Source organism: Lichenostomus cassidix, chromosome 2 (assembly GCF_008360975.1).
Source record: "Lichenostomus cassidix isolate B80296 chromosome 2, HeHo_3.0, whole genome shotgun sequence".
Lineage (NCBI taxonomy): Eukaryota > Metazoa > Chordata > Aves > Passeriformes > Meliphagidae > Lichenostomus > Lichenostomus cassidix.
In genome coordinates this window covers 23,367,656-23,504,172 of record NC_139482.1, presented here as the reverse complement: position 1 = coordinate 23,504,172, position 136,517 = coordinate 23,367,656, and the positions used below count along the sequence as shown (strand labels likewise).

The 136,517-nt window shown below is 37.7% G+C and overlaps 2 protein-coding genes across 3 annotated transcripts; one reads left to right on the top strand and one right to left on the bottom strand.

Moving 5' to 3' along the window:
• Positions 1-15,131: 15,131 nt before the first annotated feature.
• VPS50 (VPS50 subunit of EARP/GARPII complex) lies at positions 15,132-94,573 on the bottom strand. Of its 2 annotated transcripts, XM_085050723.1 has the most exons (28): positions 94,425-94,573; positions 92,027-92,095; positions 83,822-83,944; positions 83,142-83,213; positions 79,912-79,965; positions 75,167-75,237; positions 74,645-74,762; positions 74,514-74,549; positions 72,034-72,116; positions 70,372-70,414; positions 67,504-67,602; positions 64,372-64,512; positions 61,078-61,213; positions 56,591-56,688; positions 55,787-55,881; positions 55,053-55,151; positions 51,609-51,699; positions 49,903-50,079; positions 44,614-44,732; positions 43,035-43,141; positions 39,787-39,908; positions 35,769-35,849; positions 24,350-24,498; positions 23,181-23,277; positions 22,877-23,035; positions 20,402-20,523; positions 17,328-17,517; positions 15,132-15,893 (listed from the first exon to the last, which is right to left on the bottom strand). In XM_085050723.1, exons 1-28 carry the CDS (start codon positions 94,455-94,457, stop codon positions 15,774-15,776), a joined length of 2,904 nt encoding a protein of 967 aa, XP_084906849.1. In that variant the 5' UTR covers positions 94,458-94,573; the 3' UTR covers positions 15,132-15,773. The 2 variants fall into 2 exon arrangements, with proteins under 2 accessions (XP_084906849.1, XP_084906850.1); XM_085050724.1 differs by lacking the exons at positions 92,027-92,095; positions 94,425-94,573 and adding an exon at positions 90,259-90,384.
• Positions 94,574-97,259: 2,686 nt separating this feature from the next.
• HEPACAM2 (HEPACAM family member 2) lies at positions 97,260-116,394 on the top strand. Its single transcript, XM_085050725.1, is given in 10 exon segments — positions 97,260-97,303; positions 97,305-97,333; positions 101,555-101,905; positions 103,015-103,299; positions 109,205-109,501; positions 112,333-112,458; positions 112,543-112,567; positions 112,691-112,728; positions 114,063-114,136; positions 116,284-116,394. Coding segments are annotated over 10 exon segments (1,368 nt in total). The 5' UTR covers positions 97,260-97,271.
• Positions 116,395-136,517: the final 20,123 nt, after the last annotated feature.

The window sequence follows — 136,517 nt, the reverse complement described above, 5'->3', positions numbered from 1 at the left end:
TTATATAAGCTGTGAATCCATGAAGTATCACAAGCAGAAATCCTTCCTGTGCCAGGTAGAAAGACACTAGCGGTTCTAAGGTACATTTCTGAGAAACAACCTTGCAAGTTCCCATATCAAACAGTAGATCCATTCCATATGTTCTTTCAACTAATCTAAATCCATTTAGAAACACCTACACATTCTTGATCATCCAGAAGTTTTGCTGGTAGTTTCAGGAATGTATTTGCAAGGCTGGGAGGTCTGAGCCAGCTCTCTTTCACAGCCATGGAAGAGTCATTGCAGGTTAGCATGCAGTTTATCTCACAGGGAGTCATTTTGATTTGCAGAGGGTTGCCAAAGCCCCCATGCAGACATGTATGTATTAGAAATCTTGTGTATGCTAAGTCCAGCACTTTCCAGATGTTTGGGACCCCAAACTGCCACCTGATGTAGTCACCCCGTAAGCAGAAAAAAGACTGGCAAGTCGCTCCATTACTGGTGTGGGATTTGACTTGTGCTTAGCCCGTTCTTCCCCCTGCCCTGGGGCAGCACAGGAGACCTGGGTGGGTCTCTGCCACCAAGAGCCTTCATTCAGCTCCTGCTCTGAAGTGGGAATGAAGCTGGAGACTGCCGAGAGCGGCATGAAGTGGGTATTGCAATTCATTGAGTTGCAACATTCTCTCCAGAAAACATGTCCATGTGTCTCACCAGGGGCAGGTGAGATACAGCTGGTCAATTTTTATCCAAATAACTCTTCTGCAGTTTCATTGTGATATTTCAACAGGTCACTGCCCCTGTCTAGTTTGAGAGAAAGCGCCATTGACTCTTTTTTTTCCCTTTCTATTTAAAAATTTAATAATTTTAACCCCACCTTGCTAGATGTATGTTTCAATTCCTATGACACTGTTCCACAAATGATATTTATTATACTAAATTGAATGCAAGTAAAATTTCAGAACAAATATATGGTTTTTATCTATTTTGGAGGGGTTTTGGAGTTTTAGTATGTTTCCAATTTTTGGTGTGGTCAATTTTTAAGATTGAACACCTGGGCTTTTTAAATAGTTGATAAGAAAATGAGGAAAATCATGTGGCATGGCATTATCATTCTTTGGTCACAAGCAGAAGAATCCATTTCAGGGCAGCTCTTCAGTTGCAGGGTCTATGTTTGACTGTGCTCAGGAGCTGCATAGTGAAGCTCTTCATGGTGTCAGACGTGCATGAAACTGAGCTGAGCAGTTAGAAAGCCACTGGATGGATTTCCTTAGGTAATAAATAGAGCTCCTGCCTAATCAAAGGGTTGTGTAGTTTCCTATAATACTCAGCAATTCCTACAGCAGCATTACTAAAAGAACTGTTGAGTATGGCTTAACATAGGCAGAACAGTCAGGTCAACTTCATGAAGCCTCTCCTAGAGCAAACTTAGCCATAACCAAATCTTCCAAATCTCCCTAAGAAAGTCACAGCAGAAGACCTCTTGGCAAGTTATAAAAGCCAACATATATCCTATTCTTTTGAGCCTTCAACTAAAATTAAATGAAAACGTCTGAAAGTAACAGTGAAATATAAAACCTAAAAATATGGAAACAAGTTTAAAATAATAAAAAATCAAATAAAATAAAATCATGAAGCTAAAGAAACAAAAGCAGGAATTTGTTTTTATAGATCCTGAAGTCTTGCTCCTTATGTGTCTCCCAAAAAACTCAAAACAGACTCACATTCTCAACCAAGAAAAGAACTGAAATTAATTCCTGCCCTCAATAGAACACTTCAGCTGGGGGAGGATGGAGACTAAAACTAAAAGCATAGAAATGTCTTCAGTAGCTTTAAGGCCAAGAATAATGGTAATCTGAGCCCTGATATCGGCACATTGAAAACAGATCTGTTGAAGGCCAAAGACCTAACACTCTCCACAGACCATTACACAAGTTTAAAAAATAAAGGAGAAAAAAAAAAGACAGTGCATTTAAAATTAATAACCTAAGGTTAATTGGTACTTCACTGACTCAATTTGCAAATGGATTATGATGGAGAAAAGTATCTTTCTGACAGAGTTCACATATAGCAGTGGCCCTGAGCACATACATCTCTCTATAGACTAAAAAGTACGTTTGACTTTCTGTGGAAGAAACTGTTTCCTTCTCACTTTGCCATCAGGTTTCGTCTCAAAAGCTTATTTATTAATTGGAATTCACTGTTTGATTTACTATTTCAAAGCATATTTTTATGGAAGGTTGGATCTCAACATTTTCTTCAGGGTGTTTCTTGCCAAGCCTTTCTTGCACCATCAGTTTTTTTCTCAGTGCCTTTTGGTGTCTGAAGCCAGGTTCTAACACCTTCCTACTGCTTCTGTACTCCACTGGGGTTAAGGAGAAATAATTCTGGACTGCCACTGCTTCAGTCCTCTTCCCTTTATCTCAGTCATGACTGTGTCCTCTGGATTTTGGGATTTATTTCTTCTTATCTTTGAGAAACTGTGAAAGCTTCTGTCATATTCCTTTCTGGCCTAAAACAGCACAGTGACACTGAGGCTATATTGTACCATAGCCAATGGTTAACTGTCGGCGTTCGAATGGGGGTCTCAGCCTCATTCATGCAAAGTCCCATTTTTTGAACAGAAAACATCATCTTTGTATACTCTTACAAACTTTACTTAACCATTACAAGAACTTGGTTTCTAGGGTTACGTTTTACTTTCCTAATGTAGGAGATGACCGCTGTCATCATTCCCAATCCCTCCTGCTAATCATGTAAACACAGTCTTACCTCAATCAGTCTCAGCCCTTGCCAGGGGCTATTCAGTTTATTTCTCTCAATATCCCACATTAACTGATAACAAAAGACTTTTGCAGCTGCTGGACTTCGCAGCTAACACTTTGCACTCTGACATCTCCCCCTTCCTGTTTACAATAAAAAGCTTAATAGTTTTACTGATTTAGGGTGAGCTAGAATTTAGTGATTTAAGAGAACTAGAAGCTGGATAATAATAATAATAACTTTTGAACTGATTTAGAAGGCTAGAGATTGGATAATGATTTACTAAGATTTTCCTGCTGAAGACAATTAATTATTCGTTTAATGATTTTGTGCCTACCTAATATTGGGGAGGATAGAGAGAAGAGAGCCAAATAATTGAGAAAAACCACTAAGAGTGACCAAGCATCCTGCCCTTGGACCCCAGAACTGGTACAAGTTAGTTCTAAGGCTTGGACTTGGACCAAGAACCAAGGGAGCATGCACAAGGGAACAGGGTGAAGAGTTCATTGTGAGGAAGACTACCGATTCCGCCCTCATCAATCATTTAGGACCCCTGCCCACAATTAATCTGTGACACTGCGCTTGTGTGAGCATATTTAAATGAACTTTGAACTCGTTATAATATGAAGCGGGGATAGGTAATGAATATGTACAGGGGCTTTGTCTAACTTTATGCATATGTAATCTGTAACCTAATATAAACCAAGTGAAGTGCTGCTGACGCTGTGCATGCTTTTGGAGGGGCTACCCCCCATGCACCCCAGCTGGAACAAACACATACATACTTCATAACTATCTGAGTTGTGAAATCAATTCCGCACCTCATTACTGCACACATTGTAACAAACAAGGTATACAAATCAACATACACAATACAACTACAAAAATATATACTGTTGGTTTTATCAAATTCTTGAGCCACCCACAGTCCAAACCATGAAAATCCTGGCAGTTGTTTTCTCAGCTTGACTTCACAGGGAAGGTTGAACTTTTGTTCTAAGGACGTCAAAGTTCGTGTTAGATGTTTTCTTTAGGTGGCATTGGTCTTTTTCTCTCTGTATTGGTTAATGTTTTATCGTACCTGTGGAAACAAAAGCATAGCCTCTTCTCCGTGTAATAATTAGATGAAAAGGTCTAATTATTTCCTTTGATTCTAAGTCCTTTACCAGGACTAGGGATTTAATTCTAAAGACTGCTGTACTTTTTCCAAAGTGCCACATTATGGGCGCAGTTTTGCTGTTTGGATAGCAATTTAAAAAACTGAAAACATATAAGGCTTTGGGTAGCTTATCCTGGAGTGTTACACTCTCAATTCCCCCCAATTTTTTTCTAATAAGCTTCTAAGTGTGCTGTGAATTCACTAAATGAGGGTTCACTAAATGAGGGTCTTGTGGGAGAATGAAGAATTTTTATGGTAGGTTGTATTCTCTATAAGGCAAAAAAGGTAGTTAAAGAATATATAGGACTATTATTTATTTTAACTTGTGCACAGTTAAAACATGCAAAAGCAGCTTTAAAAAATTACGTTTAGCATCCTTTGTTGCTTCTCTTTGTGTGGCAGGATGCAAACAGATCTCCTCAAAAGGTGTCAGTGGAGGAATGGATATAATTTAAGTGACTGAATTCAGGGAAATGGGTAACATCTGTTTGCCACAATTGAAGACTTTGCAAACCGCAGGGGTTAATGCCATGCTAGTTGGGGGCAAAGTTTTACAATAAAACTTGGGAGTGTTGTATGTGAGCGAATATGCATAATAAATTAGGAACTTTTAGAGTTATCTAAAAGAAAAGCAAGCTTAACGGGTTAGCAATTTCCCGCAGAACTGCAGATTTTGGCCCTCAAATATTCCTGCAACACAAAAGGAGTCTGTGATTAAGGTTAATAGTAAAGGCAGTATCCCATTTTTCAAATGATGCCTAAAATGCTGGTAAAAATGAGACATAGACAACGCAGTATAGGGAAAAGCGTATTACCTTGGTTTGATATGATTCCTGGTGCACCTTCGTCAAAGGTGCACCACCACGACGAAAAAGGCCCCGGGTACAACGCGTATACAATTTTATGGACCTCACCAATTAGCATACCTATCTAAAATTCCCCAATAAGAAACCTAACAAATTAAGTAATTGCCCCGTTATTCTAATTACCTCCCCCCAAAAAAGGTTACAACTTAGTTTACAAAAACATGTTCCAGAGATGAGGCTCCGTTCAAGGTTGGTGCCTCATGTTCTTGAGATTCTGGGGATGTTTTGTCTTCCCCAAAGAATTCTGAACTAGGCTAGAGTACAAGGGTTATAAACATGTGGGCTAAGATACAGGGAGTAAAAAGTACAGGAATGGGAAAGGGTAAAAAGTATATTAAAAGGGTATAAAAAAGTATAAAGAGAAAGGACAAAAAACCATCAGGCATCAAAAAGCATGTACAATAGTTGCCAGTTAACAGCGGCAACATTTAATGTCCACTGATGGATGTTTGGGTGGTAGTCCTGACCCATCAGCAAAGATCTTCAGGGCTTGCAAAGGAATTTCAGATCGCTTTAGCAAGCTGTGTGCATGTAAATGTGGAGTTGTCTGAACTGCAAAATTAGAGAAAGCATTAGTAAAACATTTGAATTTTGTCTTTTCAGATTTCCATCTCAATTGTGGGATGGTGCACAGTGACAATGGCTTTTCCTAATAATTCAGATTGCAGCCTTAGACTGAGCTGAGAGAGGAGATTTCCTCCTCACAACACTATAGGAACTACAAAACAAAAGATTTGATGTTAGCAGAGCAATTATCTATTTTGTTGGCTATTGCTCACTTCACCAATTCCTGAAAGATTTTGTAAAACTGAAGCTAGAGGCCAATTAGTTGCCCACTTTAGCTTAAGAAATTACAGTAACATTTGCTCTAGTATTCACTAAATTCCAGGGCTCCTTTCCCCCCTTTCCCCCTGTTAAAATCGGAAAAGAAAAGCAGTTTAGCAATGCGAGACTTTCTAAGTACAGTGCAGGGTGGAAAGGGAGTCCACATCATTATCTTGATTTTACCTGTAAAATCAGAATCAATTATTCTGGGTAGGACAAAAAACACCAGAAGGGAACAGAAGATTTCTTTAGCAACAAAGCACTGCGACCTCCCTCTCCCCAGAGGTCCAAATGTCCTGGTGGATGCAAATGCACGGTGGAGTCTTAAAGTGTTGTCTCTCCCTCCGAGGAGGGGCCACTTTCAGAAGCAGCGTTCTCGTTGTTAGCCTCCTTAGCCTCCAGTATTGCTCTCTGGGAGGGCAGCATTTGAGAAGCTGCCTCATCTCCTGTAGCACGACCTCGCAACTCTTTTTCTGCCTCATCCTGCACCTCTGATGAAGTGGCGGTGCTCGGGTGTACTTCTAGTATTATGAGTAGTGCACAACATAACACTCTAGCTGCTGTTTGTAGCAGCATGTTTGTAAGGGATTGGGTATTCCCGGACTCTCCATGTTTTTTGAAAACATGGCTATCCTCTGAGGACTCTCCTGTCCCCATTGTTCCCCGTGGCTCACCTTCCACACTGGAGGAATCCAGGGATCCAATCACTGGCCAGCTTTTTCTGTTTCTTTCAACAGCACTTTGTTCCAACGGGGCACGCCAACAAACGCCAGGTAGGGGTCGTGTCACTTCCTCACACGGGGCACCATTTGTCAGCGTTTGAACTGGGGTCTCAGCCTGGTCCATGCAAAGTCCCATTTCTTGAACAGAAAACATCATCTTTATATACTCTTACAAACTTTACTTAACCGTTACAAGAACTTGGTTTCTAGGGTTACATGTTTTCCTTTCCTAATGTAGGAGATGATCACCGTCATCATTCCCAGTCCCTCCTGCTAATCACATAAACATAGTCTTGCCTCAATCAGTCTCAGCCCTTGCCAGGAGCTATTCAGTTTATCTCTCTCAATATCGCACATTAACTGATAACAAAAGACTTCTGCAGCTGCTGGACTTCGCAACTAACACCTTGCACTCCGACAGTTAACTTCACAGGAAAAACTCTGTGAAGAAAACCTGATGACCTTGTTTGCAAGATTGCAGGAAGCAGGGACCCTCACCATTTCCTCTGGTCTCCTCCACATTTGTGGGTCATCCTATCCCTTACAATGGGAATTTATCTTTCAAGTCAGCTGACAGAATTTAGCTTCTGGCTGGAATTGTGCATTTCTACATTAGACTAAATGCCCCAATGTTCTAAAAACATCCATTATCAGATGCTTTATACCTTGCTCAGGTTTCTTCCTCACCTCTTCCAGTTAAGGGCACGTGATTGAACCATGAGGGGACACTGGCAGTGACCTGACTGCTGCTGGTTGCTGGCAATGACACCTACTTGATCCCTCCTGCCCTCCTGTTCACATAGAACTGCTTGGGACATTTAAATTTCACAGGGAAAATACAGACCATGGTGCTTCAGGTAAACCTTGAGACCCACATGTAGGAAGACGGTGGGATGTATACATGGGCGACCAAATTGACTTTTGGGTAAAATTAAGGTTGGGGGAGGGTGGATGAGTCAGAACAGAGAATGATCTGACACAATGTATCAAAAAAACAGTCTGTCTTTTGTCCGTGAGCTATTGTGAGAAGCAAAAATAAAAGTGATTTGTCATGTAGTCCCTTTTCTTTTCAGATTATCTTGCTCTTAGAGACTGCAATAGGAGTAATAAAATTTTAACTCTTCTTCCAAAGAGCATTCAGCCTTTTTGTAGCAGATATATGCTTCCTCTTCATTGCACCCAATTATTTGGAATAGCCTAATTTTCACACAATAGGCATTCTAAGCAACAGACAATACATATACACCCATTCTGCAAAAGACTTCACTGATACTTGGGCAGGTATTTAATGCACAATGAAGAATGACTGCTTACATAAACACAATGTTTTCTTCTTCTAGAAGACACTGTTCAACATATTCTTCATTTTCATTTACATCCATTTGAATACAAAATAATGCTTTGAGATTAATATGAAAAACTAGGTATTAGGCTGACTTAACAGATCAGAGGGGAGGAACTAGAAGGGTTGTTGTTCCCTCTCCATGGCAGGCGACAGAGAGGCCACTTTGCTCAGTTGTTTTCCTACTCCTCTCTATATATTGGGGTATATGATGGGAGATCCTGTGAAACGTGCAGAGCATCATTCATTTCTCTGGTCCCTCACTGCATTAGACATGAATCTGATCACCACAAAACCAACATAAAAATCATCCATTTTTTAGTGAGATTTTTACCATTTGTTACCTCTTCAGCCCAGGAACACTCTGGAAATATTGTCTCTGCAAGGTGGTGACTCTGCTCATCCTGCGGCCTGGCTACTCTTCTCAGTCTACATCCTTGAGCCTGCTGATAGCCTCAGTCAGCCTTACTCCAGGGCTGGCATGGAAATGTTTCTATAGCCAGAGCCCAAGCTCCAGAACATGCTGAAAGGCAATTCCCTGTTGCCTCCTTGGGGCATTCTATTAAAACGAAGATTAGATGAAGCATATCGGATTAATTTCCTCCTTTGATTGTACTTGCATCTTCTCATCTCTCACTATCAAAGAAAGGTTGGTGTTTCAGAGTGATGGCCTAATTCCAACTCCACTAATACAAAGGTCAGGCAGCAGAGGCTGGCTGGTGATTTCATCAGGAGGAATGTCCTCCCTGGGCACTGTGACAGAGAGCTTGTGACCTCACGAGAGAGAGGCAGCCCTCTCTGTGGTCTTCCAGGCTGCTCCTCTGCTTCAACAGTGTCAGGAAGGCAATAAAACAAACCAGAAGATTATTTCCTCTTGGCAGTCAGGTCTCTGGTCACTAGCCCCTGGGTCCTTGTCATCCAGCCTGGGTTTTTGCCCAGTGTCTCCCAACCTTTCTCTGGCCCCCACCACTTCCAGCCCTCTCCCTGGAAGTTCCTCACAGCCAGGATGTGTGGCACAACGCAGGTCACAGAGGTCCCATGGAGGTGTGGCTCAATACCTTGACAATCACAGGGCTGTATTTGGCTTTCCCCTCCAAGGGCTGATGTCTCCAGCCTTGCTGACACCTGGCTATCTCGACAGAAGGTGCTCTCAGGGTTAGTCTCTGGGGTCTTGCAGTGTGCAGTAGAATACAACAGAAAAAAAAATGCAAAAAATTAACCTGTTGGTTATGTGCAAAAGAAGCTAATTCTTTAGTCGCTATTCTCCTCCATACTGTATAAGTAAAGCAATATGAACATATTAATAAAATATTTAAAGAAGCCCAGTGTTCTGCATTTTTTGTAATTTTCATTTCCTCCTAAAAAATTAATGTTTATAAAAGAGCAAATATGAACACTACCCCATTTTCAGGAAAACACGTGAGAGTACAGAGTAGAAGAGTCCAGTCTGAAAATCCTTCATTGACCTCATGAAATAGCAAGAGCAGAAAGGTTCATAATGAAGTACCAGATAACCCCAGAGAATATTATACTTCTGTTTTTCAGGTTGTGATACAGGCACATACTGACCTCCAGGAAATTATTTATCTGCTTCAGAATTTTTTTTCTCATTCCTACAAAGAGCACAGTTCAAAATGTCCCACATGCCTGTCACTCCAATTCCCAGCTTTACTGACCATTCATTAGAGGTTAATAAATGTGTTTTAATTATTCATAAAATTCACTCCTTTCAAATGCAGAAAACCGAAATTTAATACAGAAATGAGTCTAAGCCTAAAGATACAAGAGCACCCAAGTTCATGGGAACTAATCATACATAATCTTAAACAGAACCTACCAGCTTAGACTCTGCACACTCACCCAGGCAACCGAAGCTAATCAATTTAACGCCTCAAAAAAAAAAGTCTCTAGAGATATTATCCCATCATTTCCCATTATTGAAGACATAGATCTTAAAAAGCATGGATAGGCATTGAAAAAATCTTCCCCCATCTCTTTACCTGCTTATTTCATCTGTAAGCATCTCAGATTTGGGCTTTACAAAAAAATATTGTTTGTAAAAAAAATAAATGCTTTAGAATTTTATGTCCTAGTTTTTGTGTGAGCAAACAAGATATTAAGTCTCATCTACACTGTTCTTGTACCTCCTGGTCTAGCTTCCTTGCATAAGGATTCTGGAATTTAGGTCTTAACACAGTACCTTAAGAAAAATAATTTGTGCTTCAGGGAAAATGAAAAGGTGATCCACATTGGCCGCTCACCTATTGTTACCCTATGAAAAGAAACAGTTCATGTTGCAGCTTCCCTGGGGTTAAGTCACCAATGGCCACTAAAAGTATAGCTCGTGCCTATGGAACTGCAGCCTGACAGCCCCTCACAAAATGGGAAGATAATGTCATTTCTTTTATACCTAGGGGGTAAAGAACAGGAAAACAACAAACTTCCCTACATCAGGCACAGAGACAGAGCAGAACCTGAATCAATGCTCAGGACGAGTCTGTGACCTAGCTGCTGTGGTTTGCAGCAATTCTAACATGTTCCCTAATGTGCCACCCACGAGAAATCCTTCCGCCCGGGCAGGGTAGTCACAAACACCAAGAGCTCCCTTATTGCACAAGGCAAAAGCACTTGTGCATCACCAGAACCCCGCACCTCACCGCAGAGATTCTGAGCAATAGAAGGCAGAAGTAAACACCTCACTAAAAATAAACAGAACTCAGCAGAAAGGTCTGAGAAGGAAATGCCTTTCTGAACAGCAGAGACACCAGCACAGCACCGGGCTGTGTCTGCAAGGGGGCAAGGAAGGGCTAATGGCATTACAGCCATGACGCATCACTACTATTCATGGCAAAAATTTTCTCTAGTGAAAGGTAGATCATTATAAACCACCCATAACCACTCAGCTGGTTGGAACATTTGGCTGCTTAAGTATTCTAACTGTGCTGGAGGAGACAGCTGAACTGGCAGCTCAGGGCCAGGAATCAGCCCCAGGTCAAACTCATTTACATAAATGACATTTTCCTACACTTCTAGAAATAAATGGTCCTGAAAACGCACAGATGCTTAGTACTGTGCTAATTATTGCATCAGGCATCTGAATTCCTGCATTTATTGAGGTCTGACGTTCGAAAAGGATGGCAAGCTGTCCCAGAACAAGCAACATTTTCACCAGGTGGCCACACCGCTGCCTTTCAGCTCGATCACCCCATGCCCTGAGCCAGGAGTGTTGTGCATTAGGAACAGGGATCCTTCCCGAGCAGCCAGGACAGCAAGCATGACTATCCATGAGCTTTCCTTAAGGGCAGGAGCAACATGCTCCACCAAGTGTCCAACCTGCTGCTCGCAAGGTTTTGGGCTGTCCTGGAGCTCCTGTTCAGCAGGCTCCCATGTGGTGCTTCCTGCAGAGCACACATCAGGGGCAGACACAGGAGTGGCAGTGGGAGCACAGTGGTAACTCAGGTGTACTCAAAGCTCAGAATTCAGACCCGGATTATGACCTTGTCCTCAATGGGCACCAGTTACTCCCACAAGGAAACACCTCAGCACTACCTGCCTTCAGTGTCAGCATAAGTGACAGCAGAGAAACAGAGTGCGTGGCTTGTTCAGTTTTGCCATTCTTTTTAGTAGTCCCTGGTGCCGAATTACATTGCGCACAAAGCTCTGTGTGCATATATATTTATGTTATAATATATGGACGAATTTCAAGGCACACAGTTTTGTGGTGCATATTCCACATGCCATCCCTCAGCTCTCAGACAGCAACCCCAGGACAATTTTCATGTACGAAGATCCTTTTTATTTTAAGGCTCAAGTGACATTCGTTTTTTATTGTTTACTGAAACACAATGAATGGGATGACTTTTTATGTATGAATAGAAATTACTAGTGATACAGGGCAGGAAATACACACAGGTACAAACCCTGAATTTATTTCTAAAAAAGATCTTCAGAAATATCTGCAGTCATTTTGCATATCTGATCATTCATTTTGTGCTTACTGACAAGAGATACCTCACTGCATCTCTTCCCCTAGATCTTCAGCTTGCTTGTATACTTTGTTTTTCAAAGAACAATACATTTAGACAGTTATTTGACAACTTTAAATCTGACAATACTGAAATCTGTGCAAGATAATCTACAAATGTAACACAGATCTATACATCTCTGCTCTGAAAGTATTTTTTCATGTATATATCCAGATCCAGAGTTCCAGACCAAACCAGCAAAGCTGAGGGATACTGTAGAGATTTTGTTAAGTAGAATAGCCAAGTAAACTCGAGTTTAATTCACATACAACTATTTTAAATTTAGCCTATAAATGTGAACTCTCTGGGACTGGACAAAATACTCCACAAAACTAAAATTAAATGGTGGATCCACAGCACAAAAACCAAGGTTACTTATGTCATCATTTGTTTCTCAGGCATGTATTTTATCATATGGCATACCATTGATTTATGCCTACTTAAAAAAAACCACAAAACACAACATGTGTTTGTGAAGTCCTGAGTATCACTGAAAGATGCTGTTCCACATAACATGTCAGGATCTCTTAGATGAGCAGGAGATCCTTAAAAGCAAGCCTCTGCTGAGATGAAAACCAGCTCTGGCAGTGCAAAAACAACACACTCACAAATATCCTTAAATAGCGAGCAAGCACAGAAACCTTGCTGCTTGCAAATTGCATTATTTCCATATTTGCACCATCATCCCACTGTCGGTACAATGTTTAGCTTTTATGTTATGCTGTTTCAAGCAGTGGTCATAAATAAAAGAGATACCATCATAACAACAATAAATCTGTGGGTTTTGCCCATCCTCATTTGTGTACTTTACAATATAGCAGGTCTTAAACAGGAAAAGACCTCAAATATATCACTTTCACAGTAAGAAGAGGGGATCCTTATAGTTCTGTGCATTCCGTGACACAATAACAAGTGAAGAGCAGAACCCACATCCACAGCTTTGCATTTGGTATATATCACAAGACGTATCTTTGTCATTCACATCTGCAAAAATTAAGAGGGAATGCAAACCTTTCACAGAAGCTTTGAGACAGCCATGGATCACTCATCCCCTTTTCTCCCCTAAGGGGATAAGGGCAAAAGAAGGGAGGCTGTTCTTTCAGTGAACACAAGCTATAATCTACACCCCACATCCAGGGCTTCCTCAGCGGATCTGGCCAGGGCTGTTTTTCCCACTGAAGATCAGAAGCGAGTCAAGCTTTTACTTTACACATGGGAAGACTCTTAGTCGTGGGGAAAACGGAATCCAGAACCATCAATTACCCAGAAATGTAGCTACTCACCTGAAATCATGGGACATCCATGTGCCTACCCAGAGCAGGCATTTGAATTAACACCTCTGTGCTCTGTGCACTATCCCATCAGCTGAAGCACTGCTGATCCAAGATGGTCTTTCCCATCAATGCCATCCTGCTTTGAATAATTAAACCTATACCAAAGCCAGGACCTCAATCTTACACCAGGGCCATGCAAACAATCAATTGGCTTCCCCCTATTTTTGCCCCAGTAACTGCTTTTCCAGAGAACAGTGTCACCATGAGATATAACTGAGAGAATCTGACTGTAGAAAAGCCAGTTGAGTGCTGATCAGTGTAGGGATAGGCTTTCCCTAACCACAGACTTGAAAACTGCTCATCTGTGCTCCAGATGAGTTTGACAAATGTCAGGGCACTTATTGTCTGGGCACCAGGATTTAAAGTCTTCATCAGGCTAAAGATGGATTGACAGATGCCCACCTCTGCACTGCTGGTCAGTCTTCTTGGAGACTGAAGGAAATTTTCTTCTACTATTCAAGTGTAACAAAACACTCCTCTGAAGTATAAAGGATATTTAAGCCATATTCCACATTGCAGAAAAAGCAGTATGTTTCTCATTGCACAGGACAACAAAGATGCACAAAGATTTTCAAAAATCAATTGTTTGTAAAAAATTCTACTATCAGAGAATGGAAACTACTAAACATATCCTTAATAAGATAACAATTCAGCACTCAGTGAAAACTTAGCTTCATTAGCTACTCAGAACCAAGTAATATAGAATATTCTGAGTTAGAATGGACGAACAAGGATCACTGAGTCCAACACCTGACTTCACACTGGGAAACCTAAAAACTAAAACATGGATCTAGGAGTGTGTGTAGGTCATTTAGCTATGTGGCTTCCTCCTTGGCATCAATCCTGGGCAGCAATGGAAGGTTCCTGTGGAAAACATAATGATTTCTGAGGCATATATGAATGAAGATCAAACAGTTGTTGCATAGGTTTAACACTGCATCTTGCATATTCTTTTATTTGGGGGCTTACTTAAAAAGAACAAGTTAGATAAACTACAAAAAAATAACTCCTGATTGTTGTTCATGCAAGTGCTCACCTTGACCCTACATTCCAATCAACGCTTACACCTCTACCTTTTGGTACGCAATAAAATTACAGTGACCTAAGCAGTTCAGGAGAAATTAAATGTATTCAGCTCACCAAAGCACTGGTAAAGATATCTGAATTTCTTATTTCATCCAAGAGAAGAAAATTGAGAGATATTTTACACTAATCGTCTCCAACACATTTCTGTTTCTTCCGAGAGCTCTCGCTCAGGATTTGACTCCAGGGCAGATACACTGACGCAAAAGTCCACACTTTCATTTGAACTACCTTTTTAAAGAGGGTAAAAGTGATTCAGCTTCAACATATATGGTGACAAACCACTAAGCAAGTTTTAAATGCAACTAGGCATGACAGCATGGTCAATAAAGAACAGTATTAAATTTTGTTTTAAATTTTATTTCCTTTAAAATACAAATAAACAAGGAAGCTGACTACCACACAGCCAATATTTAAAAATGTGAATTCTATCACTCTTCTCAAACTCTATACAGGCTTTCTCTAAACTCACACAACGATGCTCAGTACACTTCTGAAGAGGAAATTAGGCCGCAGAAAAGAACAATTATGATGACTCCATGGGGCAATTTTCTGTCACTACATTACTGCTGACATTCACTAAATCCTGGTTCTCCCATGTCTGAATTAAAAGTACAAGGGCAAGTATGAATCCCAAACTGAGAATTTAGCATGTTGTATACATTAGTGGATTGCAGCCTATGTAATTTATTTTACCTATTAGCTCAATGTTTCCTTTAATAAGGTCTGAGAGCACTGCAAAAAGTTTATTGTGTAATAAAAGAATAAAATTCTTTAAACTTTACATACTGAAAACCAAAGGTAAACCTGAAAACTTCACTGAAGCCAGTGATGCTCAGACAAATTGATTTCTAGGACAAATATGCAGTCGAGCCATTTTGTTTTGCTCAGGATCACACAGGATGTCTACAGCAGAGCAGGAAACAGGAAGATTATCATAGTATCAATCCAAAACCTCAGTCAGAAAAACATTATTCCAATTCCCTGGCATTACTGCTGACATTTTGAATTGGGAAAATAAAGTCTCACAAAGAAATCATATTAGCATCCAATGTTTATTACCTTCTATTAATCTGAAGTCAATAATTTTGATATGACTAAATTAATTCTGAAATAAACAGACATTTTTAAATACATATGAAGATGATGGGCATTAACATGAGAGTACTTAGTTGATCTGCACTCTTAATCCACATGCAGGATACATCAATCAAATATTATACATATCCTTTCATTTTACACTGGTCCATAAAACTGCACAATTTCTGAAGGTGAAAGCAGGGAGGAAAGACATAATATTTTCAAGTAGCCCTTTTATTTAAAAAGAGCATCACTGATACATTAAGCCAATGTGTTTCTCTCTGATTTTGATTTTACTTACAGTATACACTTTTGCAAAATATACAGCTTAATGATACACAAACAGTGGCCCTTTACTAAGGGCAAGTGACCAAAAAAGAAAAAAATAAAAGGAAAAAAAGAAATACAACAGAAAGGAATTCTACAGATTAGAAAAGTAATATTTTAGAACATTATGTCACTTCAGAGTGCTTCCAATGTTGGTAAGAAAGGTCATGCACAACATTTCAAATGTTGTCACTAGTCCATGAGAAAAATGTCTGCGTCCTTCATGTGAACAGAAAAAGGTACAAGTCAGAAAGAAAGCAGCTTTCTCCAGTTATCTCTTAGGCCTGTCTATGTCATCAATGGTAGCTAACAGCTTCTGTCTTGCTTTTTTGTTGATGTAGGTGCCCAGACAAATATTCACCAGATTGGTCAACTGCTTAGTGGAATATTCCTGGCAAACAAAAGCAGATCATGTTAGGGCAGAATAAAACACCAGACAGAGATAGAAAATTTAAAAAAAACCACAGACATACTCAGTGTGGATTTTACAACTGATAGAAGCATCAGTACACAAAGGAGATTTAAAGCTGTAGTTAAGTCATGTCTGGATAGTTTTCATAGTTGAGGCAGAGGACAAAACTGTATTTCACTACATGGCAGGGTATAATGGAAAATGTTTCTGACTTTACAAGTATGGGACAGAGTTCACAGAAAGTAACTCTGTGAACACGTATCTAAATCAATTTTTAATGTATTTTCCGTTCTTTGGGAGGCTTAGTGGGAAATACGTATGCAAATGCTTGAGCTTTTAACACAAAAACTCTTTTTTAACCAACTGGGATAAATGTTGATAATCTTTATTATTTTGATTTCCCATTTCCAATAAGCTTCTAAATGACTCTGTCTGCAGAGTCTCCAGACAATTTTGATTTCAGTACATCATAAAGGAGGAAAAAATGTGAAAAATTCTAGGAAAAAAATTCTTAACACCAGTGAAAACACCGTATTTGCTGGTATTACCTTTATGTCTAACACTATCCAAAACACAGTTTCCACTAATGGGCTTAAACAAGAGCTGTTCCCTGTAGGTCATCAAACCCTGTAGCTCACCAGCTCTCTTGGGGCTCCAGGCAAAACAAGGAAAATTATATCAAAGATATATTTCTTTCCTCCATTTCTAGTGGGATTTAAAGTAATCCCAAAATACAGATTTCAAGTGCTCCACTTTAAAGGACTTTTTACTTCCAAGATGGGTATCTCCAATAGCATGTGACTATTACTTACACAGACCTGTTATAATTGTTAGTTAACGCTATAGTGAAAGCATCTGAATGTTTTCAAAACATAAACAAAGACTTATCTCAGCAAGAAATGTTAATACTGATTAAGCATTATTAAATGAAGAATAAAAAAGCAATGGCTCTTCTCCATTGTGCCTTAAAACTTAGTTTAAGCAATCTAATCCTAAAGGAAATACAAAACATGGTGTGACCCCAAACCATAATTCTCAATCATCAAGTTGTGCACTTTGACATACTCTGAACAGCTCACAAGCGTTTTCAATTTCCCTTTAGCTCTCTACATTTTTTGATACAGTAGGCATATGTGACTGGCTTAGTCATCCTCTCCAGTCATCAGATGTTGAACCAGTTCAAATACTTACTAACTTCATATGATAAAAATGAACACATACACACACACACATACACTTATATTTATACTGCTTCCTAGATAGATTTTATCATCATAAATGAAGAATATATATATATGCTTACATTATTTCTTAACACATTAAAGGATTTATTATTTATAGTTGTTAGCATGTTATTATCATCTTAGTGAATTTTCTCAATAGACAGTAAAAGAATGTAAATTTAATACTTACCCTATGTTCTTTTATCCAGCATTCCATGTCATTTTCTGTCAGGTAGTATGCTTTAATGTAGGTCTCCACAAATTCTTTATCTGGAATAGGCCTAATATCTGTTAACTTTTCTAATTTCATTAAGAACTGTTGAAAGTCCAGTTGCATCAAGGCACGTCCTTCATTGCTGCACTTCTTTACATTGGCATAACTACAGGGAGAAACAGTGGAAAGCAAAACTTAGAAGGAAATAAAAATGGAAACAACAAAGTTGTTTAACTTAGTGTTTTGAACCTTAAGGAGGAACAAATTATGGTTTTAAGTTAAAAGCAGACAAGAATGTCTCTTAGGATGCCTGCTGCAGAGCTTTGTTTGCATTAGTATAATACATTTTAGCCCAGTCACTGAACAGAACTCCACTCTATCCAGTGATTAGAATGAACACCTCCTCCTCTCCCAAATGCCACTAAAAATCCTATACTGAACAACTTACTACAAGTAGGGTAGATGAAATTAAACCAATGCTAATTAGAACACTGCACACTGCACACTTGTCACACACAAGTGATTGCGACCACTCGAGTCTGAAAGGTACCATGGCAGCTCTAGGAATGGTCACCAGGAGCTTGCTGGAACAAGTGGGAGCATCAAAGAAAGACACAAAGCTATTTTTTCAGAAACAGCCACAACAACCAGAGGATAAATGATGGCAGCACTGGCTCATCTCTGTGAGAAGTTGATGCTTGAATGAGAACAGACTGACAGAAAACTAGTCACAGGTTAGAGGAGACAGGAGATGAGCTTAAGGACAAGGTAATACTGGCAAGGATCACAGTGGGGTGATAGTCAACAAATCAGAAAAAACATCTTCGCAGTTCTTCAGATAAAAAATTGCACTTGTCAAGGTCAAGGGAAATGACACTGCAATGCCCTTTAGAATGCAAATTTCAGCTGTGTACAAGGTCTGGAGCACAGGGTCTTGCGAGACTTAATCCAGCTCATCCACCAGTTGCTGCCACAAGTAACAACGCTGTCTCACTGTTTCCACTCTTCCCCTCTACCAAATCTAAAACAAGCTCAGTTTTCCATTGGTTCATGAAGTGGATCCTAATTATTACACAGTCCTTGGATTACTAGATCTGATACAAAAGAGGCAGCAGAAACATGCAGCTGGAAACTCGATACACAGCAAGGTCAGGTTAAGAATAAGAAGAAATTTCACAATTTGCAGAATGCAAAAGTAACAGAGGCAAAAAGAGAAAGGACCAAGGTGAAAGTCTTCTGGAACTTAATAGAAGACTAGAAGATGATTTTCAGTAAGCTTAAGAAGCCAGCTGGGAAACAGGAACAGGAGAGAACATAGAACTAGGAGACAGGGAAGAACAAAATTTAAAGAAAGATATAGCTGACTGTAGTGGAGGTAATTCTCCATTCAGTGAAGGGCCTGATGACAGCAATTTCAGTTGACTGGATGAGAAACATCTCCTTCATGGCTTTTAATTCCATACAATCATTGAATTCAGAGATTAAAAAAATTATGAAGGTATTCAGAGAGTCAGCCATTCAGAACACCTTCCTTCCCTTTCCACAGTGGGAAAAGAACCTACAAGACATGTAAAAATAAAAGAACTGGCCAAGAATGAGAGATTACAGGCAAATATTTGGGAGAAGATGATAATGAGTACCTTTTACACTCTCAGAAATGGTACAGGACAAATTATATCAGCAAAGTATTCCTAGTCCACCCTACTTAGGTGAAAGAAAAGGTCAAAGTTTCATGGTAAGTCACAAACATGAGCCAAACCTCAGCATGGAGCAAGACATATGAGTGATGATCTTCAGAGCTAAGGATTAAATGGTTCAATGGTGAAGCCACAGATGAATGAGATGTAAAGCAAACAAGTTGTAAAAAAATGCAAAGGCTGAGGTAGAGGAGGTTGATAGCGACTGACAATGTTATCAACTTGGAACGTAAGTGGAACAGGGGGAGGAGAAGACAGATGCCTTTGTTTCACTTCCTTTTATTTGAGGGATGATAAGTGGACAATAAAATTTCAAAAAGCAAAGCTAGTTGTATAGGCCATATGTCTGGTGAAGGAATTGAGAAGCCAGAGAGAGGTCATGGATGGATTTAGTCATGCTGAACATGAAACTGATCTCTCAAGAGACTGCAAAAGGACGGTGGCATAAAAACAAATGGGCATGAGATAAAAAATGATGGCTTTATGGAAGCAGTGGAAGCTGATGATCTTCAATATGCAGCCAACACTTGGAGAAGAGGAGTATTTTGTTGAGGTCCTAATTTAGAGCAGACAGCAGGAGAGTGGGATGAAAAGAAGTAAAATAGATAGTAGGGAGTGAATAGGGTAAAGATAACCAGGAAAGAAAGATAGAAACATGTGTAGAAGGAGTGGAAGACAGCACATATTCTGTGACGCAGAAGTTCTGATAAGAGCCCAAACATACGTAGCAAGGGGACAAAACCATAAAAATAAATGCAGTGGATGAAAAGTCTACAATACTCAGGCTACAAAACTGAATCTGAAAAGACTGAGACACTGATTAAAGGAAAAAGGGATGAGCAAGGTGTAGCAGTTCCTGACTAAGGTGCTTGAGCCTCTGTTGACTAAGCCAACAAAGACACCTCTCTGTTCTTGATGAATTTGGGAAAATCATGTTCCATGGCTACTACTGATAGCATTGATAACTCCATCTTTCTTCTTGGCAAAGACAGATGGCATCACCATAGAAGTACCAACAATTACACTTTAACTTCCTTCTTTACTCTGCTGGGAAATGATAATTTTCATATAGAAGTTTCTTTGAAAGAGTACTGTATTTTCAAATGCTTCAGTAAAACTATTCAGTGTCATTCTTCAGCAATATCTAGGAACAAGACCACCCCCTTTAGGCTTAATGCTGCACTAGACTCTGTGAAACTGCTAAAGAGTATGTTAAGTATTTATAATTGTTAGGGTCCCTAAAAGCACATGAACTCACAAGGACACTATAAAATTAGAACTTTTAACTCTACACAATAAATGTTACCATTATATATATACTTACCCAAAATCAAGACATTGATAAATGCTTACCCTTCCACGAGAGTTCTATTGGCCAAGCGTATGCAGTGCTCCCAGAGGATGTTGGAGACGGGCAGTGGAATACGGACTCTCTTAGACACATCATTCAACCGTCTGTTAAATTCTTCAAATTCCTGGTAAAACATAAAAGATGTTTATTCCTTTAACATAAAATGGATCATACTCTATACATCCAACAACAACAACCACTAATTAGAAATGCACATGAAAGAGAATATTGAAAAATAAGAGCAAAGCAGAGAGGCTAATTAGGCACAAATTGTAGGGACAAGCTCAATGTGTAAAGTAGAAAACATATCACTTTCTAGTATATCACACACAACATTACCTCAGTGACTTTTTTTTCAAAGGAGCTGCTGCTCTGTTCCCCAGAGCTGTAGTTCTCTGTGAAACTGACATCTCTGAAAATGAACCAAGTAGCTTATCCTTCAAATGCCATTTTCATTGCCTCAGTCCCTAAACTCATATTTAACTTCTTTAAGTCAATATACAGCCACTGAAGAAAATACAATGATGATCTCTTTATCCCTCTAAATACCTACCCCATCATCTTTCGAAAAGAAGATCAGAAATATTGTAACCACTTTTCATTCTTCAACCTTTCCCAGCAGATAATTCCTCAGTGCTTTGGAAGGAGCAGAGAGCACCCATTGAAAGAGGCTAAATCTAACAATTCAGGTTAAGGGAAGGCACCGGTCTCCATATGAATCATCAATAGCCTGCATGGATTTGAGCTGATACTGTGAGTGAGAAACTAGTCATAACTGAATGCAATTACTGCTAAAATGATTTTGTGACTTAAATAAAGGGAAACAGAAGTTATCTGCCAATGATTAAAGCCTTTATAATTTTAAAAAAGTATCAGATTACTTCAGTATCAAGCAGACTTGTAATGAACTCTGTATAACCAGCAAAAACCATTTGCAGTCCAGTCTATTAAAACCATATCAGCCCAAAAAAAGAGCTTTAATTCCAAGGCTGTTAATCTAGGGGTTTTTTCCTTTTCTTTTTCCTTACACCCCCACCCTGAAAATTTAGTAAATGAAGAAAATCATAAGGCAATCTCAGTAACCAATTGGCATTTAACACAAATTTTCTGAAAGATGAATTTGGCAAGAAGATATAGGGTACCATGTCATGCTTTAACTGGCATACAGCTCGCTCTTCTGAAGATGCCTAATGCTCCATGATAATCAATTTCTTTCAACAATCCTCTTTCCCCACTTCATCAGCTTCCAACATACTATGACTGAATGTAGAATTTTGTATATGTGTGCACCATGGCTGAAAGTAGTTGATTTTTTTAACTCTTTAAACAATGTGCTTACATCTGACATTCCTGGAGTCCCAGTGCACCCAGAAAATCACTCATTAGCAGTTATCAAAAAGCTTTTGTTGCAACTAGTACTAGCCACAGAACGGAGAATCCAAAATTGGTTTTGAATGGTATTAGCCCTGACTGTCCTGAAGCAAATTCATCAGCAATTGCATACTCACAGAAGGAAAAGGTTTTGCCCCAGGGATCAACTATTTTAAGCACAAACTGATATCAAAAAACCGTGGCAGCAAAAACAAGGATAATCACAAAGATTCCATCAAATTCAGTGCAATTATATATCCCGTTAAATTCTTCCTTCTTTCCCTTGATTTTTTTTTAAGCAGAGAAGAGCTACAAAGTATGAAGGTGCTATCAAAACTGTTATTCCACACAGATGTGTAGCTTTTTCTGTGATTCATACTTCACACATCTTTAAAATAAAATTTTCAGTTTCTCTGAAAAGAATTAGTAATTAATATAGTATAATTAATTACCACTGCCAGAACCTCCTTCTGAAGACCTTTAGAAACATTATTTAGGCATATATAAAAGAATGAGAAAGGGCTTGTCCCAAGGACTAGTTCTGTATGCCATGAGACACGGCAACTGCATAATGACATCTACTGAATACAGTTGAGAAGTTGGGTAAATAACTTCCGTTTACCATCCTTTTCAAATGTTAACTTCTAAATATAGCATCTTCAATTAGATACTGCGTGATCATTATTGGTGCTGATTTGACTTAGAGCTCCTATGATACTTCTCAAAGACAATCAGCAAAATTATTCGGAACAGCAAGTAGTGAGTTTTGTTTGGCTTTTTTTTAACAAAGGCTATCTCTGGCCACTGGATTTCCCTCAGTGTTACTCTCTTTACTACACAATTCTCTACCAATCAAGATTTACCCATGAGACTCATTAAACTTTCGTGGTCACTTTCACACACCATGTAGTCAAAAAATCATCACTGAAAACAATGCTTTAGAAGCAAGAAAAATGAAACTTCTGGACAGACCTTCTCACAATACTTTCCCATTAGTCAGAACGATGTATTCTCCTAGACATGCCACTTTAGCAATTTTAGTGAAGTATTACAGCAATTTAGCATTTACATAAACACTAGCACACCATTTCCCATAAACTATTCACCTTTAAAAGAGCATCTACATATACGTTGTGCTGTGACATGATTTCCTTCACATCCCATTTCACATTAGCCATGAGAAGCAGCATTTGCTCATAATCGATGGCTTTAGCAGCAACAATCCAATAAACTGGTTTACGTAGTTCACTGGCAGTTGACACTGTCTGAAACAGAATATAAATAAAATTTAATGCAGTAAATTTCTGGCTACTAGGAACAATATATAACTGGCATACAAGTATTTGCACCATAATGTACAAGTTTCAAATCTTCTGTATGAAAATCAGCTGTGAATTACACAATTCTGACCTGAGAATAGAACTGCTGAAGAAAAGGCTTCTTGGCAGCTGGCATCACTGCATCAAGATGAGGCTGAAGAAATTCAAACTGCTCAGCCAGAAATACCCTTTGAAAGCAAAGAAAATTTACTGTGAACTAAGTGCAACGTTTGGCATGTCTCTGTAATTTTTACACTAGAATTGACATATTTGGCAATAACAATATGCAACCTTGGAAAATTTAGTCCTGAGAAGAACCGTATCAGTTGCATGCCAGCATATCAACTAGCATTCTGAATTCTGACAATTACAAAATATACTTGCAAACAAGAAAATACTTAAAGAAACAGACTAAGGCTTGAATATCAATAATTCATGTTTCTGTTTTATTGAGGATACGCTGCAAAAGTCTGAGCCAAGGTCTAGTAAAGTCAGTGACCAAGAGTCACACAATTTCAACTGCAGGACAGTCAACATCAATATTGGTAAATCTGTGTCAAAATTTCAAAATAACATTCCTAATTAATTCTATACTAGTGAATCTGTAAGATAGAGTTTGATCTCATATTCCTTCTCAGTGGTAGAATTTGTTAACAACAACATAGTAAGGAAATACATTTCTAAGCCTAAATGAAAAAAATATTTTAAAAATTAACATCTAATCTTCAAGTGTCATCTTGTGTGGGGAAAAAATGATTCCTATCTGACTCTTACTATTATTCTTATCAAATAAAAATAATTTTGTATCCATTGCATTAATTGCTGGTTATAATCTCCTGTGGTATGACACAGGCACACTTCTACCCATTGCAAAGAACACCTGAATTCAAGCCTAACTGACATGAACTAAGCAGTTCTGAGTCAAGTATTTAATATAAGGTGAAAATGAACCATACAGATTAAATATTCCCATTAGCCTCTTTAAATTTCCTTCTCCTGTTAGATTTGGCCTTGTATTGTTACAAATCACTAGATCATCTGCAGTAAAATTTCACTGCTTGTGCTTACTGGTTGCTAGACCAAAGAATTAGATCCCAGTACCTTTAATAAAGAAATTAGCTATATCACTCATATTTATAATCACATTGAGATGTAGAAATTTTTGACCTGTCAAGAAAGCTTTGGCTTGTAACCACAATTTCTTAAACAATTAATAGTTTTCAGTGATTGCAAATACAGTGTGTACAGTAAACAACCTACAAGGATTCTGTGGCCACCACTCTCTCTGCCAAACCATACAGTGAATTGCCAGATGTCAAAACTACAAGATGACTGAGATGTGGGCTTGGCACCTTCTCTTTTCTCTCTTCAGCAGCTGTGAGAGTTCCTGAAGGATCAGCAGAGACCTCCTGAAACAAAAAATTAAACAAATCAAACCCCCACAAAACCCACAAGGATGGTTCCAGCTGAAGAGTTTCAGATGCCAGTTAAGATGAAGGAATGTTTCAAATTCTAAGATGTAATGTAAGTAAAGCCTGAATCTACAGACAACCACAGACTTTTCTATTTGAACAGTACAGTGAAATGGGTGAAAGAAGATCATCTCACATATATCAGTATCCAAGGAAAATAGAAATTTTAAAAAAAAGGCAGCAAACAATCCTCTCACTACACCTTAACACCCAAACAGGCTTTAGACCAATTGTCTTTTGGGAGACTGCCTTCTCACCCTTGGAGACAGTATCTTCAATCTGACAGCAACCAAATAAAGAGACATATCAAAGGAAAGTTACTTATGCATGAGTTTACTGCTTAGACTGGGCTGTGGCTAACTTGGTTAAAATACAATCACTGTTCTCAATCAAGCTATCATTCCATGAAAACTTCCATCCTGCAGACATCATGATGCTAGAAAGCCAGGAAATATTCACAGCAAAGGAAAAGAATCTGTAGTGACAAACAGGTTATACCAGTGTCTTGTTGCAAAATTAAAGGAAAAAAACAGAGGAAAAATTCCACCCCCACATTTAAGGAATCTAAGTACAGGTTACAGCTAGAAGAGGAATCACAGAATGAAAAAGTTCCCAGAGCAGGTGTATAAATGGACACCCTCTGAAGCCTGGCTATTTCCCCAAACTGTTTCAGGGCATGAAAACATAAATGTAGTTCTGGCTGGCTTGGATTAATTATTCACACCGTGCTTAGACACAGGCCACAAAAAGATGAGAAATGCTACAAAGTAAAGGTAATACAGCACCCAGAACAGGTAAGGAGACAGGCTTGATATAGCTGGCACTGATTTAATAAGAGCCTTTCAAGACCCTGGGGACAGAAACTCTGTGGCCAGAATCTACAGTCTAGAGATGCTACAACCTGTACTATGGAATGAAAACAACTAACAGTAATACAGTGACAAAGTAGTGGAAAAAATAACTTTTCCAAAAGTAAGATCAGCGGCCCAGCATGGTTGCTGTAAGAAGTGTATGAACAACCAACCAATATGACAACAATAATGCTTAAACGAAACACTTATGGTTGGACTCAAAAATCTAAATTAATGTAATTCTCAAACTGCTGTAAAAAATGGAAAAAGATAAAGCCAAAAACAACATAATGAAAAAAGCAGTTTTCAAGTTTCTGAATTACTTGTTTGTTCATTTCAATTAGAGACAGAAATGAAAACAGAAGAAACTGAAGTGAAGTAACTAAAGAAGGAGGGAGAAAAATAGACTCAAGCTAACCACAACAGTAACCATGAATTTCTTCTGGGCTTCACAGCAGAGAACTGTGAGAAGTGACCTGAAATAGAGGAACTGCTATACACAGGTTTTTTTCAGACAGTTTTGCCAAAGGAGAAGAGGTGAGCAGTAAGCACCTGAAACACTGATTCAACTTAGTGGAGGTGTCACTCATTCTATATGGGAGGACCGAGACAAAGAGGGGCATTTCATTGCAGACCCTGAAAAGCCAAGAGAAAAAGTATTGCACATATGATCAGGTGAAAAGTGGAAAAACCAATAGGGTGGTTGTTTTGATAGCAAAATATCTGACAGACCCATTGTGGTTATATTGCAGCAATTAAAGGTAGGGCAGGTGAAAATTGATTATGTCAAAATGTGTAAGGACCTGGTGAGAATTTAAGTGATACAGGATGAACAGAAAGATCAAAACTTTGCAGCTACAGACAAAGCAGCACCAGAATGTGTTTACTGCTTGGATGAAAGCCAAACCAAAAGTGACATTAGGAATATAAGACAACTGAGAAGATAATAGCATCGAAGCTGTTAAAAGTGGTTTGAGGTTTGGAGGAACAGAACTTCACAAGTTCCACTTTAACCCTCTTGAATTTTATTTGACAGTTTCCTCCTGTGGTGTGACAGCCCCGGGCAATAGGGAGGTGGATTTGCTAAATCAGAAAGGCTCTTTCAGTTCTGCATCTCCAGAGATGTCAAACACAAACATAAAAATGGACTATGGCAGATGGAATAATGCACAGATTGGGAAAGCAGAGTTCTCACTAACGAGGGAGAGGAAGCATCTTCAGACTTACAAAAATAACACTGCAATAGGGTTACAGACGTAAAAAGCCAATAAAGCAGGGAACCTTGATGGTTCCCCACTGAATTTCTGCCACAAAAACCAAGGACTGCTGACTGAGCAACACCATCAACACATCATTTGTAGTGCTAAAAGATCTCACAGAAACACATCAATGAGCAGAAGATAAAACTTCTAAAAGAAGCTTATGGCAAATGCAATCAGATACACCAAACAATGCTCTATTCTTAGGAGAGACAGTGAGCAACAGAGCTGGGGGAAGAGTATCAGTGCTAAACACTTAAGCAGCTTTCTTTCTTTCAAAGACTAATTACAAATTATGTGAAAACCAAATATTAGGAAGACTTCATTTTGTATTTATCACACTTCAAAGTTGCCTGCCACTTCAGACACATTTTAAACAATTTTGTCTTTCTGCCTGCTTCCCATGAATCTTTTACATGCCAAAATTGTGTTGCTTCTGAAGAACATAAAAAGTACGTTAGAACTGGCTAAGTCGAAGACATGCTAGGCTTCAGCTAGGTAGTCAAACTCTCGTTCAAATATAGTGGCCAAACAGCACAAGCATTTCATTCTCCTAATTTGTTCTAAAAAGCTGCACTGCAAAAGCATGTTGACAGCAAAAAGGGAACAGCCAGTGTGCCAATACCCAAAAAAAAGCACAAGATCACTCTGGAAGGGCCTCAGCGATGCATGTGTTTTTCCCTCCTGCCTTCATTAACAGAAATGATCAAATGACTGAAAGAAGGAATAAAGGGGCAAAATATACAGGCTGGAACACAAAAAAAGGCTAGAGACCATGCAAAGAAATCAGATGTTTTTCAATGTACTGGACTTGTTAAAGTTAACCCTTCCAGTAATGAAGAAAATCTGCAAGATAATGTCTGTTGCCAGAGATTCCCTTTGCATACCACAGGAAACAGGTAGAGTCCTGTAAAACTGCCAACCTCAAGAGGAAAAGGAAGAGGAGAAGGAGGGGAATAGAAGGCAGAAAATTATGTAGTAGCCAGCCAAACTTTAATTTCAAGAAATGTCAAGTTACACCATATTGCAGCACCCAGCATTATGCATGCAGAGAGCAATACTAAAGGAGAATAAACTTGCTTAGCTTTTCCCTGCATTAGACTAGCAGGTCTTGCTGATCCAGCAGAACTGTGGTATGTCAAACACATATCATGGCCCACACAACATCCTTGTAGGAAAACTGGACAAAACAGATTTGATAAAATAATTTCAAGGTATACATGGAACCGATACAAACTACAGGATGGTCTTCTCCTTCCTTGCCAAACAGGAAAAAGCCCAAAGCATTAAAAAAATATATTAAAAAACTTATTAAAAGCACCAGACTTATCTGAGCAATAACCAAATGAACTGTAGCAGGCAAAGCAGGACAGGTTAAACAGCACTGCCTGCAGACACCTTACAGCAGGTCTTACCTAATAAATTTTCTCTAGTCTTAGTCTAATTTCCTTATACTCTCATAGGAAAAGAACTGAGTTTTCTAATGCTATACATGATAGGCATACCCAACTAGTAATTATTTATAAAAGCTGCTTTGCTATAAAGGCCTGAAAGTATCAGGATGAAGTGTTACAGCAGGCTTAAGACTGCTTTTCCTATTTAAGGGTTGCTAATAACAGTAGTAAGAGCTACAGCATGTGCTTTGGGAAGTATCTTTACCAGATATCTAGAGCTGAATTAAAATTCATGTGGAACATGATTAATTTTTGAAACAAAAGACATGTATTAACAAATAACAGGTATCAGATGGACAGGAGTGTGATACTGTTTAATTGTTGGGTATTTTACTTTAGCATTTAATTGTTTACTCCCAAGAAGTAAATTTTTAATGAACAGGTAGAAAAATAAAATCTGTGCAAGGAACAATCTCTCCCTCCAAAAATATCACATGCAACAAGAGAACATTTTCACTTCAATAAATTGGCTGAAACCAGTGGCAAACCTCTGTTAAGCCTTCCATCGTTATGGGAAGATGAGACTATAAATTAATTACCTAAATGAGAAGTATAAACTACATAAGCTAATTATCAAAGTTTAAAAATTGACATTCTGTTTGCAAGAGAGATATTTTTAGAGGGCTGATCTCATTGTGAGAACATAAACACTTTTATTTCAATTATCCAAAAGAATTTATGACTGAAGTGACAGATTATCTGCCAGTTATAGTGAAATAGTTGACAGTTAATTACAGTCGTCCGCTTTCACTAACAGTACACAAAAAGAAGTAAACTCCACAACCTGTCCCCAGCACACAAAATTCTGCAGATTACACTAATAACCAATAACCTTTCAACACTGCACTTCTTCTGGCCTAATACTTCGCACAAGACTTCAGTTTTAGAATTGTTTTGATTTAATATGCATACACAATAGCAAAAATTTTAGGTTTGATTTTGCAATAACTAAATGCTACTGAAGAAATCCCGATCTTACAGGAGCAAGTGGAGTTCAAAAGGCATGGACAAAACTGTACTACCTGAGAAGGTTCTGGCAGTAGAACAGCCTACAGCAGCTGTGACATACCACCACCATTACCAAGAACTCGATGTGTGCTGATGGACGAAGAAAAGCAGACTAATGGCAAATGTTTACATAAAACAGGATAGCTCTATAATTTCTGTTTATAAAACTGTAATTAATAGTTTATGTAATATCATGAGCATAGATTACAAGAAAACAAACGGATCAAAGTGCAACTCCCTATTGTATTCAAAAGCTGAAAATAGTTCAACTAACTCCAAGTAGATGCTTAATATATGATAACTTTTTACTACAAGAAATGTACTGAAAACAACAGGTCAGGCTTTTTTCCTCCTCTTTGAGCTTACACCCTCCTAATTCTTCTTGCTTAATGCTGAAAATGATAGGTAGGGCCACCTGCAAAAGCACACTGCTTTCAACTTGAAAATGCTTTTTGAATATGAGGTAAACATGTTAAGGTTTAAAAATGGTACTTTACAATAGTCCTACTATATTTTAAGTTGCAAGATTAGTATTTTCTTGCTGAGGGGCACAAAACTTACCTAGCAGGTAATCTTGCCTCAACCCTCAATGATCGCCTCTTTACAGACTTTAATAAAGCAGACCTTTAAACACCAAACAACAAACCATCTTGAGAAACCATGCTATTAATTTTCTATTATTTACAATCCTTTGCATGCAAGCAATATCCTTATAGCATTACGGAAGGGATCCCCAAGTTTCCCACCACTTACAGTGTACACATTTCACATTGTCCCCAGGGTTGAATTGATCAGCACTGCCTCACAGCAGGCATGAGGCTCTGATTTCAAGAGAGTGGATCCTCCATGCTCTTTGTCACAAAACTAGCGTCTATCCCAAACCTCAGTTGGGTCAGTCTCACTGACTTCAGTAAAAGAGTTCAATATGGTTTGCACTGAAATTTCTGTGATCTTTGCATTTTTTTTATTTTTTAATGTTCTAAGTTAAATGGTAGACTGTTTGCATAAAAAAATTACAAAAAGTTGGAGAGTTTATTTACTATCTTGTCTCAACCAATGCAACAATGCCTCTATCAGGAATCTGTGTGCTGACAGACAACTGAGAAAATGAGTCACTAACTATTCCCTAAAAAAAAATAAATGTCAAACGAGACTCCACAGAAAAGCACATGCACAGGCAGCCTCAGAAACCTGAACCACTGCCTTACAAAAAACCCACGTAAGCCAGTCTGGTCTGTTTACACACATTTTTCCTGCAGAACTTTCTTGTACAAAGGAAGTTTCTCAGGAAGAGCTGCTGCTGGGTTCCCAGGTGCTCAGCTGTGACTCTGTGGACACATCCACTCCTCCAGAACCAGCCCATTTTGGGAGCCCAATGAGAAGGGTCTGAAGTGACTAAAATGAGATGTCCCAGAGACTGCTTAATAAGAGACCAAGCAATTGCCAAAACCCTGAAAATGTATCCAATTATATAAGCTCAAAAACTTCAGTAAATTATTCCAGTCTACTTGGTAATATGGTTAATTAAACAAAAAATGCTGTAGAAAGAATAATGTGAAGAAGGAAAACACCTGCAGAAGTCCTAGTATAATTTCAAAGTGCATGTCATGTCAGAACTTTGTATACACAGAGTTCTCCTCCCTTGACAAGAAACTCATACAACACCTTAAACATTGTCATTATATACGTTTAGAAATCTCTTTTAAAGAGAGGAGACAGAAAACCCACAAACTGTGTTTTCTTCTTTTTTTCTTCAGGCTTTTTTTTTTTTCCTTTTAAGCAGCAGGAGACCATGCATGGATTAGAAATGTTGCAGAAGTTATCTTCAGCCAAACAAAACTTCACCAAAATCACAGCTACCACTTCATCGAGGACTTTAGCTATGTCCATTAGGAGCTGCATCCTGTGCTATGCACAGCCATGTCAGGTAAACAATTACACAGCCAAGACTTGCCATTAGTATTTTGCCAAACCATATGTAACAGGGTACCTTGCAGGACTGTGATGTGACATTTTAAGTAAAACCAAACTGTTTGTTTCCAGCACTGGGACTAGTGTAACTGAATTGTACCATCCCACAGGATCAAAGAGTCAGAGCCAAAATGGGATAGGAAGTCACGCATGAAGAAAAAAAATTGTTCCTACCAATCCTTATCGTATTTGTACAGCTGAAAAATCTACATTTTCCATCTCTGCACCATCAAGTTCTAACCTGACTCTGCCAAAAGATATATACTTTCAGGGGAAAGAGTCCAAAAGCCGAAATACAGGCAGATTCTAAAATACATTGACCAGCCTCATTTATATCAGTAATTTCTTCTATCTACTCTTCTATACATTGCATTGCAATGCTTAGACACTTTACTACAGTGATTTATTTTCTACTGCTGTACAACACAGTAACACTAAGAAATTTCATTCTAAATTTCAGTTTTGCTTCAGCGAACCTGTTTGCAATGAATTATTTATGAATATTCCATGGTTATTTGCCCCCCAAATCTCTTTTTAGTGCAGCAATATCACTCAGAGCAGACATTTTCATACACAGGACATACACAAACAACATCTAGGCAATGGCAGTATCACGACCATGTAACATTTTGTGAAGATAAGGAAGCTACTTAAAAACAGAAAAAGCAAGGAATCAAAAGCAGGCATTTTCCTTCCAAAGCACCAATTACCATAGACCACATAAACTGATTGATGCCTTGTACCTGGGGGCTTACAGGTCTCAATGAACTAATATGGACATCATTACTGTGTAAAAACACATTCGTGTTAGAAATTAGAAACACGAGGACAAAATGTGTGCAGGTACCTCTACATACCTGACTCAGAATCTGCCAGTGAGGAGATATATGCAACTCTAAACAGGAACTTGTCTTGATGTATTTAGCCTAATCTAAACCACATCTGAGTGAGGCTGAAAGAACAACACTTCTTCATCTCTTTTTCACTCTTCTCTTTCTGTGTTTTCTTTTTAATATAATCTGCTTATATGAATGAGTATTGTTTACAGAGTGCTACTTCTGGAGGATCCAAATTACTGACTCTGAAGCTACGACATAGCGGAAATGTGTATGAAATCTATTTTGTGCCAGCTGTGCAAAGAACTGACTATGAAGTTCAATTACACATATAAAGTTCAATACAGTGTAGCCAAACAAATCTTCGAAAGTCATACTGTTCTTAACTCTCAGGAATTAAAGTGGACCCCAAACTATTTTAAAACAAATAATCAAAGTGCTTTTATTTTTTATACTTTTGACTTAGCCTAAAAGTATTTCTTTAAGACAAAAACAAGTAGGTTATACACAGAAAACTGCTTACTCAACCACTGTAAGCTGCCAGCACACTTCCACATAACACTATAAGAAAGCAAGTAAAGTTTTGCTAATTGGTAGGACCCTTTTATTTAACTAAACCTATTTATTTATCAAAAGAAATTTCAGATCATACTTAAACCAGTATCTGTATTAGCAGTGCAGAGATTAAAAAGAGCCATAATTGGTCTTCATTATTATTATATTTTTAAGTTTGAAATTGGAAGCATATCTAAAGCAGTAGTCCTTTAAGAACATGCTTGTTCAATTGCAAAGATTTAAGTCCTTTAATCATTGTCATCATAAAGTCCTTCATCACTGTCATTTTGATTACATCGTACAGATAATCTAAATTTTTAAAATAAGTCCAAATTAAAAATGCTTTTGTATCACAATTACAGTGAGCGGGGGCATGTTTGCTACCAACTGAAGTGGAGAGGTTTGCTCTTTGTTTATTGTTTGGGAGTTTTGTTTACTATAATGTAGTTTATCATTTATCAGTGTAGGAGTGGCATACTGACAGTGAATAATATGCATCACAGCTGAGGTGTCACATTATTCCCTTGCAAAGGAGTTAACAGGATTAAACACAGGTTTGCATCTCAGCTATTTCCTGTTCACTGTCTAAAACACTAATCTAGAATGCAGGAGGACTTGCTGCAATTTGTAAAGTTCAGTTGGTTTTGCTATGAAGTATTAGACTGCAAAACAGTGGAGAAGTGACTCAGCTATTGAATACTGCTCAGAGGTGACAAGGACCTCCAGCAGAAGCAGGAGGCACGTGATGCATAAGGAGAATGGAGGGAAGAGCAGAGGAAGAGCTTCAAACTGCTGCAGCCTTTTGCTCACTGGCCACAAGCCAGAAATTTGACTTAGTCTCTCAGTGGTCCATATAAAAACCAGGATAGTAGTTCTTTTCCAAAGTATGGTTAGTATACTGTAAGTACAGTATATATTAAAGGACAGAAACTTCTAGCAATGTAATAATGGGAAAACAGAGCAGCTCCATAAGGAGTTACAGGAAATGCCTCCAATCGACCTCCACATTCTTCATACTGAACATGCTACATAAATGAAAGAAAGAACACTTAGTGCTTTACCTTGCCAGAAGTGGAACTCCCATTCTACATCACTTTTTCCTTCAAAAAGGAAGCTTATAATTCTGCTGAATAACAAGCAAAGTGGTATTCTAAAAAAAGGTATCTGTTATAAACTAGATAGCATTAATTCAATCCCAAACAGAAACTACCAGAATTCTACACAAAGCTGGAGAGGGTTGCCACTAAATCCTCCAATTATTCCTCTAACTCATGACAATAAATATTGAGCAAAGAGGCCTTCATCCACTGAAATCTCAAAAAACAGAATGGACAAAGTCAAAGAGGAAAGCTAGGAGTGATCCAGTAAATTAACTGAAGCACCTTGTAGCTCAACCTTCACAGACACCAACCGTTTTGTGAAATTATTCTGATCTACATGCAAATACAGATGAGCTTTGGTCACAGACTCAGAACTGTCAAATTCAGACTACCTTTATAAAAATAAAACATTGATGCTGCCATTAGGAACCAAAATGTGACAGAAATAAAGCCCTTAATAAAGTTACCATGGACAGAAATAAGGCAAAAAACTTAAATTCCCAACAGGCCGTGGGACTGAAGACCACTACACAAACATGAATATTTTCAGAAAGCAATTTACAAAAATCTAAAATAAGACAGGAGAATCCCTTGAGCAGTTCAGAACTGTCCATACAGTCTTGAGAAATACCCTTTTTATGACATAATAAAAATGAATCTTGGCTTTCACAAACTCTTACAAATAAGCAAACAATAAACAAAAATACTCAGTAGACTTTTGCTTCCCCATAAATCAAAAAGTGAAAAACTTCCATTTATAGTACAAGATCAGCATAAGTTCATGAGATATCATAAATTTCATGGAATGTCTCAAGTTAATAGCAGATAGCTAAGATTTCTTTCTTCTTTAAAATCTGACCTTGAACATAGCTATTAATTTCAACTGGCAATAACATTATCTGTTACAGAGCTATTAATAACTGAGGAAGAACACAAACTGGTCTTATTTATCTATTTTACTCCTATAAATTTTGTTTGTTTTTTAATTATTTTAACTGCTAAAAAATGAAGTCTGTAAAGCACTCAGGAACCATCTCTACAGAGTAAATTAAAAAAATTAATTCCATAACTTGCCATTTTTCCATAATCTTTAACTGATTAATTTGCAAATTCTTCCTAGAATTAACTTTTCTTTCTGAATACACTGCCTTTGAGAAGAATGTCAGGAAGACTAGCATTTTTCTCTTTTACAGAGGCCTAGGGTTATTAGTTATCTTATGCTCCCTCTACTGACTGTATAAGAAACGGTTCCAAAACCCTTTACAATGCTTCTCTAAGAGAACAGTTTAGGATTTGATAAAATGCTTCAAGGAATTAAAAAAGCATAAAGTACATTTCTGTGGAGTGTCAAATCCTTGTGAAAGAGCAGAACATCTTTCTTCTTTCTAAGACAGAAGCCTCAGAAAATAACACCTTCCTGTAGCATCCATGGTATTAACTATTATAAAAACCATTTATGACACCCTTAGGAAATTTCTTCATAACATGTCAAGGATTTTATATTTAGGTGGAAAATGAGAACTTCAAATTTCTATTTCTGGTGTAGTTTTCAGCAATATTTCTTTATGAACTCTGCTGTTCAGCTGAATCCACAAAATCTACCTACAGTCTCCTTTACTATCCTCCTATAAAAGGCAGTAATCTATTGCCAGTGTTACAGGAGCACCATATTTACTTTTTACATCTTGAAAATAAGTTATGAAATGACAAATGGGATATAATGTAAAAAATACATCAGGGAAAGTTCCCCAAAATTAAGGAAGGACTTGGTAAACTACCTCTATGATCTTGAAAGGCAAATAATCTTTAGGATAGCTTACTGTTTTGCTATTCTTTAACTGAAGATAAATGAATCATCTGTTTCTTTTTATAAAGTGTCTCTTAGTAAGGATAATACTGAAGGTCTCCATTACACGAACCATAGTAGAAGATTTAAATTAAGAATCTCATTGTTAGATCTAGCAAAATGTATTTAATTAGTTTTGTTGTACATTAGAAACAAGTGATTTCATACAATAATGACCTCTGCATCATGAAACTAAGCCTTTGTTATTACAGACACTAAACGTGAAAAGAGAAAAAAAAAAATCAAAAAGCCACAATGAAATGTAATTCCTGAATTTCATACACAGACTTCTATGCCACCAAGAATTAACAAATCCCAAGTACTTACCAGATCAATAAGACTCTCCTGGATTCTGTTCAGTGTGGTGCGTAATCTGCTGCTACTGAGGCCCAGTCCTGTTGATTCAAACTGGAAGAAATACATTCTACTTAAGTTGGAAAGGAAATCTCCTTGGTTTAAACTTTAAAGTTATATAGCAAAACTTAAGTTTGTAAAGACTATCTACAACTTACTTACATTAAAATTTTAGCACAGAATTACAACCATACAATATGAAAAGAAAATCAACAGAGGTCACAGCACTCAACACTGCACTGGTGTGAAGAATCCAGTGTATCTTTCATGAAGATGACAGTGTATCATTCATATTAATAAAACAACCAGTATCTTTAATTGTTGTAATTCTGTATTTGGCTGCAGGGCTCTACATTTTCTCATTTGGGTGATGAGCTCAGAAGGGTTCACCACGATGTCCCCCTTGAGCCTTGCATTCACATCACACCCAAGTGAAATGGGTTCCACTCACCTTTCTGCTATACAATCTCCTATACAAATCTATACAATTTAACAATGTAATTATCAAATATGTATCTTGCATATGTAAAAATTATAACCACTGATATTTATAAAACAGTCATTATTACTTAATGTCTATAAAGACCTACATCAGAAATGTGCCATCTTCATGTTCATGGCTCAGAAGTGTATAGGGCAGATGCTCAGCTGGGATATACAGTTATATATATACCTACACTATGTATATATATATATTCTTTTTATTTATATATATGTATATATACATATATACAGCTACTAATTTCCTTCTAAGTGCAATGGATTATACCAGCTGAGGGTCTGATTTGACATGCATAATTATTGTAACTACTTATCATCTACTTTTAATAAAAAAGCCCAACAAACTAACACAACAAAGAACGTGGAAACGTGACATATAGAAAACACACATTTAAGTCAACAACCTGGAAAGATTTGAATACAGTTCTGGTATGTGATTCACACCAAAAGGCAATTTGCTGAACAATATTTAGAGCACTGTTGTACACTGCATTATTAGACTTCCTTTCAGTGGGCTAATCCAGGGAAGGAAGTATTTGAGTTCATGCAACCTCCTCCTCTCCTTTTGAATACAAACAGGTATAATTTAGGTCCCCATTTACTGCATCTAAAGATTCTGACTTCAGATGTCCATCTGCCCCAATCCTCCTACATACTAAATGACAATTTACATCGGAGTTAATTCCCACTGGAAGTACACACTGATGAAATCTAAAACCTGATCTAGGAGACCTGTCCACATTTGATAAACTGATAAATGGAAATGTTCATGCCTTTATTTTATTGCAAGTAAAGTAACCATTTTTACAAAAATAATTTGTATTTTTCTTCAAATATTTACGGTAGGAGCATCGGTTTTAAACTGCTTTTGATTTTGAAGGTGAATGGGTGAACAAGAAAATAACTTTTCTTCGTAAAGAAACCCATCCATAATTCTCCATATTATAATTTTGCCCTTCTTAATATCACATAGTACTTTCTCAAGACATGGACCTAAGGACTATAAATTCAAGACTAACTATTCACTCTGTTAAGGTAAGAACAAATAGAAAAAGAAACCCTGCTTAGAGGAAAAAAACCCACATATATTAAAAATATATTTGCAAGTTTCAGCCATTAAATTTTAAGGAACTGCATAATCAAATCTACTATTAATTCTTTCTCTTTCTGCCTTTCAATAGCTATCAGTAGCTCCTACTTATTTATTCTGTAATGATATATTTCTCTCTAAAAGTGATAATTTCATATTGGAAACATAGCTGAATGAAAACAAAAGTTAAAACAAATTTAAATTTCCATGAAACATGACATGTCTACACTGCTCCAGATCTACCAGGCAACCAGCTACACCCTGAAGTCGGGATTGTGTATCCATTTGTATGAGGGAGGAAGACAAACAAGAAGCAAACAAAAAAACTCCAAAATAATTGTTGCTTAGAATTTTTCCACAAGGACAGATCCTCATGGCTTCACGACGAACATGTCACTCATCAGTACATCCGATCCACTTCATACAAGTTCTTGCTATTTCTATATGCAGAATTACAGAGTTCAAAATCCTACAAATTGATGACCTAGTAAGGCTAGTAAGCAGAGCATTAAATAATTTGCAGAATAATTATATTCATCACCAATTTTACCCTTGTAGTTATTTAAATGAAATTAAATTTACAAATTATTGTAATGTCCTGTCAAAAAAAAAAAGAAAACTCACCTCCATTTTTTTCCTGCTAAGGAAAACTATTTTGTGGCATGTTCATTAATATCTTACACTTTAGTGAGCAGATGTTAAATACAGGCAATTCCTTACAATGTTATTTTGTATTGCTTCATAATTTGCGGTAAGGCAGGCTTAATTTGCATCCCACAAATAAAAAAAGCTTTGAAAGAGCAATTCTGGTTACAATAATGTTTAATTTTTGGCAGTGAAGAAAGCTAAATACTGACTACATGGGATAATGATTCTAAAGAGGTCTGGAAAGAGCAATGACAGCATCATGAATGGACACAGAACTCAACACGTACATTTTAAATCCATGGTTTTCACTGAACTGGCAATGAACTCTGTGCAATCAGTCACTCTCCTTATGTGTGTACTAACCCACATATACAATATAACCACAATATTTACAAATAATTTTAAACATTTAAGGAATTTGTACCAGCATACACTCAGAATCCCATTCGGCATTATTTTCTGAATAAAAACAGAACACTCTGAGTGGTCTAAATCACATACCATCACCCATCTCTACTTTCTAAAGGTTTAGAAACACTGTGGGGAGTGAGGACATTTAAGCACCATTACCAAGAGGGTTTATTATAATCATAAACCCTCGTAAGCACTGTGTTTCCCACAGAAAACAATCTGTAAATACAAATACTAGGCACACTACAAAAACATCACAATTTTACCACCCATCTGCTGTAACATTTACCTGCCTAGCACTGAGCAGTTCTCTGTTAGAAGCACAGAGTGAGGAAGTCAGTATGGGCTTTAGAAACACAAAACAGGAGGTACAAAAAAATAACAATAAATGCAACACAATGTGAACGTCAGAGCAACTAAGCCAATGGAAATCAATTATCTTAGCAAAAAACACCCAAAACACAAAAAAACCCCAAACCAAACCACAAACTAACAAACAAAAAACAAAACAAAAAAACCCCACCCATTTTGTAAACATAAATTGCAAATGCATTTGTCCTGCCAAATAGGACAGTTCAAAAACATTTAGAAGCATATGTTGATTCTGAAAATCTTACAATTTGCCAACACATAATGATGGATTGGGAACCCCTCTATATTGTTACTTGTGGAGTAATTTAGGGGCCAAGAAAAGAGAAAACTGATTTTACCTGCAGCTATTAAGACAATTCTATTGAAAGATGACCTATGTTATGTAAAGACATTGCCAACAAGCATTTATTTCAACTACAAGATCACTCAAGAAAACATTGTTTTCATTAATGCAAATAGTTTGACAGAAGAGTACTAGATCTGAAAAAGTGTCTTTCAAATATCTTAAACTTGAGTTACTACTTAACTTTCATGGCTTCATTCTCCTACTTTTGCTATTCTTATGTAAGCTAGAGAAATACATATAGAAAAATTCAATCACCTCACATGTCTAGACTCAAACCACCCTCCTTCTGCAAACTGCTCCTTTGCTACCCACTTTCTGCCACTACTTTTAGGTATTTCACATTGTCTTTCCTCCTTTTCAACAGTGCTGGAAAAAAGAATAGGGAACCTATCTATTCAAAACATAATATGATTAATCTCTCAGTGACAATAATGCTCACAGTACTTCCTTCCCTTATTGCTGATCTAATCAGCTTTTTCTTACTCCTACATTCAAACCCATTCTGTTGCCACTAATTCTTCTGGGAATTACATATTAGTTCGTATTTTAAGCAAAGAGACCTCCTCTGTATTTTCATTGTGTGTGTACAGTGATACTTGAAAATGAAAAATGCTTCTACCTACCGTGTCATTTCGGCCAAAAAATGTATAGACTGCATACAGATAGTAATCAAAGAGCTGGGACATGAAGTGGATCACATCAAATGCAATTGGTTTCAGAATATTCATCATCTGCATGTATTTCCCTTAAAAATTAAATACAGAAGATCAGTTTCCTCAGCACAATTGCTACAAAGGCAGTGCCAGTTTTGACAAACTCAAAAACAGCTTTATAAAGTGTATTATTTAGCCTTCAATGTTGATTAACAACTTAATTAGTTTACAGATTGGGAAGTTTAAAAACAAAGCTAAAATGATGGCTTAGACACCACAATTGCCTCAAGACTTTTCAAAATGTAGATGTTAATCCATACCAAAATGTCGTCAACAATTCTTGGCCTTCTGGTACCAAATTCAAAACATACAACCTTCTGAATCCTCTATAAGTTTCAGCTTCATTTAGCTAAAGAATAATAACCCACTGGAGTAGTCCCTGGCAAATGCTGTATAGAGCCACTGAAGATTTTATACATTAGAGTGTTTATATATGCACATATGGATATTTTTCAAGCAATAGAAAAGCACATTATAAAAATGGTATGTCCAAGATTGAATTTTACCCAAAAACTCCAGGAATTGTGTGTTTCACATAGGTGATATGGCATTTTGTGTTCTTCCTTTTTATCCTGTGGTAAGAATCCCAAGTAGTTTTAAGTTTGAAATGTTTCCAGGGGGACAGACTGTCAGTAAAGGAGGATGTCAGTACCCTTGCACATCCAGGGAGAAGAATAATTTCTTCTATTCCTTCCTGTTCTCTGTTGTAACACATTTGGCTCGGGAAAATAATTTTTGTTTTTTAATAATAAAAAACCCCCAACCTCAGGACTTTCATCTGTTTGTTATTTGAATCAAACTGATCATAGGATTTGGACTCAGGAAGGGATTTTTCCCTACAGACCTAGTTCACAGGGCCTATAGTTTTCAGTTATTTTTGTTTGCCAGCATAGGACATAGCTCTTCACCGGGTCATAAAAAAACCACACTTAATGAAAACCCTGATATTGCAGAGAACCCACATTTCCTGCTGGGTCCCTCAAAAATTACATCTTGCTTGCCCTTTTAGTGTTTTAAAAACATAAAGAACAGATAAGAAGCATTCTGTTATTGTAGTAAGAGACAGACGGCAATTTTTGAACCAAAACACAAATGCAGTCTACCCACCACATAGGATACAGAAGGTCATTTAACAAATTGTCATATTCCAGGCATGTTTTGATATGACAGGTTGGAAAAATTACAGGAAGGTGCTAAAACAATTTCTTTTTCCTGTAGTCAGCAACACTGTTTTTCAAGTTAATACTGTGCCCAGAAAAGTAATTTACTAATAGATAAGGAAAATACTGGTTTAATCAGACAAACTGGGTAACAAAGAAACAAAAGCTAGCTTTCCCTAATGGGAGAGTTATTTGAATTTTTCAAGCAAGTAATTGTGTAGGTCAGCAATGATAACTAAGTTGAAAAATAAACGGTACAGCCACATACCTGATAAAATGGTAGAGCACTAGAGTAAGAACCAAGTAATAGCCTGACATTGCTACCTTCCAGGTTTCTGTCTAATTTAGACTCCTTATTGAATGCTATCTGACTATGCCCTTGTTTGCTAAGACATGCAAGGATATATTTTGTTATTTTTGGAGATTTGACACAGGTTGTAATAATTAATACTTGTCAGTTTAGCCCATTTGTTAACTCTATACTTAATTATTAATGTTTTAACCCATAGCAACCCATAGCATTATGAACAAACTGAAAAGCAGAATTAAAAAATTCTATTTGTCTTTTAAAAGGGAAAACCAATGCACATGTGGAAATTTTTAGGTGTTTGTGAAAGGATGATACTGGTACCCTAATCAATGCAAGTGCCACCTTCATCTGTGCTATCTGAATATTCTCTATTGCCACAGGCTGACTTTTTCCATTTACTCTGTGATAAACACATTTTTAAACTTGCCTGCAACCCAAACACAAGAGTGGTGAGTCACATTCTGGACAGTTAAGACTTCCAAGTATCTATGCAGTTGGCATGAATATTGAAGGTAGTCTCTTGGGCAGTGTCTTGTGCTTTTCCAAAGGGCTATGCACTGTACACTGCCCAAGTATTGTCCCCATAAAAATCTTCCAATGCCAAGAACATTTCTCTACTACTACATCACTCAGCATCTTGACACAACAAGTGTTCCAAGAACATTTCCTCCTCATTGCTCTCTCTAACAGGACACCACCTTTCTACTTGCACTAAAGCTCCTATTTCGGGTTAAAAAGGGATATATAAGAACATTTCCAAACCACACAAACACAGTCCAAATCCATATCACAATACAAATTTACAGAAACAATTGAAAACAAAAATTAAAGTTTTAGCAGCTGAAGATAGCTTGAGCTTCTAGAAGCTCTAGATAGCTAAAACTGCTGAACATTTGCCAGGTTTCTTTTGAAGTGTTGCTTGCAGAACCCCTTCTATCCTTCAGGATAGTAAGCAGAGAGTATTCTTTATCAGACTAATCTGTATAAAACTGATGCACCTCACAAATTAGCACACACAAATCTTTGTGAATAAATCTTTACCAGGCCAACCTGATAATGTGAGCTTTAAACCAGGTAAGATGGGAGAAGAGGAAAGTTATAGTGACCATGCATGCAGCAAAATAAGGATTAAATGGGGATACCTCCAGCAAGTACAAGCAGCCACAGACGTGACTGTAAGACAGGACTACGGGGAATCATCCCCTTGCACTTCCACTGGGGTACTGACACATTCAAATACCTCTGTAAAGCACCTGCACACCAATGCATGCGGTGTAGGGAACAAACAGGAGGATTTAGAGCTGTGTGCAGTCAGTAGTAAATGACATCTTCCCCCTGCAGGAGGTCCCTTTCCAATTCCATGTTTAAAACAGCACTACTAGCACTCACTACAAAATCAACATAAAACAGCCCAAACAGCAGAAAAACTGAAAATTAATAATAATTCCAGAAGGAGAAAAAAAGCACATATTTGAGCTTTTAAAATAATGTTTGATTTTGGGGTTATGAACATAATCCACAAATAGAAAGACTCCTACATATAATTGGAAAACCAGAACTACTATTAACATTTTCAAAGTGTAGAAATAGAGCCCAACTAAGTACATTTTTCAGGGCCTAAAATATCATTTAACGTATTTGCTATAATCCATAAGTTTGCACAAAAAAACTACAATTACTCTACATACCAACAAGCCTTATTACATTCAGTGTAGTGTTTGTTAGAATAGGTGCATTCACTTTATTGAGGTTATAATCTGATCTCTTTCTGCTCCTCAGAGTTTCTCGAGAAACACTTGAAAGAAAACAAAACAAAATACATCAAATGTGAAAATTTTCAAAGACATGCAAACAAAATATAGTGGCAAATATATGATATATATTGTTCCTCCCCCCCCTTCTTTCACATGACAGTATGTCTTCCAGTGCAATAATTTATTTATACCAAGGCACAACTGGGTTAGGATTCTAACATTTCAGAGAGAATCCTGACCTAATTTACACAGAGAAAGGAATTTTTGATTTTTAGTCTAATGCTGGAGTTTTGCAGGCCTCTGTCTTGCCCCAACAGTCATTTTAATCACTCTGACTCAAATTCATAATTCATGAAGTAAAGAGAATAAAAACAACACAAGTCACAACAAAACAGAGGCAGACCAGTCAGCTACAGCTGAAAGTTACTACCTAGAAATAGAAGCAATTCTGAGGACAATGAAACTAAAAAAGTCATTAAAGTTTTCATAAATTTTAGTCCCGAAAGAGGCAGGAAGTTAGACTCGATGATATTTGTCTAACTAGAGACATTTTAATTTCCTGTAAGAGAAACCTTCTTCCAGCTGCCATACCTCAAAGTTATATTATTCCAAAAATTTCAATTTCACAGCACAAATCTAAGGACAGCAACTTTTTTTTGTTCCAATCAGGGAATTTTTAACTATCTCTCCACCACTTCTTTGAAAGGAGGTAGTTTATGTGATGTACCTTACAGAATCATGCTAACATTTTATTTTAAAGAATCACCTTGTAAAAAAAAAGTACTCTGCTTTGACCCAAGTGATGGCATTCTAGTTCTCCTGCAAACTCTGCATAAAAAGGTTAGCCTGCTTCATAAAGTCTGAATGGACATCAAAGCTGTATAGTGTCTTACACAGAAATTTCTATTTCAGATCCTTTTAAAATATACAGAGTTAGCTTTGTTTAGATGAATATATATAAATAAAGTATTTTTATATATTAATCAAATTAGAATATGTATATTCATTTATATATCTATGTGTGTATCTATTCTTAAAGAAAAGTGAATTTAAAATTCAAAATTACTGTCTTCAAGCTATGGAAAAATCTAATTTTTTTTTCTGACTTTGTAAAAGTTTACTGTTCTGCAGAAGCAAAAACCCAAAACTCAAGCCTTCATCTGCAAACAGCTGCTTTGGACACAACAGAAATTATACATATAGGCTACACCTGCTATAGAACCACCTGCACTTAACATCTAGTCCTTGTCAATGAGTTTTCCACTACCTGCTTCAGACAGCCTTTATCCCGTTTCTAAATGTTCCTTTTTGCAGCTTTTGTCTGCAATAATGATGAGCAGTTTAATGTTCCTCCCCATTCTGGAGTTCTAAGTGCTGAACCTTTCTAACTTTGCAGGCAGCATAATAACTATTTGATTATTATTCCCGTGTTATATATTATAGGAACTGAACTAATTAGAATACTGAGATGAATAGCATGTAAATAGACCAAGGATGCACACAGCCCACTTACCTTTTTATTGGGGCATCTCCTGTCTGCTCATCCACATAATCTCTTTTCAACTCTTCAGGAACATCACTGTCACTATCATATTCTTGATATGCACTTTTTTCTTGTTCGTCTGATTCATACTGTTAAAAGAAAAGGAAAGAATAGATTGACTATCGTTATTTTTCTTACAATATTAACACTCATTTAACATTGAACTTTGGTCACGTCTTGGCTTTTACCTTGATCAGGATACAAATAACTTTGCTGAAAAGTCGAATGGCTGCTGACAATGTTCTCTAAAAATGCAGCAGGCAAATTATATTATGTTGATCAAGTAAATATTTACATCATTCTAGCTCTCCCAGCTACCAATAACTTTTCAATAACCTCTTTTGCTTTCTAGTTCCTGTATCACATACCCACGTCTGAACTTTTATTATTTGCTTTATAATCTGAAAAAAACCAGTAATAAATCCTCAAAAATCATTGATACAGTGGCAATAAAGAAAAAGAAAAACAAACCTGGCACCACCTAATTATTATTGCAAGAAGGGCTTAACTACTGATTCACAAAAATACTAGTTTATATTGTACACATTTAATTAAAAAAAGAAACCAAAACCAAAGAAATAACTTGTAGTTGTTTGTTCAACTCCAGAAGGCACCTGAACTTCAAGACAGTACTCGAAGAGAGAGACTTTTTCTTAATGCATATATTGCTTTCAAGCAACTTTATACACACAATCAACAGTGACACAGATGACACACACTCTGCTTCCAGGATCCTTAAGAAATGGCATCCAAAACACAGTAGGAAATATATTTTTTCAGTCATGCATGACCCAAATTGCTGAGACTTTTAATGGCTGGCACTATGTCTCTGCTGAACTGCTAGCAGAGTGCAAGAACCAGGCCGTGTCAAATGTGGCAAATTTCTGAATTTTATTATTTAATTCTAAAACTTATATAGACTTTCAAAGATCGTCCGGATTGGGTCGATTCAAAACCTCCCCCTAGGCCGACTGGCCAGGCTTGAACCTCCTATCTTTCCAGAGACCATTTCAATAACATCCAAAGTTTATCTCTGTTTATAGAACACAGCAAGAAGAAGAAAAAAATTCCCATGGGAAAGAGTCTGTGCTTGCCACAGCACTATGAAAGCACTATGTTCTAAAAGCGAGAATCCCACAGTACAAACAAAGTCAAAACAAAAACAGCTCAGGTGGAAAAAAAAGAATGTAGTATGACACACATTCTAAAAAAAATGTTCAGACCGTTAGTATTCACGGGCAAAATTTCTGCCTCATGAACATTTTAGACAAAGAAAAGTTGTAATGAAAGCAGCTCAGTTTATTTCAAAAATGAGCTGAGGTCAGCCTTGACTGGACAAAAAGAACCACAATTTAACTAACTTGGCTGGAACATTAGCATGGAAAATTACCACCACTTATTATGCATTAATATATAATAAATGACATGCTGATTCAATTAAAATCCACTGACAATAAAATGATAAATTGACTACAAACTGTTAACTACAATTCTTATTGATATTAGATTCAGACAGTAGACATTAATTAACTGTCTTGACATCATAGAATAAGAGAGATTTTGAGAAAGGTTTTTTTTCCCATGGAAAAATACTTTATTAAGTCTCCTCAATCTAATGCTATTAATGAGCTGGAAAAGCTATTTAATGAGATAAATGCATCTGTATATTAAACTGTGCATTAACTCACAACTATTAAATAGTGACCTCAACCTGAAGAAACCTTATAAATCTATTTTGAACATGCACAGTCTGCAGTAAAATTTTGAAGTGCTCAAATGGATTCAGGTATCTTGTAGCAATAATCAGTTCACAAGTTTTTAGGCAACCAATCCAAACAAACCCGTACGCAGCGGTAAGATTAATCGAAGTTGAAGAGTGTAACAACACTGGCAGTTAACTGTATAGCAACAAAGACATTTTAAAAAACTATATAAAAGGGACATAAAGCGTCTCACTGAAGCTCAGGACACACAGCTGAGGTGACTGGGTCCAGGGGCCCATTTTGCAACAACTAAGCAGCTACAAAGACTTTAAAATTCTCAAAAGAAACCTGATGGTTCTTCCCATCCTACAGATAACTTGACAAGTAAATCAACTGTTTATGTCCTTAACACGCTATTTCTTGAAATATTTGGAAACATGTCTACATTCTCTGGAAACAAAATTTTGTAGCCTCTGTCTGAAATAATTCCAATTTTCAGTGCTAAAACGTGCACCTTAACTGGTCAGTCAAGAAACTGAAACATAAAACCTTAGTAAAAATTTTATCCTGCATTGCCTAAGCAAGTTATTCATCTTTCTATGTAAAGGATAACAAAATAGGTGTAACTTCTACTTTTTCAATAGGAGTTCTTTCTGTGTCAGCACTTCAGAACAGTTGTGAGAGACTGAAATGTTAAAGGTTAATGGCTTGAACAATCAGCCACTTGCAAGAGCAGCAGGTGCTCTGCTGAGGCCAGGTTTGCACCCCACAGCCATGTGGTGGTGAAACCTCTGATCGACATAAGATAGAGGGGGTGCACACCCACCAGCAGAAGATGACCATGACAAACCAGCCCTTGTTTAGCAACAAGTCAAGCCAGATAAGGGAAAAGGCCAAAAAAGAAACAGATCCTGTGAGATGGGATAATGCTTTTTATCATGCCAATGTCCTTCCCATGAGGAGGTATCACATAAGGTATTCACCCCTTCTGATAAGGCATAATTGGCTCAACTAAGCAGGATCAAACAGCAGTAATGTCATTTAGAAGGGGCCACAAACCATCAAAGACCCCCAAAATGCCCCCACACTTATTTCTGTGGCCTTTCACCAGAGGACTGCACATGATCCACAGTGTTGCACCACACAGTGTAAAACACCCCCCAGGGGAGGTACGTGGGTGCTCCCACCTGAACGTGAATGTCTATTAACCCAGTGAACTTTATGTTGGGTGGGTTACCCTCAGCCCTAACAGATCAAGACAGCAACCATCACTTTGACCAATGGACAACAAAATTGCAAAAATCAAGTCTTGGTTGGATCCACTAGTGGTGGTATCTTTCCACTCCACTATCTACTCTTATCCTTTCCTTCTTTCTTTTCATTGTATATTTACTTAAGTTGTAACTTGATACTTTTATATTGTTATATTACCAGAGATAATAATATGCTAGATGAAACAGCTACATACCCTATTTCCACTGAAACCAAATTGTTTGAAAATAAACCTGCCATTTATATACACATACAAACACCAAACATTCAGTGTCATTTCACTCTAATATATCCTAAGGTATCTATTAACAAGAACCTCAGTCCCCCTGCCTCTGGGACAGGAGATTAAAAATATCAAAAGGGATATTAGGATGGCAACCTGTAGAGTACTGTCACTTCAGACACAAAATACCTTCAGTCCAATACCAGCCCCGGTAGATGTGCTGTACAACTAGTGACAAGTTAATTAACTTGTCCCGTGCCTCCATTCAGAGAGACAAATTTCTGTCTGTTTTACATTTATGTTTTGTAACTCCTGCAGGTTACAAAGAATTCCAGTAAGACCTGAAGGACCACTACCTCTCACAAGCCTGCAGCGTCTGTGCCAGATGGTACCAGAAGTGGGATTCTGTAAGAGACTTCAAGCTCTATTATTTCTCAAAAAATGTGCATCTTCAGAGAGAAGAGGAAAAAGATAACATACAACTGAAGTCAGAAGAGGGTATTACAAGGAGCTACTGGAGAGAGTTCAGTAGAGAGCCATAAACATGATTAGGGGTCTCTCTTATGAGGAAAGACTGTGGGAACTGGGCCTGTCTAGTCTGGAGAAGACTGAGAGGGAATCTCATTAATGCATATAAATATCTCAAAGGCAGGCGCCAAGAGGATGGTGCCAGGCTCTTTTCAGTGGCACCCAGGGAGAGGATGAGGAGCAATGGCCATAAACTAAAACACGAAAAGTTTCATGTCAACATAAGGAAGTGGCAGAGAACTGGAACAGGCTGCTCAGGGAAGTCATGGAGTCTCCCTCTCTGACGACATTCAAAACCCACCCAGACATGGTCTTGTGTAACCTGTTCCAGGCAACCCTGCATTGGCAGGGAGGTTGGACTAGATGATCTCCAGAGGTCTCTTCCAACACTAACAATTCACTGATTTTGTGATTCTGTCTTACTGGTAGAAGTCTACTTGGCAGCAGTGTGACACTTCATGCTGGCAAAGTCAACAAAACAGTGTCTCCACCAGCATGTTCATCAGCATTTGCTACTTAGTTTTTTCATCTAATTATTTCATGTTTGTAGAAGCAAAAGCTTAATGCAGCGTAAGACAATGTCTTTTAAATTTTCCTTTGAGCTAGGAGAAACAGATTCTTAAGGAAAAAATGTTGAAACTGAAAAAACTGAAGGTCTGTCCTAACTTGTTTGCAAAATGTTCATGTCTCATACAAATGTGCAGATAGAAATTGAAATACCTCAACATATCCATAGTCAAAAAATGAAGACCATTCTACCCTTAAGCAAGTATAAGTATGTTGCTTATTCACTAGCAGCAACCTGCAAGGTATCAGAGGAGTTTAAAATCACTAACCAGCAATTATTCTCTTTTGTTCTTGAAATGTTATCCAGTCTCAGTAGCACAAGTTAAGCCCAAGGAAAAATTACTCATCAAAAGGATAAACAAGAACAAAAGCTTTGACAAAAACATGCTAACATAGATTTAAGAGAACGGTACAAAGTTTTACATTAAAACACGTTTGATCACTGATAGATTTTGACAGACTTCTGAAAAAACCCACACAGTTATTGCTCAGTTTTATAGACGAACCCACCATAGTGTCCTGAGCCTTTAAATTACAATTAAAAATTATGTACTAAACATCAGAAAATCCATGGCAAATCCCATAGATGTGAACAAACACATCAAAAGGAGCAACCCACAACAATTCTTTCCTATAAAGACAGAAAGTAAGTCCTAAAATGATAAAGGTACCGCCACAAAGAAAGCTAACTTAAACCTCTGGAAAAATACTAATTTAAGTGGAACATGTCTTGCTAACCTTCAGGAATGCTTGACTTTAGTGGAAAAAAAGTACTGATCCAATGCAAAAAAAACTGAACTTTATACAGGATGCCTGGCTGTCTGGCACTTTTAAAAGTGAAGCAGCACAGTACTGCAGGCAACAGATTCTTGTACTAAGACATTCTGCCATCACTGCTTCACAAAATAAATAATCATTTACTGAAAGCACTATTTGCTTTTTCTTTTTCCCTGAAACACTCCATACCCCATTGGAAGCTAAGACATCTTCTGTCTCATCATCTTTGCTGTCAGCCTGGATTTCAAAGGGGTTTCCTCCGCTGCAGTACTGCTCAAACAACGTTACGTTTGCTGAAATTGCTGAGGCAGGCTGCTTACTCGGTGACACGGAAGGGGAGCGTGACTGCTCCATGAACTTAAACTCCTGTCAAGAGAAATAAATTGCAATTTTAATCAGGCATTTTCAATATTATTATGACTCCAGTTCCATAAAAACAACAGATAACAACAAACTCGTGGACAATTAACTTTTAGCCAAAGTTTCCTGCTTATTTAAACATGCTTTTCATGCTGACTCAAGTTAACCTTGAAAGTGGCAACCTTATACTGCTTGTCTTTGTAATTTTAGCAGTTTTCTGCTACAACATGCAATAAATCTGCATTCTGAAAGTATTCACTGTCTAAAACTAGGTGAAAACTAATTGGGTTTTTTACTTCACAGAAATAAGGAGATAAAAAAAGAATTAAATTCTATCCATAAATGTAGCTTTCCTTATACAAGTTACCTAGTAATTTACTAAAGCTGATATGTTCTTGTTGAAAATTTATTTTTAAAAAGCTCTCAAAATTTATTACTTCTCAAACCCACTGCACAGTTTCTGATCACTGGGTGAATGCACAAACTTTTGCAAGTATATGGACCAAAGCAGGTAGGATGCATAAGGCATGATTTTTGACTTTTTTTTTCTACAAAACAAAACTTATCTCAGTTGACATACCATCTTTATCTATTAAACTCTAACTATTGATATTCATCAATGGCAAAATGTATTTTCATTTAACTAAAGGTTTAAAGAACCAAAACACATGCAGCTAAAAGGACTACAATGTTAGATTTCTGTTTGCTTAAACAAATCAGTAACTTTCTGCCATTTTCTGCTGCTCCAGTCCCTTGAGCAGTATATATGGATTTATAATCCCATTTCTTTATTAAAAGTGTTATTTCTTTTGCTACTGAGGATCTTCCTTTCCTTTGCCTCTGTACTTTTACTGACCCAGTAGCCTATTGCTTACTTCTGCAGTTATCTCCACAGAAGCTGCAAAATGATCTTGCTTAACATTGCTCAGCTAAAACATTTTTGCACTTCAGTTATAGCTTTAATTGCAGGCACCATGTTTCATTTCACAAAACAAGTTAATTTCATCCACCACCTGCTAAATATCAAAAAAATCACTTCAGGTGATTAGAAGGTGAGTACACTAATTACTTGCTTTCAGTTGGACTTCACCACAGAAGAGTATTTTTTTCCTTTCCAAATGAACCTGTATGACCTACGTTTCCAGAAACAGAGGCCAAATTGGTACAAGCTAATGAGTCCTTATGCAACTACTTTTAGGCACTCATCTTTTAGCATCTTACTGTCAGATAAATAATTTTGAAATTAAAAACAGACATATTAACAGTACATTGAAATATGAAAAATAAAGGCTAACATTATGCTTACAACTCTAGCATCTTCCATAAAATCCTCTGCCTGCCTGAAACAGAAACACTACTGTTTTAAAACCATTTGACTCCTAGGTTTCTAATATAATGAAGTAAAATTGAGGTGCTTTTAGAAGCCATTAAAAACATTTGTACAGTAGTTTGTGGCTCTTATTACTTCTTAGAACACCTGGACTCTTAGTTATTAAACTATTAAAACATTTGTATATTTTATGCATAGAACGTACGTGAAGCTGCAAGATACTAAAGCTTGATTTAACCGGACAAAGTTCCCAGGTTTCGTTCTCCAAAAACATTCTTAGTTCTTCAAGACGGGTTCTGAAACACAAATGAATACTCTTAATTGGCAGAAAGAGTAAATCACAAAGTTGGCAATTACTTCACTTCAGCAGTGAAAAACTCCTTCTAAAACTGTACAAAAAGCTACACTTTAAAACAAGTATTTAAGTAATTCTTTCAACTGACAAACCACCCAAAAGCTGTGTCTACTGAAACTGTGTATTTTTCATGACACCTCTAGAGAAAGACAGACTTTAAGACTATCTACAAAATTTGTAAACAATTTTTTTTTGTCAAAACCATTAAAAATGTAGAGGGACACTTATAATTACACAGAAATACTGGACCTTTTTCCTCTGTAAACTGTAGAAAGCAACATAATCTATACAAACATTCTATTAGCAGCACAACAGCTCTCGAGAGCCCACACAAGATAGATGCTTCTTTTAAACACACTGAAGCCAATGGAGAGCAAAGGGACGTGGAAAGAACTAATATTCTACAGATATCTCAACTTTTCAGAGGAGAAAAAAGTTAAATGGCTATTAATCTCTAATTTTCTTCACAGCTTAAATTTACTTTGGTATCAATACAGTAATAAGGAAAAGTAATCAAGCCATTACATCTCTGCTTTTTTTCTCTCTGTTTTTAATCACTAGAAAAGTGTCCTCTCTGTCATAAGAAGAAATATCTTGAAACTATTTTGCCACGTAAGTGGAACACATATAGGAAAAGACAGCAGTGAGTGCTTTTTGGGGTCACATTGTTCTATCTTTTCTTCTTGGTATAGGGCATATTGTTTTGTTTAACAAGGAATAGTTGGTAAATTATGCACTGGGTTTCTAATTAGGCAATAAAATATCCTAGGAATACCACAACTTCAATGAGCTACAACTGCCATTACAATTAAAATTTTCTTGCCACAATGAGATAAGCAACATGTTGAATTGTGACTACATTTTGCCGCATCTATTTAAATTCACCAGTTAAATACAAATATATTTCAGGTGCTATTTTCAGGGCATTGAGTACCCATATCTTGTAGATCATCTCACAGTAAAGCCAACAGAAGCAATAGATAGAGATGCTGTGAAAACCAGCATTAAAAATCTTTAAGGTGAAAATCTAAGGTGAAAGAGCCATAGAAAAGCAAACATTCAAAACATAACAACAGGTTTTGTAGCATTTCAAATCTGAAATCAAGGCTCTGACAGAGTACTTGAACAAATGCTCTTAATTTTCATCAGAATATACGGTGAAAAAAAGAAAAGGGAGCACATGAAGACCTGATGCATTCATTCTCTGAAAAGCTTTAGTGATCAGACACACCTTTTTACAAGTGTGTCAGTACAAAAAGTAGATTGCATTTCAAAAATCACCTTACTGATGCTCTTTGCCAAAAGCGCATTCTAATTTTTCAAAACAGCCAACTTGTACCCAGAAAAAGGCTTCATGTATGCTCTAGTACTATATCCTTTTCTATGTTTTTTGAACCACAAGGCCAATTCCTTTCAATGTTTTCTCTATGTTGGCAGTTCTCTATAACACTACACTGCCTAGGAGGCCACATATGTCAAATTACAACAAAGCATTGATTACTCCTGGACTCTAAGCATTTCAGCTCTGTGTAGCTTTCATGTACTAACGAATCCTTAAAAGCACTAATGCTTTTTTTTCTCCCCTCCAATTAAATACCCAAGAGAAGTGAAAGCCACATTAGTTTGATCTGAATACACAAGATGCTTAAAGCTTTAATATAAAACAACCTAAGGAATATAGCTCTGAGACAGAGGTTTTTATATTTTTCCTTCTGAGGATGAAAACATCAGCCAATTAATTTTCACAATACCCATGCAGCATAAAACATGTAGAAAGTATTAAAACATTTCACATAATTTGAGTCATGTCAATATATACTTAATTTTATTTTCACAAGAATTACATTACCTTAATAAAAACCACAAATTATTTCAAAAAAAGTATTATTTCTATACATATTCCATCAATGTTCCTTAACCTTTATTTTACTCAAAGATAACTCAGAAAATTAGTCCATGATTCCTTAAGCTGTTAAACATAAGAAAACTCATAACAGTGAAAATTATATTTACTTAACCAAATAAGGCATTATATGGTATGTAAGTAATAAAAGATTATTAGGTAGACCAAAATCAGTTCATGACATTCAATTCAAGATTCAGAAAAAAAAAAATATCAAAAAATAAAACCAGGTGGCATCTCCTGACAAGACATAATGTGGATCTGATTAAGGCTCAACTTTTTCAGACAACTGGAACAGAGGTCTTCATCAAATGTCCAGAAAGAATTCCCAGCAACAAACTACTAAAGCGGGAAGAAATTCTAAACCAAATTCTCATCTTCCTAATTTAGACACAGTTTCATGTTCTCCTGCCCTAATTTTCATACTTTATAGATTTTAGGCAGAAACTCTCAGACTTTTCAAATGGGTCTGGATGCATTAATTGTATGACTACTCCTCCTGAACAACAGAGGACAATAGATCAAGACTAGGAAAGGAAGAGTTTCTTAGAGCATGTAACGCTGTATTTCTTCTTGTATCGTCCTAGCTTTTCACACCCAGAAAGAATATAATGGCAGACAACTAGAATAATGCCAGGCAAATAGAAAAAGATGATAGCTGTCCATCATTCAAAACAAAACGTTTGGAAAATCAAGACAACTAAAACAAACACACAGAAAGACAAGTCTTAGAGCTGTCAGTCATGTATCATATCTGAGTCCAGAGAATGCCTGCTCATGACAACGCATATGACTGGCTTGGATATGACAACAGAACTGAAATGTTATTAGATTATTATGACTGTAATAATAACTAAATGTTATTAGTTATTATGACTGAAATGTTATTAGATCCTGCCAATGAAAAAGCCATGAAAACATGACTCAAAAGGATGGACTCAGTTCTAAATATCTCATTTGATGTGAGACAGAACTGCATATTGAAAAAAAAAAAAACATTTAATACATCATCTCTCTTCTTAAGCAATGGCATAGAAAAAGAAGTAACAAATTTTGCTACCAAGAATGCACTTTAAAGGTATTCCTCCTCAGGATGCCACAAGACAACTTAAGAGGCAACCTAAAAAACTACTGAAATTCTACATAAAAAGTTTTTCATCTTTATCTGGCTTGCCTGCGGCAGAACTAGGGTTTTCCACAACCACAGTGGAAGCAAAGACTTCTCCATCCTCTCCCCTTCTCCAGGGTTCAGAGTCTTATTCTCATCATGAAACATATTCTTTTGTCAACCTCAATGCAGGAACACTATGCAGTGGAATTCCTTTGGAAAGTATTTACCCAATAAAAATAAATGTCATTAGAATCCTCCACTGCACATATAGCAGTCTCACCTGTGGTATGTTTTGAAATAGTTAACACTTTGTTTTCTGATAGATTCTTGCAAAACTTCAGACTTACTGCCACAAAATTCTTCTCCAACCTGCATCAGCCTATAGTAATAAAACAAAGTTTAGAAATATTTATTGATTTCTTAATACTGCTGTTCCAACCATAAGTGTACATGTATCTTCATAAATGCAGAGCACCAAAGTTACATTGCAATGTTAAGGTTGCATTTGACAAAAGTCCATGTCTCATTTCCCTCCGAATCCTATCATTATGTCCCACACACACAAAGAGCCATAAGCAAAGTAAATGTATTTTTGATAGCCCAATACACAGGGCAAGCTGTCAGTTCACAGTCTCAATCTGTCATTTATTACCAAAACAGAAGGATATCATATTGTACAGTTTGGCAGTACCACAGTACTTTTCTGCTCGACTGAGACTCCCTTTAAAAGCTCTTAGAAAAAAAATTGTTAGACCTGCACATCACAAATCTTAAAGCGAGGCAACAGTGAAATCATATCACACTTAAGCACTACTTGAGCAGCAAAGCAGTTCATGCTATCTCTCCCAAATACATCCTCATCAATTTCCACATAAAGAAGAACTGCTCTTCAAGCTATCAGCACATTTCAATGAAATTGGCATCAAAATGCAAATATCAGCCCTAATTAACAGTGCTATCAGAGTTCTAGTTTGTGGACATGTACTGAACGGTCTTACGACCACACCAGTATACCTGCTGATAACATCAAGCACAAATATGAAGTCATCGTATTTGAAGTTAGACAGATCTGTTCCCAGAAGATATGTTTTCACTTTCAGTTGGACATCCTACAAAACACAAACAAATTTTGGTATACTTAATTATTTAATACACTAAAGACAAAAAGTGAAGGCTTGAATGACTGGTTCAATAACACTGTTCGTTTGCTTGCACTTATAAATTGTTTCTTTCAGATTTAGAACAGAATTCCATTTTCTGTGACATGAATAATTTCTCTAAAATACTTTAATGATTAGCTTCTTTAGCACTCTATAATACAGATAGAGTCAATCCTAGATGCTTTATTGTCAACGCAAAAACAGAACTCAGCTTTTTCATCATACATTTTGGGTGACACTGCACAGCAAACTGATCCACCAGTCACATCACGCGTACTGTGAAACCAGGCAGGTTTACAAGGCTCCAGGTTCTCCATAGCTATGGTTATACCAGAAATATAAAGCACTACACAGAGAGGAGCACATGAGAAGAAAACAGATTATGTGGCAGCATACAGGTTGAACAAAATGGAATCAGACTGAAAGTTCTGTTGCTACGTTTTGGTATCTTGACTGAGTTTGGAAGCATTGCAAGCACTGAGTCATAAAAATTTTATTTCCATAGTCTTGATATATTCAAATAAAAACAAATCATTAAAAAAAACCACTGGAGACATTTCTTTAAGAACACTAGTATATATATAACTGTAATTAATACTGGAGAGGTGGAAGGGGGGGAGAATAAATGTTTAGGGGGAAAAAAGTTAGAAAACCACACCTGCCATATTCGTGAAAGCCCGTGCTCCAATTTCTTTTTTACGTAGTTGCGGTCAAAACTGTTCTCTTCAGTTCCAATCACATTGTTGCCATCTGAAACTTAAGGTTAAGGGCATTGTAAATATTTCCAAAAGCTTTGAAAGTTATCCTACGCAGAATCAAATTTCCTTAGCTATTGCCATGTTATCGATAATGCAAATTCCAGAAGAGCTACTTTGGCCTAAACTTTTGAATGGAAATGAATAATGCACAAATAAGCATTATATGCTAATGCAGACCAGGATAGTTTCATCACCTGCACACCAAATACCTGTCACAATAATGTTCCTTAGGTAGCAATGTGCTACAAGGATCACAGCGAGAGCTAATCCTGACTGATTTTTGCAGTTCTTCATTACTAGGCGTCACAGCTTTTTCCAGAAAACCCCTGTCTTAGTTTCACCTTCCTCAGAGTAAAGAGCAATGTCTGATTCTGTTGTCTACTGAAGAAGAGTGCAGAAACATAAAGAATATACATCTGTTCTCCATCTGTCAGCACTAAGAAACTTCTATCATCAAGGTAAGTGCTCTTTCCTTGTCATGCCTTGCCCTGAATCCAGACCTTGCAGTCTAGATGAGCATCATGTAAATACTGTGAGCACCTTTCTAATGAGGCCAGTAAGGAATGGGAGACTGGATAAAAGACTTTGATCAACCTTTCCAGATGTGCAGAACAGACCCTGCAGCATTGTCACATATTTAAGAGAAGGAAAGAAAAAGCATCCACTAACAGGAATTGTTCTGACTTGCATCAGACATTGACAATTCAATTAAACCAAAATATAAAAAGAGCACAGCAGTCTGACCATGTTTGGATTGTATCTCCTTCAGATCATCCAGTGCTCCCTGTCAAGTGAGCACTTTCCTTCTGTAACAATCACCAATCGCCAATTAGCAATGACTCATTCTCCCAGTCCTAGGCGAGACTCTAAGGAGAAGAGTGCAATGCGTATCTTCCTTCTCGCCACCAACCATCTGGCTTCTGCTTTGAACCTTGCCAGAATATGTTTCACAGAACAAGAACTATTGCCTATACTGAGAATGTTTATATAGCATATAATAGGAACAACAAAAATATGACATCTTCTACATCTGTACCTCCATTTAAATTTAAAAAAAACCCCAAATGTGGGGAATATGAATACTGAGGAGGATGCTGGCCTTGCTTGATTTCTTTCAGATGGAGCCATAAGGTGTGTCTGGACATGTAATTAAATTATGAACTTTATCAAACACTGAGAAAGCTTTATCTGCAAGCTAGGGATTACAGCAGTGAACATACAAACACTACCAAGAACAAATGGCAAGCCAGTTGAGTTAAAATGTGCGCCCACTAGGCTGGAACTCAAGAACACAGAACCAGAATGTAAAAGCTCCAGCAGTGTCAAGTGAATAACTCCTCATCAAAATTAAAAATTTATAGAATACAGTCCAGAATCTGTATTTACATTATCTGTATCTGGGTTTACAATAGGGATATTAATTTCTTCCAAGGATGCAAGGATGCAACTTTTTCCTGTGTAAAGACATTGAGACTGCTTTTTGCGGGTTAACTGAGAATCTACCCTAATAACTCAAAATGAGATGATAAAAGGATGTGCAAACAAGACTCAAACATAATTCCATACTATATCTACTGTCACAGAGCATGCAAAAAATAATTTCCTTATGAAAGAAAAATCATAAAACAAGTATTACCCACTGCCTACATAAATTATAATTTAGTAACTGTACCTAAATACGCTCATCTTCTGAAAGTAATAATTCTGACAAATGTATTTTCCTATTCTTCCATGGAAGATTAAACAAAACATAAACAGAAAGAATAACCCAGCCAGAAAACCCTTAAGTGGATTTAACCTTTCTTGGACTATCCAAGGAAACAAAATGAGCAAACTTAGTCACCACACATCCTTTGTGTATTTCTGCAACCTCCTCTCTTTTAAACTTCTGCAAAGTGAAGCCAGTCGTAAACAAGTCAGTGTCTTTGACCTGTTCTCTATATTATATATGACTATGCAAATACCTTAATTTAGGATAACTTCCTTGAAAATCAAGGACTAGACAAGCATTTACCCATTTTGCATCAACTAATTTGGAACAGGTAGCAGAACATATAAATATTCGTAACTACACTTAAAAATAAGGATCAAAACCACCCAGGAGTTATTATTCTAGATGCCTGATTTAAATACAGTAATTCTTCAGGTTTTTCAATATTTCTCAAAAATTCATAAAGGCAGCTTTCAGTCATAACAAAAGGTTTTTGTTTAATTCTTGCTAGGTAGAGGAAAGAAAAAAAAGTCAATCAAATCGCTGTCCTCTAGCTTCACTCTTTGAATACTAAGCAGGTCTTGCACAGAATTTATACAGGACTATAAATGAAACATTTTAAAAATTAATATGGTTGAAATTCCATTTACATCCTACATTATTTTCTTCTTACTTTTCTTTGATTTTTTTACAGACACTAGAGTTGTTACCAACTTCTACCACTAGGATTACACTTGTGAAATCAGGAGTTTAAATGTTATGGTGATCATTTTACCACTCACTTTAAGGTCTTCTGTTAAATCATTGTCTCATGAATACAAGTAAATTACATCAATGGTATAGTAAATTTTATGGTATGTGAAAATACAGCTGAATCGGGCAAGCCCTCACACAAACCAATGTAACTTCAAAGTTCACTTTGCTTTGAGCAGGGAGACAAAAATGACCTGTATAGGTCCTTTTAAAACTAATTTTCTGTTTGATTCTTTACTAAAAGCATAAACAATGCTCTGACCACAACATACAGCATAATGGAAAATTTTCCAGTATGTAGTTTATTTTCAGGGATGAAAAGCCATATTACACCAATTTGCTGTTTACTGTACAAATAGTAAAATCACAGAGTAAGCAGCAACTCATTAAATATGACACAGAACTTATCCCATGCTATATTGGTAATTTTAGTTCACTAATTTTATCTTCAGTGGGATTAAACAAGGTCTACATACAAATACTTAATTCTGTCTTTCCAAGGACTTCTTTTGGATAAGTTTCACTATTAAAATACAATGAGCTGTATAAATAATGTCTTTTAAGTCCAGCTTCTCACTTCTACAGTTGCGTTTGTGCTCCAAGATCAAGAGCCCCTTGACACATTTCAGTTACTTTCTAAGAATGCTGTCACTAATGGGGACAATACTATAACAGCCTTGAGTTCTCAAAATTATAAAAACTAGACATAGTGGTACATTTATTGCTCCAGTCTATGGAGCTTATTTGAGGAAAAACTTTAGCATAATCTCCTGAACTGCCTGCCTGGCTCCTTCCGACATACATGCCCTTTCTACAGGAATTTTGCTCTTTGGCTTTAGCACACATCACAGCTATTAAATCAAGAAGTATGAAATGAGAATTCCCTGTACAGGTTTAACAATTACTGCAGAATGAGCAAGGAGTTTTAGAAAAAACACAACCAGTAGATATTTATAGTCCCTCTCAAATTAAACTGTACTTGTAAAATTCACTTCTATGTGCTTTGCCACTGCTGAGGTATTTAAAAAAGTGATTCAGTAAATCACCTATTGCGATCACCTACTGTTGCACATTATTGCTAAGCCATATCTCTAGAAACTTCAAAACTGAGTGACAGAAGATTAGTAGTAAGCATACCAAAATACTCTGGCATGCAATTAAAAGTAATTCATTTAAAATTACGCATGTATGTATCACTTTATTAGGTTTGATGGCTCCTGTAGAAGGCTTTAGAGTGCAGACTATTTTCTTTCTTCGGGATATCACAAGTAACCACACTAAGGGGAGCTAGTTTTGTAAGTGCGTATGTGGCTGAATAAGGAGTCTACTGTAATAATTTTTGCATGAAATAAGTTGTTTATGGTATCTGCTTGAAAACACATTTGCAAAAACCACAGCAAAATGGCAACAAGAGAAGAAAATGTAATTGTCTTATTTAAAATGTAAATACTATTGAGAATGGGCAATTCAATCAAAACTTCACAATCTTTCTTCACATAGTGCATCTCAAAAGGAAATATTTCAATTCTGAATTTTATCTGATATAGTCATAGTAACTTTTATCAGAAGCAATGGCTTCAACTCAAGAAACAGCTTCAGCAAATCCACATTTTAAAATTATTTTATTATCATTTTTTTAAGATTCCACACAATAGGGGAAAGACACTTTCCCTAAGCACTGTTTAAAATAAAATAATTTATATCTGCAAGACTTGGCACAAACAAAGATTCATTAAAAAATCAACATTATATGGAAGACTAAAAAAACCCAGTGAGTATTTCAGTCCTTTACCACACACTATAAGCAAAAATGCTGAAGGCACTGAGTCAAGACCACAAAGGTGCCAACACACAAAGTAGTACCTTGAGCACAAGAAAAGTTATATCCAAGTATTAGAAGTTTTGCTTTCAGAAGTTTCTTACCAGAAGACACAACTGCTACCTCATCTTGGTCATGGTTTTCATGCCACTGCATCGTTCTGTAGTAACTGAGCATGACTTCCCAGAGGGCTTTGCAGAGATCAGCCAGGCATGGAATGTAGCTGTCTGATGTAATGTGCTACGGAAAGACAAAATAGTATTGTGAAACTTCCAAATTGTGTTCATTTTTCACTGCAGCAACACAAACCATACAAAACTCTCCACATACACAGAGCTCAGCTGACATACATCAGTTTCATTTTCAAATGTATTTTGAGAAGTGACAGATTCCTGATTTTGTTCAACTAACTACCTAACCAAAAGTACAAAGTGTGTTTGTAAGCGTCTTTTTTTTTCTTTTCTCAATTGGCCTGTATGTTAACTACCTCTTACATTTATATTACAGTGACACAGACATAGAAGTAAAGCCATGAAGTCTAATGGTCAGCACATCTCACTACCAGAGGGATCATCCACCCCTGTGACGTGCAGACCTGTGACATTAGTTCAATGACACAGACTTTTATACTTCAGTACCACATAGAAGCCTTCCTGGTGAGTATCCCATTGGGTTGAATGATGTGTAAAAGTAGCAGTTTAAAAGCAAACAAACTTGTTGGATCACCAATTTTCTCTACCAACTCATCAGGAAATGTTATTCTTATTTCTAAGTTACTAAATGGTACTAAAGTTTCAGGGCTTTTAGTATCTAAAACCTAAACTTTGCTTGTGCAGATCACTAAACTTGAAGTACTGGCTTTCAGGTGGTCAGGAAGAATTACTACCAAGATAATTCAATTTAGACTAAGGAACCAAACAGCTGAATTTCTTTGAGCTTATACTAGAACAAAGAAAATCAAAACTTGAGATTGAAGCAACCAAGCTTTGCTCTGCTCCAGCAATATTCAAAAAAAGAAAAGATGTAAAAGCATGTGCTAAGAAAAGAAACACTCAACAAGGAAACATTGACTCTGAATGCACAGGAACTAATTTTCACAAATGCTTAAGAATTTCTGAAGACATTATCCTTTTTTTTTTAAACTCACATTATTATAATATCTAGTATCTGACTTGTAATAAGATACAAATCAAACAAAGAAAAAAGCCACTATAGTCTCCTACTACCCATATACAATGGAAATAAGCTAAATGAGTTCATTTTGACAGATTTTTAGAAACACACAGCAGAATATCTGCCTCAATTTTATGACTTTCCTGTTTAATTAGAGTAAGTACTCCATAACCCTTTATATGGTAAGGATATGCTAGCTTAACAGCACAGACAGCCTTAAGAGGGCTCTCACTAGAACTAAACAAAGAGAAAGAACGCTCATATTTCAGTCTTAAACAGTTTATTCCACAACAACTGAATGCATGAGATGAAAATCTGCTGGTATTTTTTCTACAGGAAGTTCGAAATTGAATTGCTATGATAGTTCATCTTATTCAGCACCCTGATTTCACAAATGCATTGCAACAGGTTACAAGCAGCACTAAACAGCATGGTTTGTAAGAGACCAAAACTTTCCATCTGCTGCCTGGCCCTAAATACCAAATGAATACCAAGATATTAATGAAAAAATTTAAAAGTGTATTTCAATGCAATTACAGCAATATTCATAGCATATTAAAGTACCTTCCTTTATACAGACTGCCAGCTATTACAGGGTCACATAACTTAAGCATCAACTCATTAAGGTTTTGCATATGTAAAAAAAATAGAAATAATGAGGTAATAATTTTGTAACTGTGCACTTAAAGCCATCCTCTTTCTGTGTATTACAAAATGTGGTATTTCCAAGTACCTGAAATATCCCTCCACACGCTCAAAGTGCAACGATAAACAGCAACACACAACCTGTAATTCAGAAGTGGTCAGAGGCAGCTCAGTAGTAGTTTATACTTGTAAATAAATGGGCTTAGTATCATTAGTATTTGCAAGGAATGAGAAATAAACTGAAGGGCATACAGAAGCATAAATTAAAAAAAACCAAAAAATAAAAACTTGGAAGAAAAAGGCCATTAGAAACTAAGAAATTAAAATAAAGCCACACTCTGAAGGCTTATAGAGGAAAGATGAAAGGACTACAGTCCAGAGAACAAAGACTGGGCTTTGCTGGCTTTCTGCAGCTAGAAATCATCTCAGTGAAGTGGAAATACCACCTATCCAGAACACACCTATCCACACAAACTCATTGTGCTTATGAATACTTAAGTCAATAAATTTACTTTGCATATCACACTTTCATTTAGGTGAAGGCTATTGGATTATGTAAGATTTTTAAGCCAAAGAGACACCTCTTTAAAATGAAATGGTTTTCAAGGCAGATGTGTTGTTTACCAGCTAAAGCCACATGATCCCAGGAGATATGAGAAGTGAAAGAATATAAAATGGGCAAGAATATGAACTTTAATCTCCTTGTAACTGTATTTTAATTTAATAAATTGCAACTGATAGGTTGGGTCCTTAAGCTGATGAAGTATGATGACGGCTTAGTCTGTGACTGAAACAAACATCCTAAAGAACATTCAAGATAGGAACAGAATTTTGAATTGTAAATCAATGTCAGAACCACCTAAAATATCTCACATTCTTCTTCCCTAGAAAATTTCTCAGGCTGTCACAGTAAAAATCACAAGTGAAAAAATTAAACAGTGAACTAAAAATGATATTCAAACTACTGTAATTCATTCTAACAATATTACAAAATATGCAAGAAACTGCACTTAAAATACATACTAGAGAAAAATACATGGATATTCCCAGTCCATGATCTGCCTACCATCAGTCTTTCGCATCTCAGTATTACAGCTATCCCTCATCCTGATATCAAAAGTGTGAAATAATTAAATATGAAAATGAAAAGTGAATTATATAAAGTCAGGAGTAATAGGAAGTAATAGGAAGACTCTAATTAAATTAGCATCTTTACAAGAATCCTTATTGAAATGCAGTATCAGACAAATTGTGAATACTACCTAAATGCACTGGAATAAAGTTCAAAGATAATAGTTATTCCAATAACTAGCATATCACACTGAAGTCACACTTGTTTTGAAATAGTGGTCTTTGTTAGATGGAGTGCACAATTAACTCCCAATTGCTAAGGTTTAGTGCAATCAAAATCAACATTAAGTTGTGAGTAACAGACATCTCAAACAGTCATAAGTTGTATTAAGAAACTAAAGTATCTGCAAGATTATTTTAACAACTGAGTACCTGAGTGTTCTAAGGTACACTTAGAACAGTGAAAAAAATCAGATTAAAAACCATGCATATATGTAAGAATTACATACTGTGCAGAGGTCTTTATACTGTAACTTCTGAAACTTGGTGTCTGTGTTTCCTGCACACAGCTCCACATATCCAAGGACTACTTGAAACACCGTGTTGTGAATGGCTTGAGTGAAGTGCATATGTAACTGGTCCATTGCTGTCTGAAAGAAATGAAGTAACATAAAATCAAATAGTAAAATTCAATTTGCCATATGCCATCATCTTTTAACATAGGTCTTTTTCAGCACTGAACACTTGTAAGCACGTCCTCCAATCTCTGTCTCAAAAATAACTAACATAGGTCTTGGCAATACTACAACATGGCCACATAAGAGTTCATTTTACAAGGTATTATAAGTAAAATCAGTTTGCCATCTGCCCTCTATAATTTACCTTTTTTTTCACATTGTCACTAGTAAATATTAATTTTACACCCACATGATACAGCTAACTATAGAATTTACTCATTTATTTACTCTCTCAGTCACTGATTATGTGTCAAAAAGAAAATAGTTGAGATCCACGCTTTTTCTTCCAGTGGAAACACTTCCAACCAAAACAAAAACATTTCCTTTGCAATCATTAAAATTAAAATCATAATTACAAAGTTTTCACCCTTGCCAAAGTGAAGAACGTAAAGTAGAATTGAGGGTTATAGAAAGACATGCACATCGTATAAATAAATGTCCTATAAAACTCCTCTTTTTGATAGGAAGAAAAAGATGTTTGTTTAAAAAAAAAAAACCCTACCTTTTCCAGGAAAAAGTTACATACATGTAATAAGGACTAATGACTATATAACATATTAGTTTTGCCATAAGCATGTCTGAGTTTTAGGTCAGGATATTTCCCAAGTGTTCCTGCTGTTAAAAAACTGTACATAGCCTTATTCAATTTCAGAAACTGAATCTTCTTACTGTATCATGATATACATATTATCAGCATATGGTATATAGGAACTGATAAAAATAATCTTTCATATGCAAGAATAAAGTTAGCCAATCCTGCAGTTCTGAAAACATCCAGTTTCACTGCTTCCAATTTGACATTTTTAGCTACTGACAAAAGCTTAGAACTCAATCACTCCATAAGAAAAGAAGATGCAATTCAGCTTAAATCCTATTGAAAACAACCCATTTTCTACAGGTACTCCTAATTTGAACTAGCCAAAGAAAACAGAATGACAAATGAAATAATAAAAAGTACTGAAGATACTGAAGGATCTTGACATTTTGTTTAATGAGAAGAGGTCAAAATGGGAGATATTTCAATAACGATGCAACTAAATTATTTTCAGGACTAGTTCAAAATTCATACTTTAATAGTAATAAAAAGAATGTCAAAACCAAGTCACTCTATAATGGAACAAAGCAGGCAAAACCATGCAGTAACAAATAACACTTTCATTTTCTCAGAAACTTCTTCCTCTCCAACAAAAAATCTGCTCTTCTCAACATACCATGCACTTCACTTGGAGCATTGTATATATTTTAGCTCAGCAAATAAAGAAATTGTATGCAATGCACTAACAAAGAAAAAGTCTGATCAATCTTCTCCCCTGATTTTAAGTTTCAGTCTTTGACATTTCAATAGTTCTGCACATTAACAAAGTATGGGAAGATAAATGCATTTCTGTCCTATTGCAGAGCTATACTGTTATCACAGACAAGCCAGGAAAAAAGAACCCAACTTTGCTAGAAAGGTTCCAATTAGAAAGAAGCAAAACAAACATGCAAAAATTTAAAACAACCCTAAGAAAGGCAATCATATCAGATATACTTCTGAAATCTGGGAATACCATTAAAAAACCCAAGCATAATAAAAAACAAATGGGGTTCTTTTCCTATCTTTGTCAGGGAACAGGTACTTTGACTTGACCTTCAGCAATTAAAGCTTTCTGGGGGAATCTCTTCCCTAAGTAAATCATCACTGTTACTCTGGCACCACCACGTTCAACCTCACTCAGTTATTAAGAGTGATCACTGACAAAGCATGCCTCCAAGACTCACGTCTCCTCATCCCCTTTATTCACAGCCCCTTAGTATTAGCTCCCATATGTCATACCTGCTGCAGAAGGAAACTGGTTGATTGCCTTCCCAGAGAAACAAACCAATATGAAGCCTCAAGCCAGGGCACCAAACAGAAGAGAAATCCTATGGGAGAACTTAGGTCCACTCTTACTTACACAGAAAATGCTCTAGGCACACTGAGATGTAACTTTCAGGACATATCCACAGAATGTGTTTGACATGCCATGGGATGTAGTTTACTGTAAAAAAACTATCTCCTCACATGTTCCATTCCCACCATGTTAGAGTACAATATAAAATGGAAATATTCAAGGTAGTGGTTGAGCACAACAGGAACACAGACCTAGCTATGAAAAATAGTATTCACATGACCAAATGCAATGGATAGTGCAAACAGCAGTATAAACAGAGCAGAAATATGCAGCTGTTACAGTTATAACCTGTCCAAAAAGCTACCCGTTGCAGTAACACACAGTTTCCTATAACAAGTACTGTTAAATTATCTGACCATTACAAAAACCGTTGTATACTTGGCAAGATCCATCAGCATTAGTGTGCTGGCTTTGGCTGGGATAGAGTTTATTTTCTTTACAGTAGCTGGTATGAGGCCATGGTTTTGATTTGTGCTGGAAACAGTGTTGATAATTCAGGGATGTTTTAGCCATTGCTCAGCAGGGCTTACCCAGGGACAAGGCCTTTTGTGCTTCTCACCCCAACCCTCCAGAGTGGGCTGGGGGTGCACAAGGAGCTGGAAGGAGACACAGCCAGGACAGCTGACCCAAACTGACCAAAGGGATATTCCATAAAATGTGGTGTCATGCTCAGTAATAAAAGCTGGGGCAAGAAGACGGAACAGGGTGACGTCTGGAGTGCTGAACTTTGTCTTCACAAGTCACAGTTACACATGATGGAATCCTGCTGTCCTGGTTATGGCTGAACACCTGCCTGCTTTCTTGACTCTGCCATCCCACCAAGGGGAGGAAGCAAGCAGCTGTGTGGGGCTTAGCTGCCACCTGAGATTAAACCACAACAATAAATAAAATAAGTTCCTATCACAGTACTCAAAGCTTCATGCTGTGACATGGCTATTCTTTGTAATTTCCTCCAAAGATAAATACTAACCTGTGTTTTTCCAAGCAGCCTATAAGCCTGCTGAACCTTTGTATAATGATTGATATCAAAATTCTTGCATATTTTGGAAAGCGCTACATCCAATTGTTCCTATAAAAATGAAAGAAAAATGTGTTAAACACTTAATAAAAACAGGCCAAGTAATGCATTACTTAAACAACAGCAAGCGAGGAAGATGTTTATTTAAAAAGTCTGGTAATTATGGCTGTAAAGTAACCAAGACTGTATATGACTGGACTGTTCTGAGATGCTTAAATGTTACTTCTTGCAGAGTAAGTACTTCCAGAGTCAGCCAAAGAGTTCTACCACTTCCAAGAACAAGCAAGAAAAAGGACATTATTTCACTGAAGTCAAATTTGAAATGATGTTTACTTTGAGAAGGCCTAACAACTCAGTGTGGGAGAGCTGGGATTTCTAAGTTGGTTTACGTCCACCCCTAAGAAAAACCCAGATCTAGGGGTTTCAGCTCAAGCAATTCAATTACAGACTTCATAACCCTCTGACTGTGTCTGTTAAATGGAACAAACACTATCGGAATTAAAAATTCCTTGGGAAGATAACCATTTATAGAATACTACATCAGCACCTGAGAGAGCCAAAAAAGAAAGCAGACACACAAATACTGGTTCTGCCAGCAGAGCTGCGTCTGAGCATATTGAACAGCTCTGCAATAAATGAAGTTCACCTATTATGTAAAGTAAGTAGGAAAAAACCCAGTAAGATCATGTATTTAACGACTAATAAAGCTTTCAAGAATTTGACTACGTACCTTAATAACACAATTCTTACTTAGACACTGTAATATACAGCCTAACTCTAGTTATTTCCAACCAACAACGCAAAAAATAAAAGGACAAATCAATAACATATAATACTATACACAGCTAGCAAGTCTTTTCTTTCCTTGCTAGACACTAAGGACATTTTGATTCTTATTATTTAATGATCTGGCAATACAGTCTTGCTGTTACAAACAGAAACTATAGTAGACGGGTGTTTAGTCCCTTATGTACATTTACTTACTCCATTGGAAAATTTTCATTAATTACATCATTAGCCACAAAGTATTTTTGGTTTTAATCCTAGAGATTTGGAGGGTGGTTGTTTGTTGTACTTTCCTCCCTAAGCCAAATGGCAAAAGTAACCTAAGGATTCAGAACTTCTCTGAAACATTACTCAGCAATTTGAATTTCAGCCATATACTGATTTTTTTTTAAAAATTCCTTCTCTTGTTTCTTGCTGAAAAGCTGTACAAAGACAAAAACTGGGATATCGAACTGCCCGTGAATAGAGCTCTTAAATACAGAGAACATTAATCTTTTCAGTTACATTTTTCAATAGTTCCTTCCACTATAGCCCTAGTCTTGCATTTTATTTGTAACACAGCATAAAAGTGAGGTCTATGTTAAAACCTAAATTAAAATAAGACAAAAAAAGGAATAAGGAATGGACTTAAGTTGCGGCACTCAACTATTGAAAAAACTCATTACTGAAATCCTAATGAGCTAAATATTATTCTCTATTAATTAGACCATGTATTTCTCAGCAATATTTCACAGACCCCAGGATGACTTATGTTTCTCCCATATGCACAGATGTCATTCCAGGAGAAAATAAGCTACTTTCACAGGAAGATAATAAGATCTTTTTCTAAATTCACAAGTAATAAATAAAAATCTTGAATGTGATTATTTAGCTAGTTGCAAATTGCTTTCACCAACCAATATGGCACAGTTTATCATATTTGGTAAGACCAGAATTTGCCCTTCAGAGCTGTTACTGGATGGAAATAAAGATGCATGTCTCCTTTTAAGCAACATCACTATTTGTTCACAAGGAAAAAATGAGCATGCTCGCTCTCACAAGGCCTGTGTGAGAGTGGGAAGAGAAAACAGTCATTCCATCAGCTCTTTTGAACCAGACATGCTCTGAATAAAACACTACCAGAGAAAGACTAAAGGAACAAAAAAAGCTTTGCATAAAAGCTGAATTACAAAGATGTAATTGAAGGAAATTAAGAAAAGAAATTAATTTTACAGGGAATTAAATAACAAGGTATGATAAAACATGCTACTCTGACTTTCTAAAGAGCACAGAACAACGGGTGTAGTCAGCTGCTCAAACAGTTAATTCAGGTTCCTGCTAAACATTACATGTGTATGCATTACATGCATCACATATACATTATACATACCTCCATTGCTAGACTTCTGACAAAAAGCTTGCCAAGTTCCAGATCAAAATTACATAGTAGTAGAGTTCAAAGAATTCCTTTTTTTGCCACCAATTTCCAGCAAGACACTTACCACTTTATATACATTTGCTTTTGTAATACTATCTACCAATTTAAACTGACCCGAGTTGTATCTTTCACAGCTATTCAAGTCTTATTTCCTACAGCTTAGCACTGGTCCTATCCAGCAGTTTCCAGTTTGCTGACCTCTAAAATTTCCTGGGAAACTGTGATCTCTTGTATAGCTTATCCAAACCTACTGGCCTGCTGTTAATTTGTTTTTCACAACTATTTAGAAGTAGTCTAAAGAATTCACAGAATTTCAGTACTTCAAATGTTATGTAACTTTTTAAATTTGACTGCCCTACCACTTATAGTGGGCATAACCAGTGAACTGGGCTTGTAATATGATAACATATTACAGAGAATCTAGGTTGATTACAGCACTAAAGCCTACATGAGCAGCAATTGCTACAGCATCCAAAAAGTATTTGAAAGAAATGAACACATTCTGTAATTGCTAACAACATTGTATTAGAAAGCTCTGGTACTTAGAGATTAAATACTAACACATAATTAGAGGTAAAATATTAACATATACTAAACATCAGTATATTAATTCTCACCTCTATTTGTTCCAAGGTGTCTTGCAGTTTTGAACTTAACTCACTATTGATGAAAGAAGAGAAATGTTAAGAATAAAATGACTGATTATATAAACATTTCAGACCATTTCTTATTTCCAAAAACCCTGTTACTGAGCCACAACATAATAATTTTTTCATAAACCATTAAGCTGCTGTTGCTGTGTCTAGCACAGACTAGCATCATCACACCACTGCTAATAATGTGGGAAGTCACATTATGCTAGGTTTATAATGCAACAGTGTTAAGAAGGCCTAGACAAGACCCTATCCTCTATCCTGCTAGGATTTAACCAAGTATTCAAAGACATTCACAATGCCCAAGAAACTTGCATTAAATGATTTGGCTTGGCACTGTGGTTTACAGCAGAACACACCCAGGAGGGTCAGGGTTGTCAAGTCTTTGCAAACTACAGTAACTTTAGTTTGTTGCTCAGGAATCCCTTACAGAAGTACTATAGGAAAAAGAGAACTTAAAACTTTCTCAGAAGAATTTTTAAAGTTGGTATAAAAGATTAATAAAAATAGCTACCATAATAGAAACTATATAGGACAAAGATAGGCACCACTGCACCTTTGCAACAATCAGCTTTAAAAATTTCAGAACAGCAGCAATAAAAAAAAGGACAAAAAATATGATCACTGTATTTTTGTTTGGAAGGGTCAAAGCAACAAAAAAATAGGCAGGATATTCTCTTCAAGGACAGAAAGCACAGTTTTCCTTAAATAATCACCATGTCTGATTTTAGACAACTTCCTTCTGTGTTCTGAATCTTTTCCTAAGGGGCCTACATTAATTGTAAAAAGACAGATTCTAGCTTCTCTACTTAGTTCTCTATGATTAAATGATATGCCCATCATCCTCCTTTTTTTGTTTCTATCAGATAAATCGGGTGCAACAACCTCCAAAGAAAACTTTAACTAGAAAACAAACTGCATCAAAAAGAACTGCCATTAAATACTAAAGAGAATAATCATTATTTCATTACTGTTCCTCCACATGCAACAAGCCTTCAAACAGAAAGACCTCCATAATAATCTGATGTTACCACATCTCCTGCTGGAGTTCATGAGCATTTCCTGCCTTTTTTTTTTTTTTAAGCAAAGGAAAAATCAAGTCTAAGCTAAAAACTGCAGATATTTTAATTAGTTTTGGTTCTGAAAGCAATTTCTTCATGTCAGCATGAAACTCTGCACTTGGTAATTTCATTGCCAAGAATCAGGGTAAGTTATCCTCCAGAAGCCATCTTGCTATAGGTAAATTAATTCCAGAATAAAAACTTCTTATTGAAATCTCAGCTCAGGTATCTCTAGGCTGGAGGTTGTAGCACAGTTACAATTCAGTTTAAGTTGAAACTTTACCTGCCAACATAATAACAGATACAAAACAATCATATAGTCCAAACATTGATTGTGAATCATATAGTCCTGTTATGATTGTGAAGACTGATTAGTAGTGGTAGAGGGAGGTGGGAAACTACAGAGGATACTTATGCTTTTATAACTGCCTCAATTTTAGTTTTCTAAGCTGAGAATTACTTTTCAATTAAACTTTCTTTAGAGAATGAGAATTAATGATCACTATGTCATACCATTTACAAATAAAATCATACAGAAGCTGAAATCTGCACAATGTCACCCTACCTTATACAACTGTAGTGTTTGAAAGTGCTGGCAGCTTTCTGGCATTCCAAGCACAGCTGAATAGCTCCTGGATAATCCTCTTCCTTAGGATAAAATACAATTGAAAGCTTATTTGAAGCAACAGTGCAACACCTATTTCTGCTTGCATGCTTATATATAAACATTAAGAATAAAATATTTTGCCTCTTCTGTCTACAAAGTAAAGAGTGAAGGTGTACTGCAGCACTCAATGTGCAAGTAGTTTAGAATTAGAAACAGATGCTAGCAACATCAGGTGTTACATTACCTTATACAAACAACTTGCTGGATTGTTTCCTTATGCATACATAAAAAATACATCACAAAGTTTTTATTATAGAACAACTAACATCTTCCCAGTTATCTATTCATGAGCATGGAAAGGGGTTAGTTCAGGCACTGGCAGGCTGTTGCCATAGTTTATAAAACCTAAGATACTCCCAACATCAAGCCCAAATAAACACTATATAACACTATTGACACATTCTATAGCTCATTAGATATTAACTTATATACAACTGACTCACAGAAGGCCTCAGGAAACCAAGAACATACTATGGATGCATTGTCCTAGTAAGAATATCCAATAGGTACACAGTTCAATCAGGAAGTATAAAGGGATGCCAGGACAAAAAAAAACATATACACAAAAATCAAAACCCAAGGATCTTACCAACAAAACATGGGCATTGGCTTGGATATACCTATTATTTTTGTATTCTGTTAGACATGAGACCAGAAAGAATCCTGGAGGCAGGAAAACCCTCTTTAATAGCTGAGAGCTTCTGGTTTTTGTCATAATTACATCTGTTATATTATGTGATTTAGAGAGCTCAAATGCAAAGCTGTAAGTGGAATTTCAGTCATTGACTGAAGAGTAAAAACGCAAGGGCAATTTATATTCAGCTATTATCACAGAGGAGTTTCTGAAATGAAATTGGTTTTAACAGCAATATTCTAATGCAGATCAAATTTAACTAAAAAACACAAAAAACCCCAAATACATTATCCATTAGATGAAAACAGAGCAGTGCACTGGTCTAAAATGATTGCTGCATTTATAGCTCTTTGCATCTTTCTCCACTGGAAAGCTAGTACTTTCTCCATTAAGTCTAACAGAGTTCAATCAGAAAGCCTAAGGTGTGTTACTAATATATTGCAGATGCAGCTCAGCCCTGTAACCTACAGTAGCTTCATTCCTGGTCTTTTTAAAATTGGGAGCTCTTTCAAAATGCTCTTCTGTGAGTGTCTACTAATAGTTCTCATGCATATTCCAACCTACTAACTTCTTGACGCACAGAAAATAAATGGGCCAGTATCTGGGGTAACTTATTGGGAGCAGACACTGAGCACAGCTCTAAAACTGCACTCAACCAAAACCAGCAGTTCCAGCCCTTAAAAATCACTGACCAATTACGATAAGTCTTTAGTGTCTGTATGTGAATGCAACACCCACACCTCCTCAGGACAACTCCTGCCAGGTAGACAGTGAAGAGTTAATTTCCTGTGTAGCAAAACACAGCACAGAAATGAAAAGCTAATCATTATACAAGGCTTACTAGGCAGAAAGCAGCATTTATGCCACCTGAAAATGAGTGCAGTTTTGCTTGGCAAAGAATAAGAAAGTTTATTGACAAAAGGTGACTTACTGAAGGTGGAATTAAATTCACAGAGTCTTAAAAGTTAAAACTATTAAGATTCAATTTCCGAATTTAATAACTGGTGATTGTCATCATGACATTCTATCCAGTATTAGCCATAAATGTTTGGCAACCTAGCAAGTCAAAATTGCTACGTGGCATGTACTATTAACTGTCAATAAATTCTGAGGATGTTTTCCATACAATTAATCACTTTTAAGACATGAATTTATTTTGCTCTGTGCAGTATCTACTGCATTTTTAGACAGTATACATAACAGTATTAGAATTTTCAGTGTCATAGCCTGCATGTTGCAACGTTTCCTACAACTGAATTAAAAAGCCAAGCCAATGAATAAGGAGAGACAGCTACTACATTTACAAATAAAATATTAAGCAAGGAGCCCATCTACATTGTACAGTAATATACCAACAGAAATTCTTTATCCAGAGCCAGTATATCAACGATTGGCTAAATCTCACCTTTCCACCCCCCCCAAATATCAAGCTAAAGAAAAGAGGTATAAGTTGAGAGCAGAGATAAGTGAAGACTCCACAGCATTTTTACTGAACTAACTCAAGCTTCAGTGCCCAGATCTAAAGGCAGGAATGAGGTTTTCATAGAAAATACTTTCCCCTGGCAGAGCAGCTATCTAATTTGATATGAAGTTTTTCTCAATACATTTAAAAGAAAAATAAAAATATAATTTCAACTCATGCACACAGCCTGTTTTCAAGAGGAAAGGAAGGGGCAAAATTAAGATGACTGACAAATGTAGACTTAGAATACCTTCAAATTATATCAGTCTGATAGGGACTTACCTCCAACATCTCACTCAAACGTACATCAGTTCTTTGCTAAAAAAAAAAAAAAGAAAGCTTTAAAAATCCAGTCATTATTACACAGAAATTAAGAAAAATATGTGTCACTGAACAAACACAACTGCACATACCAGTGTTTTTATTGTTCTCAGAGACTTCAGCAATCCAATAAGCAGCTGTCGTTTCCTCTGATTTGCAAGCAGCCCCAAACTAGTTTGTGTGAAGCCTTCCTTTGCTATATTCAGGTGCCTGCAAAAGTTAAAAATTAACATAATCTTCAACAATTCATAAAATAAAACTTACTGCTAACCAATTCTAGCAAGTCCAACAAAATACATGGCAGAAAATAAGATTGTCAACATTGTTGGGGAAACTCAGAAAACGAGATTATACCAACAGACTACTAAGAACGTACATCCTCCCTTCTGCACTTGTGTGCAGATCAATGGTGTATTTCAAAAGCTTTCTGTTTCAAAGAGACCTTCCAAAGTGAGAGCTGCAAGAGTTTGCAATTGTTTCAGTACCTCTATTAGTGCTAATAGCATTCAGCACATAAACAGGATATATCATCAACAAGAAAACTTCCTGGGTTTACAGATTTCTTCTTAAATATTTCCCTACACTCAATCTCTGCAGTTGCTTAAGCAAGATACCTTCTTCCATTTGTGCAAATAACAGCTGCTAATTGAAGGCCAGTCTGCAGTGATGTAACACGTTCAAGTTCCTACAGAGAGACAAGAGGTTACACAAATACACAAATTAAAGTCATGCTACACCCCAGTGAAGACTACTGATTAGTAGATTTCTTTTGAGATATTATAATGACTTAGTAGAGTTACTTTATATATTTTTTCATCATTTTATATACACTAAGCACCGCAGTGTAACATTAGTATAAAGTATATTTTAAAATACAATTCTCTTTTTAAGATAGATATTTGAAATCCATTTTCATTGCAGTGGGACCTCTACATTTATATATTGTGCATGCAGCTTAGGAATTTCTATACCATTAATGCATAAGAACTGAATGATCAAAGCTTCAGGGATAGAAGCACAGGGCTTAATTTGCATTAATATGTCAGAGAGCAGCAAAACAAAAAAACCAAATTATGTTTCACACAGCATTTTCTTGTTTAGAAGCACTTGTGCTTTACCAATTTAATAGATGTCAGATAATAATGAATGTTAATTGTATCCTGTTGACTTTCAGCTGAAAACTCTTCAGCAGAGGTGACCTGAATTTAGCTTGATTTTGACTTAGTGAAGTACCTAGCATAATCTCAACTCCTTGAAAAGAATAAATGTTTTAATATAACTATTAGGATTTCTTTTGTTAGGAACAGCACTGCAGAAAAGTGCATTCTTTCCACTGGCTACAGAAAAAGAGATTTTTTTTTTTTCAAATTCTGATCATTTCAAAATGTATCAAGTGCTTTCGATGAGAAGGGAGAACTTCACTTTGAAAATTAATCTAATTCTAAAGATATGACAAGCAAAAACAAGTTCAAAGTTCAGTTCAGTTTCAGATCAGCTCCTGGTAAGTCTCCAAATCACTAAGCTGCATCTTCCACCAAAACCTGCTCCTTTATGTTACCAATGTTGCTTTTGTAAAAATGACAGCTTAGTTGCTGATATGCAAAATATCTTAAGAAACCAAATTCAAAGATTGCTTTCGTCAATACCTACCTTCTCTAAAAACATACTTTGCAAATATCAGAGCTATTCAAAAAGCCTTTGTTCCTTTGTTCATGAGAAAATCCATACTATAAGTAGCAACTCCACTCCAGTCTTGCCTTTTGCAAAGATTCTGTAAAATCTCCCCTTTGAACATGACTGGATGGAGAAGAATGGAGAGAAAGTGCAGTCTAAAGATCCCCAAAGAGAGCATCTTCTGCCCAGCATTTAGGGCTGAATACCATCTTTCTCTCAAAATCATTCACCCACTGGCTGTTCCTGAAGCATGTCTTTCTTCCAAAACCAGAAAACTGTAAATCCCTTATCCTGTGTCTGTGCCATGCCTCTTCTGGCCACAGGAGTGCCTGTTAGACCAGTACTTCATACTAGGAATGGGGCTCAAACCGTGATATCCCTAAATTACACTTTTTTCAGTGAAAATGGATCCAGGTGATGTGTCCAACTGTGGTTTTGGTTCTTCTAATGATCTGTTACTGTAATTGAACTGGAGCCACCATTAAAAGTTCACACAGCACACCAGGAGGTTCATGTCATGAATCACTGGGAAAGTGAGTCCTACAATGCCCACAAGAGGTCTCCAATTAGTCAATTGACAAGAATAACTCTGTGCAGGCCTATGCCCATAAGTAACACTGAAGGATTATTGACTTAACCAGGCACAAATGCATTCAAGGAAAGTTTTAAAAAGATTTTTACTGCACAATGGATTTTAACCTGTCCCTTTGGAACATCTGAAAGCACTTCTAGGTAGAAAACAGGAGCACCTCACTAAGATGTTGCTGCAATAAGAGCATTAACATTACACAGCAAAACGCAAGAAGAACATTTGCTGCAGTTGTATTACGCAGTGAGAGGTTTTCAAAGTGAAGCTGCTGGATTCAGAAAAAGCAGCACTTACTCAAAAACATCAATTTCAAACCCACACAACAGTGAAATAATACCAGAAGTTTTTTATACCATACAATTACCCTTTCTTCCCCTTCTACACTATCTTGTGAAGACTCAACCACAGTAGCACTTACCAGCCTCCTTCTCTAATAGCCTCCCACCTAACTCCTTTAACTAAAACTGAAATAACATTACTGTTACAGCCTTTTTCTTCCACCTGCTACTGCAGGATATGATTCAAGTGATGGTCACTTCTCCCGTATCCATTTTTCTTCAAACATCAGCACTCCTCCTTTCACCAGGCAATGTGCCAGAGCACAGATGGCAACCTCACTAAGGCTGGATGCACTGGCCATAAGAATAAGCGAACAGAACAGAATCTTTGTTCTTCCACACTCTCTCCAGCTTCTTGCTTAGAATGAGAATTGCCATAATCACCAGTATAACAACGGTGATGCAAGATACACAAAACAGAAGTATTCACCACATGATCATTCTCAGACTAACTTCGTAACAATCACCATTTTCACTTTGCAGAATTCTCCATGTGGTTTCATGTAATGATCAGATAAAATCAGGAAGTACTGACCAAATGTTAAAGGGACACTATTAAGAATAAATGAGTAGAAAAAAATCATCTTCTCTTAGAGAACCATTGCAACAAATAATGTTGCAAATATGCTTTGGGAGAAAGAAGAGAAACCATGCCAATACTCTACTGCAAGCAGCTAAAGCAGTTTTGCCGTGTTTTGCTCTTGGAGATCTTTGACATGTTAAGACTCTATTTGTTTTCATCTTCAACATGGATGACAGACCAAGGGGGTCTGAGTTGGAGGATCACAACAGCAAGAATGATCAACTCACAGTCAACCCTGAAATTGTATGGGATCTGCTGCTCCAACTGGATCCCTACAAATCTATTGGGCCTGATGGAACTCATTCAAGAATCCTCCATGAGGTGACTGATGTCATTGCAAAACCTCTCTCAATGATTTCTGAGCAGTCTTGGGAATCCAGAGAGGTCCCAGCTGACTGGAAGCTGACAAACGTCATCCCAGTTTTCAAGAAGGAGAACCCCAAAAACTATAGGCCTGTCAGTCTCACTTCAGTGCCTGGTAAAGTTTTGGAGAAAATTACTCTGCGAGGTCTTGAAAAATACCTGAAAGACAGCTCAGTCATTGGTCACAGCCAGCACAGCTTCATGAGGGCAAAATCCTGCTTGTCAAACCTGATTGCCTTTTATGACAAGGTAACCCAAGGGAATCAGTCGATCAAGGGAAGCCAGTTGATGTAATCTTTTTGGATTTTAGCAAAGCTTTCAATACTGTCACTCATCCTTTCAGACAAAACATCCAGCTGGACAAATGCATCACGTGATGGGTGACCAACTGGCTCATGGCTCAGGCACAAAGTGTTACAGTGAACAGGGTGACATCAGGCTGGTCACCTGTCATTAGTGGGGCTCCCCAGTGCTCTCTTAAGCCCTCGGTTCTTCCGCATCTTCATTTGTGACTTGGATGCAGGCCTGGAAAGGATACTCAGGAAGCTCGCAGACCATATAAAATTGGGAAGAGCTGTTGACTCCCTAGAAGGCTGGGAGGCCCTGCAGAGAGACCTTAGTGGACTGTGCAATCACAAACAGTATGAAGTTCAACAAGGGAAGTTCCAGATTTTGCACCTGGGATGGGGTACCCTGGACGTATGGACAGACAAGGGAATGAGAGGCTGGAAAGCAGCACTATGGAAAGGAACCTGGGGATCCTGGTCAACAGGAAGCTGAAAATGAGTCAGCAGGGCCCTGGCAGCCAGGAGGGCCAACCCTGTCCTGGGGGGCATCAGGCAAAGCATCACTGGCTGGGTAAAGGAGGAGTTTGTCCTGCTCTGCTCTGCAGTAGGGCAGCCTCACCTCGAGTCCTGTGTGCAGTTTTGGGCACCACAATATAAGAAAAACATTAAGCTATTAAGAGATTGTCCAAGGGAGGGCTACAAATATGGTAAAAGGCTTTGTGAGGAAGCCATATGAGGAGTGCCTCAGGTCACTTGGCCTCTTCAGCCTGGAGGAAACTGAGGAGAGACTTCATTGCAGTTACAACTTCATCATGAAGGAGAAGCAAGGGGAGCAGACACTGATCTCTTCTCTGTGGTGACAGTGATAGGACCCAAGAGAATGGACTGAAATTGTATCAGGGGAGGTTTAAGTTGGATATTATTAAAACGTTCTTCACCCAGAGAGTGGCTGGGCACTGGAACAACTCCCCAGAGAAACAGTCACTGCACTAAGCCTGACAGAGTTCAAGAAGCATTTGGACAATACTCCTGGGCACATGGTGTGACTCTTGGGGACAGTTCTGTTCATGGCCAGGAGTTGGACTCAATGATCCTAGTGGGTCTCTTCCAACACAACACATTCTGTGATTTTCACAACTGCCTGAGATTAGTGGCAGTTAAGTGATCTTAAGAAAAGTCACTGCTGCTTTCTCTCATGGAAGAAGATACGAAACCACTCCTAAACACAGGCACTAAAGCAGCTCCTGTTACAAGTCCATTAGAGGTTATTAGCCAAGCCTGTGAATTCATGTCTTCAGAAAGCCTTCTTAAAATGACCATATGCCAAAATCTTTATCATCTTAAGGACTTTCAACATAATATACCCTTGGTTTTTGCAATAGAGACAGAGGTTTAGCATACATAAATAGCTGGTTTCAACCAGCTAGCATTCCTACTACAAATTAGTGTGACAACACAACTGCAGTATTACAACAGCACAAAACTGAGCAGTTTTTTCTCCAAAAGTAACTGTTAGTTGTCTTACCTCAACATATGCAGGCTGTTTTTCAAGGATTAAATCTGCAACTTTCTTAGATACCTTAAAAAGAAGAACACTCCATGTCATACACAGCAATCTCAATTAAGTAGGCCATCCCCATACTACCCATAAAGTTCTACAAGCTTGTGATTCTCTATCATTTAGTTCTGCATTTTTCAAATTTCTCAATAAATATTCCACAACAACATAAAAACAAAATCATAAAAATTATGATCAGCTTTCCTTAGAACCAAGGTAAGAAAAATGTTCACAATTCTGTGTAGGGATTAGTGGGCACTTTTAGACTACTTACTTAACTCTCTGCTTGTTAAGGAACGTGCTAGAATAGCAAATAGAAATTATTTGGGACACTGCAAGTGTTTACATTCTACTCATGCTATTGCTGGAGTACAAATTTAAGTTAACCATACAGCTTGGTGAGCTGGCTTGGGATGGGGAAATCAATTTTCTCCACAGTAGCTGTGGAGACTTGGGCTGAAACCAGTTTTGATAACACAGAGATGTTTTAGTTGAGCAGTACCTGCAGAGAATCAAGGCCTTTTCTACTCAAACCACCTCACCAGCAAATGGGCTGGGGGTGCACAAACTGTTGAAAGGGGACATATCTGAGGCAGCTGACCCCAACTGACCCAAGGGATATCCCAACCATTTGGTGTCATGCTCAGTATATACAGCTGGGGGGAGAAGAAGAAGGAAGGATGCTCAGAGTGATGACATTTGTCTTCACAAATAACTGCTACACATGACAGAGCCCTGCTTTCCAGGAGATGGCTGAACACCTGTCTGCCCATGGAAAGCAGTGAATTAAATCCTTGTTTTGCTTCCCTTACTTTTGCTTTACCTATGTTTTAGCTATTTCTTTTGCATTATCTACCTTTATCTCAACCTATGAGCTTTTTCACTTTTAGTCTCCCCTGCACCCCACTGGTGGTAAAGTGAGTGAGAGGCTGCATGATACTTCATTGCCATCTAGAGTCAAACCATGACATTTTAAAACCTTCTCCATTGCTCTGAGTAGAATTCTAAGTAAAATGCTCCTGAGAGCTGCTGTCTGCATTGAATTTTAAAAATAGGCATTGCTATCTTAATCAATCTCTTGTGTACAAACACAGAAACTCAAAAAGAAATCCAGCACTAACAGTCTTATAAATGCAAGCGTGAGAATAGCAAATTTGGTTTTGTTTTTCAGCAGGGACTAAAAATATTTTTGAAGAAACTGTTTCAAACATGACAAAGAAATTACTGGTATTGCTCTATATTCTTTTGGGGGAACAATACTCCCAGGAATGAAAACAAAATAAAATAAAACTGACTATGACAGCCAGCCCACAATGCACTATCGGCAAAGAGAAACAAAGAAGTGTTTCTAAACTTGACTGCTTAGTCAAAAATATCACAAAGTTGGGATCTTCAGTCAGCATTCTTGTAACAAACTTATATGGGCTCCACCAGCTCAATTCCCATCCCTGGAACAGCACTTGCACATAAATGGTCTCCAATGTATTCTAATGTCATCAGCTGGCAATCTGGACATGGGGCATATATCCAGCTATGCTTCCTCTTTCCATATCAAAAGTGGGCTAGAACCACAAAGCAATTTCTGTTCACTCTGCAGTCTATGCACTGTGAAATTTTCACCTTCTTTTTTTCAACATATTCTTCATTCTAGTCCTGTACCTGTAAAAAATTTTAGGACATGGATATACCAGCTAGTTGTTCATTGCTCTACTGCAAACCTAACATTTTGATTCTTCACTGTTAAGCAATGTTCACACAGTACACATGAATAAAAGATACATTTAATTTCCAGTTTTTACAGTCTTTTTGTTTTGCAAGTCCTCAATTACCCTTGGCTCAACCCTATCAAGCACCTGCCACAGGCACCTTTTTTGACTTGCCCATAACTTAGTGACATAGCTTTTCTTCCTGAGCTTCCAAAGTATTCTTTCAGATACTCTTTCAGATGAGCAATATTATCCCTAGTTACTTCATTCGTTTCCAAATTGTCACACCACTTTTAGCATCTTCCATGCAATTGTGGTGTGCTAAGTCTTGGAAGCCTGAATTGCAGTTCAAATTCCAGTTCAAATGTTTCAGTGGCAGCCACACCCTGAAACTACTACGCTAGCTGCAGCCAGTTCCCATTCTGCAAGAAGAAATGACCAAGGCATTGATAACACATATTAGGATTATGCAGCATCTCAATGAAGTTGTCTCAGTCTTGAGAGCACTTCCTTGCAAAACAAGGTCACCACCAGATGTCCTCTTAAACTGAAAAAAACACCACCACCAAACACACAAAATACCAATTACCTCTCACTCACTTCCAACTTCTTTCCTTATACATCTTGTTCAGAAACATGGAATATTCATTTCCTCAAATTCTCACTAATCTTCCACAAAAATTCATAGATATATTATGGGGAAAGCAGTCTAAGGCATAAGGCACTCGCTGTCTATATATTGCTAACAATGCAACATTCTCTTATACATTTCATTTATTTAAAGACATGAATTAGGATTATTACTTCTGTTTTACTTGCAGATACTCTCCAAATGCCACAGTTAACAGATTTATTTCCTGTACCATATTTTTCATCTCAAAAGAGCAATGCAAGAACAATTAATGTATTAACAGAAAATTTTAAAGTCTGCAATGTAACAAGCATCTTTCAAAAGCTTCAATTCCTATTTCCCCTCATTCCTCATAGTTACTATTCATTACATGTCATTTAGTTTATTACCTCATAATTGTGTATCCGTGTTCACTAAAAACCCTTGTGAACAATTAACACACTGGCAAATGAAAAATAAGAGAAAATAGCACCTTCAAGGAAAGAGTTTTTTAAAACATTTGATGTCTTACATTGCCAGAAACCCCTCAAAGAGATACTTCTGCATTGTTCAGCACCACATTGAACGTTACAAGATAAACATCCAAAAAGTCAAGTTTCTGAAAAAATAGTTAGCACATTTGCTACTTGTTACAATACTTATTAGTAAAATTTACTTCCATGATTTCATATAATTATATGATTTAGTGACTTTCCACTATCAAGACACACAACAGTAATATTTAAAAAAATACTTCATATCGCATGTGTTTAAGAAATGAAAACTTAAGTAACTGAAAACTTTTTCAGTTACACTCCTTGCTAGACTTAAAGATAAGACAACAAATAGTGTGAGGGCACAGAGGAAAAAACATTACTTACAGCAGCTTGCTGTTGTTTTAGTTTGTCTCTGTACTCTTCCAGTTCTTGAAGACTAAGTACTGGAGGAAGCCTCTGCATTTAAACAATAAATTAAAATCAGTGAGAAATTAAAGAATGTTGACTCACACATAGTATTAGCTAGGCAATCAGTTTCATTAAGGAAAGATTCTTGTGGCTTCTGCAATCTAATTTGTAGAATTAATCAATTTTTTCAAATGATGGGTACTGAAATCAATTAGTGTTGACATATACAACTTATGATCATAATTGCCTCACATAATACTATAATAACCTCAAAGTCACTTTATGTCATATGTATACACACAACTACTCAATAACAGAAATCGTTTCAGTCAGTTTGCTAAAATACACACAAAATATAGAACAGATTTTTTTCCTCAGCTACCTTGACCTTTTCACTGTAGTTGAAATTATGAAGCGCCTATAAACACATCTGATATTAATTCTACCACATTAAAAGAAGAGACTACATACTCTATATATATACACCAATATTCTATGCTAGAAGCCCCACACAACTGCAAGTTGATGTAAGAGAATACAGTGTTGTGTTAATGCAAACTAAGAAACAAAACAAAAAACAGCTCATTAAAACAAGGATACTTTTGGTCTTCATTTTTTGTTAAGCTACCATTTTTTCTTTTAAAACAACAGCTTACCTCTAACTCATACTTCACAATATCAAAGGAGTCACTGGAAAAATAAACTTCTTCAATGCTGTTAATTATTTCCTGTTGTGCCTGAGGATCAGTTGGTTCTTCATGTAGTTCTCTGAGCTCCTCCTGCACAAAACAAAAAAGAATTTCCATAATGTAATAACATATCCTAGCAAGAATGTTTTAACCAAACAAATGTCTTTCAAAAGCCACTTACAACATTAGCATGAGAAGCAATGGCAAAAAACAGGAAGATCATTACACTATGGCTTGTACATCCCATTAGGGAGAGCAAGACATTTAAAACTTTTCAAAAAACATAGTGTAGACTTCAACGTTGCAGCCCACTTAAACACTTCTTCATCAACACATTTCTGGCACCAAGTGCACATTGAGCCCACATTTTTTTCCCCCTTAACTTTAAAAATTCTCGTAATAAACGAAAAGTAAACTGACGGGCTATTTCCAGAAGGAGAAAAGAATTGCAAAAACAAAATGAATAAAACCTGAATTTTTAAAATCAGACAAACCCTTTTCGTAAATGTCGGGTAGTGTCACTACAAATGCATAACTTTTCAATTCAGCCCTCACAATTCACTGAAATAAAAGTCATGCCATTAAAAACTTGAATTTCTACAGGTAAAACCAGAACAGATCTGCCTTCTTTGCAAAAGATTAACAGCTCTCAGACTTTAGCACAGTGGTCTACACAGAGATGTGCTCTAGGCTTTCTGAAAGCTAATATTCAGGAGATAAGCCTCTCCCTCCTTGCTGTCACGATCTCCTCTGGAAGGTCTCCCCGACAACCCAGATGCTTCCAGTGGTTGAAGCAAACCAAGGATTCAGCCTGAACCTCCTCCTCCCCTGCTGCACTAGACATTGCAACTCATACTGGCCCTCTCCTGGATGTTGTTTCCTCAAAAAGAATGAAAAATCCTTTCTCAGAGACTCAAAAGGGAGAAGTGTTAGAATATTCCATCATCAAAAATAAAGATGAAATGGATCAAATTGCTTGCTAATGAAATTAAACCCTGGTGAAGTGATCCAGCAGACTGAAGAGTCCCATGATGACCCCAAGCCTCCCAGCAGTGCTGAATTGTACAGTGAGGCAAGGCACTGGTGTTTTCATCACAGAGAGCTCAAGGGCTTATTTCACCAGCTAGTGGCATCAGATTCTAGATTAATTGACTGAACCACCACTAACTTGCTTATTTTGCACGTCAGCTGAGATAAGGTCAACGTGTACATGTTCCGAGGCAAAGTGACGCTTACAATACACAGCAAGGTGCTGTTTCTCTACGCAGTTAGGCAGCCAGGAGGTCACAAGTGGAGGGTTTGAACGAGCATCAGGAGCCGCTGCTCCCCTGAAATACCCCTCCCGGAGAGAACAAAAAAAGGGGGGGGGGGGAGCGCGGAGGGAAAAAACGAAAAAGGTGGGGCGGCGGGGAAATAAAAAGCAATGGCTGTGATGGAGAGAAAAACGGGTTTGAAGCGTATTTGGCGTTCCCGAGCGCCACTGGCAAGGCGAAAGGAGAGGCCTGGCCACAGGCGCTGCCGCGGCGCTGCTCGGGCGCCCCCCCGTGGGCAGCGGGCGGGCCGCAGCCGGGAGGCGCCGAGCCGCCGCGGGGCAGCGGGAAGAGGAGAAAAGCCATCGAGGAGGCAGCGGGGAACCGGAGAAAAGCCCTGAGCAGCCACCTTCTCCCCCCCCCTGGAGCCCCCAGGCGCCTCCGATCTCTGTCTGAAACGCCTGATGCCACCAGCGCAGGTGAACGCAGCAAGCCACCGCCAGCCAGAGGGACTGCACCGACAGACCGAGAGAAACAAGGAAATAATATAGTTGTGTCGTTACATACCTCAATAACTAGATCTATAACAACAATAAATAACAATATCAAGGGGAACTGATGCCATTCTTTAGCCAAGCTCTTCAAAGGCGCGTTGGGATGTGGTCCTGCTCTCAGCGAGCACACGTCCCCAGCGCCAGAGCATCAACACGGCGTTGCTGACAGAGGCTGAGGCTGGGTCAGCTCCGTGCCACTGAAGGTGCCAACGCAAGTTCGCAGGAGTTGGCAGGGAAGAGGCTGCAGCTCCACAGCGGGACCAAAGAGACAGACAGGACTGTAGGCAGGCAGGACTGTGCCGTCAGCCCCAGCCACCCAGTTCACCAGCAGTGACACCCTTCCGCCTCACATTTCAGTATGACCATGAAAAACAGAGGAGACGAGGGCTGGCTAGGGACGAGAGCAAAAAAGATTTTTGAAAAATAGTCCCCTTAGAGTCTATTTCAATTTTTCAATCTATGGGTTTCCATCCCATGAGGGTTCATGGACTGGCAGAGGACAAACACATTCAAATTCAATTGCTCTTGCATTTATTTAATTTAAAAAGCAATGAAGCTATTATCTAACTATATGCATTCCTGTCCTTTAAAACAAACATAAAAAAAATTCACTCTGGACTGCTTAAAAAATGGTAGCTTTGTACTGTACATCCCTCTATAAATCAGCTTCACATCTTGCAGTACACATTGAGTTCTACCTATATGAAAGTAAAATTAAAAATTATCCGGGACAGGCAACAGGGTCCACTGAACCACTGCAAATGGAATAACTGAATTTATCATCAGATATTTGTCTAAAAGTTCCTGCATGGCTGTTTCCTGAAAGACAAAAAGACGAAAAACTAACCAAAGAAGAAATGCTTAGGATCATTTGAAATTCTGGACTACTGATACCTTGTCATATTGGTGAAATAATATCTCAATGCCATAGGTCAATGGTGATTTACATCTGTTAAAGATGCATTAAGAAAGCCATCTTGGACATATATTCTGGATTTGATGTCAAAGTGACTAGGAAAATTGCTAAGAAACCATTTTATCCTGTCTCAGAAAGAGCATTCATCTCAGTGTTTCTTGCCAAAACACTACCCAGGAAAATATTTATTAAATTACAAGGTTTTTCTTTACCTTGTTCATTTTTTTCTAGAAGAGCAGTCTAGTTAGAACAACTCTCCAGGATAAACTTTAGCTCCCACAATAAAATATATTATCTGACACCAGAGTTTTTGTCATGGCAAACTGCAGCTTTCAGCACATCACGCTCCAGTAAGTTTCAAGTAACAAACATGGTGAAGGCCAATTTATTCACTCACCTCTGCAGGAGGCAACCATCCCTAGCTAAAGTTTATTTGCAGATATTCCATTTTCCTCATCCTTTCAATCAGATACACAAAAACAATTTTACTATGTACAAATAAGCTCATAGTTTCAGGGGTTTTGGCGAAGGTCCGGTTTAGCTCTGTAGAGTTTATGCTCACACACTTTGCAGAAGGAAAGAGAGGGGCTCTATTAAATCCCTCAAGGTATTTTTCTACCTCAAAACCCATCTATGTATCTGCTGTAAAAAAAAAAAAAAAAAAGGTCAGCACTTGAAGAACTTTAACATTTTACATTTTCTGTTAATTCAGCAACACCAAGTGCTATTCTGAATGGAAAAACCTATAAAAATTGTGGCAGGGGGAATCGCATGATGATAACCTTTCAGAGAACTTTGTCATTGCTAAACTGAATCAATTAGATACACAGAAGGTCAGTAAGAGCAGTATATTGGCAAGGCAGATTCCCCAGTATTCACTTCAATCCACCTGTCGAGGTTAATACACACCTTCAGCAGTAGAACTCTCCAAGCAATAATGGACCAACACAGCGCTTTAGGATACCAGTTCACAGGCTACTCATTTTTCCAGTTTTACTCAGCAAGAGGCTTTACCCCCTACCTAAAACTTGTATCACATGCGGTGCCAATTGTTCTTTTTTTTTTCCTATTACTTTGGGATCATACTTTCATGGAAAGACAATATATCCTGTCAGGTTACCATTAGTGCAACACTTGGCAGCAGGTCTCTCTCGTAATACCACCTAAACAGACCAGTGAAAGACAGCTTCTGGGAAGGAAAAGAAAGCAGGAAAAAGAAGTCTGATAGCTTTGTATATTCGAAGAAGCCATTGCTAAATAAAACACAGTGCTTGCATCTACACATTTCTCACATCATTTTGTCTTCCTGTGCTATGGAAATAGGAGTTTGCAGTCTAGAAGCCTGTGGCAATTCCTTGAAATGTATTTCAGAAGAGTCATCTCATTGCAGACTCATCCAAAATGCAGTTCAGCAAGTTTTAGATGTCTACCCAGCTATTTCCCAGTGCGTCACACTCCTACTCTTCTTGTATGCTATGTTGCCTGTAGCAGCAAAACCAATACTGCTCTGTTGAATGAAGCATTACTGGTAAGGAGCGGAGGCAAACACTTTCTGCATTCCAGTCACTATCACCTAAAAGACTGGGAAGTGAAGACATTGAAAAAAGTTAACTGATACTACTCAGAGAAAAAAATAATTCTAAACAGTTTCTAATCTAGTTAAAAGCTGAAGTTCGGCAACAGCCTATGCACTTCTATCCAGAGAGTGCCAGGGGCCGAGTCTGTGCTATACTCATTTGAACACAGCCTACCTGTCTGACACGAGCCAAAAACACACCAATGAATATGCTGCTGATTTATATACCTCTATTCTGAACATGGGTAACACCTGTCTTAAAACTAATCCTAAACTCCAGGATGAGGGCCATGCCCAACAGATTCAATCAGCGGGTATACTGCAACATTGTGCCACTGTGAAAGAAAAGAAGTAGTAAAGCATTTATATTGGTATCTATATACATTTATGCAAATGAAATATTTTAATTTTATCTATATACAAAGATATATTTATAGATTATATATATCTTAGAATCACAGAATCACAGAAAAAAGTAGATTGAGACCTTTGAGATCATCAAGTCCAACCTGTGACCTAACAACACTTTATCAGCTAAACCATGGCACTGAGTGCGTCATAAAGTCTTTTTTTAAACACCTCCAGGGATGGTGACTCCACCACCTCCCTGGGCAGACCATTCCAATGCTGAACCACTCTTTCCGTGATGAATTTTTTTCTAATCTCTAGTCTAAACTTTCCCTGGCGTAGAATATACTGAGTTTGAAGGGACCCACAAAGAGATCATCAAGTCCAACTCCTGGACCTTCACAGGACCATCCCCAAAAGTCATACCCTGTGCCTGAGAGCATTGTCCACATACTTCCCAAACTCTTCAGGCGTGGTGCTGTGACCACTTCTCTGGGGAGCCTGTGCCAGTGCCCAACCATGCTCTGGGTAAAGAACCTTTTCCTAGTATCTAATCTAATGTAGCTATTACAATATATTGTACTATACTATAATAAAACAATATATATTCCATATAACAATAGATTTTATATAACTATATATATTTTATATAACAATATATCTATACATATTTTATATAACATTTAATGAATATAATGTATAACTATATCTATAAACTTACTTTGCTTTTCTCCCCTGCCTCTCCCTCCCCCTTCCCCAACTAGGGAAGGCAGTACCACAGAAGTTTGTGGTATTCCCTATCTTTCATACAAAATGCCCAGAACCTTCTTTTAATCTTTCCTTCTTCAATGTGTACAAAGAGTACTAATTAAAAAGCCCTCACTCTACCAAAACAAACATTAAACTTTGAAAACAACTCTCCTGATGGAGAGAACAACAAAGCTCATTCACAGAGGACATCTTATCCACACTACCACTTAATGTGCTCCTGGAAAGCACTCAGGTACTGCTGGGGAAATAGAAACCCACAGAAACTAACAAAACCACACTTATATATCTATAGGAAAAGCATTAAAAAACTAAAAGTTCAGTGTTGCTTACCATGAAAAGCTACGAAGTCAAATAATATTTGTATATTGCATATGAGCTGGTTATCATCAAAATAAACATAGTCTAAGTCAACTCACCATTAACCCCACACACTTGAATTCAAGCATGCAAAATACCTGTGTCAGCCTTTTGTGACAGAATCTGCTAAACAAAACTGTTGTCAGCTTGGGAAACAACAAAGCTGACAATGAGAGAATGGTTCAAAAAGAATTACAGTTTCCCCAGGCAATCAGAGTACACCAATGAAGTAAGGTAGCTCAGTCAAAAAAGATATTATGTCCTTCTACAGACAACTTTCTCTTCTAGATAGCATAGAATAATCTTAGAATCATCATAGAATAGTTTGGTTTGGAAGGGACCTTAAAGATCATCTAGTTCCAACCGCCCTGACATGGACACCTTTCAATAGGCAAGGCTGCTCAGAGCTCCATTCAACCTGGCCTTGAACATTGCCAGAGATGGGGCATCCACAGCTTCTCTGGGCAACCTGTTATATCCCACCTTGCAATTCAGCTTTGGTTTCTCTATAGACTTCATCACAGACTCAAACTAGTACACACTTACTTCCTACTGTGATACTTCCCTGTGTGATTAAGTTGGCTGCATGAGTCTCTATTACAACAAGTAAAGCAAGTTTGCTCGTGATTCACCTTCATATGATTGCACAAAATTGAAATTTTTCAAGATAGTTGCAGAACTTACTGGAGTACCAGTTAACATGAGTGAATACACACAGGTACTCACTAAAATATCCAAATGCCAAACAATTTCATTGCCTTAAAAAAAAAAATTGAGGAGTATAGTAATCTCTTCAATATGCTGGCCAGTTAGCAAACAGTCAGCAAATCAATGACTTTCAAATATCAAGACCCAAAAGAATTTTGCTGGTTTTTCCCCCAGGGGACGCAATGTCAGCATATTCTTTCTGTCCTCCGTATTTCCCATTTGACGTCCAAACTAGTGTGAGAGTCCCTCATCTCAAAAACCATGGGTTTGTACTTAGGGTTAGCATTGGTTAACCAATGGCTTGTGTTTCTACCAGAAATTCATGCTGGCCCCAATTCATGCTGGCCCTGCAGCCTTTCATTCTGTATGCTTTAACGCAGCTTTTGAAGCTTTCAGTAACACTTGCCCTAAATCAATCTGGAGATACCAATTTGAATGTGGAAGTGTGATGATGAAAGTGCAGCATCATAACCATTCTGTCATCAAAACAGCTTGATACTTTCATGATTCAAGATATAAATAAAAACAGTTATTGATACACAGTGTAGACTTACCAGACACATAACATCAAACCATTACAGAATGAAAATCCAGCCAAGACACCCTACATCTACTTTTACCTGGAGAACCAACTTGGCAGAAAAGACAGTTTGAAACTGGATGCTCAGGCAGTGGCAGGAGTCTGCGATTGTGGAATCTGAGCCAGGGACATGTGACAGTTTTTTCAACATTGCTGCAACTGAATACTTTTGCTCTTTGATATCAATGTATTGGCCACTGTTTAAAGAAGTATCACGTACCAATTCAGAGACTCTTACTTGATTTTTTTAAATATACAGTAATGCTAATTTTCTGATCTGCCTCAGCACAAGCAACATATTACACAGTACTTATATACAGGCAAAGAAACACAAGGGGTCTTTTGGTTTAATTTTTTAACTATTGTAAATTTCAAGTAAGTAATTTCAAGTCAGTAATTTATTGGTTAAAGGCAAAGTCCAAATTCGTAGAAAATAAGTGACAACCACAGAAGTCTTGTGAATCCTCTGCTCAGATCAACAGGGTATAAGGAACTGTCAAATATTGTGACAATTGTTCCCTCACAGATTATTCAGCATGATTTGTGAGATGATGTGAGCTGGCATCATTTACATATTGAGACCCAAAAAATGCCAAAAACAATTGTTATTATAAAGATATAACTTTTAAGGCAGAACATTAAGTTAATTATACATGCTGAAGACTAAAACCATGAAATTACAAAATATAGCACCAAAACCATGAAGAGGCTAAATATTAAGTACTATATAGTCTACCCATACATCATCTATTTTCCAAAGTAAAACTAAAAAAGGCATTTTTATTTTTCCTTCTTTTTTTTTTTAATTCACTCCAGCAAGAGACCTAAATAATATTAAGTTCAGCATCCAGTGACAACTGAAAATTTCAAGAAACAAATTTTCAGGCAAGTTCATTCTGAGTTGGTGAACTGATTTGTTTCACAGCTTTAATTGGGTCCTAAAAATGCTCTAAAACATTTTTAGCAAGAACTAAAACTCTGAAAAAAGAATGACAGCAAACCTGGTGTTAAGAAAAGACAAAAAGGATACAATTAAGTGTCATTTAACTATAAAATGAAAAACGAAAAACTAAAAACAAAGAGAATGGGAGGGGAGGGACGTTGTATCATACCTTAGTAGGAATCCGAAAGCTTTCAATAGGACTGAGGTCATTAACACTCTCCTGAGGACTTCTTAGACCCTTTAAAAGAATTTTAATAATCAATTAAGTTTGATTCCTTTATGTATCTTACAATCTATTCTTACCTGATGTAGAATAGCTATCTACAGGTCCCTTAATAAATACGCTGACATGCAGCTGGAAGGCTAAGACATCATTCTAGAAACATTTAAGCAAAACCATTGGTATGTAAATTATACTCCTCAAACATGTAAGCATATCCAACTTTATCCTGCAACATGTACCTTTTCAGTACAGTTCACTACCATTTTCTTTATCAAATTCACTCACATGCTCCTCTCAATGTCCAGATGTTATTTTAAATTTTAGAATGAGCATGTGTCCAAAAAACATAGCATACTTTGTTCCACTAACTTAATGGTTTAATGGAATCAAATAATTGAATTCAAGTTAGGTGCCACCTACTCTGTAGCAAGATTATTTTTGCATGATGGCACATTTTTCTACTTACCATATTCCACTACTAGGACTGGCTTTCCCTATGCATAACTAAACCGAAAAATTTGCATAATCCACATTAGCTCCTTTATATAATGATTAATCTTTGAAACCCATATAGCCACATAAATAGCATGTATGTTTGTTGAATATCAAACACAGTCAAATTTTCATAGAAAGGTTTGGGTTAGAAGGAATCTAAAGGCCATCTAGTTCCAAGCCCTGCCATGAGCAGACACACCTTCCACTAAATCAGGCTGCCCACGGCTCTGTCCACCCTTGAACACATCCAGGGATGTGTTCCCTTGACAACCTGACCCAGCATCTCACCATTTCATGAAGCAATACAACAGAACATGTTGCTTAGTGTAATTTCTTCCAGCTCCCTAGGCAGAAATTAAACAATTCAGGTTTCAGATATGGTTCTGACTCCAGGTTCCCTTGAGACATCAGGGTGTTCCTGTGAGCCACGAGTGTCAGGCAGACTTCCCTCCTGCTCTTGTGATTGATGTTAACAGTATTTTTTCCAAGCCCCTTTCAGGGCCTGGGTACTAGTATTTCTAAAAGGACCTATGCAAGTACTAGGTTAGTTTATGGTGAGAAAGTTTGTATTTATTCTTTGAAACTGACGTACACGTACATCACTTCAGTGGTAACTATTACATTTTACAATTGTTTCATCTTCCCAAGATGCAAAACTTCTCCATTTTGGTTTTGATTCTGAGATTTTGTTGCACATAATTTCAAACATCCTCCCTTTGCAGTTGCCACCCTCAAAAGTGACTCACCTCTTCTATGCATCAGAAATTCAAGGTAAGAAACAAGCAAAGCAACTGCTGCAGCTTCTCATACTTCACTCAAATCCTCCCTAAGTCCTTTCAAAAATATGCAGTACTAGTGGCTTATCTCCAAAAGAAATAAAAGGTTTCACTCACCAAATGGTAAATGGAACCTAATTCTTCCCAAGGACTGAAAATTGCTTAAGTTGTATTATTTGTAGACATCATCTCCACACTGGGCAGGCTTCCCAGCACTCCTCTTAGTCAAGCTGAAAACTAATTATGTACCCATCTACTGAAGGAGAACAGAATATTATTTTGGCAATTCCACTTCCATGTCAGTGCTCATTTTTAAGGCCCGCCTCCTGCATAAGCATCACAACTCCGAGGGCAGTTTTAGGGCCAAAAAGTATCTGACTTTCCCATCATTTTCTGAAACTATCTAGAATATCTAATGCAGTTGGTGACACAAGTGAGTTTTTAAGTTCTCCAATTAGACACACTTAGATAAACAGGCTTATTTTCAGAGGTATTTCATATATGTGAACGACTCGAATATTCTGCTGATACACTCCTTTGAAAACTCTCAACCTTATAAATACTGGTCCAAAGGTAGCCTTAGATCTCCATAATCCTGCAGACAGCTGGTCCGAGTGGCACCCAGCAGTGGGCTGACAGACGCACCGAGAGCTCTGGCACACCTTCACTCTGTGCCCACCCAAATATGTCTCTGGCACCTCCACGGCCTCGCCTGCCTTTGGACCAACAGCATTTGCTGCCAGACAAAGCTATATTACAGAACCACAGCTCAGCGCTCAAAAATATATGTCAAAAAAGCAAAGTACCACAGGCCGGCCCTGTCATCTTCAACAGCGACTTCCCTGTCGTGACACGAGCTACGCGTTGGCACCCGCGCACGCTCCCATTTCTCGGCGTACGGAGAAAAACAAGGCGGATGGCTGTGCAGCCAGAGCTCACACGCCCCAAGCCTTCCCTCCCCGGGCAGGGCACAGGGCGATGCCCGCAGAGGGGTGCCCGGGCACGGCGGCCCCGAGGAGAGCCCGGCACGGCTGCGGCGGGACCCCGCCGTCCCCCCGACAAGAGCCGCTCACCTGGCGGGTCATCAGCGACTTGATCTTCTGCATGATGGCCCCGCCGCCTCCCCGAGTGCGCTCAGCGGCCGCGCAGCGCGCCGGGGCACGGCGGAGCCATGTTGGGCGCCACCTGACCGCGCCCGCCCGCGGAGCCCTGGGAGCTGTAGTTCCGCGCCGGCCCGCCCGACTACAAGCCCCGGCAGCACGGCAGAGGGCGCGGCGGGAAGGACAGAGCCCGGGCGGGCCTTGAGCTGCGGCTGCCCCGAGCGGAGGCTGAGGGGACTGCGGCTGGCTGTGGCGAAGGGCTGTGGATGCGCTGTCTGAACATTGGGCTTTGCCCGTGTAGATTTCGAAGCGGTGGCCTGAGAAGACAGAAGGAGGCTCTGTGCATGGAGACAAAGCAGAACACGCTCGTAGACAGAGCATTTCGCGGTTGTCTCAGGTTATTTCGGCGTTACGCACGAAGCGCGGCTGGCCTGTTCGCGATGATGGATGTAGTTCAGCGTCGCCAAAACAGGTTGGTGTCACTCTATTTGGTTGTGTAAAAAAAACCAACCAAGCAAAACAAAACTTTAAATAATAAATACAAAAAAAAAAACCTGATCCCCACACCAAAACCCACCAGATACCTTTTTAAAATATACTTTATGTCAGCACAAGAAAAGAAAGAATTTATCCCACAGCATTCAACAGTAGGACTACCAGCTCATGCACTGTGGCATGGTAGTACCCGAGTATCTGTAGAAACAGGGCTTTTTTCTTTCTAGGGTGCACCTCGGTGAGCTCAGCTTGTGTTTCCTGATCCCGTTGTTCCTCAGCTCCCCAGCTGCTGCTGTGCTGTCGGAGGCTTGCTCAGGTAAGAGCAGGTGTTTGTGAACGACACGGTGACAAAGGCAGCGCCAGGGAGATGTTCCTCCCTGCTTGCTTTAGCAGGAGCTCATTACTTCTAGCTCACGTTGGGAATACCGTGTCATTGTTCCGTTGAAACCTCTAACAAGTTTAGCACATAACAAAGTTATTATTAAGCTTCTTATTAATAAAATAACTAAAATTTGCAGAAATACAGCTGTTCGGAATGTTGGTGCTGCAAATAGTGTTGCTTTAATGGAGTTGTTTTTATTCAAAAGGAGGGAGGTTTGGTTTGTATTAAGTCTAAATGCCATTTAACAACTAGCACAAGCTACAATTCCACAGACAAAAATACCATTCATTTTTTTCATGTGCTACATTTGTGTGAGTTGGTGTAAAAACTTGAAGCATATTAATGACATAGAGAATATATTAAAATGCTGCAAATGACAGGACATACTTGAAAAACTTAACTGTGCTAATCTGTTCCTTTTTCTATTATTGTTTTCTTTGCCCATGTGGGGCATTAAAAGTGCCCATACAATCTTTATTCCAATGCAAAAGCTCCCATCATTTCAGTTAGAACTCACTTAGAACCTGTGACCAATATTTTAGTACATGGTGAAATCAAGTAAACTAACTAATTTTCTAACTTAGGTTTTGTAAAAGGTTGTAATTTGATATATCTAGCCTCCAGTTAAGTGGGTTCAGCAGGTTATAAACAACAACATTTAGTGCGGCAGGACAATGGACCCAGAAAGCCTTTGGGAATATGCAAAATAGCCTCTTCATCTCCTGACATATATTGGGTTGTAATATTATTTCTGGTGGGACCACTGTAATTCTGCTTTGTTAACCTGAAATAACCCTTGTGTTTCTTATATTGGACCTGGAAGCCTCTGGGTGCTTTCCTTTAACTAAGGAAAGTACCTCCCTTTAACTAAGGTAAAAATTAAGTGTTCATGCCTTCTGACGAGGGCTTAGCACCTTGCTGCACTCCTGCTCCTAGCACACAATGAGGGGGAGGCAATTCCTTGTAACCAGTACCTCCTGCACAAAGCAGAATACAGTCTAGCCTAAAATTTGTTAAGCCAAAATAGTCTAAGTGCTGTTTAGTGAAAAATATCGTGTGGTTTTGTACGAATAAACCATCTCTGTCACCATGAATGTTTGCCATCGCAAACTGTTACTGCACAGCTTGGGAGGGTTTGTCCAGTTTGCTGCTGGTTTGTACAGTGAGTGACAGCTTTGGACAAAATCCAAACCCTACATTAATATTAATTTAAACTGATGTGAGTTAATGGAGAATAAACAATAATCAGCAGTTAACAACTGTAGTAAGCTGTCCACTCTAGCAATAGGATTTTCATTTCAAAGATGTCTCAGAGGCGCTTGACATTACATGTTGTTTAGAGAAAGGGAATTAATTATTTGCTGAGTTATGTTAAGAAAAAAAATACAGAAAGGTTATGGGCTTGAAAGTGCTCAGAAAAAAATTAGGCTGTTTAATAGCTGTTTAATGTTTTTTTGTAACAGAAAAGGAGAGGCTGTCATTAGAAAAGAACTGAAAAAAATATTCTGAGTACTAATTTTAGTTTGAAATAAGCAGAAGTATGAAATAAGTATGAAATAAGCAGAAGCATCATGGTATTTTTTTTGAAACTAACTAAAGGAAGTTAATAAGTATATAACCTGCTCACTTGGTGCATTTACTTACTTCTGTTAATTAAATGTACTTTGTATTGTGTGCCCCATTTATTACATTCTGTACATATTTGCTGTGACTGCCGGGGAAGGGTTATGATAAAGTCAGAGGCAATGAAGATGGGTGCTCATCTAACAGGTGCTCCACTCCCTTTGTTCTTTGTATACACATATTCAAATCACATAAGGCAGGGGACAGGATAGGACGTGTTAACTCATTGCTGATTTCCCTAGCAAATAAACCAGCAGCTGCAGGTCTGAGCCCTGGCTTAGTGCTGAAAAGGTGGCATTTGTTTGGGACAGGATGCTTTCATGGAGCCCTTTAGCCAGCTTCTTTTGGGACTTACAGTGCAAAATATATTTTCTGCTTGTAGGTAAGATACAAGTACGAATTTTATTTGATTGTCATTTGGAATTGTGAATTGATTCTATAGGATTTATCTTTATAAATTTAAAGATATTTCTGTTGTATTGTCAGATGTTTTATTTCAGGAAGGCAGCCTAAAAGCTTTTCATCAGATAGTGACACCTTGTTTTATGAGTGGAGCTGTAGTTTTAGCAGCTAAACAAAAATGAATTCTAAACATAATCTCTATGTAAAACGTGGGGATTGATTAAGTGTATATAATCTACATTTAAGACTTGGGTATTGATTAAATATATAGTATTACATTTTATTGAATAACATATATATTGTGGATTCTTTTTAACAAGTAAGGCTGGACAGGTTCTGAACCAAAGATTATACAGAAGCTGGTACACACTTTAAAAATTTATTGTCGAGACTGCATTGATACATTATTTTTCACTTCTTTATGATTAATTAAATTATAAGTAATACCTAAATGTAATTGGTATTGAAACTAAATTAAGCTTTTAGTCAACAGAAGGATGTCTCCCCCTTCATAGTGCATTTGTTTGGTGTCTGGGTGCAGTTTTCCTGTGTATTTGCTATCCATGTTGTTCTATGTACTTTGACAGAAATATCCTGTGGTCAAATGTTAGATAAACTTATTTCTGCAAATTATTGTGATTATCTTTTTCTATATTTTTTTTTAAATGTCAGCAGAGGAAATACGTAGTAGTGCAAATGTAGTGCATCCTCTAATCATTCATGTATAAGAACAATTCTTTCATTTTCTTTGTGAACCTCACAGTTCTAGCTTACTATGGAGTCACCTAGTTTTCTTGATTTTGAGCTCAATACTTTCTCAAGACTTTTGGCTTCCTAATGATTGATTTTTTTCTATGAAGATTATTGGATCTCCTTGAAAAATGAAAAATATTTGATTGCTAAATAACAGTGACTGTGTACTTTATCTACATTACCACTTTATTGAATATTTTTTATTAAAATCCTACAAGAGGTACTATCATGCAAGCAGAGTGCTTTAGAATACGTCTTTGTTCACCAGGAGGTCTTATACCCTTACCCAGATATACACATTTTCTAGTAGGGAAATGTGCTGCTCATACTTTATATTATGGCAAGAATCAGGGATATTGGAGACATGACACAAAGGCCACTGAAGACATTGACCTCAGCAGATAAAGTTAAATCCAGAAACAGAGCTCAGTGGAATTTTTTCTTGGGCAAAAATCCCAATCCAGGGAAGAGTATGCCTGAGTTTTCAATGATATAAATGGAGGTATAGAAATTGCAGCTTCCCTGGACCATTACATCTGGGTTGTTTGGGTTGTTTTCTTTTTTATGATAAATGAACATACTTGCAAAAAAGGGAGAAGCAATATTATCACTGATGTAGTGACATTTTGCATCAAGTTCAGGAGAGCTGAAGGGCTAAATGAACATTATGGTGAAAAGCAGCTGAGAATCCACACTCACTTTGACAAGAAGATGTTAAATTCAGAGAATGCTAAAACCTCACTAGGCAGGTTTTGGTTTATGCCATAAACTCAAAAGTTACGTCATAGTTTTTTATTTAAACTAAAACTGCAGCCCTTGTTTTATGTCAACAACATTTCTGTTGTGCTTGCTTATACTGGTGATAGCTAAGTCAGATGGAAGCAAAGCACAGATCACTGAGCTTCAAATGGAGGTCGTTTTGGTACAGTCCTTACAATCATTGTACAAAAAATAGTTTTGGGAATTCCATTGTCTTGGAAAAAAAGTGTATAATATTTGCAAAGCTGTAGGGATAGGCTTAAATTTTATGGAATTTGTGCCTGATAAATATGAATTTAGTTTCACACATTGGCTTGATTTTGCTATTAACATTAATTCAAACATTAGTCACAACAGTCTCCAGTTGGAATTAAAAATCAAAATTAATCTAACACAAGTGAATCATAGAACCTTTTAGGTTGGGGAAGGCCCTTAAGAGCATCAAGTCCTTAAACCTAACACTGCCAATTCCACCCTTAAAGTAAGTTCCTGAGTGCCACGTTTACATATCTTTGAGGTACCTCAGCTGAACCCCAGCCGGTCCTTTGCAAATCAAAGTCCATGCAGCCTGAAGCCCTCTGCCCACTTCCTCTTCAGCCCCCATTAATGGGGGCTTGCCAGACTTTCTGTCAGAGGATTTCACTGTCTTTTCATATATTTCCCCTTTAGGACTCTGCAACATTTTCCTTTGGTTTCCCTGCCATGCCCTCAGAAATGCTGTGAGCTGTCTTTAGCTGAGTGTGATATTGCTCAGCTTTATAAAAAGTGGAGCCAGCTACAGAATTGCTTTTTTGGAGTAGATCATGTACAGCATTTCTGGCTACCCATGAACCAGTCCCCTCACACACCATCTCTGCTCTGCTACTTCCCATGCCCTTCCAGAGTACCTCTGACATTAATTACTGGCATTACTGCTGCGTCTGTAACCATCACCCCCTTTTTGTGTCCCCACCCTGACCCCCAGCAACAGTTTTCTTTGCAAATACCTCATAGCAAATGACTGTGCGCCGAAGTTGGACAATTCGACCCCGAAAGACATGTACAGATACCATTTGATGCTACTGAATTGATATTTTTATCTTTTTCTGTCATGCAGCCTAGGAAATTAGACATATATTAACCTTGAACAATTTCTGTCATAAAGAATAATGATATGAAAGGAAATTTAAGGAACAAAGTTACCTCTGCATTATATTAATGAGCACAGTCACATATTTTTCATGCATGGCTCTCTCTGCCCTCCGCTACCCACCCACCTCTTTCCAGGTAGAAATGCATTCCATATACATCAGCTGGGAAGTTACTTTGCGGTTACAGGTATTTGGAAGCATGTCAGGAATCTCAGAATTTTAGGCTGGAGGGACCTCGAGGATGATCAGGTCCAACTAAAAATGATCATTAGAAGGAAAAGAATAGATGTTGCATGGTGAAAGCATTGCATGTTGCCCTGGGCAATGCGTTCTCAGTCTCCAGTGTGTTTCTATTCAGTGGCAGATGGATTGCTTAAATTGCACTTTTTGTATTTCTTATTTATGAGAGGTTGCTTTTTTCTTAGGGTTTTGTCTTAGCATTTGCAGCTTGCTTTTCAGCAATACTGAACACTCAAATCTGAGCAAACCTGCCACTAGAGTCAATTTGAGTTGCATCTTCAAAATACTAAAATGTCTTTATTTGTATTTTGAAAAATCCTCTCAATATTTCAAGTTGATCATCCAAAATGAATGGGTATTTTTGCTGTTCGTTTTCTCTGGGCTTAAATTCTTCATCTATAATGTCCTATCAGTTATAATGGTGTTGTGAGATCAGTTCATTAATATTAATGTCTTAACATCATTGCTGTTCTCCTGTGTACCATGGAAAAGTTAATGTGAAAATTAATCACTTAATCCCAAGACTAAATCTTTAATAATGTTCTATAAATATGTCTTAGGCAAGAACAAGGAAAAATTATTTTTAAAAATATATGGGAAAGACAATGATTAACTGAGGAGTCACCTTTTTGCACCATAACAGAGACAGAATTCTTGGAAAACAGAATTAATTATGTGGCTGAAAAGTTTCACTTTTATGCATATCAGCAGAAAGCCTTAATTCTTCCAATTTCCTAAGACTGGAATATTTGATTTCTGCAAGCTTAGTATTGTTTCTTGAATTTAGTCTTACAGGTACAGAGCAGTCAGAAATAATAACAATATATCGTTTTAGTCAGACATTCATGAAAGTGCTGCTTGTCAGATTTTCAGTCAGTTTCTCACTATAATTGGCAGAGTACCTGAGAAGCTCCTCTGTAGCTGAACCGCTGGAGAAAAATATCTTAAAAACTGAGTGTGCAATCCAAGAGTGTTATACAGTATAAGACCTAGACATTTGAAATATTTTAAAGGGAAAATATTTTATACATTAAGGTAAATGTACATTACCTCATTTTGGTCAAAATTTCAATAGTAAAAGATCCTTCCTTTGTCTTTTTGTATAGTTTGAGGCTAGACCTCTGTAGCTAGATCCAGCTTCACCAAGGTTCATGAGCTCTTGCCACTTTCTTACTTAAAATTTGAGTTACAACCATGCAAAAATGTAAGTTTTAGCCTTGAGAATTTTTTTCACAGTGAGAATTTCTCATTTGAGTTTTCCAGGATTTCCATTTGTGTTTTGGGTTTGTTTATTTGTTTGTTCTTTCATTTTTATGCAGGTATTTGTTCCGCCTTAAAATTGACAGTACCGTCTCATACCGTCCATGGTATTGAGGGGCAACCACTTCATCTTTCTGTTGACTACAATTTCAATGCTACTGCTTCTGAAATCCAGATAATTTGGCTTTTTGAGAGGTCTCAAAGTAATCCGAAATACTTGATTGTTTCTGTAAATCAAACAGTAGTTCCAGACTTGGAATATGAGCACAGGTTTACCCTTACACCACCGAACGCATCTTTGAGGATTAATCCCTTGCGTATCAGTGATGAGGGAAATTACACCGTAAAAGTCAAGGTCCGTGGAAATGGAACAATAGCTGCAAGTCAAAAGATTCGAGTAGCTGTTGATGGTAAGTTAATAAAAGATAGCATCTTCATTTTGAAAATAAAATTACAGTAGTTTTGAAGTACTGGTTCTTAGTATCCAGTTAAAATAGCGTCTCGTTTAATGCAACCGTACATGAGTAAATGCTAACAATTAAGTTATGTTGTTTTCTACTGCTGCTGGAGGGAATACTAAAATATGTCGTCCTTAAGCAAAATTAATATATTGACTGATGTTTCAATGTCACAAGGAAAAAACTGAAGAGATATAGAAACATTTTATATTAAGTTAGACAGACTTCTGAAAAATAAGATTTCAAAAGTTTTTGGTGCGCTATCACAAGAATGCACTGGGTTTCAAAGAGTCTTTTTCCCTGAACAACTTTACTTCCTGTTACAAGAGGAGTCATTGACTTTTGCTGGTGACTGTAGCCCCTTGTGTCTGTAATAGAAGCCCAGATTTGAATTCCTAAAGTACCAAAGTTCCTTTTTTAGACTCTGCTCTTTTTACTGGGGACTTAAGAAAAGAAAAAAAAAGAGAGGGGAAAAAAAAAAAGGAAATGGGAAAGAATTGTCTAAAAGGATGACAAGAGGCTTCTGTAATTTATGGATTATACAGTGGGAATCCTGTAACTGTTGGGCTTGGAAGGAATAAGATGAATGATATTTTGAGGTGACAAAGTTGTAGCTGCCATTTAATTCCCAGAGCCGTCACAGTCTGCAGACATCCTCATGACCAGATCACTCATATTTCAGTGCCGTGTGGGCAAAGCTGTGGGCAGTTCTGATGAGAAGTCACACATGGTGGGCAGTGTCATGCTCTATGCTCTTTTCATTTTTGTGGCCTCAGTGATTTGTACATGAGGCAAGAGGCTGTGGTACACCTGTCTGCAGCCTTTATCCTATTACCAGTAATATAAACAGTCTGGTTTTATTTAAGTACCATAGCAATTCTTACTGTCACTACCTGAGAATATGGCCTTCTTCTTTTAACCCTTAACTTTGTTTAAGAGATAAATTTGAAATATGAGTAATTTCCAGAGAGAATGGTGATTGCTACTTCAATCATCTTGGCAATGAAGACTGTAATTTAGTGGTTTGTCACTTTAACTCTTCATATCTCTTTATTTTACAGTTCCAGTCACAAAGCCAACTGTACATACTGAACCATCTTCAGGGGTAGTGGAGTATGTAGGGAATATTACCCTAAAATGTACTGTGGATAACGGTACAAGGGTAACTTACCAGTGGATGAAAAATGGGAGGCGTCTCCATGCTGGCCCTAATTATACCTTTTCATCAAACAATGCTACACTTCTTATTGTTCCCGTTGTAAAAGAAGACATTGGGAATTACAGCTGTCTGGTATCTAACCGTGTCAGTGCAATGGAAAGTGAGATAATTGCACCAACCATATATTGTGAGTATATGAAATATTCATTATTATCTTTGTAATAGTGATCTAGCTGGAAAGAGTGCCTCTAACTATGAAAAGAGGCAGAAAACAGTTGTGTCAGCATTATATGTGAGCTTGCATTCAAAATGAACTTGTTTGTAATAGCTCTAACTTAAACAGGATAATAAAATTATTCAGTATTATGTAGTTGTGAAGGTCAATCTCAACTGCAGAATTCAGACAGAAACTTTAAGAGTACCACAGGTGTCTTCAGATCTGGAGGAGATGTGACTCAAAGGAAAAACATAATCAGATGGTTATACATGAAAATATTGGTAAAAGTGAAAACACCAAACAGCATCAAAAAGCTAAGCACAGGAAGGACTGGTATTAGTGGGTTTCCTCAAGATAATTTCAAGTCCAGTCCTTTTTAAAACTTCCATTAATGGCAACAGAAAAAAAGATAGGGAGTATCTCAATGAAGTTCAGTTCAGACATTAAATAGGAGGACTGAATGACTTTGAAAGAGTAATAGAGCTTATATGAAATTTGCTAGTAAGAAAACAAATGGGCATGCCCATTTAGAGAAAAAAACCATGAACTTCTGGTGATAAGATTGAGATTGATTTGGAAAATAGTCAAGGCAGTAAGCCAGGGTGATTGAGCTATCACAAGATATCTATGAACTGACAGCATGTTTCAGGCATGAGAAAGACTTATTTAATTCTAGGGTAGTGGACAATGGGTTTCCTTCAAGGAAACAAGGGGAATGCTAATGGCACAAGGAAGATAAGACCAGATGTACAATACTGCGTGTAGTCCTTGCAGATCCCCAAACACTGGTCTTGAGCTGGAAAGAAAAAAAGAAAGGGATGGAGAAGAGACACAGAGACCTGTCAAGCTTCGCAAAATTAGAGCTGAAAGAAGTGATTGCATTCCATGTGAAATGGATAACACAAGGGAGCAAGAAGAGTTGTATAAAGAACCATTTTTTGCAGAAGAATAAACCATAAGGTAGCCAGGTATTTTGACTGGAAATGAAGACACCTGAGAAACTATTTGAGTTGGAGGAAACAAAAGATTGATTTGATCAGCATTCAACAATTATACTATTAATCTTAGGGCATTCTCATTTTGGTCCATGTCAGGCATTCCCAATGCCTCCTCAATTTTCAAGTAGCACATGCTACACATACGTGACCCTGCTATGCTCTAATCCTCATGTCCTCAGGGGTCGAACTGTCCTTCTCAGAGAGCTGAAATCAGACTGGTCAGGACTTACTTTGCCACCAGTCCTATTCAGATATAGCCAGTTTACCCAGTGGCCCAGTGTGGGAGGCATAGTGCAAGGACTGGAACTGGATTCCTTTCCAGCCAAGGGCTGGTGCTCTCTCCAGCTTTCTTCAGGCTCTGTCATCTGGCAGCTGACAGGCAGCCCATGCTCAACTTGTTATGATTGCACTGCCAACATATGCGGAACCTACATCTCTTACATTTCTAGTTCTCATATTTGCCTCCTTTTTTCATCTCCTTTCATCTCTGATTATCTATTCTGCTACTTTTTTTGTGTTTTATTATAACTTGGAATAATTGGATAAGGGGGTGACTTGCATCTAAAGTATGAGAAGGGTCTCTACACTGCACCAGGAGAAGAGGAAGAGACTGCTTAAATTAGCAAATATTAAGAGGGACATTGTTAGATATGAGCTGATATAAGCCTGTGTTTAGCTTATAAAATTGACAGCAGTGCAGACTTGAAGGTGAAGAAGCAGAGAGTCCTAAAAAGGGCAAATACTAATTGAGCGTCCAACTCATTAGACAGAGGAATCATGATAAACTGTTCTATGAGGAAATAACCAGCACTGGTGGAGCTTTAACTCACCATTACCGTGATTTAAAAAAAAAAAAATCACGTTCTTTCCTCCTGCATTTGTAGAGTCTCAATCTCAGCTCACTTATGTGCCTTAAGTGCTAAGAATGAGAGCTGAAGGTGTTTGAATGCAGTTCCTCTACTGCATTTCTCACTTTAATGAGCTGTGAATCGGCATTATACACGTGTCTCTCCAAAGAATACCTGCATTCAACTTGGTGACACGGTATCCAGCCTGATAGCCTTCTTCCCATGCAATAAAATTGGGTCAGGCTAGAAAAACATCTGCCACTCTTGCTGCCTTTCAGACAGCTCTGTTTGTTGCACAGCCCATGTGAGATTTGAATTTCTGACCTGTTGTACATCGTATTGTCTCCAAAGCACTGATCGCACTGACAGGTGTCTGGGACACTTGCATTGACAAGGTGTGTACCCTTCGGTCCCAGCTCTGGTACTGCTTCCTCCCTTCTTCCTGCTTCAGTTACATGCATTTTCCAGCCAATTTGAAAAATCTGTCCAAGTTCTAAACTGGAAACCTGGTTTTGACCCACTGTTTACGAGAATTTTAAAATCTCAAAGTTACTTAAATGTCCAGATTTCTTGAATCATTTGTTGTTTGAGTGGCTGTGATATACAGCTCTATCAAAAACTTTGGGATTCACTTTTTCTCCATGTGTGCAAATATTATTGTATATGCATTTTCAGAATGTCCTTTGTAATTTAGCAGAACTGATTGTTTGCTTTATGCATAATGTAAAATCTGGGCCAGAGTATTAAGAGCAAACAATGCAATGCTGAAGGACTGCAAATACATGTGGTACTCTATATCCAAGTCAGTGATGGGAATTGGAGTCTTACCTCCTGAGCTGTACAAAGTCACCTAATTCGGTTCAACCTCTGCCTGCAGAAGTAGTTTGTCTCCCAGCTCCTAATCCAGAACAGGCCCCAGGATCTCTCTCTGCCATATGTCATTGCTGTGGGGGAGTTACTGGAGGTGATAAAGAAAAGGTCACTCACGGTAAATACCTGCCATCTGCTTGGAAACTGTAATAGTCTCGTAGTGATAGGAGCAATTGGAAATATTCCCACAGAGCAGTAAATTGTTACTCAGAAAGATTGATTTATTATTTTACAAGTCATTTAGTTAACTGGTTTTACTGAGAGAAGTGGCAGTTTTCTGTAGAGTACAATACTGGGAAGGAAAAACAGAGCTGAGGGATCCATGAAGGCTCTCATTGTGGGTGTTTACTGAGTATGAAAAGTGTTTATTTCATTCATGTCTTACTAATATTATTGAGCTTCTCCACTAGCTATGATGATAATGCAGCTCAGAACATGGCTATTGCAGTTGTGTGAATCAGAAATAAATGATTTCAAGACTGGAAAAAGCTGCTGTCCTGGAGGCTGCAGCAGAAACTGTTGTACTGTGTTGACAGAGTTGAATTTAACAGACTAAGTGGGATTTTCTTCTTTAGGTCTTCAAAAAGATAGAACATATTTAGTACTAAAGAGGAAATGGTTAATTGCCTGGTTTTCAAAATCATCCTTGAAGCTCTGTGTACCTGTCAGTTACCCAGTGTTTAGGGACCTCGATGTACACAATGCCCAGAAGAGGCAAAAGTCTGATTCAGGCAAAGCAGAAGGGTTACCCAATCCTTCAGCAAGGAATGCCACTTTTCAGATTTTACCAAAATTTGACTATTTCTTAAGATAACCTCTCTCTTTTTTTCAAACTTAACTTCCTCAGCCAGTGTGTGTCAGTGTTTGTGCAATGATATCTTTCAATTTGCTTCTTTCATTAAAATGAAGTTCTGTTGTCAGTGTTATCCCTTTATGCTGCACTGTTAAGATGTTGATAAAAAAGCTAAATTCAGTTCTGATTCATTTGCAGACTGTGGCAAACCACCCCCTACAGTGAGGGGACATGGAAACCAGTCAGCTATTCTTACCATTAATCTCTGTTAACACATATCAAAGTCATATTATCAATGAAAACAAAAGCTAATTCTCCTTAGAAAGGAGAATTGGATTGGAAGAACCACTGAATTGCTCTGAAAAGTAAAAAACGTATGTTCCTGACTATAAATAGAGTGTGAGGAGCTTTATTTCATTTATGAAAAATGTCAAAGATCAGTACATCCCTTCTCCTTTCAGATCTGAAAAAAAAGGAAGTAAAACCTTATAAGAGATGAACCTCTGTGAAAGGCTCCCCTTCCAGGGGGTATAGGTCTGTACGTCACAGAAATGGTCAGTACAGGGTCAGCTGGCTCTTGGAGACAATAAAGCAAGTGATTCAGAAACTGCAGAGCCTATGAGGAAGCAGCCCAGCATCTAGAACTTAATGAAATGCCTTGATTCTTCAGACTGGCTGCTGCAATATAGGTGGGAGCCGCTCTAAGTCATGGTGCAGTGAATTTGTGTTTTGTTTCCCAAGTAAATATTGTGCGTGATGTTGGCCATTCCTTAAAATGAGACTGCAAAAAACTTACCACTAGGAAATAAGTACAGAAAATTAAAAAATGACCATTTTATGTTGTGATATATGGACATTTACTTAAAAGTGGACTAAACTGAGGCCGTGTGTTATGGTCTATAGTCTTTTGTCTAAGCCTTAACAAACAGCAAAAAACAAAGAGGGACACCCAAAATGCCCTGTTTTGTGCTGTGTGCTGGTGGAATAAGCACCACCAGTACTTAGTGTGGAAGAATAGATGAGTCTCATAAAAAAAGGCAGACAGTAAATAGAGGAAGTTCTAACATCATCCTGAATTTCCTAGTAGGAAATAGAGTCTGAAATGTACCAGTATGCAGCTTCATGTAGCAGGGACTTCTATTCAAACCCAGCTACATTACCTTAATTCTTCCAGACAGCCATAGGAAAGTGGAAATATTATTCAATTGCACTGTCTGAAATGGGCACAGTATGTGCCCGTTCTGTGCTACACTATTCTGTGGGAGGCAGCTTTATTGATCTTCAGGGATCCTCCAAAAATATATTCTCCATATTTTCTTTTTTGGCTCTATCAGTATTAGGTCTGTACATTTTTGATTATTCATGTAAGTTGTCAGGGAATTAGTAACATTAAAATGATTAGTGGTTTTGGTTTGGGGTTTTTTTGTTGTGTTTTGTTTTTAAGTGGGAAAAGTGTTTTAATAAGGCACATTTTGATTATTATGTTCTCTACATTAATTTCTATACTTAGGAGACTGTAAAAATAATTTCAACATGTAAATATATAAAAGCCCCAATGATCTGAAATGTTCTAGTAAAAATAGTATGAGAAATACTTTTATAATATTTAAGTATATTGTTTCCCTTCTCATTTTCCTATGCAGGTTACACTAGAAATACTCATCTGCTCAACTTTTTGAGTAATGAGCACGTGACTCTAGAACAACATATGCTTCTTCCAATTATATTCAGAAAAACAACTGTCTTTCAGCACAAGCGTTTACTCTTGAAAAAAAACATAATTGTTGAAATAGTACAAGCCTACTAAAGTGGGGGGAAGTTAAAGTTTATTATAGCAGTCATTTATGGAAAAATTTTTCTGAACTTATCTAAGGCACACCCCACTCAATATTATACTTGTAAGTTAGTTTCCTAAATAATTATTATACTGTAAATTATTACAGTGAATGTAATATTCCAATGCTAATTTGTTCACTTTTAAATTTGCAGGGAAATTACTTATGCCAGTAAGTTTGGCATTGAAGTAGAAATCAAATATGCCCCTGAAGAATAAATGCTCCTTTACTACATAGAAATCCAACTGATTTCAGTTTTCTTTCTTTTCATCATACTGAGAAATACATAGACCCATGCTTTTTCCTTAAGCAACAATTAGACCAGTATTAAGTGGGTGTAGTCTGAGCTAAGCCTAGCACAGATCCAGTTATTGAGCTGGAGCCTTTTAATTGAAATGGCTGAATGCCAACCGTTCTAAAGGCTAGTCCAACTTAAATATTCTAACTTTAGAGATACACTTCTGATTAAGGTTTAATTATAGACTTTGATCTTCATTTCCTCACTGTATTTCCCTTTTTTTTCCAATGCAGATGGACCTTATGGAATTAGAGTCAAATCAGATAAAGGTCTGAAAATAGGGGCAGTGTTTACAATTGACATGGGGGAAACTGTACTGTTTGACTGCTCAGCAGATTCAAATCCACCAAATACTTATTCGTGGCTCCAAAGGGATAACAATACCACTCAAGTAATCAAATATGGACCCCATCTGGAAGTTGCATCTGATAAAGTGGCCCAGAAGACAATAGATTACACGTGCTGTGCTTTCAACAGCATGACTGGAAAACGAGATGAAACTCACTTCACAGTTGTCGTTACTTCTGCAGGTAAGAATGCAATTTCACTGTTGTAACATCTGAGGGGTATGTCAGCCCTAGAAAAGGAAATAATTCTTAGAATATGTATCAAAATTGATCTCTTGCTAATAATATAATAAAGGGGCTTTTGGACATTCCGTGAGATACAGGTTTTACCTGCAGTGTGACACAGGTTGGAACACAACCCACTAAGACACTGATGTTTTGTGGGATTTTATTACAGTGTTCATGTAAATTATTTCCCTGTCATATTTATGAATCTCTGGATTGATTTGGGGTTCTGAAGAACACATACCTTTATTTCTCATACAACGAAGCAGTTTTTCAGAAAATCTCCAGAAGCATACAGTAAAGAACAAGATATTGGGGAAGTCTGATATCTCTTCTCAATATAGATGGATACAAGTATTTCCAGATAAGGAATGTATGCTATTAATGTTCAACAAGATAGACTCAATTGTCTATTAGAAAATTTAACAAAGCAATTTCACTTGTGCTGAGCAAAGAGCTCAATCGTTTGTTAGTCAGGTAAACAAGAAAAGGAGATGTCCATTATTCAGCTCACTTACTTGATTCATCATGAATCCATGGCATTCAGTATGCTGGAAGGAAGATGAGTCGCAATTTCATAGTAAGAATACTGCACTCAAAAATAAATGTTGTGTTAGTAGTGAAAGAAAATGCAACCAGAACTATGTGTCAATAGAAATAAACATCACATTTCTCCAGGAAGCTATGATATTCAGCTGAGATTTCCTTTCAAAGGCCAAAAAGAAGGGAAGACTCCATAGCTTCATGTTTAGTCAGACTTAAAATAGTAGATTTGCTAATTACAAACATTTTGCATAAATCTTACTGAAACATTTTATCCTGTGTATTTAAAAATGTGAAAAGATAATTTTCCCCCTCTGTAGCCATTTTCTTTTTGATGACTGTTTATTTAAATAGCACTAAATCCGGATGTCAAACCTACACTTGGCAGGGTAGCACTGACTGATTCTAAGAGGTATTAATTCACACAAAATTCAGTCTCAGCAATGCTACTCAGGCTAAATTCTGATTGCAACTGAATAAACATACTAAGCAAAGACTATGAAAATTGTCCATATTCTTTTTCCTTAATCCCATAATTCTAGATGCAGAGCCTGGACTATGGCATTCAAAGTACCAGAAACACCATTTTCAGTAACAACAGGAACTCTGATGTTTCAGAAGACCTTACACAATTTCCCCATGGGACAGAAACTCACCTGTGTGGTGCTGTAGACAGCTGCTTAATTAATCCTAAAAATTATCAAGAAAACAATTATTTTAATAAGTTACAAGTATATCAATAATTGCACTAAGTTGTTACCCAGTTTTAGCCAAGATTTTAAAATAAGATGAGGTATCTCATTATGTACACAAGTCATTGCTCAGTTTTCAAATTTAGTCAGCTTGAGTGTGTTAAATGCTTGCAAAGAGCATGTCTTTGTTTTCAGCACTGATATATCTATGAAGATGTGATTTATTTGGTCTAAATTTGAAATTACTCACTTTAAAGAACAATTTTAAGGACTCATCTGATTCTCCAGCATTTGGGCTTTTTCTTCCTAAGGAAAGCAGTACATTGAAGGACTATAAAAAAAAAAATTGGTGAAATTGCAGTGATTTATTTTCTTTTATCTTTAGGACACATCTGGCTAGAAATCCTCATATTTAATCTTCATGAACGCCACTGCACATGTAGCCAGCACAATGCTAGTGAATCACATGGAGGTGAAAGCAATCCTAGCTTACTGCACAGGAGTTCATTAAGTACTGGAAATACATCCAGCTAAACAATACACATTTTAATTGTGCTAATAAATCTGGCACTGGCAAACATGCAGCATTAATTTACCTGTATGGATTGTGACATGTCCTTTACATGAATTCTGCACAGTTCAGAGCAAAAGGAGGAAATTAAGATTGAATAAGCAACTATGTCTGGCATTTCCCAACTTTCACATTCTTCTCTTTGCAAATTTCACTGCAAATGTTTTCCATGTGCTTTTGAGCATGTAATTATATGCAATTTGTGTTCGTGTTGTATTAGTATCCTGCTGGAAAACTCCTGCTAATGCATATCTCAGCAAAAGGGCTGAGCAAAAGAAAGAAATATTTTGAATATATTTAGATGTGAATACAAACGAGCATAATATGGTGGAGTCACAATCCTTGGAGGTGTTTAAGGAAAGACTGGACATGGCACCAAGTGCCATTGTCTAGATGATGTGGTGGTGTTTAGTCATAGGTTGGAGTCAATGGTCTCAGAGGTATTTTCCAACCTAAATGATTTTGTGATTCTGTGATAATTTATTTGTTTCTCATATGGTTTGATAAACAACCGGACTGTCAGTGATCTGAAAATCTGTAGAAAAAGTCTTGTGGATCTTTTGTCCTCTCCAACTTTAAAACTCCCACTGCTAGGAGGGTTTCCCTCCAATCTAGCACAAGCTACTCTCCTGTCACCTTATTTTTTGGTAGTTCAGTATCTCTATGCCTCAAGTTATAATATACATCTACTTTTTGTGATGCTATAATTTGTGGATTACATTTACTGACTTTCATTGAGCTCTAGGCGCTTATCTGCTCCAAAGTCTTTTCTGACATGCGTATCATTGCTTTTTCTGTTCAGGAGATCAGTGGGGAAAAATAAATATTACCCATTCACAAGGCCCCAAATTTTCTATCTGTTTTGTACCTCTATTCAGGTTTACTAGTTTCAGATTAATTTAAAAATACGCATTTTTCAGTGTCATTGTAGAACATTGTAAAGAATAAGAAACTAAATACAGTACTCATCTTCTTTGTCACAGGGGTGGAAAAGCTGGCCCAGAAAGGAAAATCTGTGTCTCCTCTTGCAGTAATAACGGGAATTTCATTACTTTTGATCCTAGCTATGGCCTTTTTATTTCTATGGAAAAGATATCAGCCACATAAAGGTATGTAAAAATTAAGCACAGTCCAACTCTTCTTTTGGACCATTGGAGCAAAAAGAATAATTTTCCTTTTTTTCTTCTTTTCAGTGATACAACAGAAGCTACAGAGCAGGTACTAAAATAATTCATTCTTCGGTCTAAAAGTTCTTTCCATCCAGAGAATTGGATTTTATCATACTAATTTTTTTCCCTTGGCTTATGACGTCAAATTGAGAAACATGTTTATGTTTTCTAGGGCAGAGGCTGATTACGGAAAGGCACAGGCACTTTCAGGTAATGCTAATATAAGTGTGAGCATAAGATCAAAATCCATTCCTGGAAAAGAAAAATAGCATCCCCACATCCAGAAAAAAAAAAAAAAAAAAAAAAGAAGGAAAGGAAGGAAAATTTTTTTACCCTTTTTTAAAGGAAGGAAAGGGTTTTTATGTTGGGTTGCACACCTCCAAGGTAGTTTAGTTAAGATAAGATCTAAATGAGAAGTCAGCATGGGTTTAGCTCATGCCTGGAGCTCATAGCTGTATGTACTGTTGGTTTGAATTCTACCTGTTAATCCCAGAATTCTGGGTTTGGAATACCTGTATTCCACTGTTGTCACCAATATGACTTAAATCAGTGTTATCCTGGGATAGCAGTAAGAGGTGAAACACCATGGGTGGATTACAATTGAAAGTGTTCATGGCATCAACTGTTACCCAAATCATGAGATAACGACCTTACAGTATATATATTTAACCTACCGTATTCTGTACTATCTTTCTCTGTGTCATCAGGACCCAGAGTAGTTTTTTTCACTGCCTCTTTTCCCTCCAGCATCCTTCCCACATGATTCTAGGCAGGAGGTGCTAGAGATAAGCCATCTTTTGGAAGGATAGCACTTTTATTCCCATTGCTTTCTACCAAAGCATCAGAGCAGACCATAAACTGCTACATGCATAAGGATAGGGAAGTATATGAACCTTAAGGAAGGTAAGAAATTCACTTGAGCACAGAGAGCCATCACCCTGGCAAGTCATACCAAAAGATAGAATCTCAACATTGTTAATGCTGCAACCTTTGCTGTGGAGATGCCAAGGAGACAACAAAGAGCCTCAGATCTCCTGAACAGTGGTAGGGTAGAGAAAGAGACTAGCTACGCCTAGATACAAGCGGTATCTGAAGACCCAAATAATAATGCATCACCTATTTGTACCATGTTCCCTTCTATTATTCTCAGTATTGTAAAACATTCAGGTAGTACTGCCTCACTACACTGTGCATATGCTGAGTTTATGAATTCAGCCTCTTTTCTATGGGAAATGAAAGTTAATTAGTCATTTTAGCCTTCCAGAATAGAAAGCATGAATGTCTCTACCAAAACTGTTGCTGAGATTATCAAGAAGCTCCTCACTTGGTCCAAAGTGTTGGAAATCACCAAGCGCCGTGCACACCATCTCTGCAGTTGTCCTGCCTCGCTCCATACCAGTATAGGAGCTTGTCAGGGAAGTGGTTTAAAGCAGATCACATAACCAGTATTCAGGTGTTTTAAAATTTAGGGTAAAATACCTCGCCAGTCATTATTTCCTAGGTTCATTTAACATCTCTTTTCTTAATCTTTGTTCTAACTTAAGGACCTGAAAATGCTTCAGATGATTTAGGGATATATGAGGTCCTCACTTGTCCAGATCTTACCCGCCGTTCTAGGGTATGTAATGTTACATCATAATCAGTTTCTCTTCTATTTCTCTAGGTATACTAAATATACGTACTAGAATCCTTCTGTAGGTTTGTTTCTTTTTCCTTTTACGATGTCTGTATGGCGCCATAATCATGACTATTGTTTACCCAGTACTTGCTCTTTCTTTACTGTCTTACTAGTTCAGAACTTTGTATCGACATAGTGCAGTAAGGAATAAGCAAGTTCTAAAGAGAGCAATCTCCATTCAACTACCCTATATTAAAAGAGTGTTTGTAGTGTTGGCTAGTTGGGTAGCACTGAACCACTTGTGTCACACAGGCCAAATGTGATGCCATTTTCTCCCTTGACCCTAATATTTCTGCTCATGCAACATTCAGTCCCAGCAGAGTAGAAAAGTTGCGGGGGATGGTGGGGGGGAGGGTGGTGTTTAGAGTTTAAATATAAGCTAAGTCTCAGCTATATTTCACAAAAGTTATTTTGTTAGCTCCCTGTATTGTGGGGGAAGACTTTAGGAAAAGCATTTTGCTAGCAAAAATCAATCCTGCTACATTTGCTGCTTCTTTATGTTGTGTCCTTGCTGCCATTACAGTATAGTAGTTGGAGATCATTCTGACATGGTGTAAAAGGACAAAAAAAAGTCAGAAACAGGGCCACAAAATTTAGAGACAGCATTAAAATTAGGAGGAAGTACAAGAAAGACTTTCCCTTTGCTAGGGAAAATTGCCAGCAATGCAGTTTTGTACCTTTGGAGAGTATCACTATGGTCAGGTAAGGGAGCGCTCGTAAAGCATGGTCACAGGGCCACATTGTTACACCTAATTTGTTATTATGATTAGTACTCATAATACATGATGTCAAAAAACAGTCATAGATTAATTAATTATCTTCTCTAAAGGAGTTAGATGTTTGAAATGTACATTTATAGGGCTAAAGTGCTACTGTAAATGTTAGTGGAGAAGGCAGACTTTTACAGTCGCAGAGATAAAAGGCTTTTAGAAAACAGAGGAGCCAAACTTTATCTGTAACAGTTGGTGCCAGTAAGAGGCTTACTAAATTTAGACATCAGGTCCTAAATGATTATACCCTTATGATTACACTGTGATATTATACTTAAGAGAGTGTATTTAGATTACATGTTAGGAATAGATTGTTTGCTATTGAGGGTGAGGGTGGTGAGGCACTGTAACAGGTTGCCTCAGTTGCAGGTGTCCCATCCCTGGAAGTGTTCACAATCAGATTGGATTTCAAGCAACTTGGTCTAGTGAAAGATGTCCCTGCCCATGGTAGGGGGGTTGGAACTGGATGATCTTTAAGGTTTCTTCCAACCCAAACATTTTATGATTCTATATCTTTTAAGCTGATCATGTCACAATATCACGTTCTTGCAGGATCAGGGCCTTAGTAGGTCAGGAGGGAGAGACCAGTGACAAGAATGACAGAATGGATGTACAAGCGATGTACTATAATTGCCAGTAAAATTTCAAGGAACAGGAGAAACTGCACTAGTTTACACTTAATTACTCAAATTTATAGCATTGCACATAAAGTCAGCATTTGATCCACTGATTCATTTTGGTCAGCAGAGAAAGGGAAAAATAAGAAAGTAGAGATAATAAATAACTGGAAGTTGAGTATAGGCAGAAAGGCTGGTAATTCCTTATGGATGCAAAATCTAGGTAAATCTGTTGTCTTGACATAAGAGGAAATTAATATACTTAACATACTGAACAGTCAGTATTACTTGATTTAAGGAAATTCCTTGCTTTTCTCTCTCATTGATGGGCCAGTGGGAGTTTTATGCTGAACCCATGCCCTGAATATTTACGGCTTTTTTACTGTCTGTTCTCCTGCTTTTTTCTTTATTAAATGTTCTTGACTTGTGGTACTTTATTATGAAGAATTTTCTGCATTAAATTCAGGAGCTGCATCCTAAGTCTTCTAAGGTGCTAACTGAATTTAAAACTATTACTCACATTTCTATTAATGTGATGAATACTTACCCAAAATGAAATGTAGCAGAGATTACCTGTTCAATCCACAAGCAAAACTTTGACGAAAAGTTAAAAAAAATTACAGGTTACATTATCAGTTTAATTTCTGTTGAATGTTTTCCTCTTTGTGCTTACAGTAGGAATACACTTTGCTGCTTTTAGGTTTCAAGTCAATCCGTTCCTGACTTTGTCACAGACCAGGATACGCTAAGTACAGCGTGGGAAGTTATTCAGCCCATTACTGACCAGCCACAAGAAGACCACCAACAGTAAGTTACAGACTGTGTTCACTCACCTGGTAGCTCAAAGACAAATACTTTTGCATTCAGAACAATTTACATTTTGGCAGCTGTTTTTGTATTCCACTGAGAGGGCTATGGAAGGAAAACAGGTATAAACTACCTCAATTCCTCCGCCATTTCCTATCCAACCCCCCATTTTTCCTCAAGACTCCAGTCTGTTGTTTCATTCTGCCAGTTTTGTTAAAGTGTGAAAAACAAAAAAGTACGATCTTCAAACACAGTTTCAAATGGAAATTCCCACTTAATTTAAGGGGGTATCTACAGTTTCATGGCACTGCAACATCAGCACTTCCTACTGAGCCAGTTAAATATTCAATCAAAGCTGTTTAATTTGCAGCATGGCTTCCAGACCTGTCAGCCATGTTCCACGTAGAGTTGGGTTGGGGTTTTTTGCAATGTTGAAACTGGTCAGCTGAATAATAATCAGTGATTGTTAAAACAGTCACTGAAATATTCACTGACTAGTACTTGAGTACACAGTGTCTCTAGAGCAAAAGAATCCTTTTTCTGCAATACCCTGCTGGGAACTCCACAGAAACACTTTTGCTGAGTTAAATACCAGGAAAGCCACAGCATCTGCTTATGTCTGGTAGATCTGATTTTGTTCAAACCATCTACTCTGTGTCACTTCTTGGCATAAGAAGGGTGAATACACTGTAAAGTTTCTGTAATTGTGGTATAGCTGCCATAAATCTGTTGTGAATATTTAAAGTCTTTCTTTCAAATTAAGAATATCACACAAGACTTTATTTGGTAACAAGCCTATTATATCATATTTTCATGATTCTTTAATGTGTTCTGTTTCTTTTATACTTGAAAAGAAAAATACACCCTCTTAACAATATGCTAATCAGTTGACTGAGTAATGACAATGTTTATGTCACTGCATTAGCATGTGGTACTTACATTACAAAAAATTTTGTGCAGGTTGAATCTTGAACTGTGTGTCTAAGTTATGTATGTAAACACACAGCCATGCTTGTAAAAACAAGCTGGTCAGTGAGAGAGCAACACTGAATTACTAATGATGTTTTTGTTCTGCTTGGAATTTTTTACTTTGAACCCTAAGACGATTTTTAAAGCCATATGTAAAAAATACCATTCGTTAAGTACATATTTCCTTATCGTTCCTCTTACACGTCTTCCTTCTCAACTTTCTCACTGATACATGACCCCTCTGAAAAAAGGAATAAATGGAACAAAAAGGTAATTTGAACTTTGTGACAGTTCAGATTTCAACTTAAACTTTGCAAAACATATTCTGTAGTTGTAAAGGATTCGTTTGGCATAAACCAGTTTTGCTGTTCTTTTCATATTTCATATTTTGAAAAGGAAACGTAGGAACTAATTTTCACTTACAGCACAAAATCTGCTAAGCATGATACTGGGTAAACTACTCAGATTAGGACCAACTTCATGAATTTTCCAACTCCTGACCTGATGAGAAGGAGCACCCTGAGTGGTAAATAAATAAGGATGACTAAGTCAGTACTGGTGCTTACAGCAGCATGCTTCAGCTTTCAGTATAAGGGAGAAACAAAACACCACGGAACAGAGAACGAAGCTAGGAAAGTAATTGCAAACTCCTGTAGTGCAAGGTAATGATAATGATTGCTTGTGGATGAACCCCACAGACTTGGTATGCAGTCATCTGTACCATAACCAGCAATATTTACAGGCAAAATAATACAAAACTTGCCTGCACTCTGCTTATGGCAGGAATCTCTCTTTGTACAAAGCAAAAGAACAGACATTACAGGAGCCAAACAGGTTTGTTAGTTAAGTAGTCAGTTTACTTTTACTCCCAGTTCTTCTGACTAGAACTGCTGTAATTTCATACATTTATTAAAATGAACATGCAAGGATAATCAGTCAAAAGCAATGTTTAATCCTCAGATTTAAAGTTTGAGAATCTTTCAAATCCTCTCTTTGGTGGTGTTCTCTCTCTTTCTCTTAGAAATCCCAGTGACAGTATGAGCAAATTTGCAGACTAGCCAATGCCTAACATCTGGTAATAACTTCTTCCCCTTTTCATCATGCTTTTATCAGCCTTTCATTCACACATGCACTTATGCCTTTGCCTGTCTAAATAATTACAAAATTTCAGATGTGCCTCAACTCTTGAAAGTTAGAAATACTGCTGGAAAAAAATTAAATTCTATAACTCTCTTGGGTTTGGACTGACAGAGTTATAACTTAATTGCAGTCAAACCATGAGGTGAGATGGTAGCTGGCTATGCACTTTCACATTCATGTGGTTCCATTAGTCACTAGTCACAACAGTCTTTTGCAGATTCTCACCTCCTCTAATCCTCCAAAGAATCAAAGGGAAAACACAAAATCAGATTTTGAGGAAAATGTTCTGCTCCATTTCTGGGCTTCACAGTCACAGGGAATTACAAGATTGTCATTACTGAAGTATGTCATTAAACAGATTCTTTTAAGCCATTTTGGCTTGTTTCTTTTTTGACCCTGTGACATCTTCTTTAACTAAATATAAATCCTGTGGCAAACTGAACAACAGGTTCTTCCACATAGGGAAGAAGTCCAAAAATGCCTACCAAAGCTAATGAGTGAAAAGTTTAGCCAGGTTTTACAGATAAGCACAGACAGCTCCTAACTGTTCTGCTAACAACTGCTTGTAACTTAGGTTTCATTTTCACTCCAAATGAAGATAATTCTACATCATCATCTTCTCCTCTGATCCACACTGTTTCTCTCATTTTAAGCATTAACCATTTCACAAATTTCTGCTCTGCCAGCTGTTAAAGAGCAGTAAGGATGCAAAGCCTTGCCAGGCATTTCAGCACAGAGTTGTACTGTGGGCCTCACTGGCTCAGTCCATGGTTACCATCATCCTTTAGCAGGTACATTATTGTTGTACAATATGAGCAACTTGAAATATCTGTACAGAAAGAACAGCAGTGCGGGATACCGTATTAGCCATTATTTATGGCTCAAACCCATGTTGTCTTTTAAAAGCTGGACATACTATGCATACTAAAAATTTAGTCAAAAATCAAGGTGTTGCAAATATGTCCCCAGAGATCTCATTCAAGCTGAGGAACTGTTTTGTGTTTTGAACTGCTGGTTTGTTTATGTGCTTGCAATTGTTTTTTTCTAAAAAAAAAAGAAAAATAACATTGTGGACAATTGTTATATATATGTATATATATGTTCTTTCCTAGATGTATTGAAGATTCGGGAACAGAAAATCAAAGTATCTGAAAATACCAAAGTTCCTTCTTTTTCTTTATGATATATTGAAAGGAAATGCCAACAACTCTTAAGAGTAGCAAAAGCTTAGGCCACCTTTTCTCAAAATAACAATTTCTCTTCAGACTGACAGTCCTTTTCCTTGGGGTGCTCCAAATTGTTCATTTCTTAGGTTTGTTTTTTCTTTTTTAATTAATAATTCCTTGAAAAATAAGGATATGTTTAATTTTTTTTCCTTATCAGTGAATACAAAAGACAAAGAGATATAGCTTAAAACCTACAGCCTTTTTTAAAAAACAATCAGTAGAGGCACAAGAAGGAATCAGGCCCAAGATGCCACCTATGCTTGTTTCATTAAAAAATAGCAAAAAATAGCATACAGGAGTTGTATTGTTTGGGTAGACTTTCACCAGAGAAGATACCCTTGCTGGCATGAAAAGTAATTTGCAGATTGCAAAATGCATTTGGGTTTCAAAATTAAGTCATTCTTTTAACTCATTTAATGGGATATTTTCATTTGGAGCATAGAAACTGATCTGTCAGGCAGTTACAGTTTAAAAATATACATATGTATATTGTTCAAAATAATGTGTTCTGATAAAATTCTGTTTCCTTTGCGTTTGAACCGGTTTTGTATTTGCTGCTGGAGAGCCTGTTTCTTGTTGACTAGGAGAGCAAGTAATATTCAAGTTATATCTGAAAGCTGCAGAATGTTCAAGCTATTTGTACAATAAAGTTACAATGAAAATGAAACCAATCTTGGTCTGTTTAAACAGTGTGCTACAAATTCCTTTGAAAAGAGAGGAATACTCTTTCAGAAGCTTCTGTTAGCTGGCATCTGAATCCTACAGGAAAATTCCCTATTATTTCCACAGGGTAAGCTATTAGTTGGTGTCAGTTAGCTGCAGTCAGGGAAAGGAGGAAATATGAACAGTATTAATCTACAGGGGAAAAAAAAAGGTATTTCAGTAACAGTTAATTGTGCAGAAAATCATTACTGTGAGTAATGAGAAAGCATACAGTGTGTCCACCCTTTAAGACATGCTGTATGGTATTATTTAAAGCACTCTGTATTATGAAAAATAATTTGCACTTACTTAAAATACCTCCCTAATCCATCTTTACTAAACATCGTTCCTGTCTCCATCTTTCAAAGACAAGGAAATATAATGGTTTTCAGTGAACATTCTGATCTTGTGAGGCTGAAAAAAAGGAAAAAAACAGCTGCACCATTGCATGTGAGGAAAATTGGATTTGGCATTTCACAGAGGCTGCAGGTAAAGCCCAAATATGCAAGAAGTGGTGACATGATATCAAAGATAACATAGTCACCAGACTTTCTCCCTAAGAAGTAACCATCTGACATGCAGGCATCAGGCAGAGGCTCTAAGTAGAAACATTTGGGCAGGATTCTGAATGACTGAGAAGCTTAGAGGGTTCCCCATAAATTCCTTCATTGTTCATTCAAAGCTGACTTCATGTGTGTTTCATACTGGGACAGCTCTTTGGGATTTGCAAAGTCTGGTTTTCACCGTATTTTCTCCTCCTTGCTGGAGTGATTATTTTACTTGCTCCAGTGGGGGCATAGAGATTTCTGAAGTGCTTGAGACCATTCCATCTTACCACATTCCATGTCACTGCAGGCCATAGGGCAGGAAATGCAGACAAATTGACAGAAAGTAGTTTTTCCACCTCTAGACCCCCTGTATTTAAAACTGCCAGTTATTTGCATTTTTTTAAGCTTTTTTTTTTTTTTTTTGAGGGGGGGAAGAAATCAGAACAATATCAGTTCCATTCTATATTCTTTTAAGCTCACTTAAGCCAATGACTAAGAGCGTTTTAAGGTTCCCAAAACATTTTGTTTCAGAATCTGTGCTCACATCTCAATAATAGACCAGCAAACTATTTCAGATTAAGCTATTCATCAATAATGGGAGTTGACTTCAGCAGTCCAAGACAAAAGTCCACCCTAACAGTCCTTTAAACTTCTGAATACTGCCTGTTAAAATACCTGTAAATTAATAAAACAGTTTTGTTTATGCATTACATAATGTTTAATAGTTCTGTGGGTCCATGCATTTTCACTGGAAACAGCACCTATCATTAGGTTTGTAAATAAGAAACAAAAACCTGCTTGTTGCAAGTAAAGTGTCCCCTTGGAGGCCCTGTATGCAAGTCATGACTGCCGCATTCCTACTCTCCACTAACAACCAAAATTTACAGAAAAAAAACTCAACTAGTAGGGAAATTTATTTTACTGTAGAAAGAAAAACTGGCTTAAATAATTCTTCCAGCTATGGCAGCAGAACCAGCTCTGCAAATAGAAATACGTTACTGAAAGAGAGAGTAAACATAGGCAAGTTGCCTTCTATTTATATTACATTGTTCTCATCTATTTTTGTTTCACTGTGTCTTGTGTAGTACTGCCTATTAACCAAAAATACTGTGGCTTAAATTCCTATTCAAACTGTGCTCATTCTTTACTGTTCTTCCAAAATTTGAACAGTGCATTGGGCTGCTTTTCGTCAAGAAATCCGTTTGGTGGAGGTATAAAAACAATAAACTATGAGGAGAAAACAGTTCTGAAATGTCACAGAATCTTAATGGATGACAAAGAAAACCTTTGCTTATTGTACTCTTGCCCTTTTTTCACTGGTACCACAACATTCAAAAGAGATTGATAAGCTTTTATTTATTGATGTAAAATCTATTCCAAGTTTTACCAAAACCAATGGAGTATGTGTCCATTGAACTAGATGATATATACACTGGGCAGTTCAAATAGGAGTTGGGGATAATGAGGAAGCAGTGTGAAATGGGATGGGGGAATTCAAAAAATCTGGTCTCATTTTTTCCCCCATTCCTTTTGGTGGAGGCTTTTGCCATTTCATTTGCCTGCTGGGGAGGGTCAGGAAAGGCTTTCTTTGATGAAATGAGGCTGTGGACTTGAGATCAAAGGTAGGGAAAATACAAGCCATAACTCTGGAAGTCTGAAGTGTAGGAACAGTGACAGCTGTCTCAGCATCTGCAGGCATTTGTACCTGGTGGTACATATCACAAGGTGGTGTGTAGTACTCGGTCTTTCTTGCTACATATCTTAAAAGCAATTCATAAAAATACTGAAGAATACCAGCTTTCACCACTGCTCCATCTTACATTTCGTTACAGCTTTGAAATATTAACCCGTTCTTACAGGCCATCAGACTATATTCCACAGTCCTATTAAGGACCCTTCCCCTCAGCACTGGTGAAGCCATACCTGTAGTGCTGAGTCCAGTCAGTGCTGGGCTCTCCAGCACAAGACATGGACACACCAGAGCAATCTAGCTCAGCAATCCAGATCAACAACAACGATGAGGATCATCCGGCATACAATGGTGACTTGAGAGAGCTGAGACCTGAAGAAGAGATGTCTCAGGGAGATTTTACCCATGTTCGTAATATAAAAAAAATCTTTTACACTGTCAAGGTGATCACCCACTTTGACCCTGAGAAGCTGTGGAATCTCCATCTTTGGAGATACTGTAAACCCAACTGGATGCAGTCCCAGGCAACCTGTTGTAGTTGACCTTTGTTACTAAAATTTGCAGTGGACCATGCCATCTAAGGAGAAAAGCTGGGATGCAAAGCATAGAATTACAAAAGTAAGTCTTTTATTCATGCACATGAGGTGTCCCATTCAAAGCAGTGCAGGCATTCAGGTGCACGTTTCACTTACTGCTGCTTAACATACACTAACACTTACTAATCATAGTAAAACTTTGCAAAGCAACTATATTTCAATGATGTCATCATCCACCTGCTTCTCCATTGATCAGATGCACCCAGACTCAGTCTTATCTATGGTGACAGACAGTGGGAGGGTTTCAAATACACGTTAGAGGGACTAGAATGCTGTCATTATCTTGGTTGCCCAGGGGTATCTTTTATTCTTCATGGACAGTTATTAAAATTCCAAGAAGCAAAGTCCTTATCTTGGGAACCAGGCTATCTTTCTTCTTAAAATGAGCTGGGGTCCTTTAGGTTGCTTGCTTAAGCATGACTGTTCAGCATCCAATGTAAACTATATGTATACTTTAAAGATTAATACCATTTTATACTGTAGGATTAATTGGTATAATAGTTAGGGAATGACATTTTCCTAAGACCCTGCTTTGAGCAGGAGTTTGACCAGATGTGCTTTCCAGCCTCAGTCATGCTGTGATTCTGTGAGCTCAGGGAGGGAGATGATTAGCAGGCAGATCTCAGCAAAAATTAACACTAGCAATGATAACACAATGAGTTCATGTTAATGTAAAGGGAATATATGCTTCATTTAAATACCTTCTTAAATATGCGTGGCTAGCTAATTATGCAAGATATGATGGCAAAATACAAGCACAGTGCTGTGTTTGTACCTCCATGCTCTACTTGCAGAAAGCTGAGCCTTGAAAGGGAGACTCCATTGTTTTATGATTTATGATCTCAGGTTAAAACACTTTTTAAAGTAGCTTTATTCTTTTTTATTAGTTTTTGCTTTACTCACATAAAATACAATCAGAAATTTTCTATGGACGTTCTTCAGTTTTAGCACAATTCCTTTGGAAATCTGTCACCTGTATGATGTGATCAAAGCATTTATACCCTACATCTCTCTGGGAGCTAGAGGGCAACGGCTTCCCACAGGACATGACAGGAGCTTCTGCGTAACTGTGCTTGGGCCAGTGAGAAGGAGGAAGGGAAGGAAGCTAATACTAGTAATCATTAACTTTCTGACAGATGTGCCAATTGATCATGTCCCATGTGACTTGTACATTTGAAAGGGGACTGTTTCCTCAAAGCTGTGTCCTGTGAGAGGCTTCCTGATTAATAGAAGCTACTTTCTAGGTAGCTATCAGACCGGTATTGAGAATACTTTTGCAGCCAACCAGGTATTTTTTTTAATGCCATTATATTATAATGCCCTTGAACAGTCAGTCATGATGTATTTTTGAGTATATTTTCTACTTCAGAATGTTGTTCATAAGCATCTCTTTAAAACTTCAATATGCAACACCCAATCTTTTTCACTGGCTGACAATGTAAGAGTCCATGTCAGTATCTACAGAAATAGTTTTCTCAACAAAAACTTTGTAAAGAATCCTGAGTGTATGAAATGAGCCCAGCTCTTCCAGACGAAGCTCAGCTCTGTCACTGCCTTTCTGTGGAGACCACAAGGCTTTTCTAGAAAGAAACAGAACTGTGGCAAAGGTTTCCAAACACTTCACAAGCAGAAATAAAGGCATCTAATCGTAAGCAATGAAACTGATGCAGCCTTGCAATGGAAAGTGACAGTTGTGCTGTGTCATTAAAATAATGAGGGAAAAAAGCAAAGGATAATTTCTTGATTAAAATCTGTGGTAAATATACAACAGACAAGGAGCAAAGAAGAGAAATAAAATATTAGACAGCTAAGGAGTCAATTCAAGTATAAATCTGTATCACAGTTCAGTTAAACATGAAATGCAAATGCCAGCATGTTGGAAATACTGCTCCACCTAAAAAGATAATATGTATGTGTCTCCTAAGGCTGTGTGCTGTATTCCAGGGCAAAGTACAAAGCTGCTGGTCACAGAGGATGTCGTGACTTAGATACAATTAAATGTACAAATATTAGGGCAGGGCTTCTGAACTAGAGTACCTCATTACAATAGCATACCCCAACCAAATATATGTTCTTATTTAGGAAAGTACTGTCCAATGTCAACACTGATAGCTTCACCAAGCTACAATTTTTATATTTCTTGTAGGGCTAAAAGGTAGCTTTTATATAACATTTTTTATCTTAATATTAAAGGAATAAGGATGTCTTGCAAAGTCAAGACAAACACTTATCTGGGGGAAAACAAAATTTGTGTTGGGCATCTTTCACATGTTTTCCTTAGAGCTACACTTTCTTCTTTAACTTCAGCCTGCTGATTTTTTGTGTGCTGATTTATCAAATCATATTAAATTCAAAACTTGGCTTCAAGCACTTTTCAAGTCTTTTAAGTCTATCATGCTTAGTCCCATCCACAAGTTGTATCTAAAAGTACAGAAAATTCCAAGTACATTAGAATATTCTGGATCTCTATTCTAAACAGCAGGCTGAAAAGACTAGATTCCATTTGAAATTCTTTTCAAGTGTGTCTGAAAGATACAGCCAAATGAGGAAAGCCTTTGAGAAGCAGAATAAATGAGGAAAGAAGTTTAGAACAGGTCTAAAAATATTTTTTCGAGATGGGAAAAGATACAAAGAAAGATGAAGTAGTCCTCCAGTATGTAGAAAAATTTCTTCTAATGAAAGGAGCTGTGATCACTTTAATAAAAAAAGGAAAAAGAAGGACCCATGTGGGTCCTCTGGGAGGCCTACAGGTTTGTTCCCTTGAGACACCTGATAGTCCAGCTTCCTCCAGTTCTCTGATTCCATAAGTTTCTCAGACACAGGTGTTCAGTGCTGTCCACACAGCTCAGGGGAGTGTGAGTAACATCATTTGGGGTTCAGCCCTGAAGTATTGTTGCTGCCTGTCTGCACTGCTACCAGCACTCAAACTGGCTAATTCAGGTAGGTTTGCACAACTTGCAGTCATAGCAGAATATAACTTCACAAAAACACTACTGAGCTTCAGCACGTATCTCCATCTGACTCCCAGCATAAGAAGGGAACACAGAGTGCCATTTGTCAATGGTGCCTATTTAGGAAAACAGAAAAAAAAACAAAACAAACAAACAAAAAACACCACCCACCTACTCAATAAGTATATTTGCTCCAGCTTCATCAGACAAGCATATAATCTATTTAGTATTTGCAACACAAGACATAATGGTGGTGAGGTATAGTTTTGTAACAAAAGGCATAAACAAAGAGGAAAATTGTGAGTGTGGAAAAGGAAGTGCATTTCCTGGAGAGGCAGCTAACCAGGTTAACAGCAATACTTTGGCTCACAATGCCCAAGGCTTTTAAGCAGGCAGTTACCTTACCAAAAAATTAGAGCAAAGAGCAAGCAAGATAGGAACAATCATTTAGCAATTACCTGTTAGAGCCTTGCTGTACTTTCACTGGCATTACATAACAAAAAAGAATATGCATAAAAAATTCAGCTGTTATTTGTGTAGATTTTGGCAGCCTGTAAATGCTCATTTCCATACAAGGAAAATGTTTTATAGCATTTTCCATTCCTTCCACTGGCATGGTCTGTTCCATGCTAGTAAGGAGCTCAAGCAACCTCACAGAAACCTGACCAGATCTGACATGTCCAAAGATTAGTAACAGCACTGCAGTTCCTTGGACCAGCTTGTCACACAATCTTCCAGTGCAAGAGAAGAGGTCAGAACTGAGGGAAGGATTGATTGTCACATTAGCCCATACAACACAGCTCAGGGAAACACAGTATGACACCACACAATCAGGAAACAGCTGCAATTTAAGAGAATGACACTAACACCCACAGAGGGGCTCAGTAGATAACTGGCCTGCAATAATCAAAGGAGTACAGCTGCTCTCTACATGAGCACTAAGATATAGATGCAGGTTAATGCCTGTGAGATTCTCTCAGGTTGTGAGCTCATCAAAGTGCACAACCAAGAAAGGCTGGTGTGAGTCTCAATCTGAATGGCAGTTCTGCTGGCTGATAAATCAAAAACTACAGAGAAAGTATCTACACCAACCTGATTACTGCTCCACGCAGGTTCTGCTGTCTCTGGACTGGTTTCTATTAGCATTACAGGACTTGAAGGAATAATTCCAAGTTCATTGAACCTTTCCTGTTTGGAAACTGAGTATTTCAGTAAATGCCAGGGAATGTATCTTCCTATGGGCAGGCCTGTGGCAGCAGGCAAAAGAACATTAAGAATACAATGCAGTGATCCCTATATACGTATTTGTGGGTATTTCTGATTGGCAATTGTAATTTCATTCTCATTCCCTTTCTTTAAATAGAAACCTCAGGAAGTGCCACCCTACATGGAAGAGTAACATACAGGAAGTTTTGAGAAAGAGGATGATGGGCAAACAGGAAATTAGGTGACACATGGATGTAGAGTAACATCAGCATCAGGGAAATACAGACCTATGTGACTAGTAAGACTTGCTGAAGAAGTTAATAGTCTATTGCCAGAATAGACACAGAAGTTAGGCCTCTCTGTGACCTCCACACATGAGAAATAAAGTAGAGGCTGGAACAGATAAATATCAGTAGGTACCAGTAGGACAGCAAGGAGAAACACCATAACAGGGTGAGTAGTTACTTCGGAAACAAAGGAAAAGAGCTGATTTTTTAATTTTATTTTTTTAAGGGAATAAGAAGCAAGTTTTGTAAAAGATTATGCAAATGTGGGGTTTTTTCACTAACGAGAAGAGCTCAAGGACCTGGCTGGATTATTTCAGATGTTGATGCACAATATGATAGGAGGAATTATAAAGGTAACAGAAATACAGTGAGGTAATAGTCATGAAATAGAGATGTCAAAAGATACAGGTTGAAATCACAGAATAATATACATGTCAAATATTATATTTGTCAAAGATAAAGAAATTAGAGGAAATAGCAGGAATAAAAATAACTCTGGAAATCTTTATTACTGGAAACGGACAGATGACACTGGAAATAACCTCTGATCTCTAATTTCAATAGGTAAAGAAAATGCAGAAGGAACAGTACCATTACAGAATTACTAATATACATTATAGGATTTCAGTGGTGAGTTTCCACACCAGTCACTGAGAAACAAGACAGTATTTTTGATTCAGTTTTGCTGAATAATGGGATTATAGGGTAGACCTGATGCACGATAAGAATTTTTACTTTAATGAATAATGAAGTCATTCTAGAAGAATTGATTTTATGCTGGAGAACCTCATAAATAAACTCCATGCTTTAATGTCTGCAAATGGCATCTGAAGGAACAAAATTGGTGGGAAAGGGATGCTGCTGATGGCTAAATAGGCAAAACATACCATACCAAAACAGCATACCTGGTTAATTGTTTAATGGAAATAGCTAACACAAAGAAACAGATTAAAAAAAAGTGCAGATAGTCAGGTGTAGCAACAATGACCTGGTTAATATCTGGATATATTGTCTGCACATTCTCCCAGCCAGCCACCTCAAATAGGGGGTATACAACATGGAAAACTGGGCAAGCCTCTCTAATTGGCAGCCGAGCTGTCACCCTGTGAATTGGAATGAAGATAGGGAAACTCAACAGCCCCTCTGGGGCAACAACTCAGTTTGGGCATCACTTGGATTCCTATAAACAAAAAGTAGCCAGCTGCCTCAGCAAGCACACATGGCTACAGAAAGAAAACTTGAATGATCTCCTGGGAAGCAGACTAAGCCTCTGTAAACAAAGGCCCCTGCCAGAGAAAGAAGTCTCTCACCCCCAAGCAAAAAGGGTGCAGCAGTGTTCATGTCCAAAGTGCTCAGGGTCAGCAGCATCTAAAGAAGATGCTGCACTTCATCGTGCTTGGTGTTCTCTGAGTCCCACATGCCGAGTCAATGAGACTATTATTATTTCTTATATATTTACATACCAGAAGGTGATGTATTTCTTATATCATACCAAGCATTAGTTTATCTCCCTTGGCCTTGACATGAGAATATATGGGATTGTTTAGTGGACAGCTGTACCATTCAGACAAGTGCAGCAATTAGAAATTCAAGATGTAAGAATTTTCCCAATAAGAATCTGTGCAACAGCAGATGGCTGCATGTGAGGACTTCAGAAATACACATAGCTAAAGTACACAGGAAAGCGTATAAGGATAGAAAGTAACAGCAGTATGAACTGCATCAACATGTGAAAGGGATGCTGGCTTTTCCACAGCTGGCTTTGTGGTGGCAGGAGATGCTCTTTGCTGTCCAAAATGTGCAGTACTCTGGTGACCTCCCCCAGGCTTTCTCACAGCAGGTATTCTGATGGATTGTGGTGACTTGACCTTGACTGTCTGCCAGATATGCAGCCACCCTCCCGTTCTGCCTTTTCAGCCGAATAGGGGAGAAAATAAGATGCTAAATCTCTGGCTCAAGGGAATCTCTGGAATGGGGGACTGTGGTCAGTTCATAACATTTTGGTCAGTCCATAGCTGTTTCTCTCAGCATTTTACTGTTTCTCTCAGCATTTTAGCCAAGTATTACTCAGAGGGTATTTCCTAATTTCTCAAGTTTTTGGACAGCAGCCCAAGACAGTGCTGTGTGTTTTAAAATAGACTTACCAAAATAGACTTACCTTTCTTCAGCAAAAAAGACTTACACTTTAGAAAAAATATGACAAAGTATCTGTCAGGAAAAAGTGTTTTGAATATAGAAACCCCAATGCAGACAGTGAAATGTTCAAGGTTCTTAAACATTATTCCAGCTTTTTTGTGTAATTTGCAATCAAGACTGAAAAAGGCATTTGACTTTTTTGAAGACTACTTTGTGTTTTTCAAAACACAGACTAGAGATAAGAAATGGTAGAAGCAAAATTGTATGGGAAGGTTCAAGAATGTTTTACCAAATACACAGAAATATTTTGTGATTTCAGTTTTGAACAACTGAAAAATAAACAGAACACAGAGTGCCCATTTCTCAGTCTATAGAAGCATACAGGGATGCTATGGAGGCTTCCAAAGCACACTCATCTTCTGGCATTTTCAAATATCTGCACAGAAATCACAGAAATGCTGATGGAGAAATAGAAGACATAGTAGAAGCATATGCAATTTTGTGTGAGAAGGATGAACAAGCAACTCAGACAAAAATATTTGATTTTGGCAAATGTTGTTCTTAACTGCATTAAGTCTACATCTGCCAAGTTACGCGATTCAAAGGAGTTGAGAGTCTGCTTCTAAGCATTCTACAGGAAGTGGAACAAACTTCATGGTGTATAGAGCCTTTCTTCCCATCCTCCTTGTTATTCTGGCCCCAAAATATAAAACAACTACATGAAAATTCTAGGAAAATGAAAACTTTTGTTAAATGCTTAAGCAAGTCTTTCAGAGCTCTGTGGAGCTATGCATCATTCAAGGCAGCCTCTGGCTCTTTTCTATCTGGCAAAAGGCAGAGGTTTTAACAGATTTGTTCACAAAGGAAAAATAGATCCGCTTTTTAGTTCACTTCCAGAACAGGAACTGAATTCCCTTTGGCAGAGTGGAAATATCTGGAAGAATCAGACTGTTCAAGATCTTCTGCTTCCTTTGGTTGGAAGAGCTGAGGGTAACATCACCTACATAGACTATGGCAGAAATTAAAATCTCAGGATACCAATGCAGCCTGTTGCCTCATGGGAAAAAGGACCCAAAGAGAGAAAGAGTGTCTTTTTACCTTGGGTTTTCTATAGCTTGTCTCCTGGCACACAATACACAAAGCCTGTCATTAAAACAATAAGTATTTCAATTTCTTATCTACAAGGCTGTTTCAGGAAAAAAATATCCTTTAACTGGTTTTTGGATTGGAGTTTTCTTTTGGCTTTTTTTTGGTCAGTAATTGCAAATCACAACCTCAGGCTCTTCATTGTATTTCCTTCCTCACTATGTTAGTCTTTCAATCCCATGCAGAATTATCTCTACTGTCATCACTGCTGTTTGGACAGTCAGTCAAATGGTTTCTCAATACCACAATTAGTAATTTAAGGTTGCAATTGGCAATAAACTAAGTCAAACTCCCCAAGTCAAGACTGTTTTGCCTGCAACACATCTACATTCACCAATAACCCTTGGGATCTTGCAAAGAGTATTATATGCTAAACACTGCACTCTATACCTATCCCAGTTTACAGAAATAGAGGTTTGTATACAATAGTCTGCTTGTTATAAAATTGTATTTTTAGCAGTAGTCCAATAATAAATGCACATATTTGATAACAATCTTAATTGCACAATGTACAACTTTATTTCATGATATATCACAGAAGAAGGCTGTCCGAATTGCTTTTTTACAATAATTTACTATTTTCCACTACTTTGTAAGACTTTCTTTTAATGGCTTGTGAATGTATTGATTTTTGTATTTTGAAAACTAGGCTCTCCCACACCAAATATCTACCTCAGATCTGGTTTGTGTTAGTTACAGCCAAAAGGCTCAGTATCCTCCAAATGTGAGGTCAAGGAAAAAAATATATTACATTGCTTTTACTAACCAACTCTACCAGCTTTTCCCAGCATGCTCAGGATTTTTTTGGAGTGTGTTCAAAGAAGGCTTTACTCTGCTAGAACGAAAAAGATAGATGTGAGGGGAAATTTGTCTTCACAGGCCTAATTTTGTCAAGTTGCAAGGCCTGAAAAGAATGCCATTCATATGCAGGTTAGGGGGGAAGGGGAAGGATAAAGGGCTTCTGCAAAGAAGTGGATAAAAAGGAAGGGAGAAAAATATTTTCAATGCCCAAGGTGAGAGTAAAAACATACCACGGGAAAGATTCAAGCTATGCCACAATTTAAAAAAAAAAGGTATCAGTAAAAGTGATAGATTGGGATAGGATTGGATATTCCTAGGGAAAGCATCCACAAAGGGCATCTCCTCACTGTTCCGCACCAGAGGATATTCTCTTAGAGGCAGAGATGAAAATTATGCAAAGAATATGTCAATGAAAATGCAAGTAATTCAGTGTCAAAATATGCAGCAAGAGCATGTCTTTTCAGAAGGTACTGTGTTTACAGCCTGTGACAGTCTTGTCACCAGAACATCTAAAAGTCCAGCTATCCACTTTGAGATTTGAGTGTATCTCTTCAAGAGTATAAGATCTGAAATCAAGATTTCCCCTCATTTATTACCTTTTTATGGATATTTCTTTATAATGACTATTTACGCAATAAGAAAAGCCCTCTTTTCATAAATTTTAGGTGGGCTGCCACATGCACCACCTGTGTTATCTGGTAATTCCTGAACTGAAATCTCAGGTCTGTCATTCAGTCTCCCTGTGTTGTAAGGAAAGCAATTTTATGCCCATATGTTCATCTGTGAAATGAAACATATTCCTATGGACTCATACTACAGATGTAATAATAACTTAGCATTTGTATGTTAAAATTTAACACCCTGCTACTGCCTAGGCCTCCCCTCACCTCTGCCTGCTGCAATGAGCAGTGTTTCTAGTACTCACTCTTCACACTTCTATTTCAAACCAAAACCCTGTGGCCCAAGTTTTTCTGTAGAACAAATGTACTTCTGTTTATTTATGGGTTCTCAGGACTTTTTCTCACACATATGCGTGTACAGGATTTAAAAAATTCAGGGCTGAAATAAACTAACACATCCACGGAACCAGAAAATAAGGCAGGAGCAATTTCATCAAAAATGAGCAGTGATGCACGGCAGCAGCAGTCGAGATGATTCCCACGCTTCTCCCCCGGGTGCAGGATGGAGATGAAGCTGGGCGCTCCTGGGTTTCCCACAGCACCCGCTGCCAAGGCCGGCCACGCTGGGCTCCGGGCGCGGCCATGCCGGGCGCACCAGGGAGGCAGCGGCAGGCCCAGCAGGGGGCGCTGCTGCTCCGCGCCATGAGGGCACGGGGAGGCGCTGCGGTCAGCGTGGCCTTACAAAGAAACGCCCGTAAAGAGGAGTATGTTTTACTCAAATCTGACATTCTGGTGGGGATATGCGCCAAGGGTATGGCTGAAGGGGTGCTGGTGGCGAGGCTGACACAGTCTGTAATCACAATGGCCTCTGGAGAGGAAAGGCACGTTCTTGCCACTTACTTTGATTGCTGCAGCAAGAGAGAGATCTGTCAGATCCCCCTGCATGAGACAGACCTGGACAACGCCATCTCCACGGCAGATTTTCTCTGGGGAAATCGCTCCAGAAGCTGCACAAGGGCAACAGCGAGTCAAATCCGTCCTGAGTGGGACAGGGCCTTCCCCCTCCCGACTGCATCGCGAGCCCACGTGAGAGTAACCAGCAATGGTACCGTGAGGGGCCTGGGCCGGTGCGAGGGTGTCACCTGCCCCAGGGCCCTGGCACATGTCCCTCTCTATCACTGCCACCGTTTGGGCAGATGCTGAGCCAGAGGACCAGAGACCAACAGGGCTGCAATGAGCGACACAGACTTTGTCTAACCACAAACACCCATGTTGGGAAGCTTCACACAGGGCCCGATCCACGTGTCAGTGTGGCGACAGGTTATGCATGTTGAGCGATGGGAGTGGCTGGGCTCAGCTGGAGAGACTTATCTTGCCCAAAGAGAATGAGGAGAGCCAGCACCTCAAGGAGTTTCTCACTAGGCTGATTCCAGGTAGAAGCACAACCCATCCTTCAGTGAAAGGAATGTTGGCTGTGACAAATGTATATTGCTTACTTGAGGAGTCTGTTGCAGAAAGCTTTTTCTGGTTTCCCTTTGCCTATTGGAACCACAAATCTTCACTTTACGTAACGTGTCACAAGACGACTTCTGACTTCCTCTTTGTAGGCTCTTGCTTGTTCCTCCCTGTTGTTTAAAAGCTCAGAATGAAAACCATTCTCTTTGCTACTCAGCAGCTGTGTTCCCTGAGAGCAGCTCAGGGCTCCAGCACTTCTTGCTGAGCTGAACTGTCGCACCAGCTTCAGTGCAGCTGTGGCTGCACTGGGAGAGGTCTGGCTTCCCAGCACATGGAAGACTAAAGGAGAAAGTTGTAATCACAAAGAATACAGTAACAGTTATGAATTAATAATGACAATAAGAAGGAGTGAGGAAGAAGGGAAGAAAGGAGACCTGGTTTTGTCCTAACTTCTCACTGTCTCCAGTGATAATTTCTGTGTGTAAGTCTTGTAACTGAGGGAAATGAGAAAAGAACACAAACTGACTAGTTGTGCACAAGCAGTCAATGATGGATCCAGTTTATGCATACAATAGAGTATGTGTGCTCCAATGAAAAAAACCTAGGAAGAGTTGCAAAAAATATCTCAGACATGAGTTACCACCTTATGACAGACTGTCCAGTGAACTGCAAAGAACAGAAATGAAAAAGCAGCTGAGATCCTTCGTAAAACTCCTATTGACATCAGTGTATAGATTTCAAGATAATGATGATCAGTGATGATGATCATTTGTGAGCTATATGTTAGTTTATGGACCTGCTCTCCCTAGAGGCCAGGTAGAAGGCAAACATAGAACAGGAATGAGAGTTTTGTTAAAAGGAGAAACCAAATGGTGTTATAAAGTCCCGCCTAGTTAAGCTGTTTATAACTAGCCTTGCAAGTAGAGGTTTTATATTTGAACAACTAATCTTTATGGTTCAATTTCTTCAGCCTGCAGTTGAGATGAAAAGGCCAGTAGCAAAAGAAACAAAATGAGCATAATAGCAAAGAGAAATCATCTTTCTTGAGAACAAGCTGAAATGTCAAAGACTTAGGGTCTACAGTGTGCTGATAAGATACACCGTTGTGTGAACTTTCCCTCCCAGAGCCATCCATCTCTATTATCACAGCCTGGAGATGGTTCTGTGTCAACTTTGCGTCTGCATCAGTAACTCATTCTGTTCAGCCATCTGTTCCACAGACATCAAACTGTTAAGAAGCCCCAGTACAGCACAATCTAGTCCAGTAACACAGAAACAGAAAAGAAAAGATCTCATTACCATTTGAATTCACAGGCTCTCCTGTGATACACATACAATATTTTTTTATATTGACATGAACATGGTAATTCGGTGAGTAAATTCTCAGTTACAACAAAGACATTAAAATCAAACACTTAATATGCAACAGCTTTATTCAGAGGCAAAATAATTATTGAGTTGAACTAGGATTTAAGGTAGTTGTTTCTCATTTTACAGATTTTAACAGAGTTAACTGATGATAATAGGATGACTATTACATATAGCCCATTTTAACTTCTGAAGCTTTCACCACTAATTTATAGTCAAAATGAAATATGCACTTAAAAGCTAAGGTCTCAAAAGAAAATTATGGCAGTAGATTGTTGACAATACAATTTGAGATTTCTTGTTTTGTTTTCTTTATTCAAGTCCATATAGGATGTAAACTTAGGATTTTTAAATTTCTATTTGCCATGTTGTCTTTCTAAATTATTACATCCCAAGAGGTTGCAAAGTTATATCTGCCTAATTCAGTGGCTTTTGATATTTTTTCCTAGGTTTTTTAGCACTATAGAGGTAGGATAATTAAAGGCCAGAGGGCTGTGTTCCATTCTGGGCTGTAAATCTTCAACAGAACTGGTCCTGAAGTTTCAATAACAAAATCATTATTGTGAATGATTACTGAGCCAGAGAAAACCATTGATTGACATTCAGATTCTTAACTGAATTTGCAGATGCTGCGAAGTGAGATTTGGTGGGAGGTCTGTGAGTCATTGAGACAGGATCTTAGTCTCACAGTTTTAGAGAGCTCTCCGTCAGAGACACACTGCACTCCAGCATTGCTTTTGGGTTTGGGGAGACAGGGACTGAAGAATCATGCAGGAGCAACATGCTCAAGGCTTGTTCAAAGGAAAATGAATGCTGTGTTTAAAACAGTAATCCCTTTCGCTAATTAACGGGTGATCTGATTGGTAAATTAGCCTCTATGAAGTTTTTGCTACCACAGCTCAAGTATTTTGAGAACCTAAGGGCTTTTATTTTTAAAAGGAACTCTCCCGGGAGGGAGGCAAAGATTCCGCTTATACATTGACCCTCTTTTACTCTTGACACATGAAATGAAATCATCTATCGTGAGATGGGCACCACTGAAGAGCTGGATATACAGCCTGATACAGCCTGGGACTGTGCAGCATGCATGCCATTAGATATACTATACTCTAAGCAATGTGTTAGATTCTATAATGTTCTCTAAAGATTTAATACAACCTTTTTGTTTTTACATGATGTTCTGATCTACTCACATATTTTTAGTGCACAGAGCCTGTCTTTGGAGGTGAAACTTGCTCAGCCTTGTGGTATATCTTTTGTTTCACCTCTATCTTTGTTTTATATAA

Coding starts and splice junctions, on each gene's coding strand:
- VPS50 (XM_085050723.1), bottom strand. CDS start 94,457: ATGCAGAAGATCAAGTCGCTGATGACCCGCCAG. Junction 92,096..94,424: donor AGTCGCTGATGACCCGCCAG/GTGAGCGGCTCT, acceptor ATTCTTTTAAAG/GGTCTAAGAAGTCCTCAGGA. Junction 43,142..44,613: donor GGAGATGCCCCAATAAAAAG/GTAAGTGGGCTG, acceptor TTTTCTTTCAAG/TGTTTCTCGAGAAACTCTGA.